The 144,179-nt window shown below is 34.2% G+C and overlaps 6 protein-coding genes and 2 pseudogenes across 6 annotated transcripts; 6 read left to right on the forward strand and 2 right to left on the reverse strand.

Moving 5' to 3' along the window:
• Positions 1 to 23,784: 23,784 nt before the first annotated feature.
• Positions 23,785 to 24,789, forward strand: LOC134376495 (olfactory receptor 5T9-like; the record flags this gene model as incomplete). The annotated part of the gene is made up of 1 exon (XM_063095023.1): positions 23,785 to 24,789. A coding segment is annotated over one exon (1,005 nt), but the record flags the coding sequence as incomplete, so codon positions are not given.
• A 15,764-nt stretch (positions 24,790 to 40,553) lies between these two features.
• LOC134376496 (olfactory receptor 5T3-like) lies at positions 40,554 to 41,520 on the forward strand (annotated as a pseudogene).
• Positions 41,521 to 60,803: 19,283 nt separating this feature from the next.
• LOC134377262 (olfactory receptor 5J3-like) lies at positions 60,804 to 61,813 on the reverse strand (annotated as a pseudogene).
• Positions 61,814 to 72,348: 10,535 nt separating this feature from the next.
• Positions 72,349 to 73,329, forward strand: LOC134376497 (olfactory receptor 10AG1-like). The gene has a single exon (XM_063095024.1). It carries the CDS (start codon positions 72,349 to 72,351, stop codon positions 73,327 to 73,329), a length of 981 nt encoding a protein of 326 aa, XP_062951094.1.
• An 18,468-nt stretch (positions 73,330 to 91,797) lies between these two features.
• Positions 91,798 to 92,769, forward strand: LOC134376499 (olfactory receptor 10AG1-like; the record flags this gene model as incomplete). The annotated part of the gene is made up of 1 exon (XM_063095025.1): positions 91,798 to 92,769. A coding segment is annotated over one exon (972 nt), but the record flags the coding sequence as incomplete, so codon positions are not given.
• A 22,813-nt stretch (positions 92,770 to 115,582) lies between these two features.
• On the forward strand, positions 115,583 to 116,554 carry LOC134376500 (olfactory receptor 10AG1-like; the record flags this gene model as incomplete). The annotated part of the gene is made up of 1 exon (XM_063095026.1): positions 115,583 to 116,554. A coding segment is annotated over one exon (972 nt), but the record flags the coding sequence as incomplete, so codon positions are not given.
• Positions 116,555 to 123,713: 7,159 nt separating this feature from the next.
• On the forward strand, positions 123,714 to 124,649 carry LOC134375740 (olfactory receptor 5W2-like). Its single transcript, XM_063094416.1, has one exon. The coding sequence runs from the start codon at positions 123,717 to 123,719 to the stop codon at positions 124,647 to 124,649; it is 933 nt and encodes a 310-aa protein (XP_062950486.1). The 5' UTR covers positions 123,714 to 123,716.
• A 10,647-nt stretch (positions 124,650 to 135,296) lies between these two features.
• On the reverse strand, positions 135,297 to 136,289 carry LOC134376501 (olfactory receptor 5L1-like). Its single transcript, XM_063095027.1, has one exon. The coding sequence runs from the start codon at positions 136,287 to 136,289 to the stop codon at positions 135,297 to 135,299; it is 993 nt and encodes a 330-aa protein (XP_062951097.1).
• Between the last annotated feature and the right edge of the window lie 7,890 nt (positions 136,290 to 144,179).

A 144,179-nucleotide genomic window follows, 5' to 3' on the forward strand; every position in this document is an offset into this window, starting at 1 on the left:
ACCTAAATTGCTATTAACAAATGACTGGATAACCAAAATGTGGTATAAATACACAATGGGATATTACTCAGCTATAAAAAAAAAATGAAATTCTGCCATTTTCAGCTATGTGGATGAGTTTGGAGCAAATTGTGTTAAGTGAAATAAGCTAGTCACAGAAAGAAAAACACCATGTGTCCTTACTCATAAGAGGGAGCTAAAAATCAAGGAAGGAAGGAAGGAAGGAAGGAAGGAAGGAAGGAAGGAAGGAAGGAAGGAAGGAAGGAAGGAAGGAAGGAAGGAAGGAAGGAAGGAAGGAAGGAAGGAAGGAAGGAAGGAAGGAAGGAAGGAAGGAAGGAAGGAAGGAAGGAAGAAGGGAAGGAAAAAAAAGAAAGAATCAAAGAATCTTTATTACACATTGAACTTTGAGAAGGAGAAAACAGAACTGTGGTTACTAGAGGTAGGAAAGGGGAAAGGCGAGTAGATTTAGGGAGCAATTGGTTATTGGACACAAAGAATGACTATACTTTGCAATGATGAATATGCTAATTATCCTGATTTGATCATCATGTATTGTACAGAAATACTGATAGTGAAAATTGTATACCACAAATATGTATAGTCAATTATGTTTCTATAAAAAAAAGTTGTAAAATTAAAAAAGAAAAACAACTCAATACAAGAAAAGAATCCAATTAAAAATGGGCAAAAACCTTGAGGAGACATTTCTCAAAATAAAACAAACAAATGGCCAATTGGTATATAAAAAAAAAAAAAAAGCTCAACATTACTAATTATCAGGGAAATGTAAATCAAAACCACACTAAAATATTATTATAAATAAGACAAAAAATAACAAATGTTGGTGAGGATGTGGAGAAAGGGGAATTCATATGACTATAACCATTTCTGCCTAACTATAAGAAATTGTTGATTATTTTCTTTTTATAAATAGTCAGTTTAGCTGGGTGAAGTGGTATCTCACTGTACTTTTAATTTGCATTTCCCTGAGGATTATTTTGAAATATGCAATATATTACTGTTAGTTAACAATAATATACTGTATATTTCAAATTGGCTGGGAGAGAAGATTTTAAAAACTTTCACCACAAAGAAATAATAAATGTTTGAGGTGATGAATATGCTAATTACATTGATTTGATCATTACACAATATATATGTTTCTAAACATACCACACTGTGCCTTTGATAAATGTCAGGAGAAAGATGTGGTCACCCCAAGCAAATAAGATGAAATCAGCTAAGTTTTAAAGAATTATTAAACCAAATTTGGACTATTAGGAAAAGCACACAGATCTAGAATGAAATGGTTTGTATTTACTATCTTGGTCTTTCTGCAGGCTCCTAACAAGTGCTCATGAGAATGATTAATAAAACAACTTGTTCAGATAAAACTGGTCTCCAAATAGTCAGTGGACAGAATGAATGCTTACATTTTTTAATGAAGAATATGCTAATTACCTTGATTTGGCTACAACATTTTGTACACAGGTATTGATAGTCAACTCTGTACCCCACAAACATTTATAATCAATTGTTTCAATTAAAAGAATAAAATAAAATAAATTTCAAATTTAAAAACTGGTCTTTCAAAGCTCAAATTTTAAATTAAATTTCAAATTAATACAAGTGGTCTCTCACTAAGGAGCATTGGCAATTACTGGATTAAAAATTCTGGTGGAGAAGGTAAACAGCACTCATGAATATGTGAAAAATTTTATCAGAAATAGAAACTATGAAGGTATGTCTACTGAATTGCTAGAAGTAAAAACATATGTTTACACATACATCTGAGACAAAGAATTACTTTCAAGGATCATCAGTAGTTTGAATATAGATGAGGAAAGAACCTATACATTTAAAGATGAATCTGTATAAATTGAGCAGGAAAATAAAAAGAAAAAAGAACATGGAAAGACAGGTCTGACAAATGCTGTAATATACCAATCTAATATACATGTAGTTAGAGTTTCATAATAATAATTAAGTTCAAGTAGAGCAGAAGAAATATTGAAGACACAATGACCAAGGCTTTTCTAAATTTAAGTAACTTATCAGCAATAGTTAGTTCCAAGAAGGTCAGAAGACCCCGGGAAGAATCATGTATTAGCCAGGATTCTCCAGAAAACAGAAGAAATAAGGTTTGGATGTTTGTGTGTGTGCGTGTGTGTGTGTGTGCACGCGTGTGTGTGTGTGTGCGTGTGTGTGTGTGTGTACATGTATATATGAGGGGACTTCAAAAGTTTGTGGGAGAATAGGATTAAATGAGAATACAAATCTTTCTATGAACTTTTTGATGTACCCTCATATATATACACATATAGATAGATAGACAGAGACAGACAGAGAGACAGAAGAGGTTCACTGTAGGGAATTGAGATGCTGGCAAATCCAAAACTCCAAAATCTTCATGGTGGAGCAGCAGTCTAGAGACTCAAGAGAGTTGGCTTCCAGTTCGAGCCCAAAGGCAATCTGCTGTAGAACCAGGAATTGATATTACTGTGACAAGGATGAACAATATCGTGACACAAGAGAACATAAATTTTGTCTCATGTTTGTTTTTTTGGCAATGAATAATTTCCCAGCAGTGGAGCAGGAGACAGTGACAAGTCAGTGGATGACGTGTTGATGCCACTCACAGCAGAATCAAATGGAAGACATGGCTGTGTCCTCATTGACCCAGCACATGGCATTTCTTAAACCACTAAGTCACCTGGTTAATTTACCACTGAATTCGATTAGCTATTTTCATGTTAAATCACATTAAAATACCAAGTGAATCATGGAAAACATATTTCTTCTGACAACCGAACACTTTGGTGTTTGATTCTTTGTCATCAGTGGACAGAACGTTGGAACAGAATGTCAGAATTCTAGATCTTTTAGCAATTGAGTGAAATTATTAACATAATTTAATCATCTCTACATATATGACTTTAATGTTTATCTTAAAACATTGAGTTAAACACTGAAGGAAAAATATGTTAATAAAAGTAAATCTTTAAAAGAACTTTAAACAGAATATTCTAAATTAGGTTACTTTAACACAGTAACATCTTTCTGGGTTGTACGTTTTTGTGATGTAATCTCTACAAATTTTCTAATTCTATCAGGCTTTTAAAAATAGAACTTATCAAGATTTTTTGGGGAAGATGCAAAATGATTAAATGTGAAAATTACATGATGATATGTTTTATTCAATTTTTTTTCTCAAATACCTAGCATTATATTGCACTTTTTGGCTAAATATGTGGTCATTTGTACTGCTTTGGAAATTTAAACTCTTGATAGTCTGTTTGTTTTTCTACTATCAAAAACTGTGAGAAATGGGAAGAATCATTCTGAAGAAAAACTAATAAATATGATTTTTCTTTCAAGGTATTACACTTGATTATACACTGTTGATTATAGATTCATTGAAATATCAACAAGATGGCTACTATCTAAAAGTAACAAAGTAGTTCCTAAAAACAGTAATTAAAATATTAATGAAAGTAAACAATCTTTACACCTAGACATAAATTTTGATTTAAAAGTAAAAATTAACAAGAAAATAAAGTTAGAAGATATAAAAAAATACACTTCTTGCATAGTACCATGCTTAAACAAATTAGTCAATGAGTTATCTGTATGTGAATTCAAAGTATTAATTGAACAATAGATTTTATTACAGTTATTAATTTGTTATTTGTTGTATATCCACCTATAGGAAATTTGGCTCAATAGTGAGGGCATGTAATCTGCTGCAAATAATACATTATATAAATTCATAGTGTGTTTCAGGCTGCAATTTCAATACATTGACATGGATTCCATCAGTACGAGAGAGAGAGCCATTTGGATTAGAAATAGCGATGGAAGGAGAAGGAAGCCACATACCAGCAATCTTATGGGAAAGGTAAAGTTAGGATTACGTGCAAGAAATGTCAGTATCAGAAAAAACATTTCCATAGAATTAGTGGAAAGAATAAAGGCAAGTTAAGTAAGAAATACTCAAAAGAAGTACCAGAGAAGGCATATTTTATGTTAAGTCATATGTATTGTAAATAAAAGTTAAGACAAAATTAGAACAACAACACTTAAACCACTTAGACTAATTAACTTAATATTTGGAATTTTTCTGACACATTAAAGATGTCTTTTAATTTAAAAAAAATGCTTAATGAATGGATTGGAAACCCTCCCCCCACTACATTTGTTTCTTCTTCTAAAAATGCCTTTGGGAGGGGTGATATAAATATTAACATAAGGAGGGAGAAAAGATAGTTTGTAGGTAAGATAAAGGCAAAATATTTTTAAAAAATAGAAAACTTTTATGAATATAATGCAATAAATCTATTTTTAAATGTAATTATGAGTCATAAGAAAAAATGTCAGCACTGATACAATTATTGCCATCAGTTCAACAGTATACCTGGTACAAAGAATATAACATACATTTGGAATCTGAAAGTCTGTTTTCTTTACCCTGCTCTATAATTAAAAGCTGTGTGTGATGTTAAGCTTTCTCTCCAAAGTTTACTCCTCTTTAAAATAGCAATAATTTTAAATGATCAAACAGACACAGTCAGGTAGAGTGAGACAAAACAGACACAGTCAGGTAGAGTGAGACAGAATAATTAAATTTATCAAATAATAAATATTTAGAGCAATTTCCTTTAAACATGTCATGTTTTGCTGATAAGTTAGTCTAAAATACCAATATAAGGGAACTTTTGTAATCAGATATGTTATTTCTAAAAAAATTAGAAATTATTAGCTCACAAAATTAATTTTATAAGTAAATTATTGAAACATTTATGTGACCAGAGACTTGAGCCAGATATTTTATTCCTTAGCTACATGAATATATTTATTGTATAATTATTAATATGCACTTGGACATTTTCCTATCAGGATTAAATCTAATGAATAATATTAAGATTATGGTTTTTGTTTTGACCATTCTTTATGATTCTGGATTCTAGAATAAAAGTTTTGTGAATTGTGTGATCTGTTGATGCCTATCTCCCCAAAATGTACACAAACTGGTCACCATGATCTCATTTGCCAGATTACAGTGGGATTAATTTTGCTTTGGTAAATAAGGTAGTGAAAAATTATAATATTCAGTTCTTCAGTTAATTTCTTTAAAACCACCATTTCTTTTAGATGACAAAAGGAAAATGACATTGTGTCTGACTAAATCAATATTAGCCCATATTAAAAACTTAGAGTTACAAAGAGCATAGGACTGGTTCTTAAAGATTTAATTACCTAGAATAAACATTTATAATTAGTGTAAAGTACTTCTAAAAATACAATTGTAAAAGAAGGCAGAAAACTACATATATCTTGAATTCAATAATGAAGCACTAAGTTTGTAAATGAGGAGAGAAATAGTAACAGCCACCTAGTTAGTACTCACTGCAAGAATTAAATGTTGTGCATATTAATTTATTTCAACTTTATATCAGCTCTCAGAAAAAAATAAGTGCCAGAGGCAAGACTCAATCCCAGGTCTCCGTCACAGCACATGCACTTTTCACCATGTTACACCTGCCTCCTATGATGCTGCGGCTTCATTCTGGAGATAACTTTCCTCCTGGCACCGCAGTGAAGTATAACAAAATGCAATTTTCAATGTACTTGGCTATGTTTTAAACCATAAAAACTAGAGAAATATAAAATAAGTAGCAACATAAAGTGGCTTCTACATTATGTAGCTAGGGAAATGAACTTAAAATAAATATTGATTGCTTTACTCATTAGATTAAAATATTTGCCCTCAGACAGTTAAGTAGGTCTAATTTTTCCTTGCTCTCCGGACATAAGTTTTTCTGATTGCTCTTATTTGTACTGGTCCATTTTCCTGCAACAGTTAAATAAAAGCATGTATTCTGTTTAGGACACTTCTTTTTACCTCTACAAATATAAATCTAATATTTTGTTGTTGCTGTTGTTCTCAATAAGTGTTGGTTTTCGATTCTTTGATAGGATTCTGCCCAAATCAGGTTTAATAAATATATTCTATTTACCCACACAATAAGTGCCATGTAAGGGATTTCATAAGATATTAGACCTTAAAATATTAAGTTCTAGGTCCTAAAATATTATGTAAATGATCTGAAATGATTATTGTTTGTTTGTTTGTTTGTTTTACCTATGGAACAATAAATTCAGGTTTAGGTACATTACAAGTATGTTTCATTTAGATTGTTTATATCCACTTACCTATTGAGGAAACCCACAGGAGATGCTCAAAGGAAATGCCCCAACTATCTTCTGGTTCATAATAGCAACATAATGATTTACCCAACAATGAAAGATTAAATGGTTCTGGGATAATGCACTACATGTTAATATTTATTGACTGAATACAGTTCTTTGGCCTCTATTAAAAAATGATGTCTTAGGGAAAAAAGATATACTTTTTAACACTAAATAAGAAATCTTAAGATAGGAAAAATGACCTTATGTGATAATTCTGACACTGAGTTATAAATTAACTTCTCTAGGAGCTGGTAAATATTTTAATATTTCAACAAGTCAGGAAATATGGTAAACTATAATAAAGTAACATTACCATATTTCTATTACAGAAATAATCTGGCAGATGGATTTACAATCTTTCAAATACATTATAATCTTGCACTTTTTAAATTATAAACAGCTGCATTTGAAATGAATAAAGTGTACATTTTGAGTTTATTGCAAGATTAACATTCTAAGTAATAATGTTATAATGCTTTATATAACAAACTCTCAAAGAGAGGCAGGACACGAGGCAGGACACGGAGGCTTGAGGCAGGAAGCAGACTTTGTTGGTGCTGGCACCAGCTCAGAGGACTCATGTCACAAAGGCTCAGCCCAGAGCACAGCAGGCTGTCTCTTTTATATCATAATATTTCTGGCTTTTACAGCAGGGTAAAGGGTAACTTTATATGGTGATGTTTTTCCCTTGGGTGTGGAAAGTCCCGGATCAGCAATGGCCACAGCAGGGCAGGGCAAAGCTGGGTAAACATGAGTGCTTCATTCCCCACTTTGATGCATTGAGTGTAGCCAGACATAGTCCAGTCATACAGCATCATCTTTGGGATCTAATTGAGTCAAGGGTTGATATTGCCATAAGGAGAATATTTGGCTGTGGTTTTTTGTTCTATTATGGCTTCCAGGGAGGATGTGACTGCGTGTATTATCAGAGGCAACAGGCAAAGGAGGACATGACAGGTGCTCATTAGGAAAAGAACCATAATAACAAGGGTTTTGAGCTCTCTAAACATGTAAACCAGCTTCCGAAGAGGTTTCCTGTGTTCCAGCCTGACCAATTTTGTACAGGGACATGAGCTAATTTTCTTATTTTTGTGGCTATGTTGGTGACTGTTCCCCCCCCCCCTTGTCATCTATTTGTAAACAGCAGCCTAAAGACCTAAGTTTTCCACAGACTCCTTCCTCTGCTAGGAGGTAGTCTAATGCCAACCAATTTTGATACATGGCTCTTCTCATTTGGGATAGTTGGTCAGCAAGGAGTTCTAGATCTGTGGCAGTTTTGTTGGTAATTATTTCCAAAACTGCCTGGAGTCTAATGATACAGTTTAACAAATAGACAGGGATTCAGTACCCCCAGCTACCATACTGAGCCCAGGTGGCAGGGCCATAATATTGTATTATGTGCTGAGGTGGCCATTCATCTTTTAACGAGGTTTGTTTTCCACCCAATTCAAGAGACCGTTTGGACCTCAGGTCATTGTATAGGGGGATTCCCAGTTGTGGCCCATTCATTCTGGGGGGAAGATTTGTATAAGCCTTCTTTCCACAGGTGCAGTACAGCCCTTCAGGGGCTCCCCAAGTTTTGAAGTTGGTGGAATTTAAATTTTTCCAGTACTGGTTGATTCTTGGAATTCCCTGGAAGGGCCAAGATTCTGCACAATTACTTTCTGGGGCTAATCAGGATTTGGTGTGCAGGACTGGTTGCAGGCTTTCAGTGGTCAGAGGTCACGCCCAGTACTGAGTGGTGATATTAGGCCACCAGGTATAGGGAGTTTTATTTAAGTGGCCAGATGCCTGTGGAAGTATGGTCTCATTCCATAGGACGATTGTGGGAACCTCTAGGCTAGATCCCTTCCATTTTTCACTCATTAGGGGCTCTCAAATATCCAACAGTTTGACACATTTGGAGTTTGAGCTATACTTTCTGCCAGGTGTATGAACAGGTTCTGGCCCACCATGGGTGTTTCCTGGAGGGAGACTCTGAGTCTGTTGTAGAGACTGAGGGATGGGCCTGACTGTGGGAACCCTGGGGGGAGACTGAGTAGTGTGTATCAGGAGTTGCTCTCATGTTTGGTCAGGTTACAGGTTTGTGGAGCAGAAAAAATCTCCATTTGGCCCTTGGGTACCCCAGACCTCAGTTCCATCAGATAGGAGGCAGCATTGCTGACTCTCCTTATTTCCCTCTTAAGGGGTCTGAGGGCTGAGATCCTGACACTTACATTCAGTGAACCAATCTCCCTCATTGCCCTTTGAGTCATAGCCACCCCTAAATGGGGGAAAGCCAGTGATGGTGAGAAAGACCTGGAAGGTCTACCCCAGGAGGGGGGTGTCATGATGGAGGGAGATATAGCCTGTCTGGAGGTCTTCAGCCTTCCACTGTGCACAGACTAGTCAGCACCTGGCATGATTAGAGCAGGGCTGATGTTGGATGGGCTTTCCGAGGCAGGCCCAGGTCCTTGTTTCTGGATAGTCAGCTTGCAGGGTGAAGTGGGGTGAGGAATGCCAGTTTGAGTCTGCTGTGATGTATCTATGGAGTGACCTCAGCTATCTTGACTACAGTAGGGGTGGACAACAGACAGTAAAGTTTGAGTGACTGTACATTCCATTTCTTTTATCCAAACAGAGGTTCCTGGCCTGTAGAGGTGTACACGGTGATTAAGGCTAACTGGGAGTCATTCTCCTACCCACCAGTGAATGGCCTGCATGGTTTTCCCTAGGGTTAGAAGTTGTTGTTGTAAAGTTAAACATCCAACTTCTATCAGATCACCTTGAAAAGCCTTTATGAGAGGGGGAGACGTTCCATACATGATTTCAAAGGGAGAGAAGCCCGTGCATTTGGTGGGTGTAGATCGGATCCAGAACAAAACTATGGGAAAGATTTTGTTCCAGTGGGGTTGAGTATCTTGTTATAACTTTTTGGAGGTGAGTTTTTATGGTACTGTTCATGCATTTGACCATTCTTGAACTTTTGGGTTGATAAGCAGTGTGTAGCTTTCAAGGAATTTTTAAATTTCAGGCTATCAGTTTAAGAATTTCAGCTATAAATGCTGGTCCATTGTCGGATGGAATGACTAAAGGTTGTCCAAACTATCAGATGATTTCTTGCAGGAGTACTCAGGCCACTTCACAGGCTTTTTTGGTTCATGTGGGAAAGGCTTCAACCCAACTGGAATACTTGTACACCAAGACCAATAGATACTTACAACCCTGAGACTGGGGCATTTCAGGGAAGTCCACTTCGTGATTTTTGAAAGGAGTTGTACCCATGGCCTGGATTCCCAGTGGGACCCTCAGGGGTGACTTGGGGTTGTTGTATGCACACAGAGTATATCATGAGTAAATGGTCTGCATCAAACTGTCAAGATGCAGAATATGGACGTTTGCAATCCCAAACTGTTTTAGACACTGTTTGTCAAAGATGGGAATCTTCATGGAACTGCTTAACTACCACTGGGGCCAGGATATTAAGGATTACAACTTGTCCATCAGGGAGTTTCCACCATCCTTCAGGGAGAAGTGTTTCCTGTTCTGTTTTGAGCCAGGTTACCTCCTGGGGCATGTAAGAAGGAGCTCAGTTGGGCAGAGAGGTTGAGAGCAGGGGAGCTATTAATTTTTGTTGGCCTACTGACATGGCAGGCTGGCTCGTGGGGGCTAGCTTGGCTGCTTGGTCTGCCTTGAGGTTTCCTTTGGAGTGGCTACTATTTCCCATTTGGTGGTCTTTACACAGTATGACTGCCACCTTTGGGGGAGCCCAAACTGCTTCTAGAAGTTCTAGGACTTCTTCTTGGTATTTTATGTTTTTTCCTGCAGAGGTGATTAAGCTTCTTTCTTTATATAAGGCTCTGTGTACATGGAGGGTAGTAAAGGCAAACTTGGAGTCTGCAAATGTTGACTTTAGTTCCAGCAGCCAGATACAAGGCATGGGTCAAGGCACTTAATTTGGCTTTCTGGGCTGAGGTGCCCATACGCAAGGCCTTGGTTTCAATGGTGCAGTTGAGAGTGACCATGATGCCTGCCTGACGTCGGCCAATGATGACAGAGCTGCTCCCATACATGTAATATTCAACATTGAGGTCTGGGAGAGGGGCTGATTTTTGAGATCTTGTTAGCTGGAGAACACTTCATTGAGCACTTCTATGCAATCATGATCTGGGGTTCCAGGGCCAAGTGGCAACAATGCAGCAGGATTGAGAGTTATAACCATTTCCAGATATATGTGAGGATTTTCACATAACAGACCTTGATACCTAGTTATTCAGGCATTGGTCAGCCAGTAATGTTCTTTAGAATCCAGCAGGGTGAGGACGGCATGGGGCACCCACATGGTTGTTTCTTTTCCCAGGGTCAACTTGTCAGTTTAAGCCACTAGAAGGGCTGTGGCCATTACTGCTCAAAGGTAGGGTGGTCAGCCTCAGGCCACTGTGTCCAGTTGTTTTGAAAGGTATGTCACCAGGCATTGCCAGAATCCCAAAAGCATAGTTATAACTCCCACCACAATACCCTGTCTTTCCTGGATGTATAGAAAGAAGTGTTTTTCCAAGTCAGGCAGTCCCAGTCCTGGAGCACTTGTAAGCGCCCTTTTTATGTCCCTGCAGGCCTTTTGTTAAGGTGTTTCCCAGATTAGAGGTTCATTTTTTCCCCCTTTGGTTGCTTCATATAGGGGTTTGGCCAATACTGCAAAATTGGAGATCCAGATCCTGCAGAATGCCACTGACCCTAGGAACTCATGAGCCTGTCTTCATCTGTTGGGGATCAAGATGGAACAGACAGCCTGTTTATGCTCTGGTCCCAGTTGGTATTGTCTTTGGGAGATATGGAACCCCAAATATTTGACTTTTTTGTGTCATATTTGAGCCTTTTTCTTAGATACCATGTATCCTTTTTTCCAAAGTAGGTTGGAGAGGAGTTCAGTCCCTTTCATACATTCTTGGTGCATTCTTCCTGCCAGCGAAAGGTCATCAATGTATTGGAGCAGACTACATCCACTTTGTTTGATTAGGAAAGGCTGTAGGTCAGAAGCCAGGCTTGTACTGAAAATGTTTGGGGAATTCTTGAATCCCCAAGGCAACTGTGTCCAAGTTAATTGTTTTTGGGTTCCTTTGGGACTGTACTATTGAAAAGGAAAGATGGGTTGACTATGGGGGGTCAGTCTGATGCAGAAAAAGGCATCTTTAAGGTCTAGACAGGTGAAGTATGCCACATCAGCAGAGATTAAGCTAAGAAATGGGTACGGATTAGGAATGGCAGGGTGTAGGGTGACAGTTGCTTGGTTGACTGCCCTGAGTTCTTGTACCAGTTGTAATTCATTGGTCCCTAGCTTTTGAACTGGCAATAGGGGTGTGTTCCAAGAGGACTGTCATGGCCTTAAGAGACCATACTTGAGGAGTCTGTCTAGATGTTTTTGTACCCCTTGCTGAGCCCATTGATGGATATGGTATTGATTTTGTCAGACTGGTGCTGCCCTTGGTTACAGTTCCACAAGGACCAGGGGGATGTCCTTGGTCAGACCTGGTGGGTTGTCTTTGGCTCAGACTCCATTCAGTTTGAAGTGAAGCTCCATCAAGGTTGGTGTCATGGCCTCAATACCAAACAATGGTGATTTTTCCCTCTGGAAAATGGTGACAGATGCAATTTGAGCCTCTTAATCTTCCATAGTTAGGTATATTTCTCTGGTATTTGAGCAAGTTATTTGAGTCTGTAACTTACTTAGTAGATCTCATCCAAGCAGGGTTATTGAGCAGTCAGACAGATAAAGAAACTCACGAACAACCTTTCTTTCTCCTATTTTATATCTTCTGGGTGGTTAGAAGGTTTATTTCTGTCTGCTGCCCATGGCTCCAACTATGGTGGCCTGCTTTTGAGAAAAAGGTCCAAGAGGTTGTGTGACTACTGAATGATGGCTTCAGTATCCATCCTGATGTTTATAGGTTAGCCCCTACCATTACTGGGACCAAGGGCTCCCAGGGCCCCAGGGGAAGGGAGCTTGATCAGTCCTATTCACTTTCATATTGTTTAAGTCCAGCCAAGCTGATGAAATCTTATCGGGACATCTTGGTAGCTGGTTTGCCTATGTTGTGGTATCCTTGGAAGGCTTGTCCCCTTTATGGAGGCTGGAATTGGCCTCCAGCAGTGGTTGAGTGTTGGAGACACTCGTTTTTCCAATGTCTGTCTTCATGACAGTAGGCACATTCATAGGGCCTCAGAGGTGGCCTGGGACTGGGTGTACCCTATGACCATCCTCTGGTAGGCCTTTGGCCTCAGCCTTGGGGTCCCTGCTTTCTGACCAGTGAAGCGGCTTTTTTTTTTCATTTTTATGTCTGCCTCACTGTGGGCCTTCTGGTTCCATCTGATGAACACTTTGGTTGTAATTTCTAGGAGTTGGGATAAATTCATGCCAGTAAATACTTCTAGTTTTTGTAGTTTCCAGTGGATATCCACCTGTGCTTCTCCCACAACAGTGGCATTGACCATTCTCTGTTTTGGACTGTTCAGGAGAAAAGGGAATGTAGAGGCAGAATGTCTCACAGAGCCTTTCATAGAGCTGACTGAGGCTTTCAACTGGCTTTTGGAGGAACTCAGAGATCTTGCTCCTGTTGGTCGGCTTTTTCCCACCTTCTTTTCAGTCTCCCAGGAGAGCTTCTTGGTATTGTTCCAGCATCTTTAGGCCCTGATCTGTGTTGGAGTCCCATCGTGGATCCTCATCAGGGAAATGGGTCTGAGCATATGCTTGGACATTTAGCATCCCAGTCGGGTAATGGTCATGGAGCCATTTCAGAGCCACCTGGTTGATTTGGTGCCACTATTCTATACTGGAGAGTCAATAGGTGATGCCTGAAGTCTATCCAGGTGGGCCAGTGAGTTTGTACTATAGACTTGGCCAGATCAAACATAGCCTGGGGTTTTTCAGTATATGAGGGCATATGATATTTTCAATTCAGAAGATTAATCATTGTGAATAGCTGATAGATGAAGTTGGGGGTTCCCCCCTCCAGGTGCCCATCCTGATCATAGTATACGGGACCTCAAGTCTCTCAGAGTGGCATTTGGGGAGCCATCCCCTGCAGTGAACTAGTCAACGGTGGGTCCAGCATGGACCATACAGAGTCAGGGTAGGTGGAGATGTGTGGGGTGAGGTCGTCTTGTCTGACATGCCAGGAGGAGATGTTGGAGATACCACCAGAGTGGAGGGTCATGGTGGGGAGCAGGGGAGGCAGAATTTGGTCCAGTTATTTAGAGAATGTCCTGAGCTTATCAGGAGATCATTTGACACCATAGTCACCAGAGAAGCTCTTTTTGAAATTCTTCAGCATACAGGAAAGTGGAATTTGCTGGGTGTACCTCCCATATTTTTCTTCCCATGACCAGTGTTGCAGCAAACACACTTTTCAATTGTTTCATTCATCTCTGACTGTCCACCTCTCAGTGATATCTCAGGTGCCTCTTGGCTTTGGTGAGACAGTATAATCCCCTGTCAGGATCTCTGTCTTGAGAGAATCACCCTTAGCCATATGAAGTCTACCATGGACCCACATATCAGGTCTCCACACTCAATTCACTTACTCAAATACAGTCACACATGTTCATTCACCACTCCGAAATTACCAAAATCCTAATCAGAGAATGTAGTTTCCTCTGTGGAATGGAGTATGAGGACCTTCCCCGCTTTGGGAGTTGATCAGGCTCCCCTTCTACTCTCCTGAAGGTAGGAATCTACCAGGACCCAGGCCCTTACCTTGTCTATCAGGCAAACTTCCCTGTCTGGTTCCTGCATTTCTTTGGGTTCTGTTGTGCTTAGAGTTCGACCCTTCTTCTATCAGGTGAGGTCTTTCTCACTCACAGAGAACTCTCTATTGGCACCTGAGTGCACTCTGCACCACCAGGTGTCCTGAGTGCCAAGACCCAGAGAAAAGGGAGGCAGTCAAGCTGCCATCTCCACCATTACAGACAAGTCCCCAGAAATGTTACAGCATGTTACAGTGAACTCAAAAGGAGAGGCAGGACACCGAGGCTGAGGCAGGAAGAAGACTTTATTGGTGCTGGCACCAGCTCAGCAGACTTGTGTAACAAAGCCTGAGCTCCAAGCTGAGCAGGGCTGTCTCTTTTATATCATAATATTTCCAGCATTTAAAACAGGGTAAAGGGTAACTTTATTTGGTGATGTTTTCTCCCCCAGGTGTGGAAAGTCCCAGATCAGCAATGGCCACAGCAGGGTGGGGTTAACCTGGGTAAGTATGGGTGCCTCAATAAGCAAACTACAAAAAATGCTGTAGACATGTGGAGATACATAAAAAGTTTAAAGCTTTGTAGGGCATCATGAGTCAGGCAGTTTTGTGATTGTTGAATACTATTCAGTAGCTTACTCAATTGAAATGACATAAACAACACAACACACAATAAACACACACAAACATACCTGCATACATACAAAAGTGTTTAGGACCACAATAGAGAAACTTAACATAAGTAAATAAGGGGAGCACAACAGACTTTTTATTTTGTATTTTGTATTTTTTTAAATTATCCAGATGCTCCCAATGACAGCCAGGTGGGAAAGAACAGATCTAGTTTAAATTTCTCATATAACAGATAAGTGAATTGAAGACTGGGGCAATGAAATGATTTGCATAATATCTCATTTACCTATTTAAAATTCTTTGGAGATATTGCTACACCTATGTGGGATAGAAACTAAAACATAACTTGAGGGATTATAAGACCATAAAGAGAAGCGAAGTCAAGGAAGAAATGTATTATGTTGTGATGGGTTTGGACATATTTTAGAGAGGGTACAGGGTGTGCCTTAATGTTAAGGTGAAAAAGCTGAATAAACTGATGAAATGACACTGAGAATTCTCATCAGTGAACCACTTTTAAAGATGAGCAGACAACAAAGGTGGCCAGGCAGCTGAGTGAACACTGCTACAAAAAACAGAACAACAACAGCAAAGATAAATACTAAAAATAAAATTGAATGAAACAGGCAAGAAAGACAGGAAAAACATAAAGAAAACTCTCATTAATAAACCAAGAAACTTCCTCAAAACATTTCCTAACAAACAAAAACCAAAAAAGCAAACAAACAAACAAACAAAAAACACAAAATGAGCAACAGGAAAGTTACAATATAAGTGGATGATTGTTCTGACGAAATTATATTAAAAAGAACATCCTTTGCTATGAAAAAGCATTTTATTTTGATATAGTCCCATTTGTCTATTTTTCCTTTTGTTACCTCTGCTTTAGAAATCTTCTCCACAAATTTTTGCCCACAGAAGTGTTTTCAATCATTTCTCTTTTTTTTTTCCTAGTAATTATATAGTTTCAGTTCCCACATTTAAGTCTAATATATTCTGAGTTGATTTTTGTATATGGTGAGAGATAGAAGTGCAGTTTCATTCTTTTGCATTTTGGTAACCAGTTTTCCCTGCACTATTTATTGAGGAGACTGTTCTTTTCTCACTGTATGTTCTTGGCAATTTGTCAAAAATCAGTTGGAAACAATCAAAAGAGTGAAGACACATTCTGCAGAATCCAAGAAAATATCAGCAAACTATTCATCCCACAAGTGATTAAAATGCAGAATTTACAAGGAACTGAAACAGCTCAACAGCAAAAAATCAAATAAGTTGATTTAAAAATAGGCAAATGACATGAATAGACATTTCTCAAAACAAGACATATAAATGGCCATCAGGCATATAGAAAATCCTTAACATCATTAATCATCAGGGAAATTCAAATAAAAACCACAGAAAGATAAATAAAAACCATCTCACCCTAGTTAAAAAATGGCCTTTATAAAAAAATGAAAACTAAATGCTGTCTGAAATGCAGAGAAAAAGAGCTCTTGTACACTGTTGGTAGAAGCGTAAATTAGTACAGCCATTGCAAAACATAGCACGGAATTTCCTCAAAAAACTGAAAATAGAACTGCAATATGATCAAGCAATTCCACAACCTGGTATTTATCTAAAGGAAAGAAAACTAGTACACCAGAGAGGTACTTGTAGTCTCAGTGTTTATTGCAGCACTGTTCACAATAGGCAAGACATGGAATTAACTTAGGTGTACATGGGTAGATGAACGGTTAAAGATAAGGTGGTATACATACACAGTGGAATACTATTCAGCCATAAAAATAATAAAATCCTATCATTTGCAACAATATGGATAAGAATGAAAGACATTATTTTAAGTGAAAAAAGCCAGACACAGAAAGATAAAACACTGCAGTTTCTCACTCATATGTGGGAGCTAAAAGAAGTGAGCTTATAGAAGGAGAGAGCAGAATTCTGGTTACTAGAGGCTGGGAAGTACACAGGGGTGGGACATAGAAGAAGGCAAGTTAAGGGATACAATATTACAGCCAAGTAGGAAGAATAAGTTTTCCTATATCTAGTAGTGCTAGCTGTCTATAATTAACAATAATTCGTTGTCTATTTTCAAATGCCTAGAAGAGAAGAGTTCAAATGTTCACATTGTAAAGAAATGATGAGTTTGCTTTGATGGATAAGATAATTAGCCTGATTTTATCACCACATAGTGTGTACATTTATCAAAATATTACTATATTCCCCATAAACATGTAAAATTATTATGTCAATAAAAATAATATTTTTAAGGGCATCATAAAATCATGAGAGTGATTCCTTGAGCATGAAACTGGAAAATCTACCTTGATTCATTACCAATTTCATATGCACCTCCTTCTGTTATTGAAGATGTCTATAACATTCAAACATGGAGGGAGCACGAGGATCACAGCCGACCTTCATCTAACGATATTTAAAATGCAGAAGGATAAAAGTAAGCAAAGAATATTTTGAAACATTAATATCACAGAGCAAAATAAGGAAATCTAGCAAGTAAGTGAATACTATATTAAATACATCTTAAAAGTATAATACAAAATTTAAAATGACTGAAGCTTCAGAGGTAGGAGGGAGGAGAGGGAGGAGGGAGGTTTGGGTGATGGGCCACAATAATCAACCACATTGTATATCGACAAAATAAAAATGAAAAAAAATAAAAAATAAAAATAAAAATGACTGAAACTTAAAGAAAATCAAATGTATCTGAAAAGAATGAGATGAGTAGGCTTCAGTAGGGTGTTAAGAGATGATTCATAGAACTCAGAATTACAAATCAAAGTAAAAATAAAAATATCAGAAGTCAATAAATACTTCATAAAATACAATATAGTCACTCGAGAGAGAACAATTAATGAAAGAATATGGAATGGAGTGATATATAAAAAAATGAATTTGAAGTAAAGAAAGAGAATCAAGAATTTGAGAGAAACTTACAACCTAAATGCACTAAACTATAATTTTCAAAGTATTAAAGCCATGAGTCATACAAACATAAAATCAGCACATAGCAAATACTTATTAACTGTCTCGTTAGTGGGAGAATCAGTACTATAAGATTTATTTAAAGTTCATTTAGGGGCTGGCCAGTTAGCTCACGTGGTTACAGCTTGGTGCTGATAATAACAAGGACTGAGGTTCAATCCCTGCAATGGCCAGCTATCAAAATTTAAAAAATAAATAAATAAATAAGGAAAGCTAAAGATCTTTTATATTGCAGGGATTTATTGAACTTCTTAGAAAATGTGCAGCAAAATAAGGATTTATACATATATTTTAAGGTCTGTAAACGAATATATTCACATGGAACAGTACATGTATTATGGGTTTAGCACTTGATGAAATTTTACAAATGGAGCATAACCCTGCAAATAGGACGAAGGCTAAGAAGGAGAACATTGCAAGCACCGCTGAAGACTCCTTCATACTTTCTTCTTGTTACCATCCCCCCATTTTGCAGCAAAATGTAATTTATATGAGCAAGTTTTTACTGTTAGGGTTATTATGTTTTGATATAAATTTATAAAAATCCTCTATCTATAGGTGCCAATTATGTGAATTTTGTCTAAACTCATCTAATTGTGACAATACAATCAAATTATAGCACCTTTCCACCTTTCTAAAAAGTCCTCTTGTACCACATTATAGTCAATAACATCTCTCTATCTTCCAGTCCTGGCAACAACAGATGTTTTCTCTATTTTTATAGTTTTCCTTTGCCCAGAATGTGATACAAATGTGTGAGGAAAATGGAGTCAGTTTAGTCAAGCCCCCTAGCCTGATATCTGGCTGTGTATGATTCAGCACATCCATTGCAAACAAGCTACATAAGAGTGGTGTAACTGTGCGTGTGCAGCCATGTACTCCTTGGCTCGTTGCCATTGTTGTGAACTTTCAGAATAAGAAACAGCAGCTCGAAACCGCTGGCCAGTAGAGTTCCCATCAGAATAAAGCATGTCTATCCTGTTATCAGCCACCAGAATCTTCCTCTGCTTATCTGACTCAGGACCTGCACAGGACAGGGCAGAGGGGTCTGTGATCCAGGGAGAGAAAGTGGAATCACATTGCATGTAAGCTTTTGAGTTTGGCTTCCTCCACTTAGCAGAATGTATTTCAGATCTGTTCACATACTTCAATGTATCAGAAGTTTTCTTTATTGCTGAGTAGTATTCCTTTCTACGGTTGTACCACAGTTAGTTTATCTACTTTCTATTTGGTGGACATTTGGATTATTTTGTTTGGAAATATTGTGGCCATAGTTACATAGACACTGGAATACACATCTGTGTATACACATACTTATACTATTTCTCTTCACGGAACAATAGATCTCTGAGTCATATTTATAAAAGAGTATGTTTCATTTCATAATAAATTATCTGATTGTTTTTTAAAGTGGCTGCATCATAGATTATGCTTCTAAATTATTTTATTATGTACATGTTTATAAGATTTCCAAAGAATTCACAAGTTATGTTCCTAGGAAAATGAAGCACAACTTCAGAGAGTGTCAGTTGTTATCCTAAGGGCACATAATTATTCAGCATCAAAGTCAGGGCTATGTTCTCTGTCATTAGATTTCTTTTCTACTGCAGGATAGTTTTCTTATTTCTTTCTTTTTAACCAAAAGATCATTCATGTAATCATTATCATGATATTGTTTCAGAACCCATTCACTTGTTTACTAAAAAAATTCATCTTTACTTTTCTGTCCCAGAAGAATTCGTGTTTTCTTCTCTGGGCATCCCTGTGGACTTTAAAAAGAGCTTGAGAAGTTGGTATAAGAACCCAAATACACAATACTCATCACATTCCTCAACTGAGGAGCAGTTTATTTTCATAGGTAAGAGGAAAAGCTTGGTATCACTTATAAAATATTTTAGAATCTGCAACCTTAAATTTGGAATTAAAGTATATGCCTTAATATATAAATCTAAGACAGTGAATTTTACTTAACTCAAAATTGTGTTACAAATTAAATCACATGCCTTCAAGGGAACATAGCAGGGTAAATGAGAAGCATTCTCTAGATATTTTGATCAATGGAGCTGTAAAATTGTAATTTGCTTTATTCATTTATTTGTTTTTGATGAAAGATAACAGTCAGACAATGGGAAGTAGACAAAAGGGCTTTATTTAAAACTTAGGAAGACAAGAGATGAAGAGAAAATTAACTATCAACCAACCATTCGATATATTTCAATTTAGGATGATTTTTATTTTTCTGATGGAATATAACCAACTATTTTAAATTTATTTTTCTAGCTAGCTAATTGATGTAGAAGCAACTTTATTTTAAAATTTTATTTTCTGTTTAAGCCTAATTTATTTATTAAAAGAATTGAAGTATGCAAGGATGTTATTCAATTTCTAGGGAATAACATTTCCATGTTATGGCATGTCACAATGTGTCTGCAATATGGTCATATGGAAATAGTACAGAGGGTGAACTTAGAGAAATCCGGGCACAAATTCTGGCTCTGCTAGTCAGTAACTGTGTGACCTCAATCAAATTCTAGTTCTGGCTGGGCATCAGTTGTTTAATTCTATACAAGAGTGCTGAGTTGTTTAGTTTGCAGGTTGCTTTGTAGATTACATATGATGATGAACACAACATTTCTAACAATATATGGTAGCTGCTATCATACTTTTCTACTTTCATGCTTGTAATACTGTTCGCATGGTTGTCTCATACTTTATGCTTTTTGAGCATAAGACTTGAGAAGCTGAATTTATTTTTGTTTTCTAGACAGATCACATTGCTGTAAAAGAAATGATTGATTCATTTGCCTTTCTAGCCAATATGTTTTAAAAGAAATCCACTAGACATAAACACAAACATTTTAATTTCCTTAAATATTGGTTAGCAACAATGTGTCTTTGAAGAGCACCTTGGATGAGGAATCTGAAACTCATACTATTTCTCTATCATACCTTCAGCTTCCATAGTGAAGTAGATAAATGCTCCAATGAAACATGATTTGCAATAAAATATACCTTCATTTGTAAACTACCTTCTTGTCTGACAGGCAAGATCAGAGATATAAAGTGGTACCAGAAAATGATACTCACATGAGTATCATGGGAATTTAAGTTCACACACTGTTACAGTCATGAACCTGCAGTGATGTTTTTGTCAAGGATGGTGGTCACATAAGTTTATAATGACTGTGCCGTATAGCTTAGGTGTTTAGTAGGCTATACTATATAGGTTTGTGTAATCACACTCTACAATGTTCTCACAATGAAAATGTCACATAACAACACATTTCTCAGAATGCATCCCTTTTGTTAAGCAATGCATGACCTTACTTTGCTTACATAATTCATTTTTAAATTTCTTATATTACTTCTATTTCTTATATTACTTATTTACTGACATGATTCATATTTTGAATTGTATGTCATTGTATTCTGAATAGAATGAAAAATACAATGAAAAAGATTCATTTTTAAAATTTGTATATGAAATTAGTTCTATGACAAAATATTAAAAGGCCTTAGGTTTAATTTCAATTGATAATTATTTAATATATGTATATATATAGTGTCAAAAAACTGATATATGTACATCTTTTAAGAAAAAAAACATTTCTGGTTTGGTGTCCATTAAATGTTCCATGGTTATATTAAAAATTTGATTTTATACATCTCTATTTAGTTGTATAAATAAAAGTTGGAAATCATATTTCTTATGTATGCATCATTCACATATAATTAAAACTCCATGTAGTAGAGCAAGCTTTTTATGAAAATTTTGGCCATTTTTTGTATAAATAAAAAATTTTTCAAATGAATCTGTGATGGTATTTTTGTCATAATATAGACATTTGGCTTTTGTCTTATTCTAATCTTATTTGTTTATTCTCTTTTCAGCATATGGGTGTCTCCATATGACCAAAGGGTAGTATGTTTCATATCATGAATATAAATCATTTCTAAACCATTGAATTCACCTTGAAACTATGTACATTAGAGTTTCCATTCACTTGAAACACAATGGGTCTATAAAATGCTGAAGGAACAGTATAGTTCACTATCATGAAACTTCCCCCCTACCTATAGCTGATCTAGGATATAATTGTGTTTAAATAGCCATCACTTTCAGTCTCTTTAACTTTTTTTTTCTTTTTTGCCCATGCACTTATCTTATTCATATTCCACTGACTGAGAAATGTTATGAGGGTGATGGGGGTAAATTCCAGAAATAAAAACTTCTTTGTGGTAAATATAGTGATTTTATTCCTTTAGCAACAGCTTCAATACAGTAGTCCCCCTTACTCACAGGTTTACTCTCTGTGGTTTCAGTTACAGGTGGCTAACTGTGGTATAAAAATATCAAATAGAAAATTCCAGACATAAGCAATTCATGAGTGTTAAATTGCATGAGTGTGACGAAATCTTGTGCTTCCCCACTGCATCTTGCCTAGGACTTGAATCATCTTTTAGTCCAGCGTATCCATGTCATATACACTACACTCCTTTAGTCACTTAGTAGCAACATGGGTTTTCAGGTTTACTGTCGGGGTATCACAGTGCTTGTGTTCAGGTAATCATTATTTTTTTTAATAATGGCCACAAAGTGGAAGAACAGTGGAAATGCTGGTAAACTGGAAATGTGAAAGAGAAGTCCTAACATGTTTCCCTTAAGTAAAAAGGTGAAAGTTCTTGACTTAAGGAGGATAGAAAACAATCATATGCTGAGGTTGCTAAGTCCTACTATAAGAGGAAAGCTTCTCTTTATTTGTGAAATTGTGAAAAAGGAAAATAAAATCTGTGCTAGTTTTGCTGTTGCCCCTCAAACAGCAAAAGGTGCAGCCACAGTGTATGATAAGTGCTTAGTTAAGATTTAAAAGGCATTAAATTCGATTGTAGAAGACATGGACACCGATGGATAGTCTAGGGTATGGATGCTCAGGCATCCAGTGTGTGTGTGGTGGGGGGGGGTGTATTAAGACTTCATATGAAAACTTAAAATATTTGTCTAACTTTTCTCATTTTCTAATCAACTGAAAACAATTTTTAAATTTATTTTTAATTGAAATGTAATTGGTTATACCTGTTTATGGGGTAAAGTGTTGACTATCCGTATTTGTGTACAATGTGTGATGATCGAATCAATATTATTAACAGGTTCATCATTATAAATTGTAATTATTCTGTGTCTGTTATCTAATTTCTCTATAAACCCCTTCACCCATCCCCCTTTCCTGCCTCTAGTAACCATAGGCCTATTCTCATTTTCTGAAAATTCAATGTATTATTGTGATATTTATTTTCTTTCTTTCTTTCTTCCTTTCTTAGCACCCACTTATGAGTGAAGACATTCAGTATTTCTCTTTCTCTGCCTGGCTTATTTCACTTAATATAATTTTCTCCAAGCTCAAACATGTTAATGTGAATGGCAGAATTTCATTCTTTTTTATGTCTGATTAGTATTCCATTGTGTTTATATACCACACAACTACTGATAGAATTACCATAGGCTCCAGCAATCCCAATTCTGGCACATACTCAAAGGAAGGGAAATCCTCACGTTCAAGGGATACCTGCACTCTCATGTTCACCACAGCTCTATTTACAATAACCAAGATATAGAACCAAACTACAGGTCTATTGACAGATGACAGGATAAGGAAAATATGGTATGTATACATTTTAAAATGAAATAATTTTGACAAAGTTTTTTCCCATTTTTATTCAACCCAATCTCATGATGTAAGTGTGTTTGCTCTCATTTCAGTAACTATGAACATTAAGATGTATTTCATGCATAATGTAGCAAATTTAGGAATACTACTTAGGTGTGTACTTTCCACTATAATCTTTTTGTATTTAAATATTTCTATATTTCTATATTTACTTATCCTTGTGAATTTTAGATAATGCAATATGAGAAAAAGTGGTAGAAAATGTAACCAAAAATGAATGGGAACATAAACTGTGTTAGCAGAATATTGTTTAAACATGACAAATTTACCCAAAAATGAATGAAATCATTTGTTCCTTTCACTTAAACAGAGAAACGTATCCACTTGTGTCCAACAGCTTCATCACTGCTTATCCCATTCCTACCCAGGAAATGATGTTGCATTTCGAAGAAAAAAACATGAGAATATAGTTGCATGGCCTCTATTTTCAAAGGATATTGCTTTTATAAACTATCCATGAAACTGAAAGGGAAAGATTGTCAATAGAAGTGAATATGTACAGTATGAAGTTGAAGAACGTAACCAATGTCACCATGTTTATACTGACAGGCTTCACAGATGATTTTGAACTGCAAGTCATCCTATTTTTACTATTTCTTGCAATCTATCTTTTTACTCTGGTAGGAAATTTAGGACTGGTTGTATTGGTCATTAAGGATTCCAGGCTCCACAATCCCATGTACTATTTTCTGAGTGTTTTGTCAGTCTTGGACGCCTGCTATTCTACAACTGTCACTCCAAAAACATTGGTTAATTTCCTGGCAGATAACAAATCCATTTCAATATCTGGATGTGCAGCACAGATGCTTCTCCTAGCTGCTTTAGGAACAACGGAATGCTTTCTCTTGGCTGCAATGGCTTATGATCGCTATGTAGCCATCTGTAACCCACTTCTGTATTCAGTGAGCATGTCACCCAGAGTTTATCTGTCACTCATCATTGCTTCCTATGTTGGTGGCTTTTTAAATGCTACTACACACACAGTGGCCACATTCAGGTTGTCCTTCTGTGGATCCAATGTAATTAGACATTTCTTTTGTGATTTCCCTCCTCTCCTTGCTATTTCTTGCTCTGACACTCACATAAACCAGCTTCTACTCTTCTACTTTGCTGGATCTATTGAGATAGTCACTATCCTTATTGTCCTTATATCCTACAGTTTTATTCTGGTGGACATTCTGAAGATGCACTCTGCTGAAGGGAAGCTAAAAGTTTTCTCTACATGTGGCTCTCACCTAACTGGAGTGACAATTTATCATGGGACAATCCTCTTCATGTATGTGAGACCAAGTTCCAGCTATACTTTGGAGCATGATATGATAGTTTCAATATTTTACACCATTGTGATTCCCATGCTCAATCCCATCATCTACAGTTTGAGGAACAAAGATGTAAAAGAGGCAATGAAAAGATGGTTTGAGGGAAATTCATTTATAAATAAAATGCATTTTCAGCATTGAGTAAACATGAAAGAATGTTGGATGCCAGTTTATATTTCTATGGTCAGAAACTAGTGAAGGAAATGCCTTGTGTATAGATGATAGTGTTTGCATATTTTGGAATATTTCCAACTGAAGCATTAAGCAGCCCTTTAATAAAGTATCTTTAAAATTGAGAAAAATTGTCACTCATATCTCAATTACTATGTTCAGTGGTATCCATATTAAATATTCTTTCATTTGAGTAAATTGCTGTTGTTAGTCATTGTGTAATTTTTCACTTTCTATAAATAAAGTAAATCTTTAGGCTCGTGTTGATTGATATACACTCACTTTGCTTATAGTTAGTCTTCAGCACTCATTATGATGTTTCTTCCACATTCTGAAATCCCTGCAAAGAACTTCCCAAATGGGAAGTCTTTTCCTTTCATGCGCCTTCACACAGTGAGAACCATCCATGCTTCTTAACATGTTTTTGCTACATTTGGCTCAACATCATATAGTTTTATTCCATTACTGATGTCTTACTTAGTCACTGCTTAATTACAGAAATTAATTACATCTATTTTGAACCTACAAAAAATATACTGAGTCTAGATGGTAATATTTGCTGACAGTATACTTCAGGACTGGAAAACAAAAATAAAGTATGGCTTATAAAATAAAGTACAACTAAATTAGTACAATCATTATGGAAAGTTGTATGGAGGTTTCTCAAACAACTACAGATCGATCTACCATATGATCCAGCCATCCGACTACTGGTTAGACACCCAAAGGAATAAAATCATCATGTGGAAGAGACACCTGCACTCCCATTTTTATTGCAGCTCTATTTACAATAGTCAATATTAACTTAAATGCCCATTGAAGAATGACTGGTAAATGAAAATATGTAATACATGCACAATGGAATAATCATTCAGCTTTAGAAAAATAATGAAATTCTGCTATTTTCAGCAATGTGGAAGAGCTTGCAGAAAATTATATTAAGTGGAATAACCCAGGCACAGAAAGAGAAATACCATGTGTCTTTACTCATTAGTGGGAGCTAATATTTATTGATTGAATACAGCTCTTTGTCCTCTATTTTAAAATGATGGCTTAGGGAGAAAATACATATATTTTAATACTAGATAAGGACTCTTAAGATATGAAACAGAACCTTATATGATAACTCTGACACTGAGTTATAAATTAACTTCTCTAGGAACCAGTAAATTGTTTAATATTGCAACAGATCATGAAATATATTAAAGTATAATAAGGTAACATTACTGTATGTCTGTTGCAGAATAATCTGTCAGATGGATTTATATTCTTTAAATACATTATACTCTTGTGCTTTTCAAGTTATAAACTGCTGCATTTGAAGTGAATAAATTAAAAATGTTGAGATTACTGGAAGGTTATTATTCAAAGTAATAAGAAAGGTACAAAATGTTATAGACAAGGGAGACACATAAAAAGTTTAAAGCTTTGTACAACGTCATGAGTTAGGCAATTTTGTGAATCTTGAATGCAATTCTATAACTTACTCAGATGAAATGACATATACAACACAACATACAAAAACACAGACAAACATACACACACACATACACACATGCACAAGTGTTTAGGGCCATTATAGAGAAATTTGACATTTGTAAACAAAGGGAGCCCAACGTAATTTTTATGTTTCTTTAATTTCTAGATGCTCCCAATGACAGCCAGGCTGGAAACAACAGATCAAGGTTCAATTTCTCATGTAATAGATAAGCAAATTGAAGACTGGAGTAATGAAATAAGTTGCGTAATAATTCATTTACCTGTTTAAAAAATCATTGGAGATATTGCTACATGTATGTGGGATAGAAACTAAAACATAATTTGAGGGACTATATAACTATGAAGGGAAGCAAAGCAAAGGAAAATAATAAAGTATAAGGTTGTGATGAGGTTTTCACATATTTTAGAGAGTGTATAGAGTGTGCCTTCATGATGAGGTGATAACAGAGCCAAAAACTGAATAAAGTGAAGAAACATCATCCATGAACGACTTTAAAGATGAGGAGACAACAAAGGTTGCCAAGCATGTGAGTAAACACTGCTACAAAATAAGAGAATAAAAACAACAAAAAGAAATACTAAAAATAAAATTGGAAGAAACAGACAAGAAAGGAAGAAAAAATATAAAGAAAACTCTCATTAATATACTCAGAAACTTCCCTAAAACACTTCCTAAAAAATAAACAAACAAAAAACCAAATGCAAAATGAGCAACAGAAAAATAAATATAAGTGGATGATTTTTAAAAAATTTTCTGACAAAATTATATTAAAAAGAAAGTCTCTGGCTGTGCAAAAGCTTTTTAGTTTGATATAGTCACATTTGGCTATTTATCCTTATCCTACCTTTGCTTTAGAAGTCTTCTATATAATTTTTTGCCCACACCAGTGTTTTCAATCATTTCCCTTTGTTTTTTTGTTTGTTTGTTTGTTTGTTTTGTTGGTTGGTTGGTTCGTTGTTTTTTTTTTTTTCTTTTTTTTTTCTTTTTTTCTAGTAATTATATAGTTTCAGGTCTTACATTTAAGTCTAATATATTTTGAGTTGATTTTTGTATATGGTGAGATAGAGGTGTACTTTATTTCTTCTGCATATGGATGACCGGTTTTCCCAGCACTATTTATTGAAGAGGCTGTCCTTTTCTCATTGTGTGTTCTTGGCACTTTTGTCAAAAGTCAGATAGAAACAGTCAACAGAGTGAAGACACAACGTGCAGAATCTAATAAAATATTTGCAAACTATTCATTCAGTAAGCAATTAATATCCAGAATATATAAGTGACTCAAACAAGTCAATAGCAAAAATACAAATAATCTGGTTTTAAAATAGGCAAATTTCATGAATAAACATTTCTCAAAACAAGACATACAAATTGTCAACAGGTGTCATCTCTACCCCAGGGTGACAGAGATGCCAAAAAGATTACTCAAAGTCCATTTCTTCTGAGCAGGGAGAAGCACTGAAGGAGTTGATTTCCAGGAACCCTCAAGAGAGAGGCATCCCTTTGGAAATTAACATTGAACTGTGGTCTCATCTCAGTATTTATTCTCCAGGCCAGAAAGATACAGAAAAGGAACATGGGTGGTTACAAAAAGAACAGTAAAATAATTGTCATGGCAACAGTCATTAGGTTTAGTTGCACCAAGGACATCTGCCCTTGGAGCCAGCAATTTTGCTGGGTTATAGTTCTTTATCTACAACAGAGACTTCAGCCAGGGGAAAGTTTTCTGTCTTTTGCAAGCTTAACATTCCTATGTGTAATTTTAAAAAGTTAGTCTATACCTAAAATTACAGGACATTGGAAGCTAGGCCCTGTGAAATACATTTGCCTTTTTAATGTCAGTATAGTCCATAAACAGGCACATTAAAAATCTTCAACTTCACTATATCATCAGGGAAATGCAAACAAAAACCACAATGAGATATCATATCATCTCACCTCAGTTATAAATGGCTATTATCAAAAAACAAAAAATAAATGCTGTCAAAGATGCGGGGGAAAGAAGCTCTTATACCCTGTGGGTGGAAATGTAAATTAGTACAGCCATTGCAAAAAATAGCACAGAAGTTCCTCAAGAAACTGGAAATAGAACTATCATATGATCCAGCAATCCCATACTGAGTATTTATCTAAAGGAAAGAAAATTAGTATACCAGAGAGATACCTGTACCTCCAATGTTTACTGCAGCAGTATTCACAATAGGCAAGACATGGAATTAACCTAGGTGTCCATTGGAAGATGGATGATTAAAGAAAAGGTGCTACATAAACAAAATGGAATACTATACAGCTGTAAAAAGAATCAAATCCTGTCATTTGCAACAACACGAATAAGCCTGGAAAACATTATGTTAAGTGAAAAAAGCCAGACACAGAAAGATAAAACACCACATTTTCTCAGTCACATGTGGCAGCTAAAAGAAGTGAGCTTATAGAAGTAGAGAGCAGAATTGTGGTTCCTAGAGGCTTGGAAGTGTACAGGGGTGGGAGATAGAAAGACATTGGATAAGGGGTACAAAATTACAGCCAGACAGGAAGAATATTTTCTACTATTCTATAGCAGTGCTAGCAGTCTATAATAACAATAATTTATTGACTATTTTCAAATGCCTAGAAGAAAGGAGTTCAAATGTTCTCATTGCAAAGAAATGACAAATGTTTGCACTGATGTATAAGCTAATTAGCCTGACGATCATAATACAGTATATACGTAATCAAAATATTACTATGTACCTCATAAATATGTATAATTATTACATGTTAAAAATAAATTAATACAAATTAATAAGAATACATAGAAAAGGATCTTCATTAAATATTGAAAAAAGAGTTTGAAAGGTCAAGGCACCCAATAGCAGCAGTTTCTTGTTGGATCAGCAGGTTTGCTCCAGGTGCCAAATTAACAGGGTAAGGGAAGTTTTAACAAGACCTATCACATGTGGAACCCATGAATTTTCAAAATCCACTCCTGCAAAGATGGGATAATTTACTTATTGATTAATTCAGCAAAATCAAGTTGGAAAAATGGAAAAGCCCTTACATGTTCCGAGGAGCAGGTAAACAGCAACTCCCTCCCTCATCCAGTCTTGATGGTGTCACAAATGGACTGTGAAAGACTGAACAGGTGCTCTGGAGAATTGAGGATATCAGAAACATGCAGCACATGATCCCTTTCAGTAGGGCAGGTCTTCGCCTTAAGGAAGAAGATGAAACAAGGTCAACTGTGTAAAGCAGAAACCCTGGAAAGAAAAGACTAGTAAGAGAGGGGGATTCTGGAAGGTGTAGGTCTCAGACCATACTGTAGAGCAACATAAAATGACTAAAGTGCAGAGGACATCTTTGAAAGGCAAGGCCTGTCTACCTATGGTGCTCAAGAAACAACAGGTAGAAAGTGCTGATGACTCTAGCTCAGCTCTGAGAGTTATACAATACCATATTTAAGGGCATCATAAAATCATGAGAGTGATTCCCTGAGCATGAAACTGGAAAAATAAACCTTGATGCATTACCAACTTCATGTGCACCTCCTTCTGATATGCAAGATGCCCGTAGCATTTAAACATGGAGGGAGCAAGAGGATCACAGCTGAACTCCATTTAATGGTATTTAAATGCAGAAAGATAAAAGTAACCAAATAATGTTTTTAATGTTACTAATATCATAGCACAAAATAATGAAATGTAGCAAGCAAATAACTACTATATTAAATACATCTTAAAACAATGTAATACACATTAAAAAATGACTGAAGGGTAAAGAAAATCAAATATATCTGAAATGAGTGATTAGACATCACTAGGGTGCAAAAAAATGGTTCATAGAACTCACAATTATAAATGAAATGAAAAATGAAAATGTTGGATGTAATCAATAGGTATTTAGTAAAATACAATCTAGTCACCCTAGAGAGCATGAAAGGACAGAATATGGAAAGGAGTGGTATAAAAAGATGAATTTAAAGTAAAGAAAGAGAATTAAAAATTTGAGAGAAACTTAAAACCTAAATGCACTAAACTACAATTTTCAAAACATTAAGGCCATGAGTCATATACACATAAAATTAGTGCATAGCCAATATTTATTAACTGTCTCATTAGTGGGAGAATCAATAAGACTCATTTAAAGAGCATTTAGGGGCTTGCCATCTACCTCACTTGATTACAGCTTAGTGCTGATAACATCAAGGACCAAGATCCCATCCCTGTTCTGGCCAGATGCCAAAAAGAAAGAAAAAGAAGCTGAAGTGCTTTTAAATCAAAGGGGTTTATTGAACTTCTTAGAAAATGTACAGAAAAATAAGGACTTATATCTTTTTAATATTATTCTTGAAAATGTGCACAGAGAACAGTGTGTGTAATATAATTGTAGGACTTGATGGAAGTTTACAAGCAGAACATCACCCTGTGGCTAGGACCAAGATGAAGAAGCACAACATTGCCAGGATCCTCGAAAATTCCCATATACTTTCTTCTTTTCACAATCCTCCCATTGTGAAGCAAAGTGTAATTTATATGAAAAAGTTTTTACTGTTAGAATTATTATGTTTTAAGCCTAAAACCTCTACAAAATAACTGTTGGAATTGATAAATGATTTCAGCACAGTAGCAGGATACAAAATCAACACACAAAAATCAGTAGCATTTCTTTTCTCCAATAGTGAACATGCAGAACGAGAAATCAAGAAAGCCTGCCCATTTACAATAGCCACCAAAAAAATAAAATACTTAGGAATTGAGTTAACCAAGGAGGTGAAAAATCTCTATAATGAGAACTACAAACCACTGCTGAGAGAAATTAGAGAGGATACAAGAAGATGGAAAGATATTCCATGCTCTTGGATTGGAAGAATCAACATAGTGAAAATGTCCATACTACCCAAAGTGATATACAAATTCAACGCAATCCCCATCAAAATTCCAAAGACATTTTTCTCAGAAATGGAAAAAACTATTCAGATATTTATATGGAAGAATAAAAGACCACACATAGCCAAAGCAATGCTCAGCAAAAAAAATAAAGCTGGAGGCATAACACTACCTGACTTTAAGCTATACTACAAAGCTATAATAACCAAAACAGTATGGTACTGGCATAAAAACAGACACACTGACCAATGGAATAGAATAGAGAATCCAGAAATCAACCCACACACTTACTGCCATCTGATGTTTGACAAAGGCACCAAGCCTATTCACTGGGGAAGGGACTGCCTCTTCAGCAAGTGGTGCTGGGATAACTGGATATCGATATGCAGGAGAATGAAACTAGATCCATACCTCTCACCGTATACTAAAATCAACTCAAAATGGATTAAGGATTTAAATATACACCCTGAGACAATAAAACTTCTTAAAGAAAACATAGGAGAAACACTTCAGGAAATAGGACTGGGCACAGACTTCATGAATACGACCCCAAAAGCACGGGCAACCAAAGGAAAAATAAACAAATGGGATTATATCAAACTAAAAAGCTTCTGCACAGCAAAAGAAACAATTAAAAGAGTTAAAAGACAACCAACAGAGTGGGAGAAAATATTTGCAAAATATACATCTGACAAAGGATTAATATCCAGAATATATAAGGAACTCAAACAACTTTACAAGAAGAAAACAAGCAACCCAATTAAAAAATGGGCAAAAGAGCTAAGTAGGCATTTCTCTAAGGAAGATATACAAATGGCCAACAGACATATGAAAAAATGCTCAACATCACTCAGCATCTGGGAAATGCAAATCAAAACCACATTGAGATACCATCTAACCCCAGTTAGGATGGCTAAAATCCAAAAGACTATGAACGATAAATGCTGGCGAGGCTGCGGAGAAAAAGGAGCTCTCATACATTGTTGGTGGGACTGCAAAATGGTGCAGCCTCTATGGAAAATGGTATGGAGGTTCCTTAAACAATTGCAAATAGATCTACCGTACGACCCAGCCATCCCACTGTTGGGAATATAACCAGAGGAATGGAAATCATCAAGTCGAAGGTATACCTGTTCCCCAATGTTCATCGCAGCACTCTTTACAATAGCCAAGAGTTGGAACCAGCCCAAATGCCCATCATCAGATGAATGGATACGGAAAATGTGGTACATCTACACAATGGAATACTACTCAGCTATAAAAACGAATGAAATACTGCCATTTGCAACAACATGGATGGACCTTGAGAGAATTATATTAAGTGAAACAAGTCAGGCACAGAAAGAGAAATACCACATGTTCTCACTTATTGGAGGGAGCTAAAAATTAATATATAAATTCACACACACACACACACACACACACACACACACACACACACAAACCGGGGGGGGGGGAGGAAGGTATAACAACCACAATTATTTGAAGTTGATACAACAAGCAAACAGAAAGGACATTGTTGGGGGGGAGGGGGGAGGGAGAAGGGAGGGAGGTTTTGGTGATGGGGAGCAATAATCAGCTACAATGTATATCGACAAAATAAAATTTAAAAAATAAATAAATAAATAAATAAAGACAAAAAAAAAGAATACTAAAAAAAAAAAGAATTATTATGTTTTAATATAAATTTATAAAAATCCACTATCTATGGGTACCAATTATGTGAATTATGTCAGACACATACAATTGTGATAATACAATCAAACTACACATTTCCACCTTTGTAGAAAGTCCTTTTATACCTCTCTGTAGTCAATAACCTCCCTCAATCCTCCAGTCCTGGCAAAAACAGATGTTTTCTCCATTTTTGTATTTTTCCTTTGCCCATGCTGAATGTGATGAGTGGAATCACATTGCATGTGTGCTTTTGAGTTTGGCTTCCTCTACTGAGCACGATGTATTCCAGATCTATTCACATACTTCAGTGTATCAGGAGTATTATTCATCGCTGAGTAGTATTCCTTTCTATGATTGTACCACAGTTTATCCAGTCTCTTGTTGGTAGACATTTGGAGTATTTTCAGTTTGGAGATATTGTGGACATAGCTACTATAAACATTGGAATCCAAGTCTGTGTACATACATACATATGCTATTTCTCTAGACTAACTAACAGAGATTTCTGAGTCATTTTTATGAAAGTATATGTTTCACTTTACAATAAATTATCAGATTGTTTTTTAAAGTGGCTGCATCATTTGAATTCTTACCAGCCTTGGATGATAGTCTTAGGTACTCTGAATGTTTGAAAGTACTCTGTATTGTCAAATATTATGATATTTAAAAATTTTGCTCATTTTAACACGTATATAGAATTACATCATAATTTTAATTTAAATTCTTTTCAATTTGGTATTTAACATTTTTTTGAATGTATCTTCTGTGGTGAAGTATCTGTCCAAATTTATGCACATTTTTATTTTATTTTGTTTTCACATTATTCAGTTTTGAGAATTTCTTATATATTCTGGTTACATGTTCTTTACTAAGTAGCAAATGTTTTCTTCAAGTCTGTGAATAGTTTGTTCATTTTCTCAACAGTTGTCTTTCACAAAGCAGAAGATTTATATTGTGATGAAGTACAATATAGCATTCTTAACTTTGGTTCATGCAATTAGCGCTTTAAATAAAAATGTGCAATTAAGAAACTAACACATGGTCACACAGGTGTTTTTCTATGTTCTCTATAGAAATATTATATGTATAAGATTAGGTTTTGTATTAATGTCTGAGATTCATTTTGAAACTCATTTTATATATGACTTAAAGAATGAGTCGATGTCTTTTTCTAGCATAAGACTGTTAAAATTTTCTTTTTCTTTCTTTATTTTATATTGTTTATGAATATTCATGAGATACAAAGTTGATTGTAAGGCCAGATCCATACTGGCAGTATGCCCATTACCACAAATTGCATTTGTACACCATGACCCCCACCTAATTATCCCCAGCCTCCATCCCCTCCTTCTTTCCCCCCCACTCCACTTTGTATCCCCAGGTATATTCTGTCCCTCTGCAAGTCCAATGCACCACTGTGGTCTTTCTTTCCTTCCTTTTTTCTTTCTTAGCTCCCACTTATGAGCGAGTTCAAATTTTCTGGCACATTTTTGAAAAAGTCTATCTACCTCTGAATATTTTAGTTGGTATCTTTGTCAAAAATAAACTGACCTTATACCTGTGAATCTATTTCTAAATGCTTTATCTGTTCCATTGATTGAGCTATCTATTTTTTGTTGTTAATACCTTTGATTATTACATCTTTAAGGTAAGTAAATTAGATTGAGTATTCAAAATTTATTCTTTTTTAAAATTGTAATGACTTACTTTCTTTGCTTTTTCATATAAAATGTAGAAGCAACTTGTCAATTTCTGAAAATATAAAATTGAATTTTATCTATAGATAAATTTATGATTTCAATTAATTAATTCATAGATGACCCACAATTGGGCTCTCTGCCTGCCAATATTAGCTTTCTTTCTTTTTTCATAGTCAGATTTTATAACCAACATTTTCTATGCCCTAACTCAGTCTCTCAGTGTGGAGACTAGTCATTCATGTATTTTCCACAATTTTTCCAAGAGTTTCTATGTATATAGCCAGGTACCAGGTTACACATTAGAGTATAGGATTCCAAAGACAAGACCCTATATAGCTTTAAAAGTTTCATCTTCATCTGCCAGAGCTCTATATTCTAATGTTCTGTTACATAGAATATTATTGCTTTATGTATACTGATCCTTCTCTCCTGTCAGTATTTCCTACTCATGTACTTATATCTTATTACTCTACTAAACATTCAGTACACTTAAATCTATTTCTCATAGTACTTAGAAGTGTAGCAGTTTAAAGTTATATTTAACTTTATTAAGACTGTAAATTTCATCATAGATTATGCTTCTAAATTCTTTTATTATGCACATGTTTATAAGAATTCCACAGAATTCACAATTAACATTCCTGGGAAAATGAAGCTCAGTTCCGTAGAGTGCCAGTTGTTTTCCCAATGGCACATAACTATTCAGCATCAGAGTCAGGAGTATGTTCTCTGTCATTAGATTTCTTTTCTACTGCAGGATCGTTTTCTTATTTCTTTTCTTATTAATCAAATGCCAAAGCTCATTCATGTAATCATTATTATAACATACTTTCAGAACCCATTCACTTTTTTACTATAAAAAATCATCCTTACCTTTCTGTCCCAGAAGAGTTAATGGTTTTCTTCTCTGAGCATCCCAGTGGACTTTAAAAAGAGCTTGAGAAGTTGATATAAGAATCCAAATACACAGTACTCTTAATATTCCTTAATTGACTGAGAAGTTTATTTTCATAGGTAAGAGGAAAACTTTATATCACTTATAAAATATTTTAGATGCCGTAACCTTAAATATGAAATTACAGCATATGCCTTAATATATAAATTGAAGACAGTGAATTTTACTTAACTCAAAATTGGATTACAAATTAAATCACATGCCTTCTAGGGAACATAGCAGGGTAAATTAGAAGGATTCCCTAGATATTTTGATGAATAGAGCTGTAAAATAAATATCTGCCTTATTTGTTTGTTTCTTTGTTTGTTTGTTTCATTTAAGATAACAGTCAAACAATGGGCAGTAGATTGAAGAGATATATTAAAACTTAAGAAAATATTAGATGGAGAGAAAATTAACTTTCAACCAACTATTGGATGTATTTCAATTTGGGATCATATTTTTTTCTGATGTAATATAACAAAAAAAATAAATTTATTTTACTAGTTAGCTAATTGATTTACAGGGAACTTTAATTTATTTTATAATTTCATTTTCTGTTTAAATCTAATTTATTTTTAAAAGAGTTGTAGTATGCAAGTCGTATGCATTAAAGTATGAAGTATGCATGTTGTATTATGTCTAAGGAATAGCTTTGCCATGTTATGGCATGTCACAATGAGTTTTCAATATGGTTATGTGGAAATAGTGCAGAGGATGACCTTAGGGATACCTGGGCAAGAGTACAGGCTCTGCTAGTCGGTAACTGTGTGACCTCAGTCAAAGTATAGGTGTAGCTGGGCATCAGTTTTTAAAATTTACACAAGGTGCTGTATTATATAATTTGCACATTGCTTTGTAGACTACGTATGATAATGAACACAAAATTTCTATCTTAATAATATGTGGTAGCTGCTTTCATACTTTTCTACCTTAGTGTTTGTAATACTGTTCTCATGGTTGTCTCATACTCTATGCTTTTTGACCATAAGACCTGAGAAACTGAATTGATTTTCTTTTTCTAGAAAGATTATATTGCTTTAGAAGAAACGATCTATTCATTTGCCTTTCTAGCCATTATCTTTTAAAAGAAATCAGCTAGACGTAAACACAAACAATTTAATTTCCTTAAATATTAGTTAACAATAATGCCTCTTTGAAGAGCAGCTTGGATGAAGAATCTAACCCTCATACTATTTCTCTATCATACCTTCAGCTTCCATAGTGAAGTAGATAAATGCTCCAATGAAGCATGATTTGTAATAAAATATACCTTCATTCATAATCTACCTTCTTGTCTGACAGGCAAGATCAGAGATGTAAAGTGTTACCAGAAAATTAGATTGACAAGAGTATCAGGGGAATTTAAGTTCACGCACTATTACAGTCATGAACCTCATAGTGATATTTTGGTCAAAGATGGTGGTCACAAGATTATAATGGCTGTGCCATACAGCTTAGGTGTGTAGTAGTCCATACCATCTAGGTTTGTGTAAGTACACTGTATAATGTTCTTACAATGGCAGAATCATGTAACAATGCGGTTCTCAGAATACATTCCTATTGATAAGCAATGCATAAGCTTACTTTACTGACATGTCCACAGGCATAATACAATGACAAAGATTCATTTTAAAATTTCTTATATGACAACATATTGAATGGCACTGTGTTTTATCTTAGTAGAAAATTGTTTTAATATATATTTATTATCATATAACATATTATACATAGCTTTTAAGAAAAAATATTTCTGGTTTGGTGTCCATTAAATGTTCAATGCTTACATTAAACATTGGACTCTATAAATATCTATTTAGTTGTATAAATAAAAGTTGGAATTCATATTTCCTATGTATGCATCATTCACATATAATTAAAAGTTCATGTGGTAGAACAAGTTATTTATGAAAATGTTGGCCAATTTTTGTTTATTTGTGTTTTGGAAGGTAAATAACTTCCAAAATCACTCTGTCACTAGGTTCTAAATATTCCATACAGAGTTATAGATTCCAAATATGATTCATTTTTCTTTCACAATTGTCTTGTCTCAGACACATCAGGAAAGTAAAGGTTAGAATTGCAACGTATCTGAAATTTGCCCTGTGTGTGTAAGTCAAAATGTATTGTGTAATGGATTCCTTTAGTAGACTACCTGTTAGCATATTCTTCAAAATTTGTTTTCACATTTTTTTCTTTTAACTGTGATCCTTTCCCTATTTGTCTAATTTCTGTTTGTCCTGACTCTACAGTAAATATTTTTGTATATATTTCACTGATTCTTGTGAGAGAGATGAAAGAGAGAGAGAGAGACAGAGAGGAAGGGAGGGAGGGAGGAAAGGACAGAAGGCTGGGGGAGAAAGAGAGAGAATAGGATTTTTTTTAAAAAACATAAATGCATTTTTTTGACATCCAAGCAGTACATTAATATATATTTTCACTCTTTATTGATTGCTCTATATGCTACTTTATTAATATAATTATTCAAAATAAATTACTCCTTAATATGTGTGCTCTCATAAAAAATTTGTAGGTTGTATTTAAAAAGAAATCAGAATTAAACTTGATTGTTTTATCTTTACTATACCATTTTTAATAATTAAAGGAGCAAATTTTTTGTTATCTTTTTGGCTCCATATTTATGAAGCTGTTTATTCTATAAGTTAGAAATACTTTCAAATTAATCTGTGATGGTATTTCTGTCATAATATAGACATTTGCCATTTGTCTTATTCTAATCTTACATGTTTATTATCTTTTTGGCATATGGGTGTCTCCAGATGACCAAATGGTATTATGTTTCACATCATGAATATAAATCATTTGCAAATGACTGAATTCACCATGAGCCTATGTACATCAGAGTCTCCATTCATTTGAAACTCAATTGGTCTATAAAATGCTGAAGGAAAAACAAAGTTCACTATCATGAAACTTCCCCCCTACCTATAACAGATCCAGAATTTAATTGTGTTTGAATAGCCATGGCTTTCAGTCTCTTTAACTTTTTTTTCATTTTTTACACATGCACTTTTCTTATTGATATTCTATGACTGAGAAATGTTATGAGGATGTCGCGAGTAAATTCCAGAAATAAAAATTGCTTTGTGGTAAATATAGTGATTTTATTCTTTTAGCAATAGCTTCTATACAGTAGACCCCTTATTCATAGGTTTGCTTTCTGTGGTTTTAGTTACAGATGGTCAACTGTGTTGCAAAAATATCATATGGAACCTTCCACATGTAAACAATTGTAAGTTTTAAATTGCTTGCAATTCAAGTAGTGTGATGAAATCCTGTGCCTCCCCACTCCATCTTGCCTGGGACTTGAATCATCTTTTAGTCCAGTGTATCCATGTCATATGCACTACACTCCTTTAGTCACTTAGTAGCTGCCTAGTTTTTCAGATTGAGTGTCATGGTATCACAGTGCTTGTGTTCAAGTAACCATTATTTTACCTAATAATGCCCCAAAAGTGGAAGAGTAGTGATGCTGGCAATTCTGATATGTCAAAGAGAAGTCTTAACATGTTTCCTTCAAGTGAAAAGTGAACATTCTTGACTTAAGAAGGATAGAAAACAATCATATGCTGAGGTTGCTAAGTCCTACCATAAGAGGAAATCTTCCCTTTATTTGTGAAATTGTGAAAAAGCAAAAAAGAAAAAAGAAATCTGTGCTAGTTTTGCTGTTGCCCCTCAAACAGCAAAAGGTGCAGCCACAGTGTATGATAAATGCTTAGTTAAGATTTAAAAGGTGTTAAATTTGGTTGTGGAAGACATGGACACCCATGGATAGTCGAGGGTTCAGTACTATCCATGGCTCAGGCATCCAGTGTGTGTGTGTGGGGGGGGGCGTCTTAAGACTCCATATGAAATTGTCTAACTTATCTCATTTTCTAGTCAACTGAAAACATTTTTTAAAATTTATTTTTAATTGAAATGTAATTGGTTATACCTGTTTATGGGGTAAAGAGTTGACTATCAGTATTTGTGTACAATGTTTGATGATCAAATCAATATTATTAGCATGTTCATCATTACAAATTATAATTATTCTTTGTGTCCCTTATCTAATTTCTCTCTAAACCCCTTCCCCTCTCCCTTTCCCACCCCTAGTAACCATAGGCCTGTTCTCACCTTCTGAAATTTCAATGTATTATTGTGATATTTCTTTCTTTCTTTCTTTCTTAGCTTACAAATGAGGACATCCAGTGTTTCTTTTTCTCTGCCTGGCTTATTTCACTTAACACAATTTTCTCCAAGCTCATCCATGTTGCTGCAAACAGAACTTAATTCTTTTTTATGTCTGATAAGTATTCCATTGTTTATGTATACCACACAACTACTGATATAATTACTATATGATCTAGCAATCCTACTTCTGGTACGTACCCAAAGAAGTGAAAATCCTCAAGGTGAAGGGATACTTACACTCTCACATTCATCGCAGGTCTATTTACAATAACCAAGATACAGAACCAAACTAAAAGTCCATTGACAGATGACTGGATAAGGAAAATTTGGCACATATGCATTTAAAAATTAAATAATTTTGACAAAGTTTTTTCACATTTTTATTCAACCCAATCTTATGATGTAAGAGTGGTTGCTCTCACTTCAGTGATTATGAACACTAAATAAATGTATTTCATAGATAATGCAGCAAATTTAGGAATACTACTCAGGTGTGTACTTTCCACCATAACCTTTTTGTATTTAAATATTTATATATTTCTATATTTATTTATCTTTGTGAATTTTAGATAATGTAATGTGAGAACAAGCGGTAGAAAATGTAACTGAAAATAAATGAGAACATAAACCATGTTGTCAGACTATTGTTTAATACATGACAAATTTAGCCAAAAATGAATGAAATCATTTGTTCCCTTTACTTATACAGCAAAATGTATATGCATGTGTCCAACTTCTTCATCACTGCCTATTCTGTTACTACCCAGGAAATGATGTTACACTTCGAAGAAACAAACATGAGAATATAGTTGTTTGGCCTCTATTTTCAAAGGATATTGCTTTTATAAACTATCCATGTAACTGAAATGGGAGAATTGTCATCAGAAGTGAATATGTACAGCATGAAGTTGAAGAACGTAACCGAAGTCCTCATGTTTATATTGACAGGCTTCACAGGTGATTTTAAGTTGCAAGTCTTCCTATTTTTACTATTTCTTGCAATCTATTTTTTTACTCTGGTAGGAAATTTTGGACTGGTTGTATTGGTCATTAGGGATTCCAGGCTCCACAACCCCATGTACTATTTTCTGAGTGTTTTGTCAGTCTTGGATGCCTGCTGTTCTACAGTTGTCACCCCAGAAAATGTTGGTCAATTTCCTGGCAGAGAAAAAGTCCTTTTCAATATCTAGATGTGCAGCACAGATGTTTCTCTTTGTTACTTTAAGAACCATGGAATGATTTCTCTTGGCTGCAATGGCTTATGATCGCTACATAGCCATCTACAACCCACTTCTGTATTCAGTGAACATGTCTCCCAGAGTCTATGGCCCACTTATTTTTGCTTCCTCTGTCAGTGACATTTTAACTGCTACTGTACACACAGTGGCCACATTCAGCCTGTCCTTTTGTCAATCCTATGAAGTTAAGCATGTCATTTGTGATATTCCTCCTCTTCTTGCTATTTCTTGCTCTGACACTCACACAAACCAGCTTCTCCTCTTGTACTTTGTGGGCTTTATCGAAATAGTCACTATCCTGATTGTCCTGATCTCCTATTGTTGTATTCTATTGGCTATTCTGAAAACGCGTTCTTCTAAAGGGAGGCAGAAAGTGTTCTCTACATGTGGCTCCCACCTAACCGGAGTGACAATTTATCATGGGACAATCCTCTTCAGTTACATGAGAACAAGTTCCAGCTACGCTTCAGACAATGACATGATAGTGTCAATATTTTACACCATTGTGATCCCCATGCTGAATCCTGTCATCTACGGTTTGAGGAACAAAGATGTAAAAGAGGCAATGAAAAAAATTTTGAGAGAAATTGGTTAGTAATTAAAGTATATATTTAGAACTGAGTAAACATAAAAAAAATGCTGGCATCAGTTCATATCTCTGTGATCAGAAACTAGAAATGAAAACTGTCTTGGATTTAGTTAATAGTGAATATATATATATATATATATATATGTATATACTAGAATATTTCAAAATATTAATATTAATCAACCCTCTAATCCAGTATTTTTAATATGTAAATAAATTGTCTCTCCTATATGCTTAGTATGTTAAGAGAGATCCATATTAAGTTAATGTTTTTTGATGTAAGTTTATTGATGTTATTAGTAGTTTTGTAACTGATTTTCACTTACTGTAACCAGAAGTTATGCCCTCAGTATCCTATGAATTAATAAATCCTCACATTGCTTACAGTAAATCTTTAGCATTCATTATGGAGTTATCTCCCCATTCTAGAATCCCTATGAAGAAATTTTTTTTTCATCGTTTTTTTTTGTGACCCGTAAGGGGATTGCAACCCTTGGCTTGGTGTCGCCCGCACTGCGCTCAGCCAGTGAGCACACCAGCCATTCCTATACAGGATCCGAATCCGTGGTGGGAGCGCCGCCGCAGTCTCCCGAGTGAGCCATGGGGTCGGCCCCTATGAAGAAATTTTAATTATTACTTTACTATTTCTTAATGTGCCCTCACATACTGAGATCCACTCAGACTTCTGAATATGCTTTTTCTGTGCCTACCTCTACAGTGTAAATTTTTTCTTCAGTCATTAAATTCTTCCTTGCCACCTTTCAAACACAGAAATTAGATTTATTCTTAAGCTACCAAAAATATACTCATGCAAGGTATAAATTTTCATTGATAGTGTTTCTAAGGCTCAGGAAAAACAAATGAAACTGTAGCCTTGCAAAGAGACTACAATGTATGTAGTCAACATATATGACTGCTCTAAGAACTGAAAAACTAACCCATCTTGGTGAATCCCTCTGATGTTAGAACTTTGTTCCTAGCCATTCCTTTATCCTCTATCTATACGAAATGATTTAGCATTTTCATCATTCCACTAAATTTTTACATAAAGAGTAAGCCCCCAGAATGGAAGCATTCTTACTTCATCTCTACTCACATATGCTTCTACTTTACTCATTCTGTTTTATTTAGGTATGTTGCAATATTCATTTATTTGAAGAGTGATTAGGAGTAGAAATTGACTTCTCTTTCAATGAGATACATTCTCTTTTGTGCAAGCATATTTTTTTCATGAATTCACCAGAAGGATTCCATCAGAATATAATAACCAAAACAATGTTTCCTTTAAGAGTTAAATTTGAAGTGTGAGTTTGAGATCTAAACCTATAATTTTTAAACATCAGTTTCTAATCTTTTCTGATCAATTATGCAAAGATAACCCATCCGTCTCTATTGGAACAGGCAAATGTTTGCAGGCAAAATCTATACTCAAAATTTGTCTTAAAAAAAGAAAGAAAGAAAAGAAAAAAACTTTGAGAAACAAAACACTGACTATATTGTAGACAAGATTTTATCTTTCAAAATACAAGCTGTATGAACATGCAGAACCTTAAACTTTAATTTTTGGGTTATGATATGTTGAGTAAATACTAATTCCTTTGGGGCATTATTTCCCTGAACTTTTTGTAAAGCATCAGTGCTTTCACCATTCTTCCACCATTGCATCATCATAAATTTGATGTTCTTGCTTCATTTTTAGCGGAATTCATACTGCTTTTACAGGGGCTTTTTTCAAATTGATGTCTTATCCTTCTTAGTGCCTCAAGATTGGTTCTGTTCAGACATGTTGTGATGAGTCAGTATGAGTTTGTTTTGGTGCAAAAAAACTTTTGCAATCTATGCAAAGTTTTCTTTTTTTCATACTACATGTTTTCCATCATCTTTTTTGAAGACCCCTTGTTTGTGTATGTATGTGTGTATATACATATCTATGTGTATGTATGTGTGTCTTTGTGAGAAGAGAGGAGAGAGAGACTATAAGGAAGTGGCTCATTTGATTATTGAAAGTTAGAAAGTTCAAAATTTACAGGTTGAGGTGGTATGCTGGAGACCTAAAATTGTTATTGTTCCAGTTTGAGTCTAAAGACAGAAAAAGCCAATAATGCTGACAATGTCTAAGGCAGTATTTTGGCAAATTCTCTCTTCCTTATGGAAGGTGGGTCTTTTAGTGACATTATGGTTTCCACCTGATTGAATAAGGCTCATCCACAAGGGACAATGATTTGCATTACTCCATTTTCACAGATTTAAATGTTAATCTTATCTAAGACAGCCAGACAGAAACACTCAGAATAATTTTTTACAAGTATCTCGGCACCTCACGGTCAAATCTGTTAATACATAATATTATCAATCCCAGATAAATACAAAAAGCAAACCCACCAACAAACAAAACACACCTAAAACTCCAGTATCACTAACGAAAATCAAATTACAAATAGAAAATTATAAAGAAATTCAGAAGAAGGTACCTATTTTATACAAAAGAAAAACATAAGAATTATAGTAAACACCATAAGAAACAAGAAAGGTATATTTAAAGTAGAGAAAGATAAAAACTTTCAATCCAGAATTTAATCCCTTCTGAAATATTTAAAATATATTTTCAATACATAAACAAAATAAAAACTTTTCAGGAAGATAATTATGTGGACAAACATATACACACACTTCCAAACATGCACATGCACAGAGACTGAAATAATTTATACCAGCAGGCTTTAGCTTTAATACTTTTTTAGGTTGAAGAAGTGTAACAACAGAAGGAAACTTCGGACTACATAAAGAAATAACAACAAAGGCTGTTCAAATATAAGCAAATAAAACAAATATTGGGATTTTGAATGTTGATTAATTCAAAAAATGAATGACTCAAGCAAAACTATGCTAATGCATTGTCAGTTTAAACAATACATGGATATTAAATTTATGAAAAAAATCACACAAAGATGAGAAAGAAGAATTAGATCTATACTACTCTTAGAGTCTTACATTAAAAGTTATGTTGTATATTATTTTATTTAGAGTATGTTACAGTAAACATGCATTTTATAATTCCTATGGTCATCACTGAAAAGAGATAAGGCACACATTACTAATATCAGAAATAAAAGAATATAGCCATGGTCCCCATTGTTGTTAAATGGGAAATAAAATATATTAACCACTGATTGCTAATACATTTGATAATTAAATGAAATGTACAATTTCTTAGGGATGATTGCATCAGAATAAATGTGTAAACTAAAAAGGCTTGCAATTATTAAATAAATCGAATTATTCCTTAAAATCCATCATCAGATGAGTGGATATGGAAAATGTGGTTTATCTACACAATGGAATACTACCCTGCTATGAAAAAGAATGAAATACTGCCATTTGCAACAGCATGGATGGACCTAGAGAGAATTACATTAAGTGCAATGAGTCAGGCACAGGAAGAGAAATATCACATGTTCTCACTTGTTTGTGGGAGCTAAAAATAAATAAATAAATACACAAATAGCCTGGGGGGGGGAAGGAAGAAGACACAACAATCACAATTCCTTGAAGTTGATATGACAAGCGAACAGAAAGGACATTGTTGGGAGGGAGGGGGAAGAGGCAGGAGGGAGGGAGATTTTGGTGATGGGCCACAATAATCAACCACATTATATACTGACAAATCAAACAAAATTTAAAAAATAAAAATAACAATAAAATAAAATACACAAAATTTCAACTAAAATGCAGTTTACTGAAGATCGTTGACACATCACAGAAAGGCAGGGTTTTCAAATGTTTAGTATATTCACACAAAAGATATACCACTGCATCCAGATAATTTCCTTGGTGAATTTACATTTCAGGTCTGAAGCACTGCAAGATCAGAGTCTTGATTTTAACCATATGCTATGTATATCCTAATCTCACAGATTTCAATGGAAAGAGACTATCAAATGTTAAACTTGTAGTGGAAACAAAAATATGCCAAACAGTACATATAAATGGCAGAATTTTTTTATATATGTAATATATACATTTGAAACTACAATTATGAATAATATTACAGAGCTTCCATTTCTTTTAATACTTTTCAATATTTTCCAAATTTTCCCCCAAATTAAAACGTACCATTTTCCTATTGCTTAATTCTATTGTATTATGTTACTAGTTCTAAATACAAAATTTAAAACTGCCTAATTTTACCTTTTTAGCTGTTTTTATGTTTGTTGATTAAATTAACCAAAAGCAGTTTAAAAACAAACAAACAAACAAACAAACAAAAAACAGGTGACTAGTTTGCAAGGAAAAAAAAAAGAAAGAAAGGCATTTACCACAGTTGGAAAAACACTGATTCAACAGACACAGGCTGTTCCCTGCATCTTTTCCCTTCTTAGGGCAGTAGATCATTGGTCAACTAAGTCATGTGAGAATGGAGGCTGAGTCTCATTACTGACCCTTTTCTTCAGAGGAGGAGGGGACCAGAAGAAAAGGTCCTCTTAGGGGATACTTAAGGGACATGGGCTTAGCCCTTAAAGATGTGAGGGCTCTGACCAGTGGGAAGAGACTTCTCAGGAGGGAGGGATGGGGAAGCCATTCTGAACACGGACCCCCACCACCCATTTTCCCATGTTGTCCAGAAAATTCTGAGGGGCTGTTCTGGAACATATCTGGACAATGGAGGTCGAAGGACAATTCAGGCTTTGATGATACTCTGGTGAGGTCTGTTTTGTAGAGACAGGATCTTAATGCTCAGCATCTGGGCTGTCCTGTGGTCACTTAAGTTGCCTGGTTGAGTCCAAGTCTATTTTTACTAGGGAGGAGGCAGGAGAGTCTGGATGTTTCCCAGATCCCAGATTCTGAGTCTCAGTATCTTTGGGAAATGCTGGAAATTCTGGATGGGAACCTGGGAAGACCTCTTGCCTGGTGCCTGAATGCTCTATGTGGAGTCCTGGACACATTTATGTTTGGCAGGCAAAGAAGAGCTGGGTTTGCATTCCTGCTTTTTTAAAATTTTTGATTGTTTATGCATATCCATGTGGTACAAAGCTGACTGTCACCACTTGTGCCCAAGACATGATGGCCAGATCCATACTATCAGCATGTCCATTACCACAAATTGTCATTATTACCCTTGTCCCTCACCCAAATAATCCCTGACCTCCTTCCCCTTCCTCTCCTCCACTACCCCACCCCACAACCCTAGGGATGCTCTCTCTCTCTCTCTCTGCAAGTCCAATGCACCACTGTGGTCTTTCCTTCCTTCTTTCTCTTGTAGCTCCAACTTATGAGTGAAGACACACTGTATTTCCCTTCTGTGCCCAGCTTACTTCACTCAACATGTTTCTCCAAGCTCATCCAGTTGTTATGAAAGGCTGAATTTCATTCTTTTTTTGTGGCAGAGTATTATTATACAGTGTATATATACCACATTTTTCTTGTCTATTTTTCCATCTATGGACATTTAGGTTGGATTCAACTCTTGGATATTGTAAATAGAGCTGTGATGAACATGGGAATGCAAGTATTCCTTTGGCATGGTGATTGCTATTCCTTGGGTTTATACCTAGAAGTGGGATTGATGGGTTGTGTGGTAGATCAATCTGTCATTGTTTGAGAAACCTCCACACTGTTTTTCCTAATGGTTGTACCAGTTTACATTCCCACCAACAGTATAGGAACTTTCCCTTCTCCCCACATCCTTTCCAGCATTTGTTATTCTCCATCTTTTTTTATTATAGCCAGCCTAACTGGGATGAAGTGATACTCAAAGTGGTTTTAATTTGCATGTTCCTGATAATTTATGATGCTGAGCATTCTTTTAAGTGCCTGTTGGCCATTTCTATGTTTTCCTTAGAAAAATGTCTATTCAGTTCCTTTAACCATTTTTTAATTGAGTTATTTTTTATTTACTTATTAATTTTTACTGTATTGTTGGTAGAGTTCCTTGTACATTCTGCATATTAATACCTTGTCAGATGTATAGCTTGCAAATATTTTCTCCCCACTCTGTAGGTTGTAGTTTCACTCTTGATTGTTTCCTTTGCTGTGCAGAAGCTTTTTAGTTTGATATAATCCCCTTTATTTATTTTTTATTTTGTTGCTTGTGCTTTTGGGCTCCTGTTCATAAAGTCTGTGCCCAGTCCTACTTGCTGAAGTGTTTCCCCTATATTTTCCCATAGCAGTTTTATAGTTTCAGGTCTTTTATCCATTTTGAGTTGATATTGGTGTATGGTGAGAGGTGCAGATCTAGTTTCATTCTTGGGCATATGTATAGCTAATTTTCCCAGCACCGCTTACTGAAAAGGCAGTGTTTTCCCCAATGTATATTTTTGTAGCCTTTGTCAAAAATCAATTGGCTGTAAGTCTGTGGGCTTATTCTGGGTTCTCTATTTTATTCCACTAATCCAAATGTCTATTTTTATGCCAGTACCATGCTGTTTTGGTTACTATAGCTTTGTGGTATAATTTGAAATCTCATACTGTTATGACTCTGGCTTCATTTTTATTTTCATTTTTGCTCAGGATTTCTTTGGCTATTTGAGGTCTTTATTTGATCCATATGAATGTTAGGTTTTTTTTTTTTTTCTATTTCTGCAAAGAATGTCATTGGTATTTGATTGGTATTGCATTGACTCTGTAGATCATTTTGGGTAGTATGGATATTTTCACAATGTTAGTTCTTCCACTCTAAGAGCATGGAATATCTTTCCAGCTTTTCATGCCTTCTTTAATTTCTTTCAACAGGGTTTTGTAGTTCTCACAGTAGAGATCTTTTACCTCCTTGGTTAAATTTATTCCTAGGTGTTTTGGTACATTGTGCTTGTACTTTCATTTTTTTCAAGACATTTTTTGATTTCCTGCTTTATTTCTTATTTGATCCATTGGTCATTCAGGAGTATGTTGTTTAATTTCCATGAACTTGCATAGTTTACAAGATATGTTGACTCTAGAGAGCAATCTAATAATGCTGTTTAAAATTTTAGCAAATCTGAGAAAAATAAACCCCAGAATTCCAAGTATTATGTATTGGCTAGTTCCCTTAACTGACAATGTGAATGAAGTGTTCACCAGCTGATACATAGACCTTTTGAGGGATCACAAGGAATGGTGCGAGCTCTCCTTTCTAGTTTGGCAATGTTACCTAATTTATTTACACACAATATTTGTACATAGCATTTTGTTTTCTTAGCATACACCTTTTTATTTTATAAGCAAAAAATTATAACAGAATTACAAAATCAGTCTTGAGACTAGTAAACATTTTATAATTAATTTAATGACTCAAAACTCACTTCTGTATAAAATGAGTTTAAATATTTTAATATGAATGAAAATAAATTAAAATATTAAAAGAAAGATGAAATATTTTTGAGGATTATTTGTCCAAGATAAGGAAGCAAAGTAAGCATCTGAAAAGGCACACAGTGATAATCAGAGTAAATTATTTTTGTGAATCTTGCACATGTCATGATAATGAAACCAATTTTCATATAGATTTAAAAGTGACTCTTGCAGGAAAGTGTGTTTATTCCCCAGAATTTTAGGAGGTACTTTTTTGGTGTGGATAAAGAAGCTACTCTTGCATCTATTATATTTTTGATGAACTTTGGGAAGGACAATTCTATTCATTGAAAACATAGTGATGCTGAGACAGGCTAATTTGGAGAATCGGAAGACAGCATCAAACTATTTAACAATAGGGAGCCTCAGGATTTAAGTCAAATGAGAGGCTAGTGGTGACTTTCTGTAGCAATGCCACCTCAATACGCATGGTGACTGCAAAATTACTATTATTAAGGTTTTCTTGCTTAATGTTTTCCCCGTATTGAAACCCATTTTATTCAGGTTTAGAGTTGTGTATAATGAGAAGTCAATTCTTTTAACATTTACTGTGTCATGGCAGAAGCCAAAGTCTGATCAAATAATTAAATCTCATTCAGTTTAAATTATAATATAGTTTAATTACCTAATCCATTATATTTTAAACTATGCTTCTTACATCTCCTCTTTCTTGATCTCTCTCTTTTTCTCTCTCTCTCCTGAATTATTCATACTAGTACTTCATTTTTTATTTCATCTTTGGCTCACTAAATAGCAACTCTTTTTGCTTTTTTGGATAAATGGTTTTCAATTTTTTAAAATTTCTGATTCATTAATTGTTTTTTTAGTTTCATCATGTTCTTTCCCCTACATTATTAGGTTGAGTTTATTGTTCTTTCACTACTGTTCTTTCACTAGGTTTTTAGCACCTAGTACTAACTGCTTGACATTTATTTTTGCTACCTGTTAAATAATACTGGAATTTAATTGTTTGCATTATTCATCTGAATGTCACTTTACTTTTCACTTGTATGTATTAATCTGTATTATTCCTATTCTGGTACATTATATAGATAGTCTGAAGGGTTTTTTTTAACTTCTTATTTGATGAAAAATAACAAGATTATGATTTTCATATTATTTTTATAATTTTGAGTTAAAAGTTATTTTGTTTTTGATCTTTCACATATCAGTTTTAAATTGTATTACATCATGATCAGAATATATGGCTCCTTTTAGTTAAGCTTTGTAAATTTATTGAAGTTTGTGCATTACTTGTAATCAACTGATGTAGGCTCCTCATAGATTCTGGGAAAGAAATATTCAAATGTTGATATGCAAGCCAGGCCTTATCAGTTATGGTTTTTATAGATTATAAATTCTCAGCAGAGGAAAGCAGAAAAATACAAAAACTAGTCATACACTCACGTTGCAAGGTTAAATGTACTATTAAAATAATAAATAAAGTGGAAAACAGCACAGGATATCAGGGTTCCCTGCCAGGGGCATTTGGAATCAATGAGAGAGAATATGGTCAACAGAGACCTCAATTAAAAGTTGATAACTGAGCAAATATTTGAAGGAGAAAAGAATCAGTGATTCAGGTCTATGGAAGGAAAGTGTTGCAGTCCAGGGGAACATCAGTGCAAAGGCCCTGTGCAGAGGATGGCCATGTAGCTTGAGGAATAACAAGGAAGACTACATAGTAAAAGTGTCATTCTGTGGTGGTGGTGGAGGGGGCTGATGAGAGAAAAAACAATGAAGAATCTGTACTGATGGTGACAGGGCTGTGAGGAAAAACAGAGGAGACAGTGCATGGAGATATTTGAAGTTTCTCTCTTAAAAAGGAATGTTCAGGGAAGTCTTCAGTGAGAGGGTCACACTGAAAGAAGTAGAGAGCCATAAAAATACCGGGAGAAAGTGGATTCTTGCAAATTAATTAATTACTTTATCCTAATATTTTGTACTTTAATTTAGAAAAATTGTGTAAGCAATAAAATATACTAGATTTTGTGTCTTGGTTCACCCTGATAATCTTTGGCTCTTTAGAAGAATTTATTACAATTAATAATTATAAACAGTTATATTTTCTCTCATACTTCATAAGACAAATATCAACATACGTTCTTTTTTGAAGTACATTTTCTTCTTTTTTATCTGTTGTCTTTAGCTATTTTTCCATATCTTTTCTACCCATTTTCCCTTATTGCCCATATTTTGAAAGGCAAGTATCCTTTGCAAAATCTTTACTTTTTGTACACTACGTTCTCCAATTAACAGACAATAATCTGGAATACATATTTTAATAACCTGCTAGTCTTTATATATGAGTGTAAGAGTGTGGCTGAATCTATATGATATCAAATATCAATTTTATTCTACTTATTTTATTTTCACTGATTAATTTGTTTCTTCAGAAATTCCTGAAATACTTCTTGAAATAAAAGAAGTAGAGAAAAGTTACCTTATAAAATTTTTTTGATAGAAAATGTATCTTTTTTTTTTTGTCGTTTTTCGTGACCGTCACTCAGCCAGTGAGTGCACCGGTCATTCCTATAAAGGATCCGAACCTGCGGCGGGAGCGTCGCCGCGCTCCCAGCGCAGCACTCTACCAAGTGCGCCACGGGCTCGGCCCTAGAAAATGTATCTTAAAGGGGTGAAATAGAACACAAACTCAAGGAATGCAGATGGTTAACAGGATCATTACAAGGGCACCATACATTTAATGAATTGAATAAAAATTAAATATCTTTATTTTGAGCCCAAAAACATCAAATACATTTGAGTGTCTTTTCTCAGCATATTAAAAATAGAAGATAATATCTGGAAAATTTCACACATTTTATTACTGCTGGGGACATACTCCCAAAGATCAAGGAGTTAATCATCTGGCATGAGAGAGACCAAGAATGTTGGGAGAGTGAGAGAGAAATAATGACGGGAGAAAAATAAAGATTCATTCTGGAAAGATGGAAAGATTGGTATGACAGCATCTAAAGTGAAGGTGCAGAGAGAGTGACTGACATGCACACTTAAATCTAGTTTGTTTACACAGTAACACTCTATTTGAGTAACCGAAGGAACTTGATAGTTATGTTAAATGAACTGATTTAGTGCTCCTCAAGTTCACAAGGTTCCTATTCCTTCATTCATTCATTGAACAAGCATTTGTTCAATGTAGGCGTTTTGACTTGCCTGTCATTAAAGGCACACTTCTTAAGGCCTACTGGAAGATGCAGACATAAAAAAAGAAAAAGTTTCTCAATGTGAGAAACACACAAACACATTAAAAAAGAGTATAGAGGTATAGAGGTACAGAAAGAAGGGGATAATAAAATTAGACTCATCTGAGATTTAGTTTATGATAATGAAATGTCATTAGAAAGCTGTTTGTCGTATCCTAATGACTCCTTTCCTTTATTAGGCAGTATTTTTGCTTTTGAAAACTTAGCTATAACAATAATGGTGATTACTTATTTTTTGTCAAATGCATATGCTGTTATGGTGATATGTGATTAAAATATTTGACAATTTGATTATACTGGAAGAAACCATGTGCTGTACAGAAACAACAAAATAAAATTTGCTTTGACATGTTTAGTTACATATTTACATAAACTTAATTGCTGAGCAATAGGAAAAAAAATCATAGCCTTTCGTAGATTTAACAGAGCAGATGAATTGCTATGTGCTGTCATTCCACTTGATAGAAAGAAGCATTCTTTACAGAAACCCCAAACCATTGTTCACTACAAAATACAAAAGTGTCATTTAACAAAGGCTATATTTGCTTTCTCAACAATTGTGGGATAATGATGGTGTTGGACTGAGTATTTAATGCATATCTAAGTGAGCAGAACAATAAGCACCATATGGATGATGTATGAAAATAAGCAATATGGGGTTCTCAGTGCCCTTTTGTTAAAAAGAAATTATAACATTTAGTACTTTCAAATGGCTATAATATATTGTGGAAGTTTCTTAAAGGCTGATTTTTGGTGAATTCCTTTGTACTCAAATATAATAGAATACCTTTACATTGTCATTTTGATAACTTTATTTAATGACAGAAATGGAGTTGCCATTAAAAGAAACTCTTCTATACCTGTGGAATTATTGTTTTCAAATCAAATATTCAGATTTTTACAATTGTGGGCAAAGATGGCATATAATATGCATACAGGATGTTTTATTTGTTAATGTAAAATGTGGAGGAGGCCTACGTACAAGTGTTGGGGCTCAGAAAGCAATACCCCAAAGTATGGTGCTTTCATTTGCTGAACACTTTCAACTAAAGGAAATAAAAGGGCCTTAGAAGCAGCCTCAGACCCAAGGACTTTATGACCTTCTACTGTACCTCCTCCTAAACGTAGTGAGAACTTCCTGAAATTCTATCTGAAGCTAATCCAAATTAATTGCCTTTGTTACCCTCTCTGAGTGTTGCCCACCACAGTAATGAGATAGATCATGAGAAGCAGCACTAAAAGGACAGTATTCAGTTCAGGGTCATCAGTCAGCCTCCGAGGGATGAATTCAGTTTTTGCACTGACATTTCTGTCAGACATTTATGTGGCTCACCTGTGAAAGACCTGTAGGCAACAAAAGGAAAGAGAAAATAACCAAAGAGTACAGCTTGGATATATAAATTCAACACACTAGCTTCTTAAGAAAATCACATGGTTTTAATTCTCAATGATAATACTCCATCTCACCCTAGCTAGAATGGCTTTTATCAACAAGACAGAAAATAATAAATGCTGGAGAGGATGTAGAGAAAAGAGAACCCTCCTACATTGTTGGTGGGAATGTACATTGGTACAGCTATTGTGGAAAACCTAATGGAGATCCCTCAGAAAACTAAAAATAGATCTGCCTTACAATGCAACTCTCCTATTACTGGGTATATACCCAGAGGAAATGAAATCAGCATATCAAAAAAACACCTGAACTCCCATGTTCATTGCCACCCTATTCACGATAAGCAAGAGATGGAACCATGCTAAATGCCCATCAGTGGATGAATGGATAAAAGTACTGTGTATACATACACAATACTATTCAGCTAGGAAAACAAATGGTATTCTATCATTTGCAGCAACAGGGGTGGAGCTGAAAACCATCATGTTAAGTGAATCAAATCAGGCACAGAAAGACAAATATCACATGGTTCCACTTACATGTGGGATCTAAAGAACAGAAATGCGGCTTTCATAGAAGTAGAGAATAGAATAATGCTTTTTGGAAGCTGGGGAGTGGGAGGAGAAGGGGTGGAGTGATGGGTACAAAACTATACTATATACCCTAAGAGAATCATTGTGCAGTACATATGTGTATTGAAACACCACACTGTGCCCCATAAAAATACATATAAATAAAATTGAAAAAAAAAAATTCCACAGTAAACTCAAATCTTGCGACTATGAAAAGGTAGGAAAAATAAAACTTTAGTTGGATCCCACCAAGAAATATAAATTGGCATTATGTATCACATAAGAACCTGTGGGAAACTGGAATCCTCCTGGGGAGCCCTAATGGGAATAGTTATTTAACAGAAAGAGTTCTGGAGATGGATCCCAGGTAACAGTATATTCCAGATTCCAAAATACAAGGCTTGAACCTCATCTTTTAAGGAAGAAAATCCTTTAGCAAAAAACAAAGCAAATTAACAAAAACATTTTCAATATCTAACAGGCAAATTTTTGAGATATCTAACAAAATTGTTCTGTGTGATATTCAGACAATGAATACACATCACACATACATTAATCAATAAAACAAAAGGAATGTAGTCATATGTTTGTCTGCTGAATATGAGTATATGAATTTATATATGTGTGTATAAATATGCATACATATTAATATTATCTAATAAAACTTATGGATTGCCAATAAAAAAAGGAGAGAGAATCAGGGATGTCTGGAATAAAGAATGATAAAAAAAATAAGCATTTTTTAACACAATAAAATTATTTAGTTTTTAAAACTCACTTCCTCCAGTAAGTCATTTTTCGCAAATCCAAATGAAATTTGTCGTTCTATTTTCTGATTTCCAATAGCGTTTATTTTCCAATGTCTTGAATTTGTGTAAGTCAGATTTTTTTCATAATGTTTTGATTTTTTTCATTATAATTGAGTCAGAAAACTTTTTCAATATATGTAAGTTCCTGTACTGAAAATCTCAAATCTAATTTCGAGGCAATGCATATTTTTCCTGAACATTAGATCACGTATAAATCTTTTTTTTTTTTTTTTAACGCAAGGAAAGTTAGATGATTAAATTGATTTTATTTTAGGCTTTGTCATATAATGCAGAATACACGAAATGAAAGATTCTGATATCTAATATGATTTTGAAACAATTGGTTAAATGAGGTTTAAGGAAAACTTTCTTTACATTGGGAGTTTTAGGAGTACATAACATGCTACTCTAGTTTGGGAGTTTTCAATAAGAGGAAAAAAACTATAGAGCATTTTTCACATTAATTTGACAACTGTATATATTTTCACTGAACATTTATGAGTATGGCATTCCCCAATCAATAATCCAAAATTATTTGGGAATAACATTTCCCTGATATCGAATAAAGAGTGACAAAGGCTTGAATTTCTGACCTTTATTATCAGTGAGCTGTAAATAAACTACAAAGTAAGCAACATTTCAGATACTGCAAAGGTCATCACAAGATAGCTTCGATTGTGTCCATATTATTGAAACTGCAAGAAATTTGAAAAGAATGACTAGTCATTTTTTCACCTCAGTAACCTGTCATTTCATGCCAAACTATTAGATTCATCTACAAACATTCCTCAACAGATAGTTGTGACAATTAAAGAAGAAAATATGTGAAAACTCACTGACATACCATAGTTCCTCTTCAAATGTTTCCTATTGAAAGTAAAACATGTAAGGACAACAGAGACTGAAAAAATAAAGAATATCTGTTTACATACTTCACAAAAGGCTTTTTGACTAAACTAACTTTTTGACTTTTTTTTTTTTTGCATTAAAATTGTTTCACAAGTTTGCCTTGATCAGCTTTCTTTTTAAACAAACCAAATTTACTTTGATTAGGAGTTTCTTATTTCACTCATTTCATATTTGTTTTTTAAAAATTTTTATTTAATATATTGTAAGTTTTGTCTCAACTACTTTTCATGCTGTTTCTCTTTTGCTGTAAAACAAGCTAAATACAATCATTTAATGTTTGAGTCTAAAAATTAGCTCTGATGATGAAGCCAAAAAAATTGCTGCTCTTTTCCTCATATTTAACAAAATTTAACAGTTTACATAATCAGTCTCAGATTTCAAAAAATATCTTTAAATAAATTCTTTTTTGCAGCTTACAAGGATATAGATATGAAGCTGTAACTACAGCTATGAGGGAATATAGAACAAACTCACAAATTATTTCAAGAAAGCCAGCTGACTTTGCCAATGATCTAATTCTATTCCACTTATCTAAATAATTGGAATGTTTATGAGACAGATAATTTTTTTTCACATTTTATTTACAGCGTGTATTGAGAGTTACTCCTTTTGAAATCCAGATAAGGCATTTGTAATCCCTTTGTTAGAACACATAAACACGACACCTACCTAGATCTAAAAGGAAGCCCTGACATTTTTCTCTGAATTTCCTGACTTTTGCATTTATATTTGGCTTAGTGCCCTTTGAGGATGAAATCCCCTGTGATTTTATGATTGCTAGGTTTCATTAACACAGCTGAAGATAGGCCTTGGGAAAGTAAGGCCATAGTACTCTTTCCAAAGTATGGCAATTCATGTATTTGGCCTTCCCACAATTTTAGAGAAAAATTTTCACAGATATTTTTGTCTCACATATTTGAGGATCCACAAGGAAAAAACCAAATTATCATGTTATACCCCATAAATTTGTACAACTAAAAATAAAATTAAAAAAATCAACACCACCCATGTTTATAGTTATAATTTGCATAATTTAATTATACATACATATTATATGAACTATGTTATATAAATTACTTTTACTTTATTTATTTATTTTTTTTTTGGTCTTTTTCGTGACCGGCACTCAAGTGCACTGGCCATTCCTATATAGGATCCAAACCCGCGGCGGGAGCGTCGCAGCGCTCCCAGCTCCACACTCTCCGGAGTGCGCCACGGGCTCGGCCGTATAAATTACTTTTAAACAGCCCTAAATTCCATGTGCTGATGGTCATATTCTTCTATCAATACATTATAATTGCTAGAATTATGTAAAATATATACATGTTTTGATATGAAACGACTCCAAAGAAGTAGAAGCAATTACTAAACAGAATGTGTGCATTTTCATAATAGTATAGTACTTTTTAATACTAGGGGTAATTTATACAATTACAACACCAGGATATATATCAGAATTATCACATTTGTCAATATATTGGCTAAACATAAAAGTAAGTTTTAGAAATATTGAGTAGACTGATAATTGGAGAATGGAATGAAAAATATAAAAAGTAATGAATGCAGGGTGAAATGGTGAGCTAAATGTGAAAAGGGGGGAGAGGTAACAAAGAACAAATCAATTACCATTGTAGGTCAAATGCAACCAAAGCAACAACCATAACTGCACAGGAACATAGTGGTGATAATTTGCAATTATTTTAAAATGAAGCAATAGTGAAAATGGACTAACACACAGGAAATATAATCAGTCTTGTTAAATAGAGTATGTTTTTGCTGTTTGTTTTTGTCTGACAAATAAAAGTCGAGAAGTTGGAATGGTTCCATTTATTAAGGGCCTACTAATTTCCAGGCACATCACAGCTATTATCCCTAACCATTGTGCAATTTTATTTTTAATTAAATATTCTGATTCGTATGATTCACATTACAGGTGATTCAGAATAATTAAAGACGTTTCATAAGTTTGCACTTTAGAAATCATAAGACTCAGGAGGGTATCTAGCAAAAACTGAGCATCTGAGAAGTCTAAGAATAAGAATAAGAACGCATGAATTCTAAGAGTTTGTAAGACATATCTAAGGCTATGTAAGCTCTAAGCAAAGAGGTATGTCTTGCTTAAATTGAAAAAAATATATATATATATCATTATTTATTTTCGTCAGTATTGTTATTCTACATCAAATTAGAGTTTGGACGGGATCGTTCTTTGATCACTAGATGTTCATGATTTTGAGAGCTGGAATTTGTATACAGGCCACATTTGACCAAGGACAGCTGAAAATTGCCATGATAGCTGAGATCAATATAATCTCTATGTGCTCATGGAACAGGACCAAACCTTAAATCTTAGAAGCGTAAATCCATTTCATTGGTTCCTGAGTCTCCAGATAAGTAAAAAACATGAGCAGGATACAAATGTAGCCATAATCGGTCCAGATGGTGCCAGCAATTTATTTTCCTGATGAGTGCATGAGTAGGTGAATTTCCAAATTGCAAACTCCAAGTCTACACATATGGAATAAAAATTAAACAAGCAAACAAACAAACAAAAAACATATATTTGATAGAGGATCTAGAACCTAGAGGAAAACTAAGAACCTAGGAGAAAGTTATGCAAAATAAATGTCTTCTGAGTCTTTATTTCTCCAAGTGCTGGGCAGTAACCAATTTTATTAATGAAGTGAAGGAACTGAGGCTACGAGTGTATGTCCTCAGATTTTTTACCTGATATTTTACATGTCAATCAGTGGTGTAGCATCAGATATTTCACTGATGAAGTCCCCATTTATTTCCTGCTGATTAGCTACATCAAGCATTTAAGAACATTTGGAATATGCTTAAATTAGCTTTTTTAAATTTCAGAATAATGCTATATATATTACAACATATATTATATATAAATATAAAAATATATAATATATGAATAAACATATCATATAGCTTTTTATATACTTTTTATGAAAGCAGGAATAATTAATGATTTTCCAGTCTACATTATAAAATCTGCTACCAGCTTCCTCCATTTCCTTCAGAATTCTATGAGAATGATAATTTTTTTCATCAAAGCACCTAGATCTTGTTAGTATAATGTAATACTTATGTATTAAGATGAATTGAAGGTTCATACTACACACAAAAATATATTTTTATCACATGAAATGTCACACCTTCTCACACATACACACTTAGTGAACTGTGTTACGCTGTCTGCATCCTGGTCCACCAGCCCTTTCTTTTACAGGGTGTAAATTGTAAGAGAATTTATAAGTAGTTCAATTTATTTTTCTGAGTTTCAATTATCTTTTCTGTATAACATTCTTTATGTTTCACACTCTAGGATATAACATATTGAATGCTCTTAAAAACTGTGGATTTCTATATAAAATTAGGTTTTATCGTTATTTTTATTATTTTTTTATTTCTTTCTAAAAACGTAACCTTTCATACAAATAAATGTCTCATATATATGAATGTCACATGTATTTCACCATTTGGCACCTGATTATAAGTAATATATAAGATGGTCTGGAAAAATCATGAAGAGCTACAGAACCATTATATGTTGATGTTATTTTTATTCCTATTGTTATTATTTCACCCTGGAAATTAAACTTCCATATCAATTTGTTTTACTGAATGTCTAATATAATAAGCTTTTTAATATGCTACCTTTACTTTCATTTATACAGATACTGGTTATATTCACTTATATCATCTTGGCTCTCACTGAGAAGAAAAAAAATAGAAGTTTAACCTAGCCTACCATGTAAAATTATGAATTAATATTTGTGAGTCCAGCTGTTGCATAGTGCTGGTTAGCTCATTTGCCTCATTATTTCAATATTTAATTAGATTCCAAAAACTTAATATTATTTTACTTGTAAATGAAAATGCTCTCTAGAATACTGTTTGCTTTTCTTTTCTAAATATTTTATCCCAGATGGATTCACAGAAATTTGAGAAGAAATTATGAATCAATTAGTATTTGTGGGCTTGATTTTATGATGATGGACTTGTATACATAATTTGAATTGAAAGGAAAACTGACAGCTTCCTAGATTTCCCCTACCTGGACTACAGAACATAAGTTTTCCTTACCTTGAATACCTCTTCAAGGAATTTTTTGTTTAATGTCTAAAAAGAATTCTGGAATATCCTGAAGTTAAGGGTAGTGGCAAACTGATTGCTAATGACTTCCTAGTGATTCCTAAGTAATTCATGTTTGGAAATTCTTCAGAGCAAGCTTTCTCTTGGAATTTATGGCCCTTCTATATGGAGTGGTAATAAAATAGTGGTATTCTGTCCTATTTGATTTTATATATAGTAGTGGAAACTGAGGCCAGAAATGGGAAAATTGTTTAGACTAATCCTCTTGAATGTAAAAGTAATCTAGAGCCATGTTTTCTGTAAGTATTTTTGAGTGTGCACATTTATTTTGAAGAATAAATGGCTATAAGTAATCCAGACTAATTCCTGAAACATGTATCTGTCCATTTTCTAGACAATGCCACGTACCAGTACTTTTTGCCTTGAACCTGTTTTAGTTATTTCCGTGCTCACTAACATCTTTTACTTATTTTGATGCTCAATAACGAGACCAAGCTAGTAGATACTGCATTACTTATGGATTTCAGGTTTGTCTCTCTCTATTTGCTTGTGTGTTTGAGTGTCTATGTATCGACAAGGGTACTTCAGAAAGTTCATGGATAGATTTGTATTATCTTTTAACTCTATTTCTCCACAAACTTTATGAAGAACCCTCATATATGTTTATATTCATTTTTACTCATATAAAGAAATTAAAATATCATTAATAATCTAGAGATAACAACCTTTAATCTTAGTCTGGTTTTTAGATTAGTTAGTATAATAACCAGCCATGTGTCCTATGGTGTGTTATTCTTCTAGGCTTCTTTCTTTGGCTGTAAAACACAGAGCTCCAAATAAATAAACTCTGAGGTTCCTGTGGGATAGAAAATTTCCAAAATTTTTATAGACATCATTAAACAATGCATGGATTTGTATCTTATTTTTGGTCACATATGTTATAAAATTAACAAGGATAATATTTCATTTCTATGGCCCTTTTCACAGCATCCTTCACTTCCTTGTTTCTTAGACTGTAAATCAATGGATTTAACATAGGAATCACCAGAGTGTAAAATACAGATACCACCTTTTCTTGTTCTAAGGAATATTGGGAGCTTGGTTGAATGTAACTAAAGCTTATTGAGCCATAGAATAAAGCCACAGCTGTTAGATGTGAGGCACAAGTGGAAAAGGCTTTGTGTCTACCTGCAGCTGAGCGAATCCTCAGGATGGCAGCAACAATGAAGACGTAGGAGACCATCACAGTCAAGAAAGTGATCATGGTGATAATGCCAGAGAAGATTAAAAGCAACAATTCATTCATGGATGTGTCAGAACATGACAGCTGCAACAGAGGAGGGAGGTCACAGAAGAGTGACTGATGACATTTGGCCCACAGAAAGACAGTTTCACCAAGCCAATTGTGTGTGTCAGTGAGTTGATTAAACCTCCTACACATGAGCCAGTGACCAGAACAGCACAAACTATCTTAGTCATAGCCACTGAGTAAAGTAAAGGGTTCACAATAGCCATATAATGGTCATAAGCCATTGCCGCCAGTAAGAAGCCTTCAGTGGTAAGGAGTGACACGAATAAAAAATACTGAACAATGCATGCAGAGTATGAGATTGTCTCCTGCTCAACAAAGAAGTTCAGCAGCATTTTGGGTGCAAAAACTGATGAATAGCAGGCATCAACAAATGACAGGCAGCTAAGGAAATAATACATGGGTGTGTGAAGTTTGGGAGTTACTTGGATTAGAAAGAGCATTCCTAGATTTCCCACCAAGGAAATGGAATATATCAACAGGAACAACATGAAGAGGACCACCTTCAATTCAGCACGATCTGTCAATCCCAAAAGGATACACTTTGTAACCAATGTAAAATTAGCATCAGCCATGTGTTAGTGTTTCTTTGTACCTGTTAATAAAGAGATTGGAATAAATTGAGAGTCATGATGCTGCAATGTTAAGACTATCTGGAATCTCTAGCTGTGTGACATGAGTTAGTGACTTCTCTTTTCTGGTTGCCTTACCTATAAAATTAGAAAATTTTAAACAAAAAGTCTCTAGTCTCTTCAAACACTGTTTATTTGCCTATTCCTTAAAAAAAAATAGAAAAAAATAAAATCCATGAGTGAAAAAAGAAAATGTCAGGGTCTTAGTTTCAGGATGCATTTAAAATGCTGATCTTAATGTGAACAAAATCTAAAGTGAATTTCATTCTAAAGATATGTAAAGAAAATAAAAGTCTAGCTTATAAGAACATAAAAAAGGAAGTTGCAAATTTAATCTATGGTCCCATTGAAGCTCTCTTTTCCACTTATCACTCAGATTCAAGAGTAGCTAATGTCAAGTATATGAAAATACAAAAATAAACTATACAGTGGCATTTAAACCTAAGATTTTCCACTTACGACTTCATGTATAGTTTCTCCACATTTTCAAAGACATATGTGACAAAAGGCAAGGACCTAGCACCCAAAACCCCTGTAGTCATCCTTAGAAAATAGCCAGAGGCACTGGCTTCTGAGAAGAGGAATGGGAGGAGAGGGCTCTGTGAGCTGGAATAGAAAACACCATGAACAGCGACTTACAGTGGCCTTTGATATTCAACAGAAATGCCTGACTGAGACTCAGGAAACAGAAGCCCTTTTACTTTTTCTGAGAAAAAAGCAAAGTAAACTCACAAAATAAAGTAAACTTTTAAAACATACAGGTACTTCAGTGTAATACCTCCTTTTTTGTTCATATTTCAACACAGTTCTTAGAAAATGCAATGTCTTCTTCACATAACTAGTGCATATCCATGTGTCGATCAGTACTACCTTTGTCCTGGAAAATGCAACTGTCTTTCCACATTTATATAAGTTATAAACAAATATAAAATACAAATTTGTAGAGTATTTTAGGGCTTGATTTTGGTTCTTTTATCTGGCTTGGTCCAGACTCTTACCTGGAGTGCTATGTATCGTCTTTTGGAATCAAATGAGAAAGAAGCTCAGAAAGCACTGACAAAAATTGTCAAACCAACTTTCTCAAAACTCGGGAATTCAGCCAAAGGTTTGAAGCAATCTGAGGAGCATTTACTAAATAAAAATTGCTAAACAATGATAAAAATAAGATAAAAATAACAGAACTTGTAGTTTGTAACTCAGCTTAGTGCTATTATAATTCCCACAGGTATATAGTAGCTATAAACCTAGTGTTTTTAAAACAATGGCCAGTGAAACCCGGCACACTTGCAGATATATGACGGTGCAGACTGGGTTTGAAGCCAGTAAGTTTGTCTCATCCTAATGCCATTATCTGTACTTGACTGGTGTCACATAACTCTCTGGAAAAAAATTATTTCTCAGGGAGATGTCATTATTTTAATCGACTCAGAGTTCACTCTAAAAGCCTCTCATCATGCCAGACCATGAAGTTGCACACAAGAAAAATCAAATACTTAGGCACTATTCTGAAATGCATTAGCATTGAAAGTGAGCCCCTACACATACACACACCCACAAACACTCATCTGCACAGCTCTTTAGCAAATATTGGGAGACTTATGAGTTCCAAACATTTAATAAAATCTCTGACCAATTGCATGACCCTCCAGGTAATTGAGCAGAAAACCTCAGTGACCACACAGTAGAAGTAAAACAAAAACAACAGCCACACAAAGAAAGAAAAACAACAAAATAACCATACTAAGAAGAAAAAAATGTCCATGGACAGATAAATGGACAAAGGAAATGTATGTAAAATGCACATACACACACATATGTACAAAAATATACATGATATGTGTGTTTGTGAGTGTGTGTGTATCACGGCATATTATTCTGCCTTAAAAAAGAAAGAAATGCTGCTGTTTTCAGCAACATGGAAGGAATTGGATAACTTTAGGGAAAGTGAGATAAGCCAGAAGCAGGTAGATAAATACCACACTGTCTCACTTAAATGTAGAAGTTAAGATAGTCAAAGTGTTAGAAACACACAGCAGAACAGTGGTCATCAGAGTCTGGGGGAGGTGGAAATTGGGATATGTTAGTGTAGGGATACAAATTTGAGTTATGCAAGATAAATAAGTTCTGGAGATCTAACATATAGCATGGTGACTACAGCTAACAATATTATCTGTATTGTACACTTGAAATTTGCTTAGAAAGTAGATCTTTAAGTGTTCTCACCATACACACAAAAAGGTGAAAACAGTAACTGTGTGAGGCGATGGTTAAGTTATTTTGCCTGATTGTGATAAATATTTCTACAATGTATACATATACGAAGTTTTTAAGTTGTACAATTAAATGCATCCAATTTTAGCCCCATGGTTAAGGAGAAATTGATAAGACCTAAGTTGAAGAAGTATTGTCCTGACATAATGAAGATGAAAAGGGCATTATCATGGATTGAATTTTGTCCCCCCACCCCCAACTTTTATGTGCTGGAGGCTTAGTCCCCACTGTGACAGTGTAAAGAAGGTGGAAAATTCTATTACAGTAATTGAAAGGTGGGGCCTATATGAGGTGATTACATTGTAGGATCATGATGTAGTGAATGGATTAATAATGGTGGTCAGGGGCATGGTTCTCAGGGCTTTAAAAGCAGAGCAGATGAGAGTCTCTCCCTCTGCTTTGCCATTTTCCGCATTGTGATATCCCTTCATTGCTGTAAACCCACAATTAAAGAAGACACTCACCAGATGTGTTCCCTAGACTTTAGACTTCCCAGCCTGAGAAACTAAAAAATAAATTGTGTTTTCTTATAAATACACAATTCCAGGTATTTTGCTATAAGCATCAGAAACAGACTAATACAGGCATGGACACACACAAAAAAATACTTCGTTACAGAAACAACAGCATGTTGATATGGGAACAGAATAGTCAAAAGTAAAAAGCCATATTGAGCTGGAAACTTTATGCTCATGCTTGAAGTGGTTCTCCCCATAAATTGAGAAATGTTAAATTCTTACATATTGCAATGAGTAAATTTTTTATGGAAAATAATTGTTCTGAATCCCTATTTATAAGATTTGTTAATGAGCCAGGCTTTTCTATGCAGGGGCTCTCATGATGTCTGAGAAAACATCATAAGTGGAATAAAATAATCTTAATTTCTGAAAGATAGAATTGCCTTTGCCTGCATAGCAGTTACTCCACAACCACAAATTTCTACTCTTATAAAACAAACTAGTACTCTTTAAAGATGAGAAAACAAGCAGAGAATGTTCAGATGATGTTAACAAGAGATACAATTTGCTGAAAAGTTCTATTTACAGGAATTATAAAAAATAGAATAAGGCAGGTAAGAAATCAGTGAAGAATTGAACAGTTTTCTACAGGTAATATCAGACAACTAAGAGTGTATCATCTTCCAGGCCATCTGTGCACTTTGCCTGTATTTGGGAAAGGAAGAGTGAATGAAATTATGTTCCATGGAGACATTGCAGGAAAGACTGGTCTGTCTGGAAGAATTGTTTGGAAAAATACATCCAAATAATTGCAAAGAGAAGCATATAACTAGCAATTTAGGTGTGAAGAGGGAGAAGAGATATTCCCACTGGGAAGTGATCACTCGTATTTTCTCTATAAAGGGCACATCCTGTTTCAAAAGTAGGTTCAGTTTATTTAAAAACAGTATAGATCTTTCACAATATAATATTTAAAATATATGGAAACTTCATCAGTGAGAAAGAAGTGACTTCAGCAAAACTGAAAAGGTAAATCTAAACTATTAACACTTGTATTATATTTCAATGCAGGATATAATGAGGATATCTTGGTATGAAAATGTTTTCGTTATTTAAAACAGCACTGTAGACTTATGACTTTCTGAATTAAAAAAGCTAAGTTAACAAATATGTTCCAAGCATTAGAAATAGGTAAAATTGGAACACATTTGTCTACTAGCAATTAAAATAACATTAAAGTTATTAATTTTAAGAAATAACTTCTTAAAAAAACTAAAAGGAAAGAATGATATATCACATACAAATTAATTAAATATATATTGCCATACTGATAATAAAAGAATAGTGTCATTATGAATGAAAGCATTTTTATGAAAAGGGTCTCCTTTTATTAGTGAATCTCCTTCTATTAGAGATAATATAAAGCATTATTTCTTCCAAATTATAAATTTCTTTGCCTATTTACTACTGCTTATGTTGTACCTAATCAAATATGACCATAAACATGGTAGAATTTGGACACATACCCAACCACATTGCTTTTATTTTTCCATTGGAACACTTTATTTGAACTAAAATAGATCAATTTACTTAAATATTAATAGGATTAAAAATAGTTAAATGCTGAAAGGTAGTTTTTAGCAATAAGATGTATTATAATTTAGTAAATAAGAATAAGACTTACTGTGACTTTATTTCATTGACTGTTAGAGACTTGGCTTTTACACTGTCACTGAACCTTTAATCGTCTTCTCTGCTTTCACAAAAAATAACCAATTCTAATACCAAATTCTACTTTCAATTCAATTCAGAATCGTATGTGGAATGATACATTAGAACTTAGAATTATACTATACTCTATATAGAATGAATCATGGAATGTAATGTCCAAGGTAGAAAAGACACATGAGCAGTCAAATAACAGCTCAGAGGGTGGATCAGTTGATCAGAGTGTTACTCAAAGTCCAGAAATTACATCATGGGCTTGATTGATTGGAAGAAAGTTCATGGAAATTGGTCGATCTGATAGTTTAGTTGATATTTTCAGTTTCCTGTATGTACTGTTGATGTTTTTTGTCCTCATAATGATAGGTACTGTATTTATGGAATTCATTTATATTCTTATGTATCAATGTATATACAAACTTGTAATTTATGGAGTTTGTTTCTTATCCCAATATTTCTGTCATGACATGGTTTGTCTGAGGCCTTTACTTACTAAGTAGAATCAAAAGTCCTTCTTAAAATATATAAACGAGAGAATGAAGATGACATATTTCAGGAGAAAATGTGAAATTAGGACAGGAAGAAGAAACCAGGCCTGCAAAAAATAGAAAATATTCAAAAATTAATATATTAATTTAAAAGAACGAACTACCTATTTAACTAGAGAATGTTATATTTTCAGGGTTATAAGCAAAGGATCTTAATGCAAAATATAATACAGTCACATTGCATGGCACAGAATCAACTTAATAAATGGTAACTGAGGTCTTACAGAATCGTCACATCTATTTCTCCCAAAGAACTAGTAAGGTGCATAATAGGATTGCCTATATTAAAAATAAGAATGAGAAGTATGAATGTTAATTGGTTTTTTTTCTATGTCAAACCAAAGGATGTAGAAAGAATAGTGGTATAGAATTGAAATTCATAATATTTGAAAATCTTGGAAAATTATGTAAACATTTTAATTCTCAATTTCTTCACTTGGCATAAAAATAGGGATAAAATAAGTTATTTTCAAACAAAAATAATAAAAAAATAAAAATAGAATTAAGGAATAATTTATCCATGGGCATTAATATAATTCAGTGACACTAATATGTTATCTATGGTAAAGTTGGTTGAATTAAAAAGATGAGATTTATGTCTTTTAGAAGGTCACTTTGGGTTTTTTGTGCAAAATGAATTGTAGGTGGGCAAGGCAATTAGAATCATCCTAGAAATTAGAGGGTACATTTAACTAAGGAGTTAGGACTGGAGATGAGAAGCAAAATATTTTGAAGTTTTGAGAGCAGTAGGTGTTGTACTTCAACCAATTTGGGCTTATGCCATCTCTGGAGAACTTGAAATTTTGGCAAATGCTAGAGATCAACACATCTCTCAACCTTATCTCCTGCCCCTTCCCCAAAGCACTATTGCCGGTACACCAGAAGTCAGCACAGGTTGATAGAATTCACATAGTTGTGAGAGGAAGCCATAAATCACTCTGAACATTTTGATGAGGAGGGATGGTTTATTGTAGAATGACTAGGTGAGGGTCCTTTGGAAGAAACGTCACAGGGAAAGTTATCCAAATGAACCAGAAAGACAACAAAATTAAGCATATTTAGATACAGTATGAGGAAAATTGGTTAGTGAGAAGATATTGAAATTTGTGTAAAGTTTTTCTGATCTTTTAATTAAGAGTAAAGTGTTACACTCTCTTTGTCACCTCTCTCCCCATGGGTGACAGAGATGCAAAAGGATTACTCAAAGCCCATTTCTTCTGAGCAGTGGGAAGCCCCAAAGGGGTTAATTTTCCAGGAATCCTCAAGAGAGAGGCATTCCTCCTTGGAAAAATAACCCTGAACTGTGGTTCTTTCTCAGTATTTATTCTCCAGGCCAGAAAATTATAGAAAAGGAACATAGGTGGAGTTATGGCTAAGTATAGTTTAACAATAGAAGCTGGTAACATCAGTGAAATAACAAATTGGCATTAATGCCATTTGTTTTTTTTTGTTGTTTTATTTTATTTTATTTTATTTTATTTTTATTTTTTTTCCTCCCCTCCTTTTATTGTTTATTTTATTTTATTTTATTTTATTTTTTAAATTTTATTTTGTCGATATACATTGTAGCTGATTAATGCTCCCCATCACCAAAACCTCCCTCCCTTCTCCCTCCCCCCCTCCCCCCCAACAATGTCCTTTCTGTTTGTTTGTTGTATCAACTTCAAATAATTGTGGTTGTTATATCTTCTTCCTCCCCCCCCCCGGTTTGTGTGTGTATGTGTGTATGTGTGTGTGTGAATTTATATATTAATTTTTAGCTCCCTCCAATAAGTGAGAACATGTGGTATTTCTCTTTCTGTGCCTGACTTGTTTCACTTAATATAATTCTCTCAAGGTCCATCCATGTTGTTGCAAATGGCAGTATTTCATTCGTTTTTATAGCTGAGTAGTATTCCATTGTGTAGATGTACCACATTTTCCGTATCCACTCATCTGATGATGGGCATTTGGGCTGGTTCCAACTCTTGGCTATTGTAAAGAGTGCTGCGATGAACATTGGGGAACAGGTATACCTTCGACTTGATGATTTCCATTCCTCTGGGTATATTCCCAACAGTGGGATGGCTGGGTCGTATGGTAGATCTATTTGCAATTGTTTAAGGAACATCCATACCATTTTCCATAGAGGCTGCACCATTTTGCAGTCCCACCAACAATGTATGAGAGTTCCTTTTTCTCCGCAGTCTCGCCAGCATTTATCGTTCAGAGTCTTTTGGATTTTAGCCATCCTAACTGGGGTTAGATGGTATCTCAATGTGGTTTTGATTTGCATTTCCCGGATGCTGAGTGATGTTGAGCATTTTTTCATATGTCTGTTGGCCATTTGGATATCTTCCTTAGAGAAATGCCTACTTAGCTCTTTTGCCCATTTTTTAATTGGGTTGCTTGTTTTCTTCTTGTAAAGTTGTTTGAGTTCCTTATATATTCTGGATATTAATCCTTTGTCAGATGTATATTTTGCAAATATTTTCTCCCACTCTGTTGGTTGTCTTTTAACTCTTTTAATTGTTTCTTTTGCTGTGCAGAAGCTTTTTACTTTGATATAATCCCATTTGTTTATTTTTCCTTTGGTTGCCCGTGCTTTTGGGGTCGTATTCATGAAGTCTGTGCCCAGTCCTATTTCCTGAAGTGTTTCCCCTATGTTTTCTTTAAGAAGTTTCCAAAAGATTGAAACGGACGCAAATCTCCCAAACTCATTCTATGAAGCAAACATCATCCTGATACCAAAACCAGGTAAAGATATAACCAAAAAAGAAAACTACAGGCCGATATCCTTGATGAATATAGATGCAAAAATCCTCACTAAAATACTAGCAAACAGAATACAGCAACACATACGAAAAATTATTCATCATGATCAAGTGGGATTCATCCCAGGGATGCAAGGTTGGTTCAACATACGCAAATCAATAAATGTGATACACCATATTAATAAACTCAAACACAAGGACCATATGATCATCTCTATAGATGCTGAAAAAGCATTTGATAAAGTTCAGCACTCATTCATGACAAAGACCCTCTATAAGTTAGGTATAGAGGGAAACTATCTCAACATAATTAAAGCCATATATGACAAACCCACTGCCAATATCATCCTGAATGGGGAAAAGCTGAAAGCTTTTCCTTTAAGAACAGGAACTAGACAAGGATGCCCACTCTCACCACTCCTATTCAACATAGTGTTGGAAGTACTAGCCAGAGCAATCAGAGAAGAGAAGGAAATAAAGGGCATCCAGATTGGAAAAGATGAAGTCAAACTGTCCCTGTTTGCAGATGACATGATCCTATATATCGAACAGCCTAAAACCTCTACAAAAAAACTGTTGGAATTGATAAATGATTTCAGCACAGTAGCAGGATACAAAATCAACACACAAAAATCAGTAGCATTTCTTTTCTCCAATAGTGAACATGCAGAAGGAGAAATCAAGAAAGCCTGCCCATTTACAATAGCCACCAAAAAAATAAAATACTTAGGAATTGAGTTAACCAAGGAGGTGAAAAATCTCTATAATGAGAACTACAAACCACTGCTGAGAGAAATTAGAGAGGATACAAGAAGATGGAAAGATATTCCATGCTCTTGGATTGGAAGAATCAACGTAGTGAAAATGTCCATACTACCCAAAGTGATATACAAATTCAATGCAATCCCCATCAAAATTCCAAAGACATTTTTCTCAGAAATGGAAAAAACTATTCAGACATTTATATGGAACAATAAAAGACCACGAATAGCCAAAGCAATGCTCAGCAAAAAAAATAAAGCTGGGGGCATAACACTACCTGACTTTAAGCTATACTACAAAGCTATAATAACCAAAACAGTATGGTACTGGCATAAAAACAGACACACTGACCAATGGAATAGAATAGAGAATCCAGAAATCAACCCACACACTTACTGCCATCTGATCTTTGACAAAGGCACGAAGCCTATTCACTGGGGAAGGGACTGCCTCTTCAGCAAGTGGTGCTGGGATAACTGGATATCGATATGCAGGAGAATGAAACTAGATCCATACCTCTCACCGTATACTAAAATCAACTCAAAATGGATTAAGGATTTAAATATACACCCTGAGGCATTAATGCCATTTGTAAAAGGTCAAGTTGATCCAACAACAAAAGCTTGTTCTTAGCAAATACTGTCTTTTCCTACAGCAATTTCCTCAGTATGTTTACATAACAATCAAGTAACTTTAGTTTAACCTGCACCTAGGATATCTGTCCTTGAGCCAGCCATTTTACTGTCACATCAAATTCTTTATCTACAGCAGAGACCTTATCCTGGAGAAAGTTTCCTGTCTTTTGAAAGCTTAACCTTTCTATATGTAATTTTAAAAGGTTAAGTTATACCTGAAATTACAGGGCTTTGGAAGCTAGGCCCTGTGAAATACATTTGCTTCATAAATGTTAGTATACTCCACAGTAAGGTAGTATAATCAGTTCAGAAGGAGGACTAGCTATGTAGAATGCATAAGGATAAATCTTTGAGGAGACAAGGTACTATTAACCTAATTGTGCTTAAAAAGTGGTAGAATGAAAAGAGCAAACTTTAAGCAGAATATCTTTAAGCAGAATTAATCACTTATTTCCTACTAGTGGTCACTATTTAAAATGAGACCAAAGGAGATGTGCATTTTTCTTGAGTGCCTTTCTCTGAGACGTTCTAGCCCATGGTCAGACAAAGGAAAATTTTGTTGTAACTAAAGCCCTGTTTTTACCATGGAGGGAATATAGGGAAAGATGGTTAGAGGTAGTTGAAGGAGCTATTTGAATGATGAAGCTTGGATTCTAATCCTAGAAAAGAGACAAATGTTAATGTAATTGGGTAATAGAAAATAAAAATAATTGTTGAATTAAATGGATTATGCATCTTGAGGTTCTAAAATAATAATTATTTAACACAATTATTACAATATAGGAGATAGTGATAGGTAAATTTGTGAAAAATGATGCACACATTCTGTGGTTTACTCATTCAGTTAAATTAATGAAGCAATGACATAACAATGAAAAATAAAAATGTTGAACCTTATTCCTTTGGTGACAAAGGTGTAAAAAAACTAATTTCTGTTTAAGTATAATGATGTGAGGGATTAAAATTCTAAAAAAAAGACAAGCAAAAGACTTCAAGGAAATATTTGAGACTTCAAGGAAGAACAATATTTGAAAAGACATGGAAGCAAGTCTCTCTAAAAAGAGGTGGTTTTACCTTCGTATAAAGAAAGGGGGAGGAAGCGGAAAAGAAATAATGATTCTATATCTGGAAGAAAAAGCTCATTTGCACTATACCTATGGTATTGTAAGTTGAATAAAATGTATAGCTATATGGATCTTATTGGTATGATTAGAATGCAAATCTAACATTATAAATCAATTGTTTATTTGTTGATTTTTTTCCCGCTGCAGATAAGTTCATTGTTCCTGGTTTCACACACATCAAATCTCTCAGAATCACAGAATGCAAGTCTCAGAAAGAAACTGAGAAATTACAAAAAACAAAACACGTGTCCCAATTTAATTATTAAAATCAAAAATGCAGCCAAGAAATGTAAATCCACAGAGAGAAAACAAATTAAAAATTACAGAAACAAATCTCACTACAGTGATGGAATTTGTTCTCTTGGGTTTTTCTGATATTCCCAAATTTTGCAGGTTTCTTTTTGGGGTATTCTTAGTCATGTACGTGATCATCCTATTGGGAAATGGCATCATAATTCTAGTGACAAGAATAGAGCCTACTCTTCAAACCCCCATGTATTTTTTTATCAGCAATTTTTCTTTCCTAGAAATTTGTTATGTTTCTGTCACTCTTCCTAGAATGCTCATGGATCTTTGGACCCAAGAAGGAGATATTTCTTTAGTTGCCTGTGCTACACAAATGTGCTTTGCTCTTATGCTGGGAGTCACAGAGTCCCTGCTCTTGGCGGTGATGGCCTATGATCGCTACGTGGCCATTTGTAACCCTCTACACTATTCTCTAGTGATGAACCACAAAGCCTGTATCCAGCTGGTGGTTGGTTCATGGATCAGTGGAATTCCAGTGCAGATAGGCCAAACGTGTCAGATTTTCTCTCTGCCCTTTTGTGACTCTAACCAAATCAATCACTTCTTCTGTGACATTCCCCCAATGCTCAAGCTGGCCTGTGGAGACATCTTTATGAATGAGATGGTGGTGTACATATTTGCTGTATTGCTTATCACTGTTCCCTTTATGTTCATACTGGGGTCCTATACTAGAATTATCTCAACCATCCTGAAATTGCCATCAAACACAGGATGGAGCAAAGCTTTTTCCACTTGTTCTTCTCACCTCATAGTTGTAGTTTTATTTTATGGATCAGCCACTATCACCTATTTAAAAGCCAAATCCATTCAGTATGAGGGAACAGACAAACTGCTCTCTCTTTTTTACACCATTTTGATCCCAATGTTTAATCCCATGATATACAGTCTGCGGAACAAAGATGTCACACAGGCTCTGAAAAAGTTACTTCCCAAATCGTTAGCATGGTGAGACACTTAAAATATCATAAATTATTACATTACATATTTAATTTTTATAAAGATATAATTGATTTAATTTTATTTTAATGGATTCATATCCTCAAAGTTATGAATTTTTTTTAATTTTATTTAGAAATGCACTACATTTAAAGATATAATATAATTTATAGTTTGCCCTGTAACTGAAATTAGACCATTTTCCATTCTTTCATTGAAGCACTTCTAGGGAATATTTTAACTTTCTCTATTAAAGAAACAAAACATCCTTAAAGCCTACAAAGTCATTACTAAATAATTATCCAATAGAAATAAAAGCCTAAATACATAAGAATATAATGTATACAAAAAAGACAGATGCAAATAATAATTATGCAATATAATGTGTATTGTAACATTAGTTGTCTACCAAAGAAAAAAGCAAAAGTGAATGCTTACATTGAGAACTGCTTTAATAAATACACATAAATGCAATAATAATTATGCAGTCATTAACAAGAACATGTTACACCTACATGGTAATAATCCCAATTTTTGTTTCTTATATCTATGCGTTTTTTGTTGTCCTCTCCCACACTGACTCTTGGTTTAGCCATGTGATTAGCTGTATACCTATTTTTAAAGTTTTTAACATGTTAACATATTATTAAAAAACCTCTAATCGTTTTTTAAACTCCATATTATTTTCAGAATTTTAAAATTTGCTAATCTCTTTCTATATCAGATTTTATTTTTACTGTTTTTAAGGAATGCCCATGGGTAGCAGATTTTTATATTTAGTGCATATTTGAAAATTTATTTCATGAAATTAAACTCTCGTTTAAAATAAAAGTTTGTGCTGCACAGGAGATCAAGATTTTAAAAGTCCATCAGTCATAATAGAAAGAAGAAAAGTACACACACTGTCAGACGTTGAAAGTATGGATAAAAATGAATGACCTAACTTTTATCAATCTACAATATCCAACATGCAGCATATGTGTCCTCTTCACAGAAAATATTCACCAAGATAAATCAAAAACTGGAGCGTAAAACAAATCTCTGTACTTCAGTAAGAGAAATACCACATGCTCTCACTCATAACAGTACTGAATCCATAAATAAAATGAAAGGTAAAGAGAGACAGAAAAAAAGAAGGAAAGAAAAAACAATCACAGTAACACTGAACTTTTAGAAAACTAGAGGTGGAAAAGGGGAGGGGAGGAGAAAGGGAGGGGGCTAGTGAGGAATTGGTCAATGGACACAAAGAATGATTGCATATTGTAATGACAAATAAGCTAACTCTACTGATTTAACCACCAGGCATTGTACACAATTATTGAAAATCAACGTTGTACCCCACATGTATGTATAATAAATTATCAAAAACAAAATTTTTACATTAAAAAATGAAAAATATTAATACAGAATCTGTTCTCTGGCAGCAATGAAATTAAATTTCAATTTGATTTTTGTTGTTTGGAAGGGTGCATGAGGAAATTTGTGCATGAGATGGACATATTCACTATTTTATAGTGATGATAGCTTCACTGGCTTACACACATGCAAAACACCAAATTAAGAGCTTTAAATATGTACTCATGTTTCCAATGTACATTAATGATGCTATTCAAAAACTAAATATTAAAATTTTACAAAATCTTTCAGGAAAAAAAAAAGAAAAAAATTCTAAGAGAATTTACTGCTAGCAGGCCTGGTCTATGAGAAGTAGGGGAAAAAATTCCCAATTTATTTATTTGTATATTTATTTATTTATTTTTATTATCTCCCACAAATAAGTGAGAACATGCAGTATTTCTCTTTCTGTGCCAGGCTTAGTTCACTTAATATAATTTTCTCTAATTCCACCCATGTTGCTGCAAATGGCAGTATTTCATTCTTTTTTACAGCACAGTAGTATTCCATCATGTAGATATGCTACATTTTCCTTATGTGGTCATCTGAAGATGGGCATTTAGACTGGTTCGAAGGCTTGGCTGTTGTAAATAGTGCTGTGATAAACATGGTTGTACAGGTGTCTCTTTGACATGATTTCCTTTCCTTTGGGTATGTACCCAGCAGTAGGATCACTGGGTCATATGGTAGATCTATCTATAATTGTCTGAGGAATCTCAATACCATTTTCCATTTGGGCTGCACCATTTTGCAGTCCCATCAACAGTGTAGGAGGGTTGGTTCCCTTTTCTCTGCATCCTCATCAGCATTTATTATTCTCTGTCTTTGGGATATTAGCCAGCCTAAGTGTAGTGAGATGATATCTCAAAGTGGGTTTAATTTGCATTTCCTGAATGCTGAGTGATGTTGAGCATTTTTCCATGCCCTTGTTCGCCATTTGTATATCTTCCTTTGAGGAATTCCTATTCCTTTGCCATTTTTTAATTGGGTTACTTGTTTTGGGGTTTTTTTGTTGTTGTTGGTTTTTTTTTTTTTTTTTTTTTTTTTTTTTTGCTGCTAAGCTGTTTGAGTTCCTTGTATTTTATCATTATATTCCTTGTATATTGTCATTACCTGGTTGGACAATGACACTATTTTTCTAATAATGAAACTGGACCCTATTCTCCAGACCCCTATATATCTTCCCTGGCAATTTTTCTTTCTTGGAAATCTGTTATGTATCAGTTACTCTCCCAAAAATATTCACGAATTTTGTGACTCAGAGAAGAGCAATCTCTTTAGTATCCTGTGTTACAGTAATGTGTGTTTCCTTCTGGCCTTAATGGTATATGGATGCTATGTGGGCATTTGTAACCCTCTCTACTATCTTCTAGTGATGAGTCATATGTCTGCACCCAACTGGTGGATGGATCTTGGATCAGTGGAGTTCCAAACCGGATAGGGCAGATGTTCCAGATCTTCTCTCTGCCCTTAGGTAGCTCCAACTTAATCAATCACCTCCTCTGTGACATGCTCCCAATAAGTGATCTGATCTGTGGGGACACCTTTGTGAATGAACTGATGGTCTACATAGTTGCTGTGTTTTTTGTCTCTGTTCCATTTCTGTTACTAATTACCTCCTATGGCAAAATCATTTCCACTGTTTTTCAGTTGTGATAAGTGACAAATTGACCAAAGCCTTCTCCATCTGTTCATCTCATGTTATAGTTGTGGCTTTGTTTTTTTTATCAAGAGTTATTACTTTTTAATACCCAAGACCAGTCATTCAGCAGGAACTGACAAGGTGCTTTCTCTTTTCTACACGATTGTGACTCCAATGTTTAACCCCATAACATAGTCTAAGGAAAAAGGATGTCAACGTGGCACTGAGAATACCATTACATAAATAATTTACCTCATTAAAGTGTGAATTATACTTTCAGAATTAGTACCTTATATATTGGTAATAAAGTTTCAACAGATATTTGTCCTTGCCTGTATTTTTTATCTACCTATACAATGGTAGTCATTTCCAAATTTGAAATTACTGGTACTTTTGAGAGACTCTTCTGTCTTAATTTATACAAGTTGTCTATGTGTCAGCAAATAGAAAATCATTCACTTAGTAATTCTATCATTTTATTGTGCAGTGAGTTTTGTCAATAAGAACTTTTGACAAGGATTGATGTGACATTGTCAACTGAAATATAGATTCTAATGTATCACTTATTTGAAACCATATAATTCATTTCCATGTAGTTGTAACTTCCATTTTTATAATTTTACAATTTTGTACTTTGGCCTTCAGTTTTAATTAAACATTAAACATTCATTTTGGCCTAACAATGAATCTCCAGAGAAACCATTTCTTAGAATAAAAGCACTTTTCAGTGAGGATGGAGTATTACAAATGATGAAAAATAAATGATGTTGGTGCAATACCAGCAAATATCAGGCATCATTTAGGTATATGTCAGACTAAATGATTTAAATAAACAAGCATGTATTTTAATTTCATAACTTTTTAAATAGGCATCTGGTATAATAATAACAGATGCCAAACATAAACAAGTATACCACATACATGCATGCACACACACACACCCACACACACACAGAGAAATTGCTCAATGAAAATGTTATCATCATTGCTACTGTTGATACCTCAGACTAAATTATTCTATTACTTTTGCTTTGCCTAGCTAAAATTTTGCTATTTATCACAATGAATCTCTGTTATCCATGTGATCAAAGAAAGCAATGAATCTATATTCATTGCAGATAAGGAAAATAGTAAGTTAGTTGATTGTGCTGTTTCTGTATTCATAGTGATACAAATAACCTTATTTATTTTTAGAATTTCATGCTTATCTAAAGATTCTTCATATATTCAGACAGCAGATTTTAATAGAATCATAATCTGTCATCAGGATTTAGGGTGAAAAACAGTGCAGTGAAGCTTGCACGTTCTCTTATAACTTTTGCCCAGAAGTGAGGAAATTTAGTTCTATTCATATTTATATGGGAATATATAACCCCAAGTGGGTAGAAAATAGCACTGCAACTTTCGACCTGGTGGAAGACAGCAAGAATGTGAATTAACAACCCTGATGACAAACTTAAGAAGAAATATGTTCTCAAGCCAAAAGCAAAACAAAAAAGAATGTCACCAAGATTTTCAGAAAAACAGATATCAGAAGCTATAAAATCTAATGAAACTAATTGGAATCAGAGGAAGAATGGAAAAAAAAAAAAAAAAAGACAGAGACATACTAAGAGAAATAATACCAGAACAATTTTCTGCAGAAAATACTGAACACAGACCAGTGAACTGAGCAAATGTAGGGGATATTGCTGAGGTACAGAATTGTAACAGATAATTGTGATTATCTTAATCCATTAATCTTCAGGTGGTTTTTAAGTAAAGCAATAGATAACTGACACAGAGTTTAGTATATGGAAATGATGAGCTGCCAACACAAAAACCTAGGGAAAAAAAAAAAAAAAAAACCTAGTAGCCCTGTGACTGAGTAGCAGAAATAGTCTAGAAAAGTTGCAAATATATTGCTAGCGAAAGCTGAAAAAATTGAAAACAAGCTGTTAGTTGATGGTGAAAAAGTGGGAAAGTGTGCCAAGTTGCTGGAGAAGCCATATAAATAGCAACCTATTTTTATTATATAAGAGGCTAAAAAAACAAACTAACCAAAAGACTGGCAAAATCGATACCTGCAGACCCTTGGAAGAAATTAAATGAACCTAATAAAGTTATGGATCTGGCAAGGAAAATTTCAAGGATAATTTTATAAGTGTCAAAATAACTATTTTAGATGTCTCTGATAAGCAGTTGAAAAGGAGAGAGATGATACATATAGATCTGATCAGCAAGCAAGAAAAATTTAAAGGAAATATAGAAGAGCCAAGAGGGGCCAGATTATAAATAAAATTGTTTCATGTCTCCAGTCTTTGAGTATAACCATTAAATCAAGTGTGTGGCTTGATGACCTTTTGTTGAGACCTCTGAAATCCTTAAAGAAGTGCTAGCTCATACTGATAAAAAGGGTATCTAACAATCATTAAATGTTTTATCCTACAGCAGCCTATTATGAAAAGTAGAGTAAATTTTCTCTTGAAATGATGTATTAAAATTAACCCAAATAAGAATCAGAGGAACATAGAAAGTGTCCAAGAATATTTTACCAGTGGAAGAACCAGGATGGACTAAAAGGGACTGAGAAATTTCAACATGAAAAGAGATCTTTGGGTGCATATATTCTATGGACAAAAAGGAGGTTGACAGTGATCTCTGAATGAAGTGGAAACTAAAAGGCTACATCTAAAGAACCTAATCTGCACCTGAACCTCCTAAAGGTCATGAGATCATGGACTTCAGGCCTATTGCTGTGATTCGACAGGTATTAGGAAATGCATATATTTTGCACATCAATAATACTGAATACCAGAAAGCAGACTGTACTAGATAATAATGGCTGTTAAAAAATCTTTCCTCTTTTTATCCACTGCCTTGTGTCGTACCCACAGTGTTTGGATGTGGGGCACAGCTGTGTGAATTGCTTCGACCAGTGGGACATTAGCTTATGTGTCACAAAGAAAAACTTGCAAATCCCTTGTACTTTGTAACTGCCACTCTCTTTTCACTGTTAACACTTCTAGCACTATCTGAAAAGGACTATATAACGCATTCAGAGGATTTAAGAACACATAGAGAGTGTCCTCAGCCACCCATGTTGAGGTCTAAACACTCGTGTAAGGCTACAAAGCATCACCTTGAAAATAGAAGTGCCATCCCAGCTTGACTCAGCCCAAATTGCTGACTCCCAGAATTGTGAATCATAAAATGGTTGTTATTTTAACAGCATGGTTTAGCAAAGACTTTTCTGTAAAGAACTAGAGAGTGAAGAATTTTGGGTTTGTAGCCCACGTACGTCCTCAGTTGCAATGCCTTCCCCCGCCACCACCATTAAAACTGGTAGAATTCATTGCTATCTCAAGGGACATTAAAACAAATGGGTGAGTCTGAATTTGATCATGTTCATAATTTTTCAACGAGTCATTTAACCAAAAAGTTTTGAATCAATATATACTGCTGATACATATAAAAATAGTTCTAGAGACAATATGTTAACAAATGAGTAAAGGATAACCAAAATATGATTATAAAATACATTTTTAAAATATGTATAAGATTGGACCCACTATTCATAATCATAAAAAAACTCAAATATAGTAATAAAATATATCTCAAAACATATAAAAAATTCGACCAAGTATTTATAATTGTGTGTATGTGAATGTGTTTATAAAGTTGAATATGATTACATAAGTGTAAAGAGAGATATGGGAGTATATATTAGGCTGTTTATATTGGTAATGCTCAATTCCTGTGGAAAAATATTTGTTACATCAAAGAGGTAGGGTTTCAAGGCATTTTGATTTTCTGTATTGTTTAAATTTGTTTACATAGCAACTCAGAGAATCAAATGACTTAATGGTGAAGTCAAATTTAAATAAAACTTGAAAGGAAATACTAAATTACTGTGAGATGCTGTGTGTGTAGTTTTTTCATTTGTATTATTACTGATGGCCTTTTAAAAGTTTTGATCACCTCTACTCAGCAGAGAGACTTTTATTTCTACTATAAGAGAATCTCATTTTGTAAAGAACATTTTTGTATGTCAAGAATAGAAAATATACCACTTATGGGAATTCCTAATGAAAAATAAATTACACATTCCAATGTAGAAAGCGATTGTTACTTTGCTTCCCATGGATGTCACCCCTTTTCCCCTGGGTGATGGAGCTGACAAAGACTACTCAAAGCTCATCTCTTCTGAGCAGTGAGAAACCCTGAAAAGCGGTTGATCTCCCAGAACCCTCAAGAGAGAGATATTCCTTCCATTTGGGAAATTAACCACAAATTGGGGTTCTCTTCCTGCATTTATTCTCCAGACCAGGAAGGTCCAGGAAGAGAACATAGGTGGTGTTTTTGCTAAGTACCATTTAACAAGTTTAACAATAGAAGCTGGTAACATTCAGTAAGGAGACATTCTATAATGGAATTTTCAAGAAGTTAAGTTGATCCACCAACAAAAGCTTGATCTTAGCAAACATTCTCTTCTTACAGCAATTTCCCAGTATCTTTGCATATCAATCAGTAACCTGTCTGTCTTTGAGCCAGCAACCTTGCTGTGTTACAATTCTTTATCTTACAACAGAGACTATGTAGAATGGGGAAAACTTCCTGTCCTTTGCAAGGTCAATATTTGAAACTGCAAGGCTTTGGAAAACCAGGCCCTGTGAAGTGCATTTTCTTTATGCATACTCTACAAGAGATTAACAAATTTAAAAACCTAAGAATTAAATATATATATTTTTTAAAGTTGTAGATAATGTTAAATAATAGTTTTTTAAACAATTCTGAACATAAAATATTGTAACTATGTTCATAATCCCAGGTAAAATTAAAATTAATTTTGAAAGAGAAGACATAATTTAAACTAATTTTATTATCATCTTCAATTAAACAACAAGTCATGTGCACAAAGTCAGAGAATTGGCAATGAACAACTGGAATGAATTAAAAGCCTAATAAACTTTAAATTCTCAATAGAGGAAGGGAACATTTGATTCTGAAGTATTAAGAAAAACAGTCTAACAAATGTTTACATTGAAAAATATAAATATAATCATCATGTTGTCAATATAAATTGCTTCACAGGTTAAAAGCCTACCACTTAGTTCTCTAAAATGGTGCACACACAGATACACCTCCCCCCCATCCACCACAGTAAAAATGTGTTACTTTTTTATGGTTGGTAATTAGGAAGTGAAGTATAATTCCATTGTCCCAAGGTTTCAAAAGTGTTCAAAAACAATCTCTAAAGAGAAAACAAAATGCACACACGCAACAGAATAATTATAATGATGAGCATGCAACAAAAAATTACTGGTTATGTCAGAAAGCAGGAAAATGTGGCCCATAACCAGGAAAGAATTTAGTCAACAGAAACAGGACCACAAGTATACGGGATAATAAAATTACTAAACAAGGGTATAAATTAAGTTTTTATAACTATGAATAAATACCTAAAGAAAAACACAAACTTAAAGAATATAGAAATGTTTTTTAAAAAAGACCTAATCAAACTTTTGGATATTATGAATATAATATCTAAAATTAAAATAATGTACCATGAGATTAACAGAATGTTAGACACTGCAGGGAATATACATAGAAATAGATTTAATTACTACAGATCAGTATCTCTCAAACACATAGATCAGAATACCAACAAAAAAAATTAGCAAATGATGTCCAACAATTTATCAGAGGAATTCTACACTGTGACCAACTAGGATTTATCCTTTGTATGCAAACTGGTTCAATATTCAAAAATCAATTAATGTAATGTATCACAACAAAATGAAAAAAAAAATGAAAATCACATGATGATATCAATAGATGCAGAAATAGAATCAATTCAATATAAAGTACATAGTCAGTGAGGCAGAAAAAGAACAGAGCTTAAAGAAACTTTTGTAAAACTAGTAAGATTTGCCATATACATTATTGGTGTCTCAGAAGAAAGAGTATGCGGCAGACTTGAAAACTATTTTATGTCTCAATGTGGCTTTAATTTTCATTTCCCTGATGACGAATGATGCTGAGTATTTTTTCATGTACCTGTTAGCCATTTGTATGTCTTCTTTTGAAAAATGTCTTCTCAGATCCTTTGCCTATTTTTAAAATTAGGTTATTTGGTATTTTACTGTGTAATTGCTTGAGCTCCTTATATATTATGGATATTAATCCCTTCTCAGATGCATAGTAAACATAAATTTTCTCCCACTCTGTAGGTTATCATTTCACTTTGTTGATTGTTTCCTTTGCTATATAGAAGCTTTGGCTATAATGAAAAAAATGAAGAAAAACAAATGTTGGCGAGGGTGTGGAGAGAAGGGAACACTCCTACACTGTTTGTGGGACTGTATATTAGTACAACTGCTATGGGAAACAGTATGGAAGTTTCTGAAACAACTACAGATAGATCTTCCATATGATCCAACAATCTCACTTCCGTGTATATACCCAACGGAATGGAAATCATTATGTCAAAGGGATACCTGCACTCCCATGTTCATCACAGCTCTATTCACAATAGCCAAGAGATAGAGCCAACCTAAATGTCCACTGATGGATGATTGATCAGGTAACTTTGGTAAATATACACCATGGAATACTACTCTGCCATAAAAAAGAGTGAAATTCTCCCATTTGCAACAACATTGATGAGCTTGGAGAAACTTACGTTGAGTAAAAACAGCAAAGCACAGAGGGATAAATACAGTATGTACTCACTCATAAGTGGGAGTTAAAAGAGAAAGAAGGAATGAAAGAAAGACCACAGTGGTGTGTTGGTCTTGCAGAAGGAGTGCGCATTCCTAGGGATATAAAGTGGAGTGGGAGAAAGGGGGATGAGGTAGGAGACCAGGGATACTTGGGTGGGGGACATGGGGTATAATCACAGTTTGTGTTAATGGGCATACTACCAGTATGGATCTGGCCATCGTATCTTGGGCAAGAGGGGTTACCAAGAGCATTTTATATCATGAAAATCCATAACCAAAAACAAACAAACAAACAAACAAACAAACTACTTTATGTCATAGGGCGAAATGTTCAAAAATTTGAAATATAAACCTCCAAATTCAATAAGCTCAACAAACTGCAAAAAATATAAACATGCAATAGTTCTAGTTACATATAACCAATATGTAAAAACCGGTGGTATAGAAAACAAATTAAAAGCAGTCAGAGAAAAATGACATACCATGACAAAGAAAGAAAAATTTAATTAATCTGTTTCTAATTAGAAGCTATTTAAGACATAAATGAATGAGATCACATCTTTAGAAGGCTGAAGGGGAAAAAAAAAAAAAAAAACCCTCAATCTAAACAGATTTATCTAGTTAAATCATTCTGCAAAGCATAACATGAATTGAAAAACAAAACAACTTCCTTTTTTTTTTCTTTTGACCGGTAAGGGAATCGCAACCCTCCGCACGTTGTGGTCTTGCACCAAGCTAGGCCAGCGAGCACACCGGCCATATCTATATAGGATCCGAACCCGGGGCCTCATGCAATATCAATGCCGCACTCTCCCTAGTGAGCCACGGGCCTGGACACAAAACAACTTTTTTTATACAAATTAAAGGTGAGAAAGGAGGTGCTCAGTTTCCCTGGGGTCAAGTTTCAGACTGCTACCCTGGGTCTCAAACCACTCCCCTAGGATTCGAACTCCTCCTCTGAGTTGACCTACTGTTGCTTGCTGCACTTAGTTTCAGCCCCAACACCTGGAGGTTGAGACCACAGGAGGCAGACTTATGTAATTACAGCGGCTGAGTATGCTCAGTAGAAAGGAATTTATCCTATAAATAACCTCCCACTGGAGGTGCTAGAGAACATCTAGCATATTTTAAGTGTTTTGGTGGAATTTGACCAATGAACATGCTCCAAAGATTCCAACTGAAGATTCCAATAGAATCCAGAAAGAAGGCAGGGCTGTTGCTCATCTCTCTGGGGTCAACCCACACATTGCCTATGAAGCATGTATTCCTTATGTTTTGTGTTAAACTTGCCTTTAGCAGGCTGCTGTTCACTCTGGAGCCAGCCTGCACTTTGTAATGTGTGTATTAATTATTTTTATATTGAACTTGCTGTGGCTGCCACTCACTGTCTGGAGCCAGCCTGTGCTTTCCGTGTGAAGTCTCCATATCTCATTCTTTATATTAAACCTGTTTTCATTTCTTACTCTGACTCAACTCTTGAATTCTTTTCTGTGTCAGAGTCAAGAAACTGGTAGAGGGTGGGGTGGGTTGAAGTCAGCCATTGGAGCTACCCAGACCCCTCCATTATCAAAGAGAAAGAATCTATCACCAGCAGATTTACAAATGAGAAATATTAAAGGAAATTCTTCAAGTGGAATACAAAGTATATAGTATATACACAAAATACGAATAGATCTCCAAATGGAAAATAAGAGGCTTGACGTACACAGCATTCTTCACATTTATAAATGTACTTTAAAATATAAATTGCAGTTTAATACAGAAATAACAACAATGTATTGTGGTGTTTATAAATGTATAACAGTAAGGTATAACAATAATACAAAGTGGGACATAATTAACTCAGAGTGTTTATAAAAACGAATATCTACATTTTAAAACAGTCACTATAAAAATCAGTTAAGTAAAATGAAACTTTAAAAAATCTAAACAACCTAAAATTATAGAATATAGAAAATAGAATATAGAAAAAAGGAAATAGAGAATTGGCAGAGAAATACCAATAAGCACAATTTTTAAAAATGGTATAGCTATTTCCAAACATATCAATGTGTACATCGAATGTTAATTAACTAAATACTACAATGAAAATACAGAATAGATTACAAAGCAATACTAAAATATATGTTATCTTCATGAGATTCATATAAATGCAAAAATGTATAGCTACATTAAAAGAAATAGGAAAACTTTACCACAAAACAGTAAGCATGAGAAGCTGGAGTGACTATAGTAATACCAGAAAAAAACAAAATAAAAAACAGAATGTAACATGAAATGTATCACCAAAGATAAAGAGGTATAATCTGTTAACATGAAAGTTTTAATTTGTAGAAGACATAAACATCATAAATCTTTATGTTGCCTTAACTAGAGTCTCAAAATTCAGAAAGTAAAACTTGAAATAATTAGTTTGATAATTCTACAATCATAGTAGGAAATCTTCAGACCTATGTTTTATTAAACACTAAAAAAATCAGTAAAGTAAGAGGTAATCTGAAAAGGCTACATGCAAGGGCATAACTACATTCTTTTCAAATGAAATCTGTGTGTTTATTTATTAAGATAATTCATAGGCTGGCTCTTAGTGAAAATGTTTATGACTGTTAAAGTTTTGAAAATTTTATTTTCTTTGTAAATCACCTAGTTTTAGGTATTTTGTTACAAGCAACAGAAACAGACTAATACAGAAAATTAGTATCAGAGATTTGGGGTGTTGCTAATAACACATACTTGAAAATGTGGAAGTAGCTTTAGAACTGGGTGTAGGCAAAGGTTAGATGAGTTTGGAGGACTCAGAAGAAGAAAAAAGAACAAGAGAAAGTTTGGACTGTCTTAGAGACTGATCATGTGCTGGGGAGCAGAATGCTGATAGAAATATGGACTGGAAAGACCATTCTAAAGAGGCCTCAGATAGAAGTAAGAAGGAATTTATTGGAAACTAGGACAAAGATAAACCTTGCTATGAACTGGCAAGGACTTGCCTGAACTGAGTCCGTGCCCTAGGAATTCATGGAAGTTAGAAGTTAAGAATTGTGGGGCCGACCCCGTGGCTCACTCAGGAGAATGAGGCGCTGGGAGCACAGCAGCGCTCAGAGTGCAGAGGCCGCGGGTTTGGATCCTACATAGGGATGGCCAGTGCGCTCCCTGGCTGAGCACAGTGCGGGCAACACCACGCCAAGGGTTGCTATCCCCTTACCAGTCACACACACACACACACACACACACACACACAAAAAGAATTGTGAACCAGAGTATTTGGCAGAAGAAATTTCTAAGCAGAAAAACATTCAGGAAACTACATGGTTATTTCTAACAGCCTACTCCATGTTATGACAGCAAAGGCATGACATAAAGTCAGAATTCAAAAGGAGAAAAGAGCATAAAGATTTGAAACATTTGCAGTGTTGCCATGTGGTAGAGAAGCAGAGTATTTTCAGAAGGAAAAGCAAGCAGTGCTAAAAAGATTAGTACAATGGAAAACAACTACCAAGGGAAGGGGAAAGTGGCACTGAAGGCATTGCAGAAGCATCTGAGGCCAACTCTTTCACTTTAACCACTAAGGCATTTGGAAATAGAATGGTATTAGGGATCAGGAGTGAGGTACCCTCCTCAGGCTTGCTGCCCAGGGTCACCTTGGGAAGCTGCTTCCAGCATCAGCACTCTAGCTGCTTTGGCTACCCTAGCCATGGCTAAATTGGTCCCTGGTATGGCTTGAAACACAGCTTGGAAAAATACATGTCAGAATCCTTGATAGAGTCCATGTGGTGTGACGTTTACAGGCTTGCAGAATACCAGAGCTGTGAAGGGTTGGGAGCCTCCACCCTAATTACAAAGGATGTATAGAAAAGCCTAGGGGTCCAGGAAGAGATCTGTCACAGGGGCAGAGTAACAAAATAGAGCCTTCACTAGAGCAATGCTGAGAAGATATGTGGGGTTGGAGGTGCAGCAGAGAAACCCCAACAGTGCCATGCCTAGTGCAGTAGTGAGAGTGGACCCACTATGGAGACCCCAGACCTGTGGAGCTACCCGTGTGCAATGCCAGCCTGTGAGAGCTGAAACATCACCTGAGACCAGGAAAGCCATAGAAGCAGAGCTGCCTCAAGACTTGGGGACCCACCTCCTGTAACAGCATGCAGAGGACATAGAACATGGTGTCAAGGTACACGATTCACTAGTTTTGAGATTTAACATCTGCCCTGCTGGGTTTCAGACTTGTTTGGGACCTATCACCCCTTTCTTTTGGCCTATTTCTCCCTTTTGGAATGGGAATATGTACCCTATGTTTGTCCCACCATTGTATCTTGGAAGTAGATTACTTGTTTTGAATTCACAGATGGGAGTTTGAATTTTGGACTTTTGAGTTGAAACAAGTTAATACTTTGGGGATGGAATGAGTGAATTTGTGTGTGTAAAGGACGTGAGTTTTGGGGGGGTCACAGGTGGACGGCTGTAGATTGGATGCACCCCCAACCTCACTGAGGCTTACTTAGTCCCCACGGTAACCACTGACATTAACTTAAATTAATTTAAGAATAAGACGACACCAAAAAATAATAATTACATTATATAAGATACAAATATATCCTAAAAAACTATTATAATACATGGACATATACCATCAATAATTATTCTATTATGTAAAATTTAATGCATAAAATAATATATAAATGCATGCATGTTATAGCATGGTATTTTGCTTTTGGAACTGGTTTTTCACATACAGGTTATGCAATAAAATAAAAGTTACGTTCAGCCTCCTTATTTGCTCTAGAACTGTCTAGATTTGGACATTAAATAAATTGATGCTCTAACTGTTGTCTAGAATCTCAGAGAGTTACTATTTGGCCAGCTTTAATCTGAAACAGAGAGGCATGGGTTCTAGAATCCTTAAGAACAGTGTTTGGGAAAAATTTATCCCAGAGACTGTTGTGAAATAATTAGATGAAAAGTCCTTTGAATCCTGAGAAATTGTTGTAGCCAAAAAATCATAATGTCAAGATTTAAAAGACTGGCTTTTTTATCGATAAGAAAATAACTAGGTCTTCAGATTTGCTCCACCATTCAGTGAAATGCAAAGCTGGGCAGGGTGCAAGGAGGCTCTTATTGTTGAAACAGCCTTTAGATAAGAATAAGCAAGGGAGTAAACACAATTTAGAGTGGAAACAGGTGCCAAAAATAAAAACTAACAAACGAATTACTTTGTAACTGTTAAGTGTCTTTAAGAATCCACCCAGATGACTAGTGACAGCTGTGTCTCTCCCAAGCAAAAGGGCAGATTGTACCTGCTGGCTCTACTCCAATTTCACTGCTGTAAAGTGAGCTTGGAGTGGTACGAAAAATTCCTTTTTTGTTCATTGGTCCCTAAATCTCAAAGAGACAACCCAAGCCTAATGTAGAGAAATGTGCCATAATCAAAGATCATAGATTCTCAGAGTCTGAACTCTGTGGGATTGGGGAAATATATTCTATGTTTGGAGAAAGAACAAAACAGACTGTTAGAGACCAAAAGAGGACTGGCGGAGTCTGGCTTGGTGTTCTCCAAACACGTTTGTTTCTTTGCCATGCAGTAAAACAATGTTCCCTAGCCCTCTCATATTTAAGTTGAGTCATGTGGCCAGATTCTACAATGGTGTATGCATATAAATGATAAAATAATATGCATGATATGTGTAAAGACTCTTAAGAGTGGGTTTTCTTCTTCCTTATGATCTGTTTTCAATTGTCAACTCTTCAAATGCTTGTTGTTTGATAGCAAACTAGAAAGATGACCTAGGGAACAGTGAAGCTGTTGGAAGAAACTAGAGTCTAATCACAAAACCGCACTGTGAAATGGGTATAAGATGATCCTTTATTTTCCTAAGTCAATGATATATCTGAGCTGTTAGTTCAGTTTTTACATTTGTTTTCAGGTGATTGTGATATTTAATTGAATGAATAAACAATTCTCTTTTTAAATGATAGAATAAGGATTAGATCAGTCTACCCCAATAGGTGATGTGCATTCAATTTGTCCCAGCCAGTATGAAATTCACTAGTTTGTGGTAAATAATAAGTGCAATTCTCATTTTAGATATTTTATACATACATACATATATATACATATATATGTATAAATATATATACATATATTTATATATAACAAAAATAAAATAAAATGCAGAAATTATAAATTATATCTGGATAAAATATGACAATGAAAACCACATACTTTATTAAACGTCGTTAAAAATGATTATCATAGTTTTCTAATTTGTGGATACTTAGAACTGTATTACAACAAAATAAATAAATAAATTTAGACCCCCCAAAAAAGATGTAAGTGAAGGACTCTCCACATGACAAAACAAAATTTGTGATAATAAAGGTTACAGAAGACCAATGTATGAGAGACATGCTGTAGCAAAAAGAAACAGATTTAAAATACAAAAGAGGAATGTGGTTTTAGAAAGACACTGTCAAATAGTCATACAACCTCTAACAGGAAGAAAGAAATGTAAGTATAGGTAGAGGTAGATTTCGGGTTCCAGACTTCTTACCAGAGATTCTCATTTCCATACAAGTCTGGCAGTAACTGAAATAGGAAAAGGATGTTGAGAGGAAAATTGCTTCTTTCCTTTATGTCTTAAATAATCTTGTTTAAATGTTTATTTTTGAAGAGGCTTGCTCTTTCAATCAGCTAGATACCTTTCCTGATGCCTGAGGTGGCAGCATAATATGAAAAAAAAAAGGTGTAGATTTTTGTCAGCAGACATGATGACATGCTTTAATTTTCAATAAAGTTATCCTAGAAACACATCTGAAAAGGGATCTCTCCACCCAATATATTGAAGACACCGAAAATAACATGTTCATTGGACAAAACAGGTGACACATTTGCCAAAGGTCTGGGTGATCTGGATCTGGGTGCATTAAGGGAAAAAAAAGTACAGAAGGCAAATCCACATTACTTATTAAAGGACTTAAATGCAATAGCTAGAAATATTTTCACATTTCCTCAAAGTAGAACTAGACAATTAAGTGGTATTCCACTGCCAAGAGACGTGCCCTGCAGTGGGGGTGCTTTATTCCAAAGAGGAGCTAAAGTGAAGGATGGGTCTGTCCAATGAAAGTATTTTTGAAAAATGAACCAGAATGATTGCCAAATAGAGAACTAACTCTACAAATTAAACTAGAGAAGTTGTTCCCTAGGGTGAGCCTGACTGCTACTATTTAAAAGCATATGATGTTTGAAGCAAGCAAGAATATTGTGGAACTAGAGGGATGTTCTGAGAAAAAGAAGAGCTTTATAAGTTCATAGGTTAAAAATCATTTACACTCTCATAGACAACTTCATGAAAATCCACCAAGGTAAGGAATAATTGTGCTGACCTAATATTTTATTTAAGAATAGTTTTGTATTTGAGTATCAATATTTAATTAATAAAACAGAAACGCATAAAATTCTGAGATCTTTATCTGAAAATGAGTTAGTTACTTAATATATGTAGCTCTTAACTTTATTATAAATTAGATATATGTCAAATAACAATAATGATGACATTAATAGTAAAGTAATTTATTTAGAGTAATGTTAAAAATCCATGCCATTGGAAGTATAAAAATATGAGAGACTTTGATCACTGTTATGGTGAATGTATTAAAAGCATCAGCTGATAGGGCTAGGTGAAGGTGTACAGGTGTACAGATATTAGGAGATAGGAAAACACATAAGAATTTATTTTGGAAAGCGGGAAAACAAATATTAACAAAGTGTAATGGGAATTGTTAATCAGTGCTGACTTATTACTAAATGACAATAATATAAAGTAAGCCAAGAAGGTGTTTTTTAAACATATATGCATATATATATAAGTGTGTGTATACATACATATGTACACACACACACACACACACACACACACATATATTTAGTTCCATTTATATGCTCTGGCTACTTGCATTGTGTGAACAAAATTGCATATTTATAAGGCAATACCATGAAGAAAAGATAATGAAAAAGAGTTGCATTTGTTTGCAAAGAATTATACTACAATGGAGAATCATACATGGATGAGGAGGAAAATATTTTAAAATTGCAATTAATTGGTCATACGCATTGGTTAAGAGTTAATGTTTATCAAACAATGAATAGGGGTGTTAATAAAGAAAGTAGATAAACAGCATGCTGGAGTTAATATTTTTCGCAATTTAGCAGTAGTGATGGAAGAAGTACATAAAGTTGAGCAATGGTAATGCGTATGCTTATTTCCCAGTTACAAATAATTGGTTTAAGAAAATTGAGTATACATGTATATATTGGCGGACTTAAAACTCATTTTGAGTTACAGTTAAACATAAGTTTTAAGGGAAAAGCTTTGTACTGAAAGAAGATGAAATATGATTACCAACAAAGAGAAAAATAGTAAACCCAGACAAAACAATAGAAGTCTGTTTCATAATTCCTTTCTTAAGGGAGAAATAAGATAACATTACTCCAAATATTCTCTCAGTAATAATGCACACTTCTGAATACTTCTGATGTCATTACATCTAAGTCAAATTAGATATATTAGGAATTTCTTACTTGAATTAATTTCAGCTGCATAGCAGTTCATTTTGGAAGTTTCAAATCTAATTTCCTAGAAACAGACTAAGGTAATGGTGGAAATACGTTAAAATATTACTTAACTGTATTTATGCCTCTAATCCAGTTATTACAAAAGGAAACTATGATTCAAAGCATGAATGAATTAACCATCTTGAATTTACCCTATCTGCAGATGGAAAGCAAATTAAAGCAGAACTATCAAACACCACTACAGTGAAGGAATTTATTCTGTTGGGGTTTTCGGATATTCCCAACCCCCAGTGGATTCTCTTTGGGATATTCCTACTCATATATTTGACTATCCTGATGTGCAATAGTATCATAATACTAATCACAAGAATAGACCCTGCTCTTCAGACCCCCATGTATTTTTTTCTTAGCAATTTTTCATTTTTGGAAATCTGTTATGTAACAGTCACTATCCCAAGAATGCTCATGGACCTTTGCATGCAGAAAAGAAACATTTCTCTGTTTGCCTGTGCTACGGAAATGTGTTTTGTCCTGATGTTTGGAGGCACAGAGTGCCTTCTTTTAACAGTGATGGCCTATGACCGCTATGTGGCCATTTGCCACCCTCTGCATTATTGTCTAGTGATGAACCACAGGGTCTGTACTAAGCTGGTGGCTGGCTCCTGGATCAGTGGAATTCCAGTTGGAATTAGGCATACTTACCAGATTTTCTCTTTGCCCTTCTGTGGGTCTAATAGAATTAATCACTTCTTCTGTGATCTTCCCCCAATACTCAAGCTTGCTTGTGGGAACACATTTGTGACCGAGATAGCAGTCTATGTAGTTGCGGTGGTATTTCTCATGATTCCATTTCTTTTGATCGTTGTCTCCTATGGCAAAATTATCTGCAACATTATGAAACTGTCATCAGTCAGAGGAAGGTCAAAGGCTTTCTCCACCTGCTCCTCTCACCTAATAGTTGTAGTGTTATTCTATGGAACAGCTACAATCACTTATTTGCAACCCAAACCACATCAAGCTGAAGGAATGGGGAAACTGATATCTCTCTTCTACACTATTTTGATCCCAACATTGAACCCCATTGTATATACTTTGAGGAACAAAGATATCATGATGGCACTGGGGAAACTCCTAGCTAAGCTTTTGAAATGAGCTTAAGACTTGAAATTATAGAAATAATTTGTTTATAGGTTTGTCATGTAGCTACAAAATAAAAGGATATTTTAGCTTTTTTTCTATGTTCCTAAATAATTATAATTAAAATGATAACAACTTCACATTTGTTGAGAGACCCTTTTTCTTAGAGTTAGTTAACAGCTTATGTGTAAAGATTGTGCAAATTAGTTCAATTGCAAGTGTGTAATGTTGATGAGCCGTCTTTCCTCTCATGGCTAACTGTTGAATTAAGAGATTGTCTGAGCAACATAGTGAAAGGTAACTGAGTGTTTAATATAACCAGTGATCACAGCCATGCTTTGAAAAATTTTCTTTAAGCTTCCCATTTCTTCAGATGCATTTGGTGCCCTTTTCTGACTGTACGGTTGAATTTAGGTACTGTGAATTTAAAAAAATAGATGTAGCTAAGACGTTGGAAGCAGGAAAATCAGGTTTTCTCTGCATTTTGCCCTGTTTGTATCTCTTGTTTCTATCCATGTCCTTTCTAAGAATACAAATCCTAAGGGTGTTTTCTCCTTTTTTAGTCTCAGATCTCACTTTTCTTTAGTAACATCTTTTCCTCCCATTGTATTTTGACTCTTGCTTTGGTAATATCTATTTAGTTTTAGAAGCTTCTCGAATTTTCACTGGAAACTTTCCATGTCCACTTGTATTCAGTTGAATGTTAGCTCCTCAAAATACATCTCCCACCAGAACCTGGAAATGTGATCCTACTTGGAAAAAGGGACTTCACAGATATAGTTGAACTAAGGATTTTGAAATGAGTCAAAGTAGTTAAGTTTAGACTCTAAATCCAATAATAATTGTCCCTGTAAGAGATGGCAGAAGTTTAGAAAATAGCCAGAGAGAAATAGAGAAGAATGTCATGTGAAGGTGGAGGCAGAGATTGGAGTGATTCAGACATGAATCAATGAAGGCCAGGAGGAACCAAAAGCTGGAAGAGGCAAAGAATGATTCTCCTTTAAAGCCTCCAGAGGAAATGAGGCTCGGCCAAGACTGTGATTTTGGACACTGGAGTCAAGAACTGTGAGACTAATTTTCTGTTGTGTTAAGCAGCCTAACAGTTGGTACTTTGTTAAGGTAGACTGAAGAAATTAATACATCACGTAAATTGTCCTCTCATTAAAATTCTTTTATTTTAATCATCTGGAATGAATTCTGCATCATGCCAGGACCAAGCTGATACACCATTTCCCCTTCCCCTTAAATTTTTGCATTAATTTGGGTCAGTAATTTGACGTTTTTTTGGAAAGAAAAGTAAATATGCTTATTTTTTCTTGACAAACTTAATCAACAAAATCTCATCTTGTACAAGTAATATTTACCCTGTAATTATTACAAAAATGCATTTGTTTAAGAATGTTCAAAATGTGTTTTTATCCCAATGCATAACAGAATTGGAAGCAAACAGAAGGCACTTTGTTAGAATGTTAAGACTCTGGAGTACATCTACACCATATAATACTGCACAGCCTTTCAAGACAATGTTCTAGATTAGCTCTGCCTGGAGAAATTTCTAATTTCCTTATATGTAAAAAGCAATGTAAATATATATATAAAACGTAATACTATTTTTGTAAAACAAAAAAGGGTATCACTCCACAATTTCTTGCAAATTTTACATGTGCATGTCAGTTGTAGGAGAAGGGGATGCATATTAGCAGTGTGCACAGGATGTATATTAGAAGAGATAATTTTCATTTTCATAGTGACAGGATTTCACATATTTTTATTTATAGTTTCTGCTTACTATATTGAGAATATAATAAGTAGTTTCCAAGACATAATACGTTTTTATTCTGAAAATATAAAACTATAAAAAAGAAAGAAAATGTTTGCATTTTCCCTTTTCTTATATATACTAAATAGTGTGTAATATATTTAGCATCAAGTAAGTCAATTTCAATGTCAGCCAAGTCATCTTTAATTTTGAAATTAAAAAATAGATTTCTTATGAAAAAATCAGAAAATACAAACTTCAGGGCATTTCTTAAGGAATAAACAATACCTTGAAGACATATAATGATAGAATCAGAAATAGACTAAGAGATAATAAAAATGAACATAGCAAAAAATAAATGAGAAACAGTGAGAATAGAATGATGATAAATAAAACAATTCATGAAAGAAAAAAGGAAAGAGAAAAACTCACCAAGTATCTAATTAATGAAGACATTCTCAGCATTTCAAAACCCAATAAATAATAAGAAAAATAAAAATTATAAAATTATTGACATATGATTTTTCAATCATTGACAAATTTAAAAGGTAAAATATGTACATGCTTATCACAAATCACATAAGTGGTATACATAGAATTTAGGCATTTGTCTCTCTTTCAGTGCCAAATATATGTGTAAACCCTTGTTCATGTTTTTCCTGACAATGATTGCTTAAAAAATTCCAAAAATTACAAAGTAAAAAGAATAGCAAACATTTGAATACTTTTACAGAACACAATAAAAATGTGAGAGCTTCAAGTACTTATTAAATGAAGTTTATTACATAAAATAAATTGATAGCAATATGAATCTATTTATAATCAATAACAATAAAATAGGTAACTTTTTTTCTTAGATCCCACCATATCAATCTAATTAAAAATATATATATTTGTGAATATGACAAAATCAATGATCAAACAAATGTTTTCTACTCAAAGTGTACTCACTCAAGGATTTTATTTAAAAGAAAAGACTATGGTTCAGCAAGAAAAGAAAAAATGTAGGCAAGGATCAGAGGTCTGAGAGACTCACAGAAGCAAGGAATTCCCAGGCCACTGTTTTTCCCCAGGCACAAGGCTGAACTCTTGCTTGAAATCAGATGAGCTGTTAAGAAATCTGGACTTCTGGAGAATTCGGTGAATAAGGGGTGTGGAGATGGGGTGTGATTTCTCTTGGTTATGTAATCAAGCTGGGTTGTCAAACCCATTAGGACATTCACAAACCATCTGTAAGGAAAGTGACTGGGGTCATGAGACTTTTTCAGACCTTGTATGTTATATCAAAGTCCATTGGTCACACCTTAAACAAAATTTTAAAAAGTGAGGCATCCAGGCACTTCCAGAGATATAGATCTTTCCCAAGTCAGGTGTCATTCAACTCTATCTACACAGGAAGTGATTAAATTCAATGGATTTTAAGTCTTTGTGTTGCTTTTCTACTGTTGCATAACAAATGACCACAAACTTAGCAACTTAAGATAATGCAAATTTATTATCTCACTGTTTCTGTAGGTTATATGTCTGGCATAGGGTGATCTGTTTCTCTGTTTAGGGTCTCAAAGAAATCAAGGTGTCCGCTGGGCCAAATTCTTGTCAGAGTATCTGGGGAAGAACATCTTATTCTAAGCTCAGTTAGGTTGTTGGCAGAATCCAGGCTTCTGAGGTGGTCAGACTTTGGTCTGATTTCCTGGCTGGTTGTCATCTGTGGCAACCTGATCTCAGAGAAGCCGATTTCATTGCACTTCTTATCCCCTCTTCCCTTTCCCTCACTTCAAATCTCTGATTTTTGTCTCTGACCGCTATACCTAGATTTAAAGAATGTATGTGATTAGGTCTGGCCCAGGCCCACAGGAACAATCTCCCTTATTTAAAGTCAACTGATATCAGACCTTAATTATATGTGAAGAATGCTTTTACAGCAAGGCCTAGTTTGGATTGAGTATCTAGGAGAAGGTTCAAATGCAGGAGGGAGCAGAAATCTTTGGGTAATCTTAGAATTTTACCTAGTACAGTTATAAAATAAACAATGAAAATTTGAGAAGAAAATGATCAAAATGTGTAAAAACAAAAATTACATAAAATATTTTAAAATTGAATTAGTATAATTTCATGGAGAAGCTCTTTGAAAAGCAGAGCTAAGTAACGTGTAACATGTTGTATTGAGTGACAACAAGCAAACATAGTACTAGGAGTGCAAGACAAAACATGACCTTAAGAACTAAGGTTATTTGTTTACAATATGAATGTTGTATATGAGGGTACTTCAAAAACTTTGTGAAAAGATAGAATTAAAAGATAATATGAATTTTTCTATGAACATTTTGAAGTACCCTCAATCATATTGCTGAAACTACAAATAACAGAAAGAAATGCATAGTATTCTAAGAAAGTATGAATTTCCCAAATATGTACATATGTATGTAGATACATTTATAATCCTAGTAGAAAATCACAATTGCAATCATGACCAATATAAGTTTTGAAATTTTCTGTATTTTTAAAATCTATTAATTAAGTTAAGCTAATTCAAGAAAATAGTACTCTGATCATTATGAGCCAGGCGTTATTTTAGGGGCATGATATTACTTATCCCAATAATAATTCAAAGTAAATAATCAAGATATGTTCTTGAAATTTATTGAAAATATGTTAAAATTTATGTTACTTCTATTTAAAAGTGTAGGAAGGGAGGAAAGCATAATGAATTTGGTTCTAGGACAAAATAAAGAAAGTGAAAGGCAGAGAGAGAAAAAATTACGGATCAAATACATTTCGTTTCTAATTAGAATGTGATATGGAAGTGTGGACAAAAACAGCAGCTATATCATAACAGATAAATGTCACATAGTTCAGGGAAATCACTGTTACATTTTAAATCACTGTTACATTTGTTCACATAGTTCAAGAAAAACACAATCTGTTAGTGTACTGGAAATCACAGCAGGTACTGTAGGGTTGTTTTGCCCTCTGATATAGTATAGATTTAAAATATTTACATTTGTCATAGAATGAAGATAGACCTTGAGATAGCATCTGTGTTGACAAAAATAATCACTTAATTTTCCATTCAGTATACTGTTAAAGAAAAAAAAATCTTAATAAATAAAACATGCACATGTAATGGTAAGAAAAGTCTGATGTTGCTATCTTACAAGATCGAGGTACAAGAATCAAAGGGAAACATTAAGAAAAGTATAGATAAGAAAGGTACTCAAAGGCACAGTTTTGACTCTGAACATTCGCCAGTATGTTAGAGTGGACATTTAAGGAGTGTTGATTTCTCAAGGGTATTCTCACTTCTGCCAAAATCTAGAAGGATTGGTGGGGTGGGTGTCCAGGCGACCTGAATTCCATAGGCTGACTGTCAGGAAAAACACCTTTGACCATTGTGTGGAAAAAAAAAAGAAATTAAACAAGTGGTTAGTGGAAACATAAAGTTATACATTCAGGTTACTTATGGGAAAGAAATACAAACAATAAAAAATAAGGATATTTTAAAATAAATGGAAATTGATATTTTGAATGTACATATATTCTAAAAGAGATAAAAGTTTTCATTATGAGAAAAAAATAATGTTTTTGTTAAAACAAAATTCTCCTGTTATTAAATATAAGGAACATATATATGTATATTATATATATGTATAACATAATTATATATATATATATTAACATATGTACTTAAACTGTTCTACTGAGGGGAAAAACAGCTGTAACTAAATTTAGCAGAGTAAGTATGAATTATTTTATGTTAAATATTTTTTGTATTTATATTCTTTGTTTATTTTAGAACACTGCAAAACTCAGAGAATCAAGATTCGACAGATACTAAACATGAAAAGAAGTTTCTCAACTCAAAATTTTATTCAAATCAAAGTCTTCTAATTTGAATTTTTTATCTTCCTTGTCTTGGACAAAACTGATAACAAGATTGATACTATTCACTTTGAAGTTCACAGAACCCTACATGTACAGCATGTTTAGTGATAATAATCCATCAGCTAAATAACTGAAACATTCGGAGTAAATCTTTTCTAGGCAAAGTATTGATTTATATTTGTATATGTGTCTATGGCTCAGTATAAAAAAGTTGCGTGGTATGTTAAGGGAGATAAAATTTCTGATTTTATTTTCTTGAACATATTATTTCCTAGAAGTGATTTTTTTTATTAAGAAAGATACATTTAAAATAATAATAATAATAATAATAGTAATAATAATAATAACAACAACAATAATAATAATTAAAACCTGGAAGTTTTCATTTTCTAGTCATCTTTTGATGTTTTGTTCACAGTATGGTCCTTTATATCTTCAAATGTTTGCTAAAAGCTTCAAGTAAACACTTCAGTTTTTCTTGGCAAGTATTGAGAAATTATTGAATTTGAGAGAGAAAGCCAGTGTCAAAATATTTATTGGTTGTATACAGTGATTATAATTATAACTGCCATTAAATAGGAAGATATTTTATCCAATTAACATGATAATGATATATATAATGAAAAATGAAAAATGATAACTCACAAAAAGGGGGTCTTTTGGTTTGTTTTACTTTTCTATAATAACTAGATTCCATTTCCTTTGTTCATATCTGAATAGGGATGTAGTTGCTCTTTATATGGCATTGAAAGTTTTGTCAGGATTTTGTTCTTTTTTCCATTTTGAGAACAATACATTCATATAATTAATTTACCTTAAGTTTAATTCAAAAATATTATGAATCCAATCTCTAAAGGAGTCATCCTACTTCATGGTTAAAGTATTTAACATATATAAAACACTTTTGCTTACTTTACTTTGATGATGATGTAACATAGGCATTATTACATAAAATACATGAGAGATAACCGAGAACCATTGAAGGAGACCACATCTTGTCTCATGTGTTAGACAATATCTTGTCTGAATACTCACTAATAAGATATGCTTTCTCACGCATTCTCTATCCAAATTAGAGATTCTCTTCCCTTGATTTTGGGGCAACTGTCTAATAATTATAATAATTTATAGTATTCAGTTTTGCTTTCCATATGCTTCATCTCTGATATATTATTAAATGATAATAACCAATGGCACATAGTGAGATCCTTAAGGTTTGATGAACTAGGTTGAGTTCCTGAAATCGTATCATCAATGCATTTTGTTCCATACTGTCATTATAAATTAATCAACTAAGATGCCAAAGGACATTTATTAAGCATTTGTGGCATGATTGGATATGGTAGAATTTTGAAATGTAATGCTTGATAGCAATAATTTTATTTTGATAGATAACTGAAACAGGAATACAATGTCAAACAGAAGTTCATGAACAAACAATAAGAGCTATATGATGTGGAAGGGAAAGCACACAGCATACTTGCAAAAGTCTTCATGGAACAGTTGAGGCATTGTTAAAAATATAATTCAAAATTTGATGGTGGGCATACCATTGGGAAATGTGAGAACTATAAGTGTTTGTGCTTCAAGATTCTGTTTGTTAATATGTGGAATAAAATGCTCATGTTGCTTTGTCTACAAACAATCACAAAAGGAAAATGCATAACTCTAGAATCATTTAGTTCTATCCAAATGCAAATCTAGTATTATATATTACTTATTTTAATATGTTTAGAATATGTAATAATATTTAATTATTTTAACATATATTCACCATTAGACTTTAGTTGTGCTCTTTGATTTTAGGATTTAAGATGGTGGAGTATGAACAGAATTAAGAAATTTTATACACTAATTACTCAAACACTTCTAGTTAATAGAAAACTAGCCAGAAGGAAAAACAACAACAACAACAACAACAACTAATTTTACTATTTTCAAAGACCTAAAACAAACCGCTGGAAATAAATCTCATTTCAACAAAGGAAATTTTTCTTTGGGAATTTTCTAGTATTCACAATCTCCAAATATTTCTTTTTGTGATATTTTTCTTGTCTATATGATAATCCATATGGGAAATATCATTACTCTCATAACTTGGGGTGAACAGGTTTTTCAGACTCCTATGTATTTTTTCTACAGTAATTTTTTTCTTCTCGGAAATCTGTTTTGGGTCTCTCACTCTTAGAATGTTTATAAACTTTTGAACTCAGAAAACAAATGTTTCTTTGATTGCCTGTAAAACACTAATGTGCTTTATCCTTATGCTTGAAAACACAGGGTGCTTTCTCTGGACAGTGATGACTTGCAACATCTATGTGGTCATTTATTCATAACCCTCTGCACTACTCCAGTTTTGAACCTCTCTTCTGCAGTTGTGTATCCAGCTGGTGGCTGGCTCCTGGATCAGTGGAGTTCCAGTTGTGCTCAGGCAGTTGTGCCAGATTTTCTTCATGCCTTCTCTGGATCAAACCAAGTCAATCTTTTCTTCTGTGACATCTCTTCAATATTCAAGCTGACCTATGGAGATAATGCCTGTGAGTGAAATGTTGGAATTTATAGGTGTTGTGTTGTTTAGTATGATCCCTTTTATGAAGATACTTAGCTCCTACAGGAAAATCATCTCCATCATCCTGAAGTTGTCACAAGACAAAGCCTTCTCCATCAACTCTTCTCAAGACATAGTAATGGCTTTATTTTGTGGATTCAAAATTATTACACACTTATGGCCCAAATCCAAACGTTCTGCCAGAAGACACAAATTTCTCTATATTTTCTATATTATTGTCACCCTAATTGTTGTTAATAATATACAGTCTGAGACACCAGGATGTCACACTTTCTTTGAGATAATTGCTATCTCAATATTTAATGCATTAGCTAATGATTTGAACTTGTCTATTTTCTCACTTAACTCTGCTGTTATCTAATCAGAAATTGTTACTTTGCTTTCTTGCCTTTATATAGGTTATTTTTGCTCATTCTTGAGCTAGTCATTTTATGCTGGACTTTCTCAAGACAGAGTTAAAACCAAAGTGCTTGCTTTTACAATAAGAAACAAAGTTTTCAGCAAATCTTTTATCTAGTGCATTAGTCTTTGTTCGCACAAATTTTTTGGTCACTTGTGACTGTTTACTGGAAATGTAATTTAGGTCCTAGTATTTTCCTCTAAAAATGATAGTTTCTATTCTTGTTCTCTCATCCCTTTTTATTGATGACATTTGCTTTTTTAAAAAGTAAATATATCAGCTGGTAAAGAGTATGGTATATAGATAGCTTTTGTAGAATATTTGTTGAGTGACTATAGACTTATATTTTTATACTTTGTACATGTTCCATACGTTGATGTTGCTTCTTTATGACTTCTTTATTACCCTGCAATTAACCTAAGGAAACATCAACAATAGAAACTCTACTGAAGTGTATCCACACTTAATATTCCATATAGTACACAGCAAGGTATAGGTGGCAAGAGGAAAGACATCTGTGTTATGATGTGGGCTGAAAACATCCCACTTATATGAGAAAATTTTGAAATATGTCTTTCTGCAATTGAGGCAAAGAAAGGAATACTATTTAACAAACAGTAGATTTCTTAATATTTATGAGAATAATAGTATATTTACTAGATATACTAGATTATGACTATAAAATGTTAAAAGCATGAGAATGGAAAAGAAGAAATAAATCTAATTATTGACAGAATATATAAACCTATGTATAGAAAGTATTCAAGAATCTACAATGACATTTTTAGAGTCAATAAATGAGTATAACATGTTTGCTGGATACAGAGTCAATAAATAAAAATCAACTTATTATTATATAAAATAATTGAATCAAAAATGATATTCAAATTACAATGTAAATAGGATCAAAAATAGAAAATACCTAAGAATAATTCTCATAAAAATAGTCAGGGAATCTAGTAAGTTATAAATTAATGAGGGAAATTTAAGAGGAAACAAATACATTATTATATAACATGTCTATCTATTGGAAAATTTATTATTGAAAATGTGTCAGCTTCCCAATATGAACTGTATATTCAAAGAAAAATAGTAAAATCTCTTTTATATGTGTGTATGTGAAATCTTGTTTATGTGTGTATGTGTCTGTGTGTTTGCCTAACTATCAGGATGATTGGAATATTGTTGTGTAAAGAAGGACTGTCAAAAATAGGCAAGTCACTCTCGAAGAGTAAAGTGAGAGTAATCACTCTACTAGATATAAGGATGTGTTTTAATGCTGCAGAAATTCAGGCATTGTGGTAATTCAACATTAGATAAAGGGCAAATGACACATAATGGAAAGCTCAACATACACACAGCAACTAGACACAGTTGAATATGGTAGAGGTGTCACTGCAGATCACTATGGAAAAGATTGCAACCAACCATGAAGAGAATGTTAAAAGCACATGCTTAAATTTCACCTTTCCACAAATGAGTCACCAGGAAAAATTACCAGAAAAAAATCTAACTGAATTTATGGAACTTGTTCTCTTTGGTTGTGGTGTGTTCCTCATCTCCAGTGTTTTCTGTTTGGATGATTCTTCCTCATCCATAATGTTATCGTGTTGGACAATGGCACCATATTTCTAAAAAAGGAAACTGGACCCTGCTTTACAGACCTCCATGTATTTCTTCCTCGATAATTTTTCTTTCTTAGAAATCTGTTATTATCACTTACTCTCCCAAGAATGCTCATGAATCTTGAGATCCAGAAAAGAACTATCTCTTTACTTTACTGTGCTGCACAAAAGTAATACATTCTTATGTTTGGAGCCACATAGTGTTTCCTTCTGTCTGTGATGGACTATGATCATGATGTGGACATTTGTAACCCTCTCCAGTACCCTCTAGTTATGAACCACAAGGTTTGTACCCAGGGGTAGGCTGACTCCTGGATCAGTGGCATTCCAGTCCAGGTAGGGGAAATGTGCCAGATTTTCTTTCTGCCTTTGTGTGATTCTAACCTAATCAACCACTTCTTCTGTGACATCCCCCTAGTACATAAGCTGGCCTGTTGGGACACTTTTGTGGGTGAGAGGATGTTATAAATAGTTTTTGTGTATTTTGTCTCAGTTCTATTTCTGTTGATACTTATATCCTATGACAAAATCATCTTCACAATTTTTAAATTTCCATCAGCTAACGTCAGCATAAAGCCTTCTCCTACTATTCATCTCATCTTTTGGTTGTGGCTTTGTTCTTCAGATCAGGCATTATTACCTATTTAAGACATAAGACCAGTCATTCAGCAGGAACTGGCAAGATGCTTTCTCTTTTCTACATGATTATGACTCCAATGTTTAACCCCATGACATCCAGTCTTCGGAACCAGGATGTCAAAATGGTGCTGAGGAAATTACCACATAAATAATTTACTTCATTAAAACATGAGTTATACTTTCAGAATTAGTTCCCTATATATTGGTAATAAAGTTTAAACAGATATATGTCTTTAACTCTACTTCTTATCTGCATATATACTGGCAGTTATTTCCAAATTAAAAATTACTGGTACTTTTGAGAGATTCTTCTGTCTTAACTTACACAAGTTATCTATGTATCAGCAAATACCAAATCATCATTTAGTAATTGTCATTTTATTGTGCAGTATTCCCTGTCAAAAAGAACTTTTGATAAGGGTTGATGTGATATAGTCAATAATACATCATTCATTTGAAACTGTGTAATTCATTTCTACATAGTTGTCAAAGCCGTTTTTATAGTTTTACAGTTTTATACTTTGGCATTGGGTATTAAGCAAAAATTATACATTTTTTTGGCATAGCAGTTTTCATAGGAAATTGCTGAGGAACAGAATTAAGAATAGATAAATTGTGATTTGTTAAGTCATTAAAGTTTGGGGTGGTTTTTCAACACAGCAAAAGATAACTGATACATGGTTGGTACATGGAAATGTGGGTGCTGATAAAACAAAATTCTAAAACATGTAGTTTATGACTGAGTAGCAGGAACATTTTAGAAAGCTTCAATTACATTGTAAGTGAAGGCTGAAAAAAATTAAAGAAAGCTCTTAGTTGATGCTGAAAAAGTGTGAAAGTAAAACAAACTGTTGGAGAAGCTGCGTAAATGGCAACCCATTTTTATTATGTAGCAGCCAAATGACAAACAAACAAAATAACTGGCAAAATCAATGCCTTCAGGAACTTCTAAGAAATAAAATGTACCTAGTGGATACAGCAAATAAAATTTCAAGGATAATTTTATGTATCAATTTAATTATTTCAGATATCTCTGATAAGCAACTGAAAGGGAGAGATAAGATGAAGAACTGATCAGCTGGCAAGAATAATTAAGAAGACAAATCCATAGCAGAGCCAGGAGATTCTAGATTATAAATAAAGTTGTTTCATGTCTCCAGTCTTTCAATATAAGAATGAAATCAAGTATGTAGGTTTTTGATCCTGTTTGAGATATCTGAAATCCTTAAGGCCGTGCTATCTCGGAGAGAAAAAAAGGCATCTAACAATCATTAAATGTCTCATACTACAGCAGCCTGATTTTGAAAAGCAGAAAGATTTTTCTCTTGAAATGATGCGTGAAAGTGAACCCAAATAAGAATCAGAGGAACCCAGAAAGGTTCCAAGAATATTTTACTGGCGCAAGCACCAGCAGTATGGACTAAAAGGAACTGAGAAAATTCAACATGGAGAGAGATCTTTGGGTCCGTATATTCTACAGACAGAAAGGAGGTTGAGAAATATCTCTTGATAAATTGGAGCCTAAAAGGCTACATGTAAAGAACGTAATCCACACCTGGAGCTGCTACAGATCATGAGATCACGGACATTATGCCTATGGCTGTGAGTGGATGGATCTTGGTGTGTATATTTTTGCATGTAGGAGAAAGCCAAATATCAGAGAGCAGACTGCAGTAGATAATAACGGCCACTAATAAATCTTTCCTCCTTTGATCCACATCCTGTGTAGTACTCACAGTGTGCTGATTCTGCGCATGGCTGTCTGACTTGCTTTAGCCAATGGGACATAAGCTAATGTGTCACAGACAAAGGCTTTCAAACCCCTTATACTTTTTGATGGCCGCTCTCTTCTCAATAGGAATTCCTCCATCACTATCTGAAAATGGCTATGCACTTCTGTCAGAGGATGAAAGAACACCTGGAGAGTGTCCCCAGCCCCTTGCGCTGAGGTCAAACACTTGTGTAAGTCTATAGAGCATCGTATTCAGAATAGAAGAGCCTTCCCAGTTCGACTCAGCAAAATTGCTGACTCCCAGAATTGTGAATCATTAAATGGCTCTTATATTAAATGAATGGTGCAAGGAAAGTAGAAAAGTTTAGTCAGGATCTCTCACCTTACATCTGTTACAAATGGGCAAGATTCAGTACATTCACTAGAAACAAGTTATAAAAGAAGTGTAACTGTGCATGTGTGTCCATTTAATGATTCAGCATGATTGTTGTAATTATGTAATGCTTGGCTTGTGGCCGCTATTGTGTACTAAGAGTATAAAAGGTAAATTCTCTGAATTGCTTGTTGGCAGAGCATGGAGGAATAGCAAAGTAGCGGAGGGAACAGCAGAGTTCATGTCTGAGGATAAGGCATGTCTGTGAAGCTCAGATCTGCATAAAGCTGTGGGAATATTTTTTCAATTACCTGATTCACAGCCTGCACAGGAAGGGGTAGAAGGATCTAATATCCAGCCTGACAGATGGTTAGCAAATATATATTTTTTTCCATAAAGTACTGGGTAGTGAAGAATTTTGGCTTTATAACCCATGCATGTTCTCTGTTGTGTATGCCCTTCCACTGGCCCCAATGTTAACATTTACCAAATTCTTTACTGTCCATGGGACATAAAAAAATGGGTTGAACTGAATTTGTCTATTGGTCATTATGTGCCAAACCCTGTTAAACCAAAACATTTTGGATCCTTATGTACAGCTAATACCTATAAATATAGATTCAAAGGCAATATGTTCGTAGATGAGAAAAAGACAAATATGATCCTAAAATATAATATTCCTTAAAACATGTGAAAAATTGTGCCCATTATTTATAATCATGTGTATGGGAATGTGTTTATACTGTTGCATATGGTTAAACAGGGCAAAGAGAAATACGGGAGTATATAATATGCTATCCATATCAGTTACCTGAAATTCCTGTGGAAGAATATTTTTTACATCACAGAGGTAGGGTTTCAAGAAATTTTGCTTTTATTTCTTGTTTGAGTTCATTTATGGGGTAACTTGGAAGAAAACATCATAATGGTGAAATCAAATTTAAATAAAACTTGATAGAAGATACTAAATTACTGTGTGACAGTGTGTGTGTACTTTTCTCCTGTATTTTAATTCTGATGGCCTTTTATACTTTTTGATCACCTCTACCAGGGGTAAGACTTTATTTCTAGTATAAGGGAGTCTCATTTTCTGAAAGAAATTATTTGATATACCAAGAATTAGAAAATCTACCACCTATAGGAATTTCTAATGAAAAATAAAACACACATTCCAATGTAGAAAGAGATTAACAAATCTAAAAAGTCTAAGAATGAATCATGGTTTTAAGAAAACTAGTGAAAGATGTTGAATAATAGTTTTTTTAAATAACTCTGAAAATAGAATATTGTAAATATGTCTATAAGCATAAAATTGAAATTATTTCTGAAAGATTTAACTTATTGTAAACTAATTTTGTAACTATGGTCTTCAATTAAATATCAAGTATTGTGCACAAAGTCAGAGAATTGGCTTGAACAACTGGAATGACATTAAAACCTGATAAACTTTGAATTTTAATGGAGGTGGGAAATATTTGATTCTAAAGTACAGAGAAATGCATTCTAACTAACGTTTACATTAAAAAATATGAGATAGCTATACTTTAATCAATGTGAATATCCTTAGAGATTGAGAGCTCACTTTTTAATTCACACACACACACGCACACACCCCAAACCCATTTCCCCCCCAAAATAATAAAAATGTGTTAGTTCATTATGGTAGATCTTTAGGAAATCAAGTATGTGACCGTTGTAACTATTCTCAAATTGTTCCAAACCACCAGTAGTTTTCAAAAATAATTCAAAAATGCATACAAATACCATAATAACTACAATTATCAGCACTCAATGGAAAAGTTACTAAATATTTCACAAAGTGGGAAAATGTGATCTTAACCAGAAAAGAATTTAGTCAATACAAGCAAGACTGCAAGTAAATGGGATAATAAAATTGGTAGACAATGATGCAGATTAAATCTTTACACCTGTGAACAAATATTTAAGCAACACGGAAGCTCAATGAATAGAGAAATGTAAGACAAAAATTCCATTAATTTTTTTGAAATTATAAATATATTATCTAAAATTAAAAATTTACTCTATAAGATTAATAACAGGTTAGACACTGTAGGGGAAATTTTAGTAAACTTGAAAATTAGATTTAATTAAAATAGACATATCTCATAAATATAGATGCAGTAAATTAGCAGAATATTAGAAAATTGAAACTAACAGTGTATAAAAAGTATTACACACCAGTGCCAAGTGGGATTTTACCCTAATATGCAATGTTAGTTCAACATTCAAAAATAAGTTAATATAATCCAACACATCGACAACCTAAAAACAAAAATCACATAATAATATCAATACGTAAAAATTTAATTCAGATAAAGTGTGGGGGACATTAAATAAACTTGACAATATGAAGATCTTGGGATACTTTGAGGAAACTACTATAAGATTTGCCATATATATTATTGGTGTGTCAAACAAAGGTTTATGAGGCAGAAGAAAAAGTTGTGGGGGGGTTTTTTTGGTATGGTTTTGTCAATTCAGAACGTAGTTTAATTCAGTGAAATGAAGCAGGACAGAAAAATTCTTTCATCTATCTGGCTGTATTTCCTCTTTTTATAATTTTTAAATTAATCTTTTATTGAAACATTTTGATTCTACATGTTTATGGGGTACAGAGTTTTATTTCACTGCATGTATACAAGACATGATGATCTAGTAGGGTTATTAGCATATCCATCATTGGAAAACTTAAACCATTTCTTGGTGACATGAGCATTTGATATCCTATCTCTTCATTGTTTAAAAATGTGCAGTAAGTAATTGTTAATAAGAGATTCCTTGATCTACCGTAAACAACAGAACTTACTCTTTCTATCTAGATGTACTTTTTTGTCCATCAACCACCATCTCACTAGCACTCCTTCCACCTCTCCTTTCCCATTGCTAGTAACCACAGTTCTCTCTCCTTGTAACAGTTCAATTTATTATTAGTATTAGTATTAGTATTAGTATTAGTATTAGTATTAGTATTAGTGTTAGTGTTAGTGTTAGTGTTAGTATTGTTAGCATTATTTGTTTTTGCTTTTTAGCTCCCAAATATGAGTGAGACCATGCTATATCTCTGTTTCTGTGACTGGCTTGTTTGACAATGTAATTTTCTCCAAGCATGTTTCTGTGAATGACAGAATTTTGTTCATTTTGTGGCTGAGTAGTATTCCATTGTGTATATATACTACATTTTCCTTATCCAATCTTGTATCCATGGACATTAAGTTTGCTTCCATATTTTGGTTATTGTAAATAGAGCTGCAATAAATATGGGAGTGCAGGTGTCCCTTCAACATCATGATTTGCATTCCTGTGGGGTATATGTAATAGTACGATTGATGGGTCATATGATAGTTCTATCTGTAGTTATTTGAGAGACCTTGATACTGTTTTTCATATGGCTCTACTATTTTACAATCCCACTGACAGTGTATAAGGATTCCCTTCTCCACATCCTAGACAGCATTTCTTATTTTCTGTCTTTTTGATAGCAGCCTAACTAGAGTGAGAAGATATCTCAATGTGGTTTCGATTTGCATTTCTCTGATGATTACCGATGTTGAGCATTTTTTCATATACCTGTTGGTGATGTGTGTCTCTTCTTTTGACAAATGTCTATTCAGCTTCCTTTCCCATTTTTTTAATTGGGTTTTTATTATTATTATTATTGAGTTGTTTTGATTCCTTTTATATTATGCATATTAGCCCCTTGTCACCTGCGTAGTTAGCAGCTATTTGCTCCCATTCTGCATGTTCTGTCTTTGCTCCATTTGCCATTTCTTTTGCTGTGCAGAAGTTTGTTACTTTGACAAAATCCCATTTGTTTATTTTTGCTTTTGTTGCCTGTGCTTTTCAGGGCCTATTCATAAAACCATTTCCCAGTCCTACATTTTTGACCATTTCCTCTGTGTTTTTTTCTAGAATTGTTAGGGTTTCAGGTCTGACATTCAAATCTTTAATCCATTCTCAGTGATTTTGTATATATGGTGAGAGGTAGGGGTCTAGTTTCATTCTTCTACACATGGATATCTAGTTTCCCCAGCACCATTTATTGAAGAAGCTGTCCTTTCCCCAATGTATGTTTTCAGCTCTTTTGTCAAAAATTAGTTGGTTGTGGGCTGGCCCCGTGGCTCACTCAGCAGAATGTGGCACTGGGAGTGCAGCAGTGCTGAGAGCGCCGAGGCCGCGGGTTCAGATCCTATACAAGGATGGCCGGTGCACTCAGTGGCTGAGCGCGGTGCGGGCAACACCAAGCCAAGGGTTGCGATCCCCTTACCGGTCATGGAAAAAAAAAGTTAGTTGGTTGTAATTACATGCCTTAATTTCTGGATTCTCTATTCTATTCCATTGGTCCAATTGTCTATTTTTATGCTATAACTCCATTCTGTGTTGAATACTATAGCTTTGTAGTATATTTTGAAGTCAAGTATTTTAATGCCTCTCACTTCATTCTTTTTCTCAGGATTGTTGTTGTTATTCAAGGTCATTTGTTGTTCCATATGAACACTAGAAATAAATAACAAGTGGAATTCTGGAAGCTACACAAACACATTGAAATTAAACAACATGCTCCTGAACAATTCATGGGTCCACAATGAAATTAAACAGGAACTCAAAATATTTCTTGAAACCAGTGAAAATAAAGATACATTATATCAAAACCTGTGGGATACTGCAAAATAAGTACTAAGACAGAAGTTTATTTTGATAAATGCTTACATCAAAAAATAGAAAGATTTCAAATAAATGACCTAATGCTACACCTCAAAGAACTAGAAAAAACTAGAGCAATTCAATACCATAGTAGACAGAAAGAAATAATTAAAATCAGAGCAGAACTAAATGATAAAAATACCCCAGAAATGATATGGAAGATCAATGAAACAAAATGTTGGTTACTTGAGATGATAAATAGAAAAAACAATAGGCAGGTTAACAAAATATTATTATTATTATTATTATTATTATTATTATTATTATTATTATTATTATTATTATTATTATTATTATTATTATTATTATTATTATAAAAGAGAGAGAGAGAGAAGACCCAAATAACTAAAATCAGAATTGAAAAAAAAGATATCATAACCAGTACCACAGAAATACAAAGCATTATTAGAGACTATTACTAACAATGATACACGAACAGATTTGAAAATCTGGAAGAAATGAATAAATTTCTGGACACATACAAACTACCTTTCAAGAAGAAATTGAAAGCCTGAACAGACAAATAAGAAGGAATGAGATTGAAGCAATCATAATCAGTCACCCAACAAAGAAAAGCCCAGGATTGGCTGGCTTTACTGCTGTATTTTACCAAACATTTAAAGAGGAATTAATACCAATTCTCTTCAAACCATTTCAAAAAATTAAAACAGAGGCAATTGACCAAAACTCATTTTATAAGGTCAGCATTACCTTAATACACAAAACAGACAATTATACAACAAAAAAGCAAACTAAGGGCCAATATATCCCATGAAAATCGATGCAAAAACCCTCAACAAAACACTGGTAATTAAAACACAGCAACACATCCAAAAAATTATACACCATGATAAAGTGTGATTCACCCCAGGGAGACAAGGATGGTTCAACATATGCAAATCAATAAATATAATACATCACATCAAAAAATACAAGGACAAAACCCATATGACTATCTCAATGATGCAGAAAAAGCCTTTGAAAAACTTCAACATACCTTCATGATAAAGATTTTCAGCAAATTAGGTATAGAAGGAAAGTACCTCAACACAATTAAAGTCATATACTACAAACCCATCACCACCAATATCACCCTGAACAGAAACAAGACAAGGATGTCCGCTCTTGCCACTCCAATTTAACATAGTATTGGGAGTACTAGCCAGAACAATTGGGTATAAGAAAGAAATTAAGGGCATTAAGTTTGAAAAAGAAGAAGTTATACTGTCCCTGTTTACAAATGACATGATCCTATAGACAGAAAAAAAGAAAATCTCTACTGAAACACCCCAGAGCTGACTAACAATTTTTGTAAAGTTGTAGGAAACAAAATCAACACCCCAAAAATCAGTAGCATTTTTATTCTCCAAAAATGAACCAACAGAAAGCAAAATCAAGAAAGCTAAACAATGTGCAATAGTCACTAAACACAAACACACACACACACACACACACACACACACACACACACGCACACGCACATGCACATGCACATACACACACATATATAAAAACACCCTAGGAATCAATTTAACCAAGGAGGTGAAAGATCTCTACAAGGAGACTACAAGTCACTACTTAAATTAAAGAAGACACAAAAAGGTGGAAAGAGATTCCATCCACATGAATTGAAAAAATCAACTTGTGAAAATCCCCATCCTACCCAAAGTGATCTACAGAGTAAATGCAATCCCCATCAAAATAACAATGAAATTGTTCATAGAAATAGAAAAAGATATCCTAACATTCATAAAGAACAACGAATGACCCCAAATAGCCAAAGTAATATGGAGGCATAAGACTACCTGACTTCAAATTATTCTACAAAGCTATAGTAACCTAAAGAGGATGGTACTGGCATAAAAACTGAAATGTGGACCAATGGAGCAGAATAGAGAACCCAGAAATGAATCCACATACTTACAGCCAACAGATTTTGACAAAGCCACCAGGAAAATACTGCTGGGAAAAGACAGCCTCTTCAATAAATGGTGCTGGGAAAAGTGTACATTCAGATGCAGAAAACTGAAAGTAGAAGGGCACTGCTAGCCATAGACCAAAATCAACTCAAAATGAAATACAGATTTAAGTATATCACCTGAAATTATAAAAATACTAACAAAAACCTAGGGGAAGCACAGCAGGAAGTAGGATTGGGCAAAGATTTTATGAATAATATTACAAAAGTGCAAGCTACAAAAGAAAAATAGACAAATAGGATTAAACCAAACTAAAAACCTTGATGGCAAAGGAAACAATCAACAGAGTGAAAAGACAATGCACAGAATGGGATAAAACATTTGCAAACTATTCATCAGACAAGGCATTAATATCCAGAATATACAAGGAATTCAAACAACTACACAGTAAAAAAAAACCCCAAAAAACAAACAACCCAATTAAAAAATGGGCAAAGGATCTGAGTAGCCATTTTGTGAATGAGCACATGCAAATGGCCACCAGGTACTTTAAAAAAAATGCTCAACATCACTAATCTTCAGGGAAATGCAAATCAAAACCACATTGAGAAATCAACTCACCCCAGTTAGACTTGCTATAATCAGAAAGACTGAGAGTAACAAATCCTGGGGAAGATTTAGAGAGATCTCTTCTACTTTGTTTGTGGGACTGTAAATTAATGCAGCCATTATGGAAAAAAAAATAGTATAGAAGTTTCTCAAACTACAGATAGATGTGCCATAGAAACCATCAATCCCATGTCTGGGTATATAATCCAAAGGAATGGAAATCATCATGTTGAAGGGATACCTGCAGTCCCATGTTTATCACAGCTCTATTTACAATTGCCAAGATATGAAACCAACCTAAATGCCCATTGACGGATGACTGGATAAGGAAAATGTGGTATATTTACACAATGGAATACTACTCAGCCTTAAAAGAGAATTAAATTCTGCCATTCACAGCAACATGGATGAGCTTGGAGGAATTTATGTTGAGTGGTCAGGCACAGAAGGAAAAATACCACATGTCCTCAGTCATAAATGGAGCTAACAGAGAAAGAAGGAAGGAAAGAAAGACCATAGTGGTGTGTTCGACTTGCAGAAGGAAAGAACAAACCTAGGGTTGCTGGGGGAAAGGGGACAGGCAAAGGGGCATTTGGGAAAGGTTGGATGGGGGGTACAGGGAACAAGTGCAATTTGTGGTGGTGTACATGCTGACAGTAATGATCTGATCACATTTTGGGCCCAGTTGCTGACAATCAGCTCTGTGCCCCATGAATATGTATACTTAATAAAAATAAAATAAAATGTAATATCAGCACAAAAAAGAAAATGGTTGAATCTATTTACTAACATAGTAAAGTTATGATAAATACCTATAAGAAAATATCTAGATTTTTGTCAGCAGACGTGATGAGATTCTTTAATTTTCACAAAAGTGAACCTAGGAACATGTCTGATAAGGGATCTCACCACCCAATATATTAAAGATGCCAAGTATAGCATTTTTCATTGGACAAAGCAGGTGACACATTTTCTAAAGGTCTGGATGATCTGGAACTGTGTGAATTATAGGAATAAATGTAAGGATGACAACTGCACATTACTTATTAAGGGCCTTAACTGCAATAGCTGTAAAGATTTTCACTTTTTCCTTAAAGTAGTTGTAGACAATTAAGTGGTATTTCACTGCCACGAGACTTCCCCCCAAACGGGAGTCCATTATTCCATTGAGGCACTAAAGAGAAGAATGGGTATTTCCAAAGAAGGTAGTTTTGAATAATGAATGAGATAGATTGCCAAACAGAAGTGGTGTTCTAGAAATTAAATTGATACACTAGAGAAGATGTTCCCCAGAGTGAGCCTGACTTCTACTATTTAAGAATAGTTGATGTTTGAAGTAAACCAGGATAATACACAATTAGAGTGACTTTCTGAAAAAATAAGAGCTTATTAACTTCATAGGTTAAAAATCTCTTATTCCTTCATAGGCAGCTTCATGAAAATCCACAAATGTAAGGTATCCTTTGTGCTGTTAGACTATTTTATTTAAGAATAATTTAAATGTGAGGATTATTATTTAATGCATAAAATAGAAAAGTATAAAATTCTGAGCACTTTATTTGAAATTGAGCTAATTACTTCATATATTTTATGTAGCTCTTCACTTTATTATACAATTAAGTAAAATTACATATATGTAAAATAATAATGGTGAAATTTAACAATAAAGTAATTTATTTAAGATAATGTTAAAAGCTCATACTAATAAAAGTATGTAAATATGAGAGCCTACTTGTTCACTTTTTAAAATCAACATATTAAGTCAAAAGCATCAGCTGATGGGGCTAAGTGAAGGAAGGTATACAGGTGTAAAGATATGAGGAGATTGAAAAACACATAAATAATAGCATGCTAGATGGGGGTGTTAATGGGAAATTTAATAAGCAGCATTCTGATATTAATATTTTTTATATTTAGCAAAAGTGATGGCAGAGATACGTAAATTAGAGCTATGATAATGCATATACTTTTTCCCAGTAGCATAGAATTGGTTTAAGAAACTTGATGCTCTTGGTGTATAAAAGGGAGGATTTAAAACTCATTCTGAGTTAGAATTAAATAAAAACTCTCAGATAAATGCTTCAAACTGAAAGATGTAATTTGACTCCAAATACAGGGAAAAATAGCAAACCCAGGTAAAACAACAGAAAAAGACTGTATCAGATCACAACCCTTGGCAGGGTGTGTCCTGCACCACGCTCAGCCAGTGAGTGCACTGGCCATCCCTATATAGGATCCGAACCCTCGGCCTTGGTGATACCAGCGCTGCACTCTCCCAAGTGAGCCAGGGGGCCGGCCCCATAATTCCATTCTTAGGGGTGAAATAATACTATTTTTCCATAATATTCACTAAATAAGAATGCACATTTCTCATTACCTCTCATATCATTACATTTAAGTCTAATATATATGAGGATTTTATTTCTTGAATTGGTTTCAACTGCATATCAGTTCATTTGGGACGTTTCAAATCTCAATTTCCACAAACAGAGCAAGATAATGGTGGAAATAATTTAAGAAATTATATAACTGTATTTATGTATCTAATCCAGTTAACACAAAAGAAAGCTGTGGTATAAAATACGAATGAATTAACCATCTTGAATTTACCGTATTTGCAGATGCAGAGCAAATTAAAACAGAACTATCAAACACCACTACAGAGATAGAATTTGTTCTTATGGGTTTTTCTGATATTCCCAATCTCCAGTGGATTCTTTTTGGTGTATTTTTATTCATATATTTGACTATCCTGATGTGCAATAGCATCATAATACTAATAACAAGAATTAACCCTGCTCTTCAGACACCCATGTATTTTTTCCTCAGCAATTTTTCATTTTTGGAAATCTGTTATGTAACAGTCACTATCCCAAGAATGCTCATGGACCTTTGCACACAGAAAGGAAACATTTCTTTGCTTGCCTGTGCTACACAAATGTGTTTTGTCTTGATGCTTGGAGGCACAGAGTGCCTTCTTCTGACAGTGATGGCCTATGACCGCTATGTGGCCATCTGCCACCCTCTGCGCTATTGTCTAGTGATGAACCACAGGGTCTGTACTAAGCTGGTGGCTGGCTCCTGGATCAGTGGAATTCCAGTTGGAATTAGGCATACTTACCAGATTTTCTCTTTGCCCTTCTGTGGATCTAACAGAATTAATCACTTCTTCTGTGATGTTCCCCCAATACTCAAGCTTGCTTGTGGTGACACGTTCGTGAATGAGATATCAGTGTATGTTGCTACAGTGATATTTCTCTTGGTTCCGTTTCTGTTGATAGTTGTCTCCTATGGAAAAATTATCTGCAACATTATGAAACTGTCATCAGCCAGAGGAAGGGCAAAAGCTTTCTCCACTTGCTCCTCTCACCTGATAGTTGTAGTGCTGTTCTATGGAACAGCTACTGTTGCTTATTTACAGCCCAAACCACATCAAGCTGAAGGGACGGGAAAACTAATATCACTCTTCTACACCATTTTGATCCCAACATTGAATCCCGTTATATACACTCTGAGGAACAAAGATATCATGATGGCACTGAGGAAACTCCTAGCTAAGTTATTAACATGAGGTGAAACTTAAATTACAGAAATAATTTGTTCATAGGATTGTCATGTAGCTACCAAAAAAATATTATTTTAATTTTTTCCCTATGTTCCTAAATAATGATAATTAAAACGATAACCTCACATTTGTTGAGGGACCTTTTTTCATAGAGTTAGTTATCAGCTTATGTGTAAATAGTGTACAAAATAACACAATTCTAAGAATGTAACCTTGATAAGAAATCTTTCCTCTCATGGTTAACTGTTGAGTGAAGAGATTGCCTGAGCAGTACGGTGAGAGGTAACTGAGTGTTTCATATAACCAGGAATCACAGTCATGCTGTGAAAATTTTCTCAAGTGTTTTCATTTCCTCAGATGCATTTGATGTACTTTTCTGACCCTATGGTTGAATTTAGGCCATGTGAAACATCAGAATTAGTTAAGATGTTGGAAATGGGAACTGGGGGTTTCTCTGCATTTTCTCCTGCTTCTATCTCTTGTCTATGTCCATGTCTGTTTAAGATTACAAACCTTAAGGATGTTTAGTCCTTTATTGTCCCATCTCTCACTGATTTTTAATAACATCTTTCCCTCTCATTGTAGTTTTGCTCTTGTTTTGGTAATATCTATTTACCATTGAAAGCATCTAGAATTTTCACCATAAACTTGTATACTCACATGTAGTAAGTTGAGTATTACCCCTCAAAATATTTATTTCCCTGGAAGCTGCAAGTGTAACCTTATTTGAAAGGGATCTTTGAAGATACAGTTAAGCTAAAGATTTTGAAATGAGACAACCGTGGTTTAGGGGAGACACTAAAACCAATGACAAATGTCCTTATAGGTGACAGTAGAAGTTTGGAAAACAGACACAAAGAAACATAGAAGAACATCATGTGAAATGGAGGGAGAGAATGAAGTGATTTGACACAGGTCAAGGAGGGCTGAGGTGCACCCAAAGCTGGGAGAAGCAAAGAGTGATTCTCCCTTAAAGGCTCTGGGGGAAACGTGGCTCTGCCTGTCACGGAACAGACTTTGACAGAAAAGCGGTAGGCACTTAGTGGTTTATAGAGTCAGGTATTTTATTACACTGGTGCACCCAAATGAGCTAGTGTTTCAAAATCCGAACCTTGAGCTTAGGTCTTACAGGGCTTATATAGTCCAACTCTTCCAGGCTCTGTTAAGTTTTGTTCTCTCAGCATTCATGCAGCCAGCACAGCAGTCACTGGATAAGCAAGCATGTTTACAAAAGCAGGAGCAGAGCAGCTGATTGTCAGTAAAGCTGATACAATTAACAGGTTCTGTTCTAAAGGCAAAACAAGGTACTGAAAGAATTAATTTTGTATTTTTCCAACATGCCAACACCATGATTTTGGACACTGGAATCAAGAACTGTGAAAGACTAATTTTCTGTTATTTTAAGCCCCCCAACTTGTGGTATTTTGTTCAGGTAGAACTAGGAAAATAGTAACCACGTAAATAATCCTCTCATTAACATTCTTTTGTTTGAACTGTTAGGAATGAAATCTGTATCCTGCCAGGCCCAAGCTGATACACCATTCTCCCCTCCACTTCAATACTTGCGTTCATTTTCGGCAACACTTTGGCATTTTCTTTTGAGAGAAAAATAAAAACATGTATCCTTTTACTATACAAAGCTAATAAAATTTCATCTCGTATAAATCACTTTTGCCCAATAATTATTACAAAGATGTATTTGTTGAAAAAGATTTTTAATCTTTATTGCAATGTAAAACAAAATTGGAAGCAAACAGAAGGCACTCTGTTAGAATGTATGAAGATACTGGAGTACATCTATACCAAATAATACTGCTTAGCCACTTGAGACAATGTTTTAGAGCAGCTTGGCTGAAGAAATTTCTAATTTCCTAACATGTAAGAAATAATTTAAATGTATTTATACAGCATAACACTATTCTTGTAAAACCAAAAATGATACGCTCCATAATTTGTTGGAAAATATTTCATGTGCATGTTGGTACTGAAGGATGTGCATATTAGCAGTGTCTAGGGGGATGTAGGTTAGAAAAGAATGCTGTCTTTCTCATAGTGGCAGAACTTCACATAATTTATGTTTTATTTATTATATTTTTATTCATATCTTGTATTTACTACCTTGAGAATATAATAGATAGATCACAATAAATGATACGTTTTTATTCTGAAATTATAAAACTATAAAACAAAGAAAATGTTTGTATTTCTCCATTTCTTATGGCTACTAAATGTCTTAAAGAGTGTTTAGCATCAAGTAAGTAAATTGTTATAACAGCAAAACCATCTTTAAATAATGAAAGAAAAATATAAGTTTTTATGATAAAGGAGTCAGTAAAGACAACATTTATGGTCATTTCTTAAAGAATAACTAAAAGGCATATTAGGAATAGATTCAGAAATAGTATAATTTAAGAGAATAAACATAGAAATAGTTAAAATGAATGACTAACAGTGAGCACTGAGTGATGACAAATAAAACAAACAATTAGAGAATACAGGAAAGAGAAAAATTTAACAAATATCAAATAATTAAGAGATTCTCAGTATTTAACAAATCAAATAAATAAGAAAAATAGAAATTTATAAAAATGATGACACAAGTAATTTTTAAATCTTTGACAAGTCAAAAATATGAAAAATGAATGTGCATACTTATCAGAAATCATGTTATACTTAGAAATTATGCATTTGTCCCTTTTCCAGTGCCAAGAGAAACATGTAAACCTTTGTTCATGTGCTTTGTGACAATGTCAACTTAATCAAAAGTGTGAAAGATCTATGTGATGAAAATTTAAAAGAAGTATGGAAGAATCTCAAGGACCATAATAAATAGTGAGACACTTAATGTTCCAGGATAGAATGAGTCAATGTGGTCAATGTCAATACTTCTTGAAATTAGTTATACAATATACTGCCCATCAGAATCTTAGTAGGCTTTTTACAACCTGCTTAAATTATTCTAATACTAATGTAAGAAAAGTTATTTGAAGCAAAAGTTTATCTTAATAAGAATATTGAGTGGTAAGCTTTTTACTGAATATCATAATCTGAATAAGTGAACTAAAATAATGTGTATTGTTTCTGGAATAATCAATTAATCAAAGGAAGAGTCTAGAAATATGGAAATATTTGAACAACAAATATAATAAGCATGATACATCACATTAGTGAAGTAGGTTGGGTTTTTTGAAGAATGTGTTTATGGGCCGACCCCGTGGCGCACTCGGGAGAGTGCGGCGCTGGGAGCGCTGCAGCGCTCCCGCTGCGGGTTCGGATCCTATATAGGGATGGCTGTTGCGCTTGGTGCGGCCGGTCACCAAAAAAAAAAAAAAAAAAAAACGAAAAGAAAAATGTGTTTAAAAACATCAGTTTCAAGAGAACAAAAAATCATTTGAAAAGTGTGTTTAAATTTTATAAACTTGCACACATAAATACACAGGGACACATAAACATACCTATTTCTCTATAAAATCTCACCCACACATACATTCTTGTAAGTATACCCAAAACTTTAAATATAAAAACTAAGTGAGGTAAAAGAAAAAATTTATTAATTATTATGTGATATTGAAGTAGAGAAGGGAGAAACTCTAATAAATATAATTGACAACATTGAGATATAACATTTTCACACTCCAAAAACAGCACCTAGAAAAAAGTTTTACATTTTGCATTATACTATATAAAATCTCTTTTAAGTCAATAAAGTGATTTTCAACATGCCAATAAAATGAGGTAAAGTATATGAAAAGGAAATTAATAAAAGAAGTACCAATGCCAAGACATCTCAGTGTTAACCAAATGTATGCAAATTGTTGATTTAAGGTGTGACATAATTTTATGTACTGTGAAAATTATAAATATTGATAAAAATCTATGTCCACTGATGTTGTGGGGAAAACAAAAGTGTCTACAAGGAAATTTATTAAAAGATGTAAAAGAAAATTTATGAACTTTATATAAGTTTAAGAACATTAAAGAGACATAAATGAATACAAAGTTACATTATATACACGGTTGAGAAGATTTAATATCACAAATATGTCATTTCATCATTTATTGATGCACTTTTTCCCAATTTTATTGATAGCATCAATGCAATTTCAATAAAACTTCCAATAGTTTTTTCTTTTTTTTTTTTTGTAACATGACCAGTTGAATTAAAATGTGTGTTTAGAAACAATGACTGAAGGTAGCCAACCAAACTACTTAAAATAAATAAAAACAACAAAAAGAGACTAATGTTGGGAGATTTGTCTTTTTAATATAAAATTATAGATATGAACTAGGTTAAAAATTGATTAGTTGACCAGAACAGATAAGCGAGAGTTAGATTCAATCATAATAAAAAGTTAACATTTGGAAGAATTGACTATTCAATAAATTAAGCTTAGACAACTGATCTTCTACATTAGGAAGACAATTCATAAGGATTTGGGTAGGGACACGCAAGAGAAATTCCTGCATTTTTCAACTTCTCATAGAACTAGTATGGATAGTAGCAAATTAAAATTATTCTTAACAAAAAAGTGAAACTGTTTTAGAAAACTCATTGTCCATGAAAATTTTTAAAATGCATTATCCTTGTATATATGAGCTATATTAGTCGAAAAAAAATCCCATCATCAATACATTTCTACTCTTTGTTGACCATCCTGCATTTTAAGAAGACTACAATACTTAACAATAACTATTTATCTTTGCAAATATCTTTTGCTTTGTACCAGGGAGTATTAAAAGAAAAAAAATAATATTATTGCTAAATCCTTAAATAGAGTAGAAGACTCTAACTAGAATAAAATAAACTTATTCAAAAACTAGTATAGTAAGTGTAGAGAATTTAACAGAATCATAAAATCAATGAAATGTGAGTGGATAACATGTATTTGAAGGATGGGAGTAAGATGCATTAAACAGAATGTTCATAGCATCCTTTTTCACAATAGCCAAAAGATAGAAATGACACAAATGTCCATCAAACCTTGAATGACTCAATAAAAGATGGCATATCCATAAAATGAAATATTATACAGTTATAAAAAGGAAGGAAATTGTGATACATGTAACAACGTGAATGAACCCTGAAAAAATTATGCTAAGTGAAAAAAATACATATTATTATATAATTCTGTTTATTTGAGATGTCCACAACAGGCACATTGAGTCAGAAAGTAGATTAGTGTTTGCCAGGGGTTAGCTGGAAAAGGGGGAGTGACTGCTAACAGGTATGGGTTTCTTATTGGGGTGATGCAATATCTTCTGGAGTTAGATAAAGGCAGTGGTTGTGCAATCTTGTGAATATACTAAAACCTAAATAAGTGTACACTTAAAAAGTGTGAATTTTGTAGCAGGGGAATTGCACCTTAATAACAAATTTAAAAATTCCATCAAAGAACAGTAACATTTCTCAATGAGGTAAGGAGGGGGAATGCCTCAAAAATGTAGAAACAAAATGAGTAATAAAAAAGAGTTAGAACTGAGTAAGTGGGTCTGTTTGCATTTCATGAGATTTCTGCTTTGACTAGAGAGGGAGGGTACAGATTCATGGGAACTGTGAAATGTATCATAGAAATAATTTGCAACTTTTTCCTGACATAGATAAATTAAGTAATGATAATGAAGTAATAAAGCCCAGCCTTTGCTAAAGATGTTGGTATATTCACAGGGGAAATACAGAACCAGAAATGTAATTACTGACATATTTGGATAATACTGAAGTCAGAGTGCTGAGGCTTCGGAGGTTTAACTCCCAGACGCTACCTGATAAAACGCCGTGTTCCTAGTGTTCTACTGCCAGAGACCTGCTCATCTCAGGTAGGTTTCTGAGTCTCAAAATTAAATAATACAGTGGGAGGAAACTTACCTATTAGAAAACCATGAGAGATTTCTAAATGAATCACTTTATGCCTACTTGCTCAATTTAATAAACTGCAATCTGTAGGCCAAAAATGATATTTTTTTCTTCAGAGCTGGAAGAACATGGCTGCACTTCTTCGTCTCCTCAAAATAATGTTTTTAATTATTTATTTTAATCCAGATTCATAAGTAAGCTTTTACTTATATTATTCTGCAAGTCTATGCATAAAGTTAAGGGGTCTTTTGTTTGTTTTATTTCAAAGATAATCGTGGTGCCACATTACAAATGACAACTTGTGCAAATTCAACTTCATATGAACTGCATTCCATATTTGCTTCGGCCTAAAATCACGAACATCCTTCCCCTACATTCCAATTCTCACATATCAGCATAGAAACGTACACACGTTCCAACCCATGGCACACACATACGTAAATACACACCTACGCAGGAAGAGAAGCCTATATATCTCAGAGAAGTTTATAGTTTCTCATCTCATTTTCATTTTTAAAGAGAAAAGTCCATTTAAAATACAAAGAGATGTAAATGTATGTGTTAAATTCTGTTCTTTTCACTTCTTTCTAGCACTTTTCTTTGACTTGTCAGGATATTCATCCTTCGGCATCAGACAACTACTAAAAATAGGTAATCAGCATTCTGACAAAGCCTTAAGAAGTTTGTAGAAAAATGGTCAATAATACTTATTTTATGTCTCATCAAATACTAAAGACAATAAACACCAAGAAGAGTAGAATAACTCTCCTTATTATTGGTGACATGCTCATTGTTTGTAAAACTAACATATGGTCTTTTAAACCAATCCTGATTTTTGAGAAACATTATAATTGTAATACTTTTTTTTATGTGTCTGTGTGAATGTTTTCAAGCACAGTAAATGCTTCGTCTTATATCTGACAGCCTGGTCTCTCTAAGATTGGTATTTCTTCCACATTATTTTGCAGATGTAATGAAATTTCAGTACATTAAAAATATACTTCCTGAGATAAGGAAGTTAAGTCCCAGGACATTAAAGAACTTGTAGAAAGTCAAATACCTCATGGACATCATCTAAATTTAACTCAAATTTTCTGTACTGACAATCTCAGACTTTTTTCATTATTATGAAATAAATACAATGTTTCCTTCAAATGTGACACAGGACTGGGTGCTTTACTGAGGATAAAAAGGAAAATTACAAGAACATATGGCGTTCTGCCTTACAAGTATTTTGTAATGCACAGAAGAGTTAAACATATATTAATAATTTTTTGATCCTTTTTTTTTCAAAAGTTTAGACAAGAGCGAAGAAGAATGGATAGAAGAAATTGCTCCTCCTTGAATGAATTCATTTTCTTGGGAATAACAAATAACCCTGATATCAAAATGGCCCTTTTCATCATATTTCTAATTGTTTATCTTATTACTATTGTGGCAAATCTTGGAATGATCATTCTAATTAGAATGAATTTGCAGCTTCACACACCAATGTACTTTTTTCTCAGCCACCTCTCTTTCTGTGACCTCTGCTATTCTACTGCCATTGGGCCCAAGATGTTGGTGGACCTCTTGGCCAAGAACAAATCAATTCCCTTCTATGGCTGTGCTCTGCAATTCATGATACCCTGTAGCTTTGTAGATTCTGAGTGTCTGCTGCTGGCAGTGATGGCCTTTGATCGGTACAAGGCCATTAGCAACCCCTTGCTCTATACAACAAACATGTCCAGGAGGGTGTGCTTCCTACTCTTGGCTGGGGTTTACTTGCTGGGTATGGCAGATGCTTTGATACACACTGTATTAACATTCAGTGTATGTTTCTGTGGGTCCAATAAGATTAATCATTTCTTCTGTGATATCCCTCCTCTCTTACTGCTATCTTGCTCAGATACACAGGTTAATGAGCTAGTGTTATTCACCACTTTTGGTTTTATTGAACTGAATTCCATTTCAGGAGTTCTTGTCTCTTATTGTTACATCATCCGATCAGTCTTAAAGATCCGCTCTGCTGAGGGAAGGTTCAAAGCTTTCTCGACCTGCACCTCCCACTTAACTGCAGTTGCAATTTTCCAGGGAACTATGCTCTTCATGTATTTCCGGCCAAGTTCACTCTACTCCCTTGATCAAGACAAAATGATCTCATTGTTTTACACTCTTGTGATTCCCATGTTGAACCCTCTTATTTATAGCTTAAGAAACAAGGATGTGAAAGAGGCCCTGGGAAAGCTGAAAAATAAAAGGTGGCTTTAAATATTTATGTTGCACATATGTACACACGTTTATAGTGGCTGTTGTTTTTGTAAACTTATGTTGCATGGTATACGAGAAACAAAGTTATGTTAAACATTTTAATTTAATAAAATGTGTGTGTGTGTGTATTAAAGTCTAACCATAAGAAAATATTGAAGTATCCCAAATAGCTCATACATCATTATTTGTCTTGAATTAATATATGGTACTTTCTCCCTGTGGAAAATTTTCCTGATACTTTCAATTGCACCAAATTGCTATTTGTTCATTTTTCATTGAGGTGTTATTGCAATTGTACTGATTGTTTTTTTTTTTTTTTTTGCTTATTTAGGTGCTTTGTATTTCATGCAAATCCAAGTTTCTTATATTAATGAAGTTTGCATACCTCTTTTAATTGCAAAATGACTTAATTTTATTGTATTTTTATTGAAACATAGTTGATTGCACATTTCTGTGAGACACAAAGTTCAATATCAATATCTCTGTGCAATATGGGATGCTCAAATCAGGATAATTGGTATATTCAGGATTATACAATGTAATCATTTCTCATTGCCCTTTACCAGTTCCTCTCATCCCCCTGCCTCTCACCTTTTCCATCTCTGGTACCTTATATCTATCCTCTCTTTTTGAAAATTCAATGTATTATTGTGACCTTTCTTTCTTCCTTCCTTTCTTCTTTTCTTTTGTTTATGTTTTAGGCCCCACTTATGAGGGAGGTCATGCGGTATTTTTCTTTCTGTGCCTGGCTCATTTAACTTAACATAATTTTCTTTAATTATCCATGGTGCTGTAAATGGAAAGATTTCATTCTTCTTTATGGCAGAGTAGTAATCCATTGTGTAAATATACCGCATTCTCTTTATCCAATCATCCAGTGATGGACATTTAGGTTATTTCCAACTCTTGGATATTGTAAACAGAGCTGCGATAAACACGGGAATGCAGAATATCCTTCAACCTGATGGTTTCCATTCCTATGGGTATATACCCAGCAGTGGAATTGCAGGATCATATGGCAGTTCAGGAATCTCCATACCATTTTTGATAATGGCTCCACCGCTTTACAGTCTCTCCAACAGTGTAGGACGGTTCCCCTTCCTCTGCATCCTCAGCAGCATTTGTTATTCTCTAGCATTTTGATAATATCCAGTCTATCTGAGGTGAAATATCGAAATGTGGTTTAGATTTGTATTTACCTGATGCTGAGTGATGTTGGGAATTTTCTCATCTGTCTGTTGGACATTTGTATGTCTTCATAAAAGAAATGTCCATTCAATACCTTTGCCGATTTTTTAAGTGGATTGTTTTTTTTACTAAGTTATTTGGCTTATTGTATATTTGGGGTATTAATCTTATGTCAGATGCATAGTTTGCAAATATTTTCTCCAACATTGTAAGTTATCTTTTAACTCTGTTGTTTCTTTTTCTATGCAGAAGCTTCATAGTTTATTTTTCCTTTTGCTATCTGTACTTTTGGGGTCAGAAATATGAAAAAGTTTTTGCCCGGTCATACTTCCTGAAGTGTTTCCCTTATGTTTTCTTTTAAAAGTTTTATGGATTCAGGTCTTATATTATGTCTTTAATCTATTTTGAGTTTATTTTGGTATATGGCAAGAGATACAGGTTTAGTTTCATTCTTCTACATATGGATGTCCAGATTTCCCCACACCATTTATTGAAGAGGCTGTCTTTTCCCCGATGTATGTTCTTGATATGTTTGTTGAAGATCAGATGGCTGTAGGAACGTGGGTTGATTTCTGAATTCTCTATTCTGCTCCATTGGTTCAAATGTCTGTTTTTATGGCAGTACCATAAGTGTTTGGTTACTCTAGCTTTGTAGTATAATTTGAACTCAGTGTTATGCCTCTGGCTTTATTTTTTTGTCCTTGGATTGCTTTGGCTATTCGGGATCTTTTGCTGTTTTATATGAATGTTAGGATCATTTTTTTTTCCATATCTGTGGAGAATGTCATCTGTATTTTGATGGCGATTGCTCTGAACATGTAGTCCACATTGGGTAGTTATGGTCATTTTGACAATGTTAATTCTTCCAATCCACGGACATGGAATATCTTTCTATCTTTTTGTGTCCCTTCTCACTTTTATCAACAGTGATTTGTGGTTCAAATTGTGGAGATCTTTTATCTACTTGGTTAATTTTATTTCTAGATATATTATTTCTAGGTGATTATTGTAAATTGGCTTGCTTTCTGGATATCTTTTTCTGCTGGTTCATTGATGGAATATAGAAATAGAACTGATTTGGGGGTGTTTATTTTGTATCCTGAAACTACTGAAATCGTTTAACAATTCTAAGACTTTTTCATAGAATCTTTAATGTTTTCTATATATAGGATCATGTAACCTACAGAAAGAGACAATTTGAGTTTGTCTTTTCCAATGTGGATGAACTTTGCTTCTTTCACTTGCCTGATTGTTCTTGCTAGTACATCCAATACTATGTTAAATAGGAGTGGTGAGTGTGGGCATCCTTGTTTTATTCCTGTTCAGGATTATATTGGCAGTGGGTTTGTTGTATATGGCTTTTATTGTGTGTAGATATTTTCCTTCTATACCGAATTTGCTGAGAGTCTTTATCATGAAGCAATGTTAAATTTTATCAAAAGTTTTTTCTGTGTCTGTTGAAACAATCACATGATTTTATCCCTTGATTTTGTTGATGTGGTATATCACATTTATTGACTTGTGTATGTTGAATCATTCTTGTATCCCTCAGATACATCCCACTTGATTGTGATGCATAATTTTTCTGATGTGTTTTGCTGTATTCTACATTCTAATATTTTATTGACAATATTTGCTTCTATGTTCACCAAACATTGGCCTATAGTATTCTTTTTTGTTGTTGTTGTGTCTTTGTCTGGTTTTTGTATCAGGGTGATATTGGCCTCATATTATGAGTTTGAGAGAATTGCTTCTGTTTCTAATAGTCTCTAATGATTCTTTATATTTCTGCACTACTGGTTGTAATGTCTCCTTTTTCATTTCTTATTTTTATTTATTTATTTTTTAATTTGGGACTTTTTTCTTCTTTCTCCAGTTAGCCTAGTTATTGATTTGTCTTTTTTGTGTATCTTCCAAAAAACTTTTTGTTTCATTAATTTTTGCATCATTTTTTGTGTTTTTATTTCATTGAGTTCTGTTCTGATCTTAGTTATTCCTATGTTTACTAATTTCGGGACTGAACTGTTCTTGTTTTTCTACTTCCCTGAGGTATATCATTAGGATTTTTTTGAAATCTTTCTATTCTTCTGATTTAAGTGTATACTGCAATAAAGTTCCCTCTTAGTAGTACCTTTGCAGTATCCCACAGGTTTTGTTCTGATGTGTCATTATTTTCATTAGTTTCAAGAATTATTTTGATTTTATGCTTAATTTCTTCTTGACCCATATGCCATTCAGGAGCATGTTGTTTATTATCCGTGTATTTGTACAGTTTCCAGTGTTTTTGCTTGTTCCTGATTTCTAGTATATTCCATTTTGGTTTGAAAAGATTTCAATTTTTAAAAATTCATTGAGAGTTTGTCTGTCATTTAACATGTGACAAATGTTTTTTTGTCCTTTTTATCATGGAGAATGTTCCATGTGCTGATGAGAAGAATATATATTTTGTGGTTGTTGATGAAATGTTCTTAAATATCTTCCAAGTCCAATTGGCCTAAGGTATGGTTAAAATCCTGTGTTGCTCTGTTGTTTTTTTGCCTAGATGATCTTTTCAATAGTAAAGGAGGTGTGTTCAGGTCACCAACTATTATCATATTTGGGTCTTTCTCTTTTCTTAGGTCTAATAGTGTTTGCTTTGTATCTTTGGGTACTACAAAGTTGGGTGCATATATATTTATGATTGTTATGGCTTCTTGCTAGATAGATCCCTTCATCATTATATAGTAGCCTTCCTTGTCTCTATTTATAGCTTCTGGTCTAATGCGCATTTTACCTGTTATACAAATTGCTACTCCTGGTTGTTTTTGCCTTCCATTTGCAAGGTATATCTTTTTTCTATCTCTTCCCTTTTCATCTATGTGTGTCTTTACAGGTTAGGTGAGTCTCCTGTAGATGACATACTGTTGGATCTAGCTTTTTAATCCAATCAGCCAGCTTGCATCTTTGAGTGAGAAATTCAACACATTTATATTTATGGTTGTTACTGAATGGTATTCTTACCCCTGACATTTTATTGAGTTTCATTTGTATGTTTTAAACAGCTTTTGTTTCTTTCTTTTCCTTTTACTTTTTGTCTTTGGTGTTAGTTTTTGGAAGTGGCAAGATATAGTTTATTTCTCTTTCTCTTTTGTACTTTTGTTCTACTAGTAGATTTGTTCTTTCTTGTGTATTCATGGTTGTGCATATTGTATTTTTAATTCCAGATTTAGGACTCCTATGAGGATTTATTGTAGGGCTGGTCATCCGGTGGTGAACTCCCACAGTTTTTGCTTGTCTTCAAAGTACACCATTTCTCCTGCATTTCTGAAGAATACATGGTTGGCCATAGTATTCTTGGCTGGCAGGAATTTTTCTTTTTTTTCCCTTCTTTTTGTGTTTGAATATACCATCCCATTTTTTTTCTGGCTTGTAGAGTTTCTGTTGAGAAGTCTGCTGTTAGTCTGATGAGGACACCCTTGCAGGTGACCTAAAGTTTTTCTCTTTCTGTTTTTAAGACTCTCTCTTCATCTTTGAATTTTGTTAATATGACTATAATGTATCTCAGAGAGAACTTTTTTGTATTGAATTTATTTGGGGAACTCTGAGCCTCCTGAATCTGAAGGTCTGTGTCTCTCCCTATACGTGGGAAGTTTTCTGCTATTATTTCACTGAATATATTCTCAGTGCATTTTCCTGTCTCCTCCCCTTCAGGAGCACCAATGATTTGGATTCTTATGCCTTAGGAGCTCCAGTGGCGCAATCGGTTAGCGCGCGGTACTTATACAGCAGTACATGCAGAGCAATGCCGAGGTTGTGGATTCTTATGCCTTTAAGGTGGTCTGCTACATGTCTTAGATTTACTTCATTTGTGAAAATTCTTTTTTCTCTTTTGTTGTGCACCTCAACTATTTCAAAGAGACTGTCTTCAAGATCAGAGATTTGTCTTCTGTTGGTTCTGGCCTGCAGCTTAAGTTCTTAGTCATGTTTTTTATTTTATTACATGACTCCTTCTGTTCCATAATATCTGCTACATTCTTTTTAAAAGTGTTTACCTCTTTTAAAATTTCCTCTTTCATGTCCAGGATAGCTCTGCTCAGGTCATTGTGTGGTCTAACTGTGTCTTCTTAAATCTTCTTATACTGAGTTTGCTTAGGATTTTTTCTTGGAATTCCTTTTTGGTCTTATTACAGGTTTCCTACTCTAAGGTATCTGATACTTCAGAGTTATTGTGTTCCTTAGTGGACTCATACTTTCTATCATTCTATATTGTTGTCTGGTCATTTTGTTTCTTCTACTGCTTTATTACTCTCCTTCCCTGGACTTTACTTGCGACCCTCCTAGGGTCAATGCTGTTGAGTATTTGGCAGTCCACCTGCACAGCAGTAGTGGTTGCTGTGGCTGCTGCTGTAATAGCAGACTTCCCTTGTGATGGCAGTGATTGTGGTCATGATTTTGGTGGGCTGCCTAAGTGGCAGCAGTGGCTCCAGTGGTAGCAGGCTGCTCACATGATGGTGGTGCCTGCCTTGCAGTATTGGTTCTAGTGACCATAGAAATGGTGGTTGCAGCAGTTGCCCAATTGACTATGGTATCCACAGCAGTGGCCTGAGCAGCTATGGTGTCTGCAGTGCTGCTGAGTTACCTGTTGGTGGCTGTAAATGCATCCCTCATAGATGTGATGTTTGTGGATTAGACAATGGCTCTAGTGACTATGGCAGTGGTGGCAGAGTGCCCTTTTTTGATCTTCTGTGGGAGGAATGCTCCATGAGCACCTCTACTCTGCCATCTTCCTGAAAGTCTCTCTCAAGCTGGTATTCTAGAGGAAACAACATGTATTTAAAAACTGAGCACTCGGGCCTGCCACGTGGGAGAGTGTGGTGCTAGTAGTGCCTAAGCTGTGGGTTTGGATCCTATATATGAACAGGAACGGCTGGTGTGCTCACTGGCTGAGCACGGTGAGGACCATACTGTGCCAAGAGTTGCGATCCCCTTACCAGTCAGAAAAAACAAACAAACAAACAAACAAAAACAAAAACAAAACAAAAACTGAGCACTCAAGTAATTCACAATAAGACTCAGAAAAATTATACAGTAAAAAGATTGCAGGCTATGATCCAGAGCAGTGGAGGTCCAGAGAAATCACACACCTCATGCATGACGTCTAGATTTAGAATCATACTTTTTCTAATTCCTATCCCAAACACTTTAAATTCTTCCATCGACACGACAACATCTCTTAAAGAGTGAAATTTGTCTGGCCTTTCTTGAGAATAAAGAATATAATAAACTGAAATAAATCCATTCTGATTTAGAGATTACATTTTTGTGAAGTTTTCATTCAGAATGCTATTCTTACATAATTGATAAAAATGTTTAGGAGAAATTTTATGTATCAGACACATGTAAGTGAGAAAAACACATCTATATTTAAGATTTCCTTGGTGCCATGGTGATATAATAACATGTAGGTAATGTCTGCCTAGAAAAATCACCTTGTTCAGAAAATAATTTTCTTGGCCTGAAGCATTAAGTGTTAAGAAAGAGCTCATTTCGTGATACTGATGCTATAGTACATTAACACTTCCTGCTTCAGGAATAAAAACTAGAAATGCCTGGGGGATTATAAAGACACTGTTTATCTACAAGCAAGTCAGGACATTTAGTAACATAAAGGTTAACTATTTACTGATATCCTATAAAATTAGCAAACTACATTAATTCTAAAAAAGATAGTTTGAACACTTATGGTGTATAAGAAACTGCTAGATTTAAAAAATATTATTTTTTTATTATTTTAAAATCCTGAGATTGATTGCAATCTGATAGAAAATATACTGTTTTGAAAAATGTTTGCAGGGTATAATATACACATAAAAATTATTATTTTAAAAAGTGTACTATAAGTAATTTTTCAGAAATAAAATTAGCCAAGCACACACATCCAGGCCAATAAAAATATTACTAGCATCTGATAAATTGTCTCTGCACCCGTCATGAATTGACTTCCCATATGCTAGGTAATTTTGTATGTTTTTGAAGAGTATACAGTAATAAAAGCATACAGTTTTACACTTGTTTTTGTCTTTTTTTTCACTCAAAATTGTATTTGTGAGATTTCTCATTTTATTGATGTGGAGGAGGTTCATTCATTCTCATTGCTGTGTAACATGGCAATATAAAAATATGACATAATGTTATTTATCTAATCTAAAGCAGAGATCATCAAACTACAGCCCATAAATTATTTTTTGGAACTTGGAAACACCAATTTATTAATGTTTTGTTTACGGTTGTTTTGTAACATAAGGGCAAACCTAAGTGGCTGTGACAAAGAGTTTATAGCCTGCAAAATCCCCAAAGTATATACTACCTGACTCTAAGAAAAAATACTAGAGCTGTACGCAATACATTCATATGAACATAAAGTGATTCATCTTTTCCATACTCATTGCAATGCTAGATATAGGACTACACAGCAGTAGAATCATAATTGATAGAGACAGAATGTGGCACCTTAAAGGGAGTTAAATAAGGTTATCCAATTTATAATATTGATACAGCTAAACAAGCTTGTATTCTAAATTGAGGTGGAGGATTGGTGAGGAAGTTAGCTGCATGGTCTGGAGTAACAGTCATATTTAAGACAGTAAAGTTGGATCCTGGACTAAGCGAAATGTACCATGAGGGAATTTGACCGTCCTGAAGACAGGGAGGCACCTGAGGGAAAAAAAAAGTTTCGGAAAAAGTAGGGAGAAGCTAACTGAGGACAAATCCACTAACTCTAAATCTGTACCAGAGAAGTAAATAATGGTTGTAAAGCCCTTGGGTAACACAAATGCATCAATTTCTTGATTTTTACCTGGTTTGCATGATCACTAGTAATTACTCAGGTGGTTTGAGTTTGCCTCAATGATATGTCCCACAGGAGTACATTTGGTATGATACTACTGGGATCATCACACAAAGAATGACAATGCAATATATACATACATATACATTTATACATATATATATATATAGTCATCGAAAATTATCACTAAGAATCACTTTCCTCCAAATTAAAAATGTACTAATTCCACTGATTTTAGCCTGATGACTTTGTTAGCTTTATAGAAAAGAAACAAACAAAACAAACAGGAAACATGCACACACACACACAGAAAATCTGTGTCCCTGTTAACTCCCAGATGACTTTTCAGAAGAAAGAAGAAATTACCTGGAGTACTCAAGTGCATGAACTGGTGCATGTCTAACACATCTTACTTTTTTGTCCTCAATTTTGCATTTACTGGTTTAATGGCAATTGAATTAACCACATAAAAACTCAAAATATACAACTAATGTGCATGACTATTATATGTTATCTTGAAATATTAATCAATAGTATATATATTGAATGAACACATAGCAATATGCATTTTTAAGTGTATGGTCTTGATCCACCTATTTTAAAATATCACTGAGAACATGGCTAATAGAGATTTCCCAAGGCTGCCAAGTTGCATAAATTCTGTGGGCAATAATTTTCTTATTTTCTATTTACTACCAGGAATTCTGCATGGCAGTGGCCCTCCACAGAATTTTCTCTTTACGCCAATGATAATAATGATCAAGTGTTCAGATTACATAAAGCACCACTTCTGATCTAGTTATACATTTTATGTGCTTCCTTCTGCCCTCACTCACCAAGGTTGAAGCACTGCCTTGCTTACATGTGAGACTTAGATGATCTCAATTTGCTTAGAACTTTAAAATACTTGAATCAGAAACTGCAAATTTTCAAACTGGATATTAACATAAATACACTTTAGTATTCCTTGAGATTAGCCAGATACTTACTTAAGTGGAATTCATTTCACTACACTGTAATCAGGAACTTATTGAGAACAAGTGACTTGCAGTTGAAAAACAGTATTTATGAGGCTCTAAATGTCAATATCTACATCAGTACAATGCCATTGTTAATACTAACATAGGATATATGAGAAAATGCATATAATAAAAGCAATAACAAATGACCAATGAAATCTTAAGAGTGAGAAAACACTTGAAGTGTTAGTGTAAAATCATAAAAAATAAATAAATAAAATTATGATTTGGCCTCTAGAAGACGGGTGTGTTAAACCTAAAAATAGAATTTCAGGAATATCAGTCTATTATACTTGGAACCTGTAAATGCTACCTTATTTGGGAAAAGGTTGTTTGCAGATGTGGTTAAGTTAAGGATCTTCACATGGGGAGACTATCCCAGATTATCTGAGTAGCTTTAAAAACCACAACAAATGACCTTGTAAGATAGAGGAAGGTTATTTCACACACACACACACACACACACACACACACACACACACGCAGACACACACAGACACACACACACAAACACACACACAGACACACACACACACGAAGTGATGGAGATGAAGCAGAGAGAAGTTTAAAGTTCCTAGCCTTGAAGACTGAAGTGATATGTCCGCAAGTCAAGGAATGCCTGCAGACACCAGAATCAGGAAGAGGCAATGAGTAAATTCTCCTCTAGAACACCTGAGGGATCCACACCTTGATTTCAGTGCAGTGATGCTGATTTAAGATTTCTGGCCTCTGGAACTGTGACAAAGTAAAGTTTTAGCCCACCAACACCATGGTAATATTTTCAGAAGCCATAGGAAACTAATACAATGGGTTTAAAGTACAATAGATTTTTTTTAATGAAGTAAATTCTGAAAACATTTTCCAGTAGAGGAAAAAGAAAAGAAAAGAAAAGAAAACATTAACAAAGACAAGGAAACTTTAAAAGGGTAGGGTATCAAATACATAATCAAGAATTAAGGTAAAATAAAAAGCAAAAGTAAAAATAAAAACAACAATGATAATAATATCAGTTCATTCACTTATTAGTTATATACCAGGTATAGTGCTAAGAATTTAAGTTACATTATTTAATTTTCAAGATAATTTAATGAAAAAAGTGGGGCAATATTATCTCCATTTTATAGATGAGAACATTTTTAAAAGTTTCAAAATCATAACCTTCTAATACAAAAAGTAATAAAAAAGAAAATAACTGAAAATGAGAAAAAAACAACACCCAGAAATACATATAAACATATAGGAAACTCACTCTAAATTTTTGAGAAAAAGCATAGACTATGAGATAAGTATACATTTATCCCTATAAGAAAAATGAATTCAATTTAATAAAAATGGTTACATGCATTAAAGGTGATGAAAAGAGATGTCTCTATGGAAATATATTGGTCTTATCTCAAACCAAGAAATGGAGTCTAATTACACCACCCCACAACCTATCAAAACAATAGAAGACTGGAGAAGAGCAGCAAATGTGGAATTTTCACTTAAACTATTCAATAAAGGGTATAACATATGGCTTCATATATAGTCATTTGGGAAACCAAAAAAGTATACATAATTCCCTGGCTCCAAGATTATTTTCTTATTTAACATTTCATCCACATTCTTCCAAACTCAACACCCTTTAGAGGCCCCTTTTGCAACCCTGAATCCACCTAAAAAAAATAGGTCCTCAGAAGGTAATTTGAACCTCACTACTTTTCTTAGAGCTTCTTTCACATCCTTGTTCCTCAGGCTATAGATCAGGGGGTTCAGCATGGGAATCACTACAGTGTAGAGCACTGTGGCCACTTTGTCAGCATCCCCACCATCGCCTGAACTGGGTCGGCAATAAGTGAAAAGGATTGTTCCATGGAAGACAACGACAGCTGTGAAGTGGGAGGCACAGGTGGAAAAAGCTTTGCACCTTCCCTCTGCCGAGCGCATCCTCAGGATGGTGATGAGAATAAACAAGTAGGAGCTGAGGATGATCGTGATGGTGATGATCTCATTGAAAGTGGGCACAATAAATGCCATGAGTTCATTAATAAACACGTCAGAGCAGGCAAGAGAAAAGATAGGTGGTAGATCACAAAAGAAGTGGTTAACAACATTCGATTTAGAGGAGGGTATCTCAAGAGCCAAGCACAAGTGGATCAGAGAACACACTGTTCCGCAGAGGTAGCAGCCAGAAACTAGCTCCACACAGAGCTTCTGGGACATGGTGACCATGTACAGCAGTGGGTTACAGATGGCCACATAGCGGTCATAGGCCATCACAGCCAGCAGGAAGACCTCAGTGACTGCAAATGTGCAAAACAAGTAGAATTGCACCATGCACCCCAGGAAGGAGATGGCTTTGTCCTTGTTTAACATATTAGCCAACATCTTTGGCACAATGGTTGAGGAATAGCAGAAATCCACAAAGGACAAGTGGCTGAGGAAAAAGTACATGGGGCTGTGGAGTCGAGAGCTGACTCGAATCAGTGCAACCATGCCCAGGTTGACCAAAACTGTGACTCCGTAGATGAGAAGGAACAGCAGGAAAAGGAAGACTCTCAGCTCAGGGTCATCAGATAATCCGAGTAGAATGAACTCTGTCACAGTGCTGCAGTTCTCCTCACCCATTGCCAGTATAAGCCAGGTTTGGGGGAAAAAAGTAAGTTTTGTGTTTCTTCTAGGATAAGAAAAAGGGAGTATATAACTGATTTATATTCACTTCAGAAAAATATAGCATTGATATCAAACATAGAATATTTATGTGGTATAATAAAAATGCAATTGTCAAATAATTCAAAATGTTAAATATTTCAGTAGATGCTACTAATCAAAATTAATTTAAGCAATAACAGTAACCTTAACTGATTCCCAAATTTTATTTGCCACAACAGATGATTCATTTAGTTAAGTGTTTCCATGGATTCTGAAATAAATTCAATGGTATATTTCAAAGCTATGTAGAAATTAACTCCTGTTTCCTGTAAAATTTAATAAGTTGTATGCAAGTAGGGTGATAGCTATTGCCATTCCACATAATATACACTATTATTTTTAGCTCAGGGTATCAGTAACAGTACTTTGCAGCAATTGAGGTGCTCTGCAATTCCATTGTTGTGCTGTGTGATAAATTTTTTCAGGATTAGTAGCTCAGAAAGAGCCTTTAAATTTAGAAGTATTCAAAATGAAAAAAAAAATGTATTAAAATGTACCTTGAAATCCCTAACAATTTTTGCTTATAAAATTAACAAATCAATTTAATAATTTTAATGATAATGATCAATGTTAATGGCTTAAAGAGATGAATTCTCACACATTTTTCTAGAAAGTAATTAGGCAACATGTATTTGAAGCTGTGATTCACACATATAAAAAGCTAAATCATCCTTTCACTTATGAGACATTTTTTGCAGTCTTTTATAAGAAATGTTTAATTATATTTTTTAAAAGATTTTTAAAAAGCTACACTGCTGTACTTTTTATGATATCAACAACAAGAAAAAATGGCCCAGTCAAAAACAGAGGAAGTGCTAAACTATGGTGCATCATATCTAGGGTGGAAAATTATCACTCTATTTGAAATTATGTTTTGGAGAAATCCAGCTTGAAAAAGCATTCTAATAGCACATTGATTTTTATATGTAGATGTAAATAAGCATTTATATATAAAAGCATTTATATACATAGAGATAGAGGTATTACAGTATCATTTTAATTAAGTTTTAACCCTGAAAGAAAATACTTTATACACTTTAAAAAATAGCTAAGTGAAACTTTCTCAAGTTATCTCAAAAAGTAGGTTAGAGAAAGTGGTTAAATCATGTATTTCATGTAAGAGGGAAATAAAATCCTAACCTTTCATTTAAAGACAAGGAGTATGCGAGTTGATGAATTTTACTCACTTCCCTTCTTAGACCACAGGAGGAGCATATACTTGTACATAACTTGTACATACTTGTACATACTTGTACATACTTGTACATACTTGTACATAACCCATTGTGATCAAAATTGAGTAAATAGTCTAGACTAGAAAAGCAGCCTTGGACTTTATCCATATCTTGAAGTAATTTTAAAGGCTGAAAACAAATCATGACCCTGAAGTCATTGTTTTCTCATTTACCTAACCCAATGAAAACCCAGTCCCCGAAAGTGAGTTATTTGCCTGCTCCAGAGATGAAAGATGAAATGTGATGTGGAAAATTGTCTCCCTCATGTTCTATGCTTATAACAGAAAACTGGTCTCTCATAAATTCATGGCAAATCCAGAAGAATTTATCTTCTTTCCTGAGCACAGATAGTTGTCATGTCCTGAAACTCAGCATCATCACCAGCTTGCAAGCACGTGATTAAAGTCTCAGAATGACGGTGACAATTAGGAAGTTCCACTGCAGCCTTCAATTCTACATTCTATGAAGGGAATTGGTATGAAAAAAGAGACAAAACAGAGAGAGAGGAAATCTACCACTTTGTTTACTTTGCATTCTTTCGTACTCATCAGTGTTTGATGTTACAGAGAAAATAGATCTAATTTTCATCCAACTGCCCCTGAAAACTGTAAGGCAAAAGCATTATAAAGAGCAAATGAACTTAATAGGGGTTCTAATGAGCATTTTCTAATTAGAAGAGAGATGAGTTAGACATTTTAAAAAAAATAATTTCATTGTCAGAAAATACATTCTTCCATTTTCAAGTAATCAGAGTCTAGTTCTAGCTAACAAACCTGGGGAACACACATTTCCTTCTTGGTACTGAGCATGTTTGATGTGTACAGCACACAGTCAGAGACTTATACTGCAATTGAAACTCCTGGGAAATGGGTCCATTAATGAAACAGCTATTAGTGTTGATGATATGACAAAATAAAAATCCTATTAAAAAACCTGATATAAGACACAACATGCAATTAGTCTCTATGGAATATCCTCATTTTTTAAAATTGTTCTAAATGGACAAAACAATTATTTAAAACCAAACATGCTTCCTTTCAAAGTTCATGGTCCATTATGAAATTCTACATGCTGGTATCAAATATGTGAGCCACAGCTTGTATTGCAATTATGAAATAACAGGAATATTTATTATAAACTTTTCCTTTCTCATAATAATTAAAATTACCCTTACTTTCTATAGGGCAGAGTATCTAAAGCCACACAAGGATTCCTTAAATGTATTTTCAACTATCATGCACTGTATTTCTAAAAGTGATCTGCCAGAGAATGCACATGGGGTGAAGAGACATTTTGGTTTTACTCTCCACTCAAACATCCTTTTTATATCTTTCACAAAAGAAAAGAAAAATCTCTCATTGAAAAATATATTGTGAATTACCAGCATGAGTAAAAGCCTGTGAGATAAATCAAAGGGATGACTTAGAAAATTGTTTTTAGCGTTGCTTTTAGTTTTTTAATTTCTCAGTGGAGGCACCTTAAATTCATGGCATGTTTTTGTGTCTCTTTTCATCTTGTTCATATTCATATTAGATCACATCTTCTCAATTAAAATCTCTATTAAAAGCTTTTGCCTATTTTTTAAACTATATTTGTCTTTCTGTTATTGTGTTGTAAGAGTTCTTTATATATTCTTGATATAAATCTATCATCACTTATGTAACTTTCTGATGCTTTTTGCTCCTAAGTTTAAGACTACATTCATTTTGAGTTAATGTTGTGTATGATGTGAAGTAAATATTTAAATTCATCTTTTTTGTGTATGAATACCCAATTAATTTTTACACTTCTCACTATGCAACAGAGATGAAAAAAGGATTAATCAATGCACTATGAATGCCATGAGAAGCCCGAAGGAATTGTCCCTCAGCGACTCCTCTGTTAGAAGGAGATAAATGAGTACAGACCTGATTCAGAGTTAGCTTCTGTTTTTTATTGTAAATGCAAGGAAGTTTCACAAGAAAAATCAGTTGATTCAATTATTACAAAAGGACATAAAGACATGAGCAGTGTTACAAAAGTTATCTATGGCTAAGTATACTTTAAACACTGGAAACTAGTAACATCAGTAAAATGAACAATGTGACATTCCAAAGTACAATTTGTGAAAAGCTAAGTTGGTCAAACTGCAATCATTATCTAAAGTATAACCTCTCCTTCAATAATGTAAGTAAAAGTTGCATTCTTATGGTAGAATCTAAGTATAATTATCTATAAAGTTTCCATCAACAAACAGCTTTCCCCTAGCAAACATTTTTTTTTCACATCCTTCACATCAGCAATTCTTAAAATCTCTTAACAAGATTGGTATGACAGCCACCTGTTAGCTCTAAAATCTTTAAAGTATACAATCCCACACCTAAGCAGAGATTAGAGTTGATTGATGGGCTTTTGCCTTCTGGCTTTTAGCCATCGCCTCCTACTGGGGAGCTTTTGCTCCATCCATGTACTTACCTAAAAACCCTATTCTAAAAATCAAATGAGAATCAATTTTTCTAACCCTCTTCAATTAATCATCACCATTGGTTGAAAATAGTATCTTTCCCTTTTGAATTCCCTTGTCAGCTTTCTCAAAAATCAATCATAAATATGTTTAACTTTAGACCCTCAATTCTATTTCACTGATGTATATATCTACCTTATTCCAATACCGAATTGTCTTGATTAATGTAGCTTCAATCTAAATTTGTCATTATTTTGGTTACCTCTTGCATCTCCATATAAATTTTAGGCTCAGCTTCTCAACTTCTGCCGGAGTCTTATTGGCTTTTGACAGAGATATATTGAATCAATAGATTAACCTGGAGAGATTTGGCATCTTTAAAATAAAGAATCTTCCAGGCCTTGGACATATAGTATCTCTCCATTTATTGAGTATTTTTTTTATTTATCTTAATTTTAAAATAATTTTCAGTGTTTAAGTCTTGTTCTTTTGTTAAACTTACTTCTAAGTACAGCCATGCATCACTAAGCAACAGGGATACATTCTGAGTTTTGCTAAGCAATTTCATCCTTCTGGGAACATCATAAAGGGTCCTTATATAAACCTAGATGGTACAGCCTACTAAACACCTCTAGCTTCATTATAATCTCATGGGATCACCATCATATTTGTGCTTCATTGTTGATCTAAACATTGTTATACAGCCCATGGCACATGATTGTATTGTATTCTTTTTCATGCTATCATGAATGAAATTGTTTCCTGAATGTCACTTTCAGTTATATTTTGCTACTATATAAAAATGCAATGGTTTTTGTATATTGATATTTTTTGTCTTGTTACCTTGCTGAACTCGATTATTCAAGTCTGTTTTGTGTGTGTGTGTGTGTGTGCGTGTGCGTGTGCGTGTGCGTGTGCGTGTGCGTGTGCGTGTGCATGTGTGTGTGTGTTGCTTTGGATAAAAGATCATGTAGTCTGTGAATAAAATAAGTTTTACTTCAAATCCAGATGACTGGCTGATTGACTGATTTATTGATCTGTCTGTCAATCTATCTACCTATCACCTACTTATCTATCTGTCCATCTACCTAGAAGTATTGAGTGTTGATATGTTGCATTTTTTTTTTCTTTAGGGTTAAATGATTCATTTTCCAACTAATAAGTGTGATGTTAATAGCATATTTGGTAGGATGAAGTAATTTCTTCTGTTTCTACATTATTGAGGATTTATATCATGAACGGGTGTTGGATTCTGTCAAATAACTTTTCTCTATCTATTGAAGTGGCTATTTTTTGTCTTTTATTTTATATGAGCAATGTATTACATAAATTGGCGATCTGGGGGACATATTTCCACTTTTAATCTTTGTTTCCTGTTTCCTATAGTTTTGTTTTTATTGGTTATGAATGTTAATGAGATGCATGGCCGATTGTCCCCCCTCATCCCTAGATGTGAAAGCCATCACCACAAATTGTGATTGTACCCCATCTCCCTCACCCAATTATCCTCCACTGCCCTTCCCCTCCCCCTGTCCCCCACTCCGCTTTGTATCTCGAGGTATTTACTCTCCTTCTGCAAGTCCAATTACTTTTGATGTGTTAAACTAACCTTGCATTCCTGGGATAGAAGTCACTAGACCATGCTTTATAATATGTTTATTTGCTTGATTGGATTTGTTTCTCTGATATTTTATTTCAAATGTTCTGTTTATATATGTGAGGATATTGGTTTGTCTTTTCTTGTGTTTTTTTATATCTATATAATAAAGGAGATAACTTTAGATAGCACTAAGTTTGGTTTTGCTTTTCTGTCCAACCTGACAACCTCCAGTTTTTAATTTGTGTCTAGACTATTTTTAGTTATTGTTATTACTTATTTGGTTGATGTACTAGTCTGTTTTCTGTTGCTTGTAATACCAGAAACTAGGTAACTTATAAAAAATAAGTAAAATTTATTGCTTACACTTTTGGAGGCTGAGAAACTAGGTCTGGGAAGCACATCTGGTGAGGGCCTTGTTCTTGGTGGGGACTCTACAGAGTCCCTGACAACACATAATATTATATAGCAAGGGCTGAGCAAGAGCATTTCCATGTGCTTTCTTCCTCTCCTTATAAAGCTGCCAGTCTACTCACTGATAACATTTTAAACCATTAATCCTTGAATGAATTAATCTATGAATGAAGGTACAGACCTCACAATCAAATCTCCTCTACAAGACCTCACTCTTCTAATACTGTATTGGGAATTAAGCTCCAATATGAGCTTGGGGGAACAGGCAAAACACAGCAGTTAAATTAAACCTACCATTTTGACACCTTATATTTATTGCTTTTACCTATTGTTTTTTTAGTTCATTTATCTTTTTTTCTTCTTTTGGAAGGAGATTAGTTTTTGTGATTTCATTTATTCTGTCTCCTCTATCAACTTGCTATTTTTACCTCTTTAATAATTGTAATATTTTTCAAGTAGTTTACAATATACTTATTTAATAAATTATTTCTCTACAATGATTCATAAAGAGTAAACTTCTAAGTCCTCTCTTATACATCATGCTATTCTTGTACACTTTATTGACTCTATAGATGCTTTCTCATTGCTTTTGATTTTCCTCCTTAAGTCAGATTTTTTTTAGAAAAATTAAAAGTAAGAAATATGAATTTTAACTTTATACCATTGATGTAATTGACAGTGTTCTATGTTTCTTTGTGTACCTTTAAGTTTCTACGTTGTATCATCTTCTTCTCCCTGGATAGCTTATTTTAACATTTCTGGTAGTGCATATCCACTGGTAATAAATTCTCTCAGCTTTTGTTTGAAAAAATGTTTTACTTTTCTTTAACTTTTGAAAGTATTTTGTTGTGTATAAGATACTGGGTTGACAGTTTTGCATCCATTTTTTCTAACTTTCATAGATTTTTTTCCATAGTTTCTGTGCTGTGATAATAACCTTTCTTTCCTTAAATCGGTTGTTCTCAAGTGGAAGTCATCTTGTTCCTTCAGCAATATATACACACACACATAGGGACATTTGGCAAAACATAAAGATATTTTTGATATTCACAACTGAAAGCAGGTACCACTGCCATCTAGTGTTTAGAGGACATGGATGTGCCTAAGCATTCTACAACAGGATAGTGCCCACAGCAAAAAGTAACAGTACAACATACCAACAGTGCTGAGGTTGAAAAGCCCTGCTTGGAGTGAAACGAATTTTCCTCTCAGTATTTTCTCTTTTACATTTTATTTCCTTCTCCCTGAGTGTGTGTGTGTGTGTGTGTGTACACACATGCGTGTGCATTTGTATGTTTATTCTGCTTGTCTCTGAGCCCTGCTTGTCTGGATCTGTGTTTGGTGTCCTTCTTTAATTTCAGAAAAATTCTTACCCATATCTCTGTACATATTCCTCCTGCCCTGAACATTTTATCTCAGAAGGAAAATTCTGGGTTTTCAATTACTGTTGTTTTGATTATTTGATATTTTTACACAGGTTTTAGATGTTTTCTTCACTTTTCTGTTTCTCACTGTGGTTCATTTCGGGCATTTTATATCGATGTAATTTTAATTTTACTAATATTTTGCTCAGTGATGTTGAGATCACTGCTGTGACCCTTAAGGACATTCTTAATCACTGTTACTTATTTTTTACTGTAATATCAAGCTGTTTTAATGATTTCAGCTTCATGGATTTCATGAGTTAGCTGAAATTACTCATCTATTTATGTATGTTGTCCACCTTTTCCTATTTGAGCCCTTAGAAATTACAGTAATTTATATTGCAATTCTAGTGTTTCTACCATGTGTGTTATATCTGATCTGGTTCTGCTCATTTATTTGTCTGTTTCATAGTGAATTCTTCTACTTATTTTATGGCATATAATTTTTGTTGAAGAATGAATATCATTTGTGAAATAATAGACACCAAATAAATGTTATTTTTGCCTGGTAATTAACTCACTTTTCTTTGCTCTACATAAAGTGTGGGAGTTGAGCTGGGCTTCAGTTCTATTGATACTATGATTACCTCAGTGTATCAAATTACATATTCCTCTGGATTTATGTTATGTTTAAGGTGTGGGCAGTTTTGCCAGTAATTATGGATGCCTGCTTCATTCTAAGTTTAGGTCTTT

This window comes from Cynocephalus volans, chromosome 4 (assembly GCF_027409185.1).
Source record: "Cynocephalus volans isolate mCynVol1 chromosome 4, mCynVol1.pri, whole genome shotgun sequence".
In the NCBI taxonomy this organism is placed as follows: Eukaryota; Metazoa; Chordata; class Mammalia; order Dermoptera; family Cynocephalidae; genus Cynocephalus; species Cynocephalus volans.

Coding starts and splice junctions, on each gene's coding strand:
- LOC134376501 (XM_063095027.1), bottom strand. CDS start 136,289: ATGGGTGAGGAGAACTGCAGCACTGTGACAGAGTTCATTCTACTCGGA.
- LOC134376497 (XM_063095024.1), top strand. CDS start 72,349: ATGCAGCCAAGAAATGTAAATCCACAGAGAGAAAACAAATTAAAAATT.
- LOC134375740 (XM_063094416.1), top strand. CDS start 123,717: ATGGATAGAAGAAATTGCTCCTCCTTGAATGAATTCATTTTCTTGGGA.